We start from the raw sequence: 142984 nt of genomic DNA, 5'->3' as shown, positions 1-142984 counted from the left end.
GATCATGAGATCCTCCCCTTAGTGTAAATGTGGGCGCGACATCCCTGGAAGGATGAGGGTGTCTCGCCCGCCATGTATTTATTTTTTAAAAGGAGCTGAGCATTGGTGCGCTCCAATGAAAAGTGAGAGGCTTGAAACCTTACTGGGAGAAGGAGGGGCTCATAGGCTTCGTTCCCTAAAACCACTCCGTCATTTTGTATTTTGATTCTGTGTTGTTTTCTATGAAAAAATAAATGTTTATCTCCTTTAGGTATTTTGATTTGTAGATGATCCCTAAGATTCTCCATTGATTTCCTATGGCCATTCGGAATGAACCAATGCATTTCAATGGCCATTCGGCGTCCTTCTTTTTCATACGTCCACAGGGCTATTAAGGATCTCTTGGCCAAGAGGTCAACAATCCCAGAGCCACTTCAACACACTCGCTCGCCTTCCAAACATGAATGATTCATATATGAGGCTTTGGCGTAATCAGGATGATTAAATTAACGAATACGAAAAGAGTCAGAGAGGGACATTCAATATATAGTTTTCTTAGAAGGAACATGGGATCTCTTTCTTTCATATTGGAACAATAAAGTTCAGGTTTCAGTACAACCTTATTTATTATGAGGGACAACTTAACTAGTAGGAGTTTGATTATGTTTGTAAGTCTTCTTTGTTATTATTTGTACTGACGAATTAATGGAAGATGGAAGAGAAATAAATAAAAAATACAAAATGTTTTTGACATTTTTTTTTAAAGGTCTCACTTCACCTTGCTTTGTGTAGAACCCTCAATCCCTTTGTCCTTCTGATTATGACCTAGTAGAACTCAGAACTGGCCTACAGGAGTGGAGGAAGTGACAAATCCTGCCTAAAGGCCCGGATCCTACTGAGCCCTGGAAAGGACTGGCTCCCCTCATTTCCCCACCCCCCAAGTATGATGTCCTTTAACTCCGCCCATTCTCCCTTGCTGCCCCTGATGCCTTGACCTTCTTCCCCGTACGTCTCACCCCTTTCTCTAGCCCCATCAAATTCCCCTTGAAACCCACTTTGTCTCTGAAGCTTCTGGCCTAATTAGACCTCAAGCCCAGCTGAAATTAGGATTATGTTAATGCATTTCCATCTGTTTGCAGCCATCTCATTTTATGCACCTCGTTATCCCTTCCTGCTATCGAATTTTAGAATGGGAGCCAGTGGAGGCTGGGGGTTCCAATGTCATAGAATCATAGAACCATAGAATACTAGAGTTGGAAGGGGCCTATAAGGCCATCGAGTCCAACCCCCTGCTCAATGCCTAAAGCACCCTAAAGCATCCCTGACAGATGGTTGTCCAGCTGTCTCTTGAAGGCCTCTAGTGTGGGAGAACCCACAAGTCAGTGGGGCAGTGAATCTGCTCCAGGTTTCACTCAGAACCAGTCCAAGATTGGATTGCTCCTTCAGAGTTTGGACTGGTTCGGACTGAAACCCAAAGCGGATTCACCACCCCACACTGATATTGGGGCCACCAGCCTCCACGAGTGGAAGACATTGGCTTATGTTACTCTTGAGGAACATGTGCATTGATGGCGATACATGAAAAATAATTATAACAATTATCTTAATTTTCTTGGACACAATTCCAAACTGACTTCCTCTTTTTCATTAAGATTGACCATGCACCCTCAGACCATGCGCCCAAAGCGAATGTTCTTAACCTATCGAGAGAGGATGTGTTAGAATCTGCATTGTCTATGGCAGACAATAATGACTGAAGTGCTTTACATTTAAGAAACACGTTTTCCTTTGAAGAGTTGCAGCACATGCTGTTCAGTTCCCGGTTTGAAATGTCCTTTTTCTACCAAGTCGATACAGCTTGTTGCCTCTAACCTTCCCATGTGCTGGAATTTGTTTGCTTTCCCCTGCAAAATTACTCTGTGATTTGCATTGAATTTGCATAAGAAAGACACTGTTGCAATGGGATGCAAAGAATGTGCTCCTTTCTAAACGGGCTTCCCTAGGCAAGCCTTCAACGGTGACTTAATAGTGTAATAAATTCATTAGCAATTGTTAAAATCAATTCATTTGCAATTGCTAAAATGTAGAGAAAAATTATGGCTCTTCCTGCTGTGAATCCATCTTTCATATCTTTCTTTCAATGTCCTTTATCTCTCACCTTTCAGACAGCCATGAACATTTTTTGCCTTCTCTTTGCAAGCCTCTTCTTGGTCTTCCTGCCCAGTTCAGGTAAGGACATCCATGAACTGACAAATCAAAGATATAAACTTTAATCCATTCATTTTTTCCTATTCCCTTCTTTATGAGAAGCCCGCCGATACCTAAAACCCATATCTTTCAACTAGAGATCGCTGGATTCACATATTTAATTCGGAATAGTCCTGTTTACAGCAGATTAACTGGAGAATGTCCATTGGACGTACTCATCAACCCTATTTTGAATCAGTTCGCTTGGTGACTATGGCCTTAGCTAGACCTAAAGTTTATCCCAGGATCGTCCTGGGGTCATCCCTGTTCATGTAAATGACACACAGGGGATCCCGGGATAAACCTTAGGTCTAGCTAAGGCCTATGAATATTCTTCCCAACAAACCCCTTCAGAATCATGAAAGACCTAAAAAAGAACAAAAGAACAAAAGACAAAGAAATATGGTAGAGTTGGGAAAAGTGCAGAAAAGGGCAGCTAAAATGATCAAAAGACTGGACCATCTCCCCTATGAGAGAAGGTTTACAACAGTTGTGATTGTTTAGCTTGGGGGTGGGGGGAAAGAAGGCTGAAGGAAGACCTGATAATGATGCATGCTATGGAGAATGTGGACAAGGAGACATTTTTCTCCCTCTCCTATAATACTAGAACCCAATGGGGTCATCCCATGAAGCTGATTGGGGGGAGATTCAGGACAGACAAAAGGAAGGACTTCTTCACACAATGCATAGTTCCTATGGAATTCGCTAGCACAAGATGGCTACCAAATTTGGATGGCTTTAGAGGTGGATTGGCGGGTCATCCCTTGGATAGCTCCTTTAGAGTTCTGACTAGTTCTGACTGAAACCCAGAACGGATTCACTACTCCCAGCTTCCACTGCAGCATCACCCTCTGTGATTGGCAGGCAGTATGAAGCCTCTGGATTGGCCAGGCCAGTTCCATGTTTGGGGTCCTGCAGCCTTGGGTGCCATGTTCTCTAGGCTGCTGTTGCAACACTGGCACTACACCTGGCTTGGAGTGGTACTACAGCTATCGCTTCTCGGCCTTTTGGCTAAGATCAAGTGTGTAGTACTACCGCAGTGGTTCTCAACCTTCCTAATGCCGTGACCCTTTAATACAGTTCCTCATGTTGTGGTGACCCCCAACCATAAAATTATTTTCGTTCTTCTCTACACGATCCATTGTCATGGGATGGTTTGCTAATGAAAATAATACATAACAATAGCTTTAATAATACAAAAGATGATACATGACATAGTTCAGTCAATACAGTTTCCAAAGACGATCGGAAATATGTGTTTTCCGATGGTCTTAGGCGACCCCTGTGAAAGGGTCATTCGACCCCCAAAGGGGTCCCGACCCACAGGTTGAGAACCGCTGTACTACAGCTTCCCAACCAACAGGGATCAGATTGGAATGTTGTCCATATGACCATCCATCCATCCCTGTTCTCAATGGCTACTAGTCCTGATGGCTACATACTACCTCCAGTAACAGAGGCAATAAGCCTGCCAAAGGAAGTGCGGCACGTGGCTACCAGGAGCAGGGCCTTCTCTGCTGTGTCACCCCTGCTGTGGAATGAGCTCCCTACGGAGGTTCGCCTGGCACCGACATTATGCTCTTTTTGACGCCAGGTGAAGACCTTTTTTATTTTCACAGTGTTTTCACAGCTTATCACATATATATTTCAGCTTTGCTGTTTTAAATCTGTATTTTAAATCTGTATTAACCTCTGCATTGCTGCTCGGTTTTATCCTAGTTGTTGTTTTACATCGTACTGTTCTACTGTGTTTTCCTACTGTTGTTTGTTTTATACTTTGAATTGTTTTTATGGTTTTAATTTTTGTGAACCACCCAGAGAGCTTCAGCTATTGGCAGTATAGAAATGCAGTAAATAAACAAACAAACAAACAAACAAACCTATCAACACCATTTGCTGGGGGACAAGGTTGGGAGAGTGCTTCTGCACTCGTGTCCTCTTTGAGGTTCCCTGATCAACAGCTGCTTGGCCACTGTGTGAACAGAATGCTGAACTACAGGGACCCTTGGTCTGATCCAGCGTGGTTCTTCTTATGCTACTATAGGCACTTGCCTCTGATCCCCAGCTCTGAGATCTAGGGTGATTTTTCTTTAAAATTGCACTTCAATCCCACCCTAACTGCAAGGAGCTCTGGGTATACATTTCTTCTTCCTTTCTTCCCCTGTCCTCACTTACATTTGTCATAGAATCATAGAATAGTAGAGTTGGAAGGGGCCTAAAAGGCCATCAAGTCCAACCCCCTGCTCAATGCAGGAATCCACCTTACAGCATCCCTGACAGATGGTTGTCCAGCTGCCTCTTGAAGGCCTCTAGTGTGGGAGAGCCCACCACCTCCCTAGGTAACTGGTTCCATTGTCATACTGCTCTAACAGTCAGGAAGTTTTTCCTGATGTCCAGCCGGAATCTGGCTTCCTGTAACTTGAGCCGGTTATTCCGTGTCCTGCACTCTGGGAGGATCAAGAAGAGATCCTGGCCCTCCTCTGTGTGACGACCTTTCAAGTCCTTGAAGAGTGCTATCATGTCTCCCCTCAATCTTCTCTTCTCCAGGCTAAACATGCCCAGTGTTTTCAATCTCTCTTCATTGGAACAACTCTGGGAGGATTGGCTGGGGGGTTAGGAGCTTCAAGGCTGAGGAGGCATCTGAACCCAGGTCCCACCAATCAGATACACTAACCTCAACTGGGTGCCCTCCAGTTGTGTTGGGCTGCAACAGCCATCTTTCCCAGCCAGGACAGGTCCTGATACCATTCAGGTCAGGACTGAACTATCCCTGATCTCCGCAACACCTGTCAGAGCAAACTCCACATTAAAACATCACACGTCACCAACGTACCACTTCTGTTCCCTCTTCGTGCAGGCAAAGGTGATTTCGACACGCTGAGCTGCTTATTCCGAGGCGGGACCTGCGAAACCGACACCTGCAGGGGCTATGAAATGCAGATTGGGAACTGCTCCAAGACCCAAAAACTATGCTGTAAAAAACCCAAAAAAATGGCCATTCTGGATGCCAGGGAAACTCCGCCTGGAGATGTTAGCATCAGGTTCACGAACTGAAAGGTCAATGAGAAGCAATGAATATGTACCTCTCCCAAGGAATCTCAGACCTCGGTCCTTTCTGACGGTCCATCTGCACGCACTGTCGGATTACTCGTTGGTAAACTACTCCGGTTCTGGGTAACTTTTCTATTATCATCAATGGGAATGAACAAACAGGAGAGAGAGGGAGAAGGGACCATGGAGAGTGTCTTGCCCAAGGGGCCTCCAAACCCTGGACCCACCACTGGCCCTGCAGCTCAGTTTGTCAGATGCAGGTGGACCAGCAGGGAACTAAGGTGTGAGGCCTGACAGATAGCGGGTGGAGCCTGATGGGGCAGGGGGTTCCAAAAGTCAAAACTGATTGGCTGATGTTTCACCAATGGGAGCTAATGATGGGGCGTGTTCTCTTGGGCCACAGCTAGACCTAAGGTTTATCCTGGGATCATCCAGGGTTCACCCCTGCCTGAGTACTGGATCCCCTGTGTGCCACCTAGATGAACAGGTCTGACCCCTGGATGATCCAGGGATAAACCTTAGGTCTAGCTCTACACCATCTGGAATGTAAGGGCCCCTCATGGTTGTATTTGTGAATAAAATTGGCCAGGCCTCTATCGGAAACATTTTTCAAGTTATGGGCTGGACAATCCCTGAGGATTCCGCCCAATTCTTTGCTCTTCAACCCCAGGCATCCTTAGCAATTCACAGAGGGTTAGCGTCCCAGGTGACAGAACCCAGCGACTGAGGACTGATCACATCTGGTCCTACATGTGTTTTAATACACAATCTGGCACTAATAGCTGCAGGACTCCAGCTACCGAAGTCTGTATTTGCTTTACCAGAAGACACTGTTCCTACCATACCCTTGACCACTGCTGACTCAATTCAGGCTGCCAAGGTAGCGTTGGGGGGACGGGACAGAGCAGGGAGAGGTGAGAGGGCAAGGTTCCCCTTGGCAAAGGAAGAAGGGGGTGGAAGCCAACAAGTCAAAGGGTTAACGTAGCAACACATCAGATCTGTTCCAAGAATTTGTTTGTAATTTTCCCCTAACCTGAGCTATTTCCCTTAGTCAGCAGGATAAACCAGTAGCTTCAAAACAGGTTCCATGTTTAGTGACCTTGCTAGCCTGTGTGGCAGCAAGAACAAACAAGAGTCTTGTGGTCCCTTTAACGATTTAACGAATCGATTATTGCACTACGTTTTATGGACAAAGAGTCCCCTTTCTTAGAGGCTCACCATGAAGGACACTTCAGGCATTTGCTCCACAACAGCTTCTGTTAGTCTTGAAGGCACCAATGAGCAACTTGCAGCCCTCTAGATGTTTTGGCCAACAGCTCCCATGACTGGTGAGGGATGATGGGAGTTGTAGGCCAAAACATCTGGGTGCCCACATGATACCCACCCCTGCTTTAAGGTGCCACAAGGCTCTTGGTTGTTTCCGTGATGTTTTCGCTGCTGCGTCCAGATCTAAGGCATTTTCCATCAGGGATTTGAAAATCCCCTTAATTGTAGCTAATTATCATCCTGAGCTTCTCTAAATGAGTGATTTATAGCATGCTCGTGATTGCCCATTCACAGAGGTTTGCAAGTCCATTACATGACGTTGTAAACAGCCAGGATATCTCCCACATCATCCTCTGGAAACTGTATTTGAAAAAAAACACGAAGATAATGTGGAAATATCCTGAAAGAGTGGGATCTCTCTGGCACTAGATGGCGCTGTCTCATTAAAACACAATGTGGCCTTTCTGGGAAGGGAACAAATCACATGGTCGCATGTGAAGGAGCCCGTTGCAATGGTGGGATCACTGCAAGGAGGAAAGCCACAGTAAGGCACGAGATTTTGTGTGGGAAAAGCTCCCTGACTCCTTCACCACAGCACACAATACACCCATGCTACGTTTTGTTCTTGCTCCTTGCATGATCTCCATCCCATTAATCCAGTGGCCTCCTGGAGAACTTTTGGGGGCACAGACCTGTGACCTTGTACTCCATAAACCACCATGTGGAACAAGGACATCATGTTGCTGGTACCGGGAACATCCATACACTCTGCTTTTGAGCTCAAATGCTCATATGTAGAAAATAACCGTGCAATGGTCTTATAATTTTTGGGTATGGGAGCGGTATATAAGTTTAATAAATAAATAAATTAAATAAATAAATAAATAAATAATTGACAGCAATTTCCTTGGCCGGTACATATCGCATAAACGATTAAGCACTAAACCCTACATGACTTCACTGGTCAACCAGCTGGTCTCCAGATGCAATTCAAAGTGCTGGTTTGACTTTTTAAACTTTTAAATGATCCCAAAGAACCATCTTCTTGCATATGAACATACCTGACTGATTATTTTACAATCTAAACCACTGCTACATGTTTTACCTCATGTAGCCTATACAGTACCATGTACATTGATGGTGCTATATAAATAAATAAATAAATAAATAAATAAATAAATAAATAAATAATAGCCTAGAGAGAAGAGAGGTAAGAAAAGAGAGGTCCGGGCCCGATTCAAAGTGCTGGTATTGACATTTAAAGCCCTAAACGGTTTGGGGCCAGGTTATTTGAAGGAACGCCTCCTCCCATATGTACCTGCCCAGACCTTAAGATCATCTACAGGGGCCCTTCTCCGTGAGCCCCTACCAAAGGAAGTGAGGCAGGTGGCTACTAGGAGGAGGGCTTTCTCCGCTGTGGCACCCCGGCTGTGGAATGAGCTCCCCAGAGAGGTCCGCCTGGCGCCTACGCTGTACTCCTTTCGTCGCCAGCTGAAGACCTTTTTATTCTCTCAGTATTTTAACACTTCATTTCAACTTAAATTTAAATGTTACTGTTCTAACGCTGTATTTTAATCTTATATCAATTTTGCTGCGTGGTTTTATCCTGGTTGTGCTTTTTATACTGTATTTTGTATTTGTGCTTTTAACCTGTTGATTGTTTTATTATGGTTTTAATTTTTGTGAACCGCCCAGAGAGCTTCAGCTATTGGGCGGTATAAAAACGTAATAAATAAATAAATAAACAAATAAACTCAGGAAAGGAGCTTCATACCCTTGGAACCACCAGTGAAAAGTCCCTGCTCCTAGGTTATGAAGCTACTTTCTTGCGTTCCTTCCCTTCTCTTTTTCAGGAGGTTAGCCCAAACCATTCTATTTCAAAGAACTTCAAAGAGGTATCGCAAATGCATATCACACCTTTTAGCCTGCCACCATGCTATTGCTTTTAGGACATTTTCTTTTGTTAACGGGTTGTGTTAAATTGGAACAGAGTACTTTATTCTTTCTTTTTAACATGGTTATAATTTCAATGGATTTCTACAGTAGAATTATGGGATCTAAATGTCTGAAACAAGTCATCAGCATTAATACTCCTGTTGCGTCATCACTCAGCTGCAGAATTCAGGCAGAGGTTCCCCGGGTTCACAGGAGGTTTGCATCAACAGGAGAGTTGGACGTCAAGGCTTCCAGATGGCTCTATGCCTTCCCCAGACACGCCTCCTTCTGTCTGCCTCAGACTGTACATGACCTTTATCTAACCAGCGCAGGCTGGTGGCCCCCATGTCAGTGGGACAGTGAATCCGCTCCAGGTTTTGATCAGAGCTCTAAGGGAGCTATCCAAGGTGTGAAGACTCCCGGATAGTTTTTTTTAGAGTTCTGACTGGTTCTGACCGACACCTGGAGCAGATTCACTGCCCCACTGACATCGGAGCTAACAGCCCCAACTGTATCTAACGGTGACATCACATCACAAAAGGTTGTGTTTGCACAAATCGCAGTTGGAAGATTCCCCACGTTGGCCTGCTTCCTGGCCGGCCATTGGAACGTTCGCCAACCTCCTATAAATGCAGAGATAAGGTCCTAGTTTCCACTCCGCAAGACTCCCCTGCTCCTGAGATCTCAGCTCAGTCGTCCGAAGGCATCATGAGGCTCCTTTACCTGCTTGGCTTCCTCCTCCTCTTCCTCTACCAGGCTGCACCAGGTGAGAAACACAGGCTGGATGGGGATAGGGCAAAGAGGTCAGGAGCAAGGTCTGGCTACTTCTCACCGGCGGGGTCAGAAGAGCCCTGCAAACGTAGGAGTGCACAGCACGTTTCATTAGGGTGCGCCCCCCAGGAATTATGCACTTCCCATTTTTTGATTGCAGGCTTGGAGCGAAAGAGAGGACATCACACTTTCCGCCCTCCCTGCTCCAACTGGGGCCTTTCCCACCCCCACGCCCCACCCCCGATTAGAGCAGTGGGGGGGGGGTTGGAAAAGCATGTCATTCCTTCCCTCCCCACAACACTTTCTAATTTACTATGAAGATTATTTTTTAAAAAAAAAATCACAAGAGAGTAGTACCAATATACAGGCATATGGAAAAAGAGGCACAGCTTCTGAGGCAGGTTGAAACTTAAAGGCTGTGGGCGTTACATTTTAATATTATTATTTAAAGCATTTTTGCCATGCTCATCAGCCACAAAGGCTTCCAAAGTGGCTTACATAAGATCAAGAACAACCAAGACCATTGTTAATGTTAGGATTACAATCTAAAAACAACAACACAAAAGGAAAACAGGAAGAGGAGGGAAGAGGAAAACAAGGAAATTCAGGCACCAGTTCTTATAGTTACGAGGTCCTTATACGGACCAGCTTGAATGAAGAACATCAGGGAGAGGAGGAGCCAAATAGGGCTGGTCTCTCAGCACCGCTAAAACTGGAGAGATTGATGCTTCCCATCCTTCCCTCTGCTGCAGACTGATGGAATGGCTGCTGGCGGGTGACAGTTGAGGGACAGTTGAGCTCAACAGAGCTGGTTTCTTAGCACAGCAGCTGGCATGGGGCCTAGGACATTTCGCAAACTGACACGCTTTCAAAATAGCCCTCCTTGGGCAAGTCAACAAGGCTACTTAAAAAGTAGGGAGCTACTTTCTACAGAGTCCGACTCCCCGACAGAAGGGGCCCATTGAGGCCCTCAAAAACAGGGAACTAGCATTGATACTGGGGGCTAGGGTGACCCTCTGGAAAGGAGGACAGGGCTCCTGTGTCTTTAACCGTTGTAGAGAAAAGGGAAGGTCAGCAGGTGTTATTTGTATACACGCAGCACCTGGTGAAGTTCCCTCCTCGTCACAAAAGTTGAAGCTGCGGGAACCCCGCCCTCTTTTGTATCTGGTCAAGAGGGCAGGGCTCCAGCGGCTTGATCTGTTGTGATGAAGAGGGGATTTCACCAAGCGCTGCCTGCGTACAAAGAACACCTGTTGAAATTCCCTTTTCTGCACTACTGTTCAAGATGCCTGTCCTCCTTTCTAGAGGGTCACCCTGGAATCAATGCTAGCTCCCTGTTTTTGAGGGCCCTGGGGCAACACACCCTCAATGGGCCCCTTTCTTCAGGGAGTCCACCTTCTCCTTGATGTCATTGTCATCAGCTGCCGTTGCTCCTCCTTCTCAGCATGGCTCCCACCAGCTTCCTCGACCACAGAATCATAGAATCATAGAATAGCAGAGTTGGAAGGGGCCTACAAGGCCATCAAGTCCAACCTCCTGCTCAAGGCGGGAATCCACCCTAACGCATCCCTGACAGATGGCTGTCCAGCTGCCTCTTGAAAGCCTCTAGTGTGGGAGAGCCCACAACCTCCCTAGGTAACTGATTCCATTGTCGTACTGCTCTAACAGTCAGGAAGTTTTTCCTGATGTCCAGCTGGAATCTGGCTTCCTTTAACTTGAGCCCTTTATTCCGTGTCCTGCACTCTGGGAGGAACGAGAAGAGATCCTGGCCCTCCTCTGCGTGACAACCTTTTAAGTATTTGAAGAGTGCTATCATGTCTAAAGCATATCTGACAGATGGTTGTCCAGCTGCCCCTTGAAGGCCTCTAGTGTGGGAGTTGGAAAAGGCCGGCCTGCTGTGGAATGTACAACTAGCACCTGAACCAGTTTCAGATTTCTCCGGTGACACACGTTTTCACAACCCAGAGACCAGCAATATCCCCAGCAAAAGTTGCAGCGACAGAGTGACTGGTGAAAACGTTGCCCCCCTTCCGCTCACGACTGCCCACGTCTGGTCCCTGACAACTGCTCCAGCCTGATGCGGCCAACCCCACCCAAAGCGAAGGTGCTGAGCGAACCAAGGCTCCCTTTAACACCCTTGACCAGAAAAGCCGTTTCTGGGAGCTGTCCCTCCCAAGTGCCTGACTGAAGGAGTATCCCGGAAAGGAGGCTCCTGAGAAGGTGCCATGAATCGGATTAATTAAATCCGTGAATGCCATCAGGAGCCCAGGCAAGCAGAAAGGCATTTAATCTTTCACCAGCAGAGAGCCAGTGAGCAAGGAGGCCCAGGCATCTCCTGCCCCACTTCTCACCCCCTGTCTTGTCTGGGCCAGAGGCAGCTGAACAAGGAGGTTGCAAGGGGGCAAAAGGAGGGACCTGCTCTTCCCCGTGGGCCTCTGCGGAGGTGTGGGTCTTCCTCTGCACACGCCCAGTCATGCCTCCCCTTCACACCAGCCCGGCTGCCAGGATTCCTACCGGCAGCAGCATCCCCCAAGGCCCTGAGCCTGTTCCCAGATTTGGGCAGGATCTACACTACTGCATTAAAGCGCTTTATAACAGTTATAAAGCACTTTAACTGCTTTAAAGCGCTATAAAACTGTTATAAAGCGCTTTAAAGCAGTAGTGTAGATCCGGCCCTGGGTATGTGACTCTTATAAAATGGAAACGCCTGGAATCGAACCTGGGGCCTTTCTCCTGCAACACATGTGCTCTACCATGGAGTCCTGGCTTCTTTGGCACCCGGATGACCTCTCTTTTGAGCCCCTTCAATGCATGGAGGAGCAAAGTTCCAGCACCAGGACAGAACCTTCCCCATGGTCGCCATCCTATCTCCTGTTTGGGGGGGGGGGTTAATCCCATTGAAATCAGTGGGGATCATCTTTTTAAATAAGATTTCTTTAAAAGTCCTGTTCTGCCTTTTTAAGCCACTTAAAACAATTAAATCAACCAGCATTTTTGGATCACCTAAAATTCCATTTATTTATTTATTTATTTATTTATTTATTTATTTATTTATTACATTTGTATACCGCCCCATAGACAAAGCTCTCTGGGCGGTTTACAAAAGTTAAAAACAGTGAACATACACAAGCTGAATATGAGCCAACAGTGCGATATGGCTGCAAGAAAGGCAAATGCTATTTTGGGCTGCATTAATAGAAGTATAGCTTCCAAATCGCGTGAGGTACTGGTTCCTCTCTATATGGCCCTGGTTAGGCCTCATCTAGAGCATTGTGTCCAGTTCTGGGCTCCACAATTCATGAAGGACACAGACAAGCTGGAGCGTGTTCAGAGGAGGGCAACCAGGATGATCAGGGGTCTGGAAACAAAGCCCTATGAGGAGAGACTGAAAGAACTGGGCATGTTGAGCCTAGAGAAGAGAAGATTGAGAGGAGACATAAGAGCACTCTTCAAATACTTAAAAGGTTGTCACCCAGAGGAGGGCCAGGATCTCTTCTCGATCCTCCCAGAGTGCAGGACACAGAATAACGGGCTCAAGTTAAGGGAACCCAGATTCCAGCTGGACATCAGGAAAAACTTCCTGACTGTTAGAGCAGTACAACAATGGAATCAGTGACCTAGGGAGGTTGTGGGCTCTCCCACACTAGAGGCCTTCAAGAGGCAGCTGGACAACCCTCTGTCAGGGATGCTTTAGGGTGGATTCCTGCATTGAGCAAGGGGTTGGACTCGATGGCCTTGTAGGCCCCTTCCAACTCTGCTATTCTATGATTCTATGATTCTATGAATTTAAAACCATCAAAAGCATAAAACCAACAATATCCATTTAAAAACAACGGTTCTGGGGTCCGTTAAAAGCAAGCAAACTCAGCATACGTTGTTAAATGCTGTTAAATGCCTGGGAGAAGAGAAAAGTCTTGGCCTGGCACCCAAAAGATAATAATGTTGGCGCTAGGTGAGCCTCATTGGGGAGATCATTTAAAGATGCAAAATTCAGTATCTCATACATATATAAGCAGCATTATATAAAGTGGTGAGTTGGGGAGTCCTCTGAGTGAACATGGGGGGAAAAGTGGTTGAGAAAATATGCATAGGATAAGTCTGTTAATGAGACACAAAACTTAAGAAATGAGTTTTGACTTGCTAAATCCAGTCTTCTGATACCTGAGGTTTCCCACCCACCTACCCCATAACCACCAACTCAATCCAATTATGGGGTTTTGTTTTCTTTTATTCTGTTGGACTCAATGGCCTTTTAGGCCCCTTCCAACTCTACTATTCTATGATTCTATGATAACTGGCCAAAGAAATCGTGTTAAGAGGCTATGTAGTTAGTTGGCAAATTTGCATGAGACAACCAGTGGAATGAGATGGAAGAGTCCAGAAGAGCTAGGCTGGACTGTACCACTTCAGGCTGGAGATGGGAATACTCAATTGTTTGTTTGTTTGTTTGTTTGTTTGTTTAAAAAAATTAAAATTAATATCCGCTGCAAGTAAAAGCAGGAGCACATCAAAGAAAAAGTTTCTAGCTTGTTGTGCTTGTAATGCCTGTCTCTGAGGGGCATGGAACGGAGGCTAAGTAAAGTGGGAGGGACACGGAATGGAGTGAGCAAAGAGCAAAACTTCTCATTGTAGTTATAGAAACCTGAAACATTACATACCAGCAGGCCTATCCAGTGAAATTTTAGATTATTTTTAGGATGTTTTAAGGATGTTTTAATCACGTATGCTGTGTTTTTAATCAGTTTTTTTATGTGTTTTATATTCATTGTTGTTCCCTGCCTCAATCCAGGTGGAGAGGTGGGTAAGAAATTTATTATTATTATTATTATTATTATTATTATTATTATTATTATTATTATTATATTGGCAGTGAACACCAGATTTTCATTTTACTTAGGGAGGCATTAAAAATTGTGAGTCTCCCCCACAACCCAGTCTGAAGTGGTATAGTCCATTCTGCCTCTACCACCTCATTCTGGTGCACAGATAGTAGGGTGACCATATGAAAAGGAGGACAGGGCTCCTGTATCTTTAACAGTTGTATTGGAAAGGGAATTTCAGCAGGTGTCATTAGTATACATGCAGCACCTGGTGAAATTTCCTCTTTATCACACCAGTTAAAGCTGCCCTCTTTTAAATCTGGCCACTCTAGTATAGCTCCTGCAGCTTTAACTGTTGTGATGAAGAGGGAATTTCACCAGGTTCTCCATATATACAAAGGACACCTGCTGAAATTCCCTTTTCTATGCAACTGTTAAAGATACAGGAGCCCTGTCCTCCTTTTCATAGGGTCACCCTACAGATAGACCAATTCTCGTTTCCACTCGAATTTGACCCTGTCTTCTCTAAACAGCAATGGGAGTCCCTCATACTACTCAGCAGTGCCTGAACCGTGGTGGCCACTGCCGGAGACAATGCTTCAACAATGAAAGGCGGGTGGGCACTTGCAACACTGCGCAGGTTCACTGCTGCAGGTGAAGGAAGGCCGCAGCGGCAGCAGAAACGGACAGAGAAATGGACAGGGCACTTCCAAAGCCCCTCAAACTGGATGCCTTCTTTAGCAGAAAAATAATAATAACCAAAAATCATGTGTGGTTTTACTATATCATTAAATAAACTGTGCACTTAAAAACAAAAAAAAAGAGCATTCTTGTGGCCTTGGTTTTCTACATCTAGCCTGTTGTGCTTGTAATGCCTGTCTCTGAGGGGCATGGAACGGAGGCTAAGTAAAGTGGGAGGGACACGGAATGGAGTGAGCAAAGAGCAAAACTTCTCATTGTAGTTATAGAAACCTGAAACATTACGACACTGAATTTCGTTGCTTTCCAAACCTTCTTCAGGTTTACCAGGATCATGCGCCATTTAGGTAGGGGGACCCTATGAAAAGGAGTACAGGGCTCCTGTATCTTTAACGGTTGTATTGAAAAGGGAATTTCAGCAGGTGTCATTTGTATATACGGAGAACCTGGTGAAATTCCTTCTTCATCACAACAGTTAAAGCTGCAGGTGCCCTGCCCTCTTTTAAATCTGGTCACTAGTATAGCTCCTGCAGCTTTAACTATTGTGATGAAGAGGGAATTTCACCAGGTTCTCCATATATACAAATGACACCTGCTGAAATTCCCTTTTCAATACAACCGTTAAAGATACAGGAGCGCTGTCCTCCTTTTCATATGGTCACCATAATTTAGGGGGTCTTCATAGCACCTTTCCTGAAACTGTTCTTTAGCATTTCCATAGAGAGCAAAAAAGTTACAGTTACGTACCAGCAGGTGGCAGCGTTCACCCAATTTATCTTGCCCAAGTCAAACTGCCTTCCACCAGATCATAGAATCATAGAATCATAGAAAAGCAGAGTTGGAAGGGGCCTACAAGGCCATCGAGTCCAACCCCCTGCTCAATGCAGGAATCCACCCTAAAGCATCCCCGACAGATGCTTGTCCAGCTGCCTCTTGAAGGCCTCTAGTGTGGGAGAGCTCACAGATCCTACTTTTATACCCGGGGAGTCTTCTGTGTTTGGCTGAATTTTTTCTTCGAAATGATATTTTTTTAAAAAAAGAAAAATCTATGCAGATTGAACAATAGCAAAGAACGTCTCCGATACTTAACTGAACCAAGCTATATGTTCAATCAGAGTGTTGTACTTGATGGACCTTTGGTCTGATCTGACATGCCTCTTCTTATAAGAACATAAGAACATAAAGAAGGGCCCTGATGCTGGATCAGACCAAGGGTCCATCTAGTCCAGCACTCTGTTCACACAGTGGCCAACCAGCCATTGGCCAGGGATGAACAAGCAGGACATGGTGCAACAGCACCCTCCCACCCATGATCCCAAGCAACTGGTGCACACAGGCATACTGCCTTGAATACTGGAGATAGCACACAACCATCAGAGATAGTACACAACCATTATGTGTGCTATCTATAGCTTATACTAGTAGATCCAGATAAGAACATAAGAAGAGCCATGATGGATCAGGTCAAGGATGCATCTAGTCCAGCTTTCTGTTCACACAGTGTCCAACCAGCTGCCCAAGGCTCCATCACACCTACTTTTTTTATCCACGGTTTCCCCCTCCATTTCCTTAGTGAGTCTAGCGCTGAGCACTTTCATGTCTGTGCATTGTTGCGCTCTTTCAGCTCATGCATCTTTTCACCTGGAGTGCTACTGTGCCTGTGAAATCTCCCACCCTGCCTCTTGGGAAAGGTTTACAGGGGAGGAAGAGCAAAGGTTTGTTTTGCTCATTTCAAAGGGTGAGCATATGAACAATCATTTGAACTAATTTCTTTTGTAAAGGTGGTCAGGTCCCCTCCTTTGGTCCAAGGTAACCCAAATGCTTACATTTGTGTAAATTTTAAAGATAAAGAGATCAAGCGTAGCATAGTGATAGCTCTTAAGAAGTGCTTTCAGCATGCGAAGTTTAAACCGGATCAGTTCATCCCTTGATTTTAAGGAATTTTAAAAATGGAAATTTTTAAAAATTCTAACATCTATGTAATTTTTTTGAAGATAAAGCGATCAAAATTGGCACAGTGATAGCTCTTAAGGAGGGCTCTAAGCATGCCAAGTTTGAATCAGTTAGGTTCCTCCCCAGAGAAAGACTTATTTCTGAGTAAACAGAAGTAAGACCTCATAAGTAAGCATAGGGTTGCAAAGCACTTCTTTCCTGTTTGCTGTTTTAGACTTTTTAAAAAAAGCTTCTGAGTGACCACACTATTAAAAGTCAGTTCTATATATGTTTACTCAGAAGTAAGTCTCTCTCTGTTCAATGGGGTTTACTCAAGGGTAAGCATGCATCAGAGTTTAGTATGACTTAGATGTAAATGCATTTGAAATCAATGGGATTTACTCTTGAGTAAGGAAACCAGCAGATCTGTAGTTTATGAACTTGGAGATGCACAGCTTCGCATTATTGAAGGAAAGGAAAAGTGATCCTTCGCACTGGTGTACTATGATAGAAAGGGTTTAAGTGGGGGAAATTTAAAAAAAATCTTTAAAAAATCTAGGGACGAACCAATCTGTTTCAAACTTGGCATGCTGAAAGCCCTCCATAAGAGCTATCAATGTGCCAATTTTGATCTCTTTAACTTTAAAATGAGGGAGCTGCAGGCAAGGAAGGTGCATTTTCCACATTTCTTTTAAGTTGAAAATGCCTACTAAGGAGTAAGAACATAGAGTTAATGGGACCTCTCTCCATCCCCCTTCATGGTTGAGTGGAGAACCACCACGCCATCCTCTTTTGTTAGCGAGACCACCCTTAGACACACACACACCCCAACAAAGAACAGGATAGTCGCAGGAACAGGGAGAAGTGTATTTCTTTCACAGGGAGGGAAAATACTCCAGACTTTCCCCACTCCAAAAAGAAACGAAACATGGAGGGGAAGAAGCGAAATGAGTAAAGGGTGACATCATGTGGACAGTGTCATGTGAGTTCCGGGCTGCAAAACCGCATACCAGGCATGGCGAGTGTGCGATAAATCGCTGGTGTGATGGAGCTCCTACAGGAAACCCACATGCAGGATATGAGTCCAACAGCACCCTCACGCCAATGTTCCCCAGCAACTGGTGTGCATAGGCAGACTGCCTCTGAGAGCATAACTACACCAGGGGAAATCCTGCAACTCGCTGCAGCTTTCTGCGAGCTCCATCAGACGAGCGTTTTATTGCACGCTCATTACTGGGCACTCACAGATTTTCACGGGTCCTTCTCATGACGATGTCTGCTTCCCAAGCACCTCCCGACCCTTCTCACCTTCTTCGCGTCACAAAAACACACACCAGTAAGTCCGATTTAAAAATTAAGACGGAAGTTGCTGCTATTTCCTGCTGTGCACAGGAGAAGCAGGGCGATCCGAACAGCCCACTGAATGGCCCACATGCACGTTGTTTACTTCCTGGAAGTAATGAGGGACAAATGCGTAGGCAGAGAAGCGACAGTAGGGAAGCGTGATTTCCCTCCGTCTGATGGAGCTCCGCTTCCATTTTCATCCCACGATCACCATGTGCACCCTTTCCCCCCTTTAACCAGAAGTTCTATATGTTTCATTTATACAGCCACAAGATTGTGCCCACAAGGAGGAAATGAGTGCAACAGCACCCTCCTGCCCATGTTCCCCAGCAACTGAGAGGTTTACTGCCCATTTCCTGCCAAGCTAGCCTTGAAATTCATGCATGGCTCTCCTCCAGGCCTGTGTTCAGCTGAAATCTCCTTCAAGAGGCCCGGAAGTTTTCCTCACAGACATGACCCTCCATTCTTTTCTTTTTATTGGCTGGCTACTTCCCTCAGGGCTTTGGCCAGGAAATGGAGGGAAGAAGAGAGGCGCTAGCCATGGAGCCAGGCGCCGTTACGGCACCCTGGGATTTCACCAAAGCCATCGGGCAGAGAGATAAGCCGCTCGCTGTAGAACAAGGGAATGCGGAGAGAGCGCTTTTGAGCTTCTCCACCTTCTTGAAGTCTGGGCCAGTGATGTTCTGCAGGGCTGGATGCTCTTGCCAAAGTAACCAAAGATCCGGCTCACTTCTTCTCGCTTCGCTGTTCTAATTTTCCTGTTGAGTTCACACCTCTGAGTGCGCAGCCAATACCAACTTTTGAAGCTAAGGCGTCAAAATTTTACTCTCATACAAGTCTTTCTAGGCCTTATCACTGAAGTTCTGACATCTTCAGAACGACCATTATGCTATGGGGGAAAGGGGGGAGGAGGAGAACCAGAAAATATATGAGAGAGAGAGAGAGCGCTACAACAAAGCTGGAGATGTGCAAATGGATGTGAGCATGAAATGGGCCTTCAAGGAGGCAGATCCAAGGCCTACGGAAGCAGGACAACTATCCCAGGAAGTTTTAGGGGAGTTGTAAGAGTGAATGATCCATGAAGTCACGAAGCGTCGGAAGCGACTGAACGAATAAACAACAACAAAGTGCGAATGAAGGAAATTCTGCCCTAAAATGGAGCCGAAATGGATTTCCTAAGTTGCGTTTATGCTCTGGCCACGTTCAACAGCTCCACCTTTCATAAGCACATGGCCAACACTCTATACCAGCCACCACCAATCTGGCAACTCTTCCTAGGTTTGAGATCCCCAGCTCGGTTTGAGGATATATGGGGCTCATCTACACCAAGCAGGATATTCCACTATGAAAGCAGTATAAAAAGGGCAGGAGCCACACTACTGCTTTATAGCTGTATTGAAGTGCACTGACAACTGTTTGGCACCATTGACACATAGCATATACCACTTTCATAGTGCAATATCCTGCTTAGTGGGGATGAGCCCATGGTCTCCCCTAGGCCATGGCTAGACCAGGCCTATTCTTGGGATCATCCCGGGATCATCCCTGTACATCCAAAGGACACACAGGGGATCCCGGAAGCAGGCAGGAACGACGCCTCCATTGGCCTAGGATAATCCTTAGGTCTAGCTAAGGCCCTAGCAGCACTGGGGGAAATCCTGGGCCACAACCCATGGCCCAGTTCTCCTGGGCAATCACCATTGAAATGGATAAAACTGCCACAAGTGCATAGGAGTTCTGGCTTGCGCAGCAGAACAGCCCCGTGGATTGTATCGCACCGTGCCCAGTGCTGTTGCGTCGTGTCCTGCTTTGTGGTTCCCTGGCCGACGGCTGGTTGGCCCCTGTGCGAACAGAGTGCTGGACTAGATGGACCCTTGGTCTGATCCAGCAGGGCACTCCTTATGCTCTTATGTATTCCTGAGCAACAGCCCTCACCATCCTCTCTCCTCCCTCTGGAACTTTGTCAACTGTGTTTTGCAGCCAGTCTCAAAGATGCAGAATCCTTCCCCCCGCTTTCCTCTCCAGACACACACACACACACATGTTCCCCACAAAAACCCCTTCGTCTCCAGGGGCTCATGCAAAAGCTGTCTGGAGGCTTTTCATTGTCCAGACCACCTTCCCCTTATCGGTGACTCTCACATGCGGAAAATGAGATCATCCGTGACAGCATTTTCCCAGCCACCCAGGGACCGTTCGCCCCCATGCAGATGAGAAGGGCCATCCGTAGAATGCAGAGTTGTCCTGTCCCGGCAAACTGTGATAAAGAGACAGCCTAGCGCAGCCTTCCTGAACCTGGTGCCTTCCAGATGTTTTGGACAATGACCAAAAATGACCAAGTCCCATCAGCCCCAGCCAGCATGGCCAATGACCAAGAATGCTGGAGGTTGTAGTCCAAACATGAGACAACATGTGGACACATGACACAAGAGTGGGCCTACGTGGTGGTGATTTGGACTTCAAGTCCCATCAGCCCCAGACAGCATGGCCAATGACCAAGAATGCTGGAGGTTGTAGTCCAAACACGAGACAACATGTGGACACATGACAAGAGAGTGGGCCTTCTTGGTGGTGATTTGGACTTCAAGTCCCATCAGCCCCAGACAGCATGGCCAATGACCAAGAATGCTGGAGGTTGTAGTCCAAACACGAGACTATATGTCAGCCTTCCTCAACCTGGGGCGCTCCAGATGTGTTGGACTGCATCTCCCAGAATGCCCCAGCCAGCTGGCTGGGGCATTCTGGGAGTTGTAGTCCAACACATCTGGAGCGCCCCAGGTTGAGGAAGGCTGTTATATGTGGACACACGATATGAGAGTGGGCCTTCTTGGTGGTGTTTTGGACTTCAAGTCCCATCAGCCCCAGACAGCATGGCCAATGACCAAGAATGCTGGAGTTTGTAGTCCAAACATGAGACTACATGTGGACACAAGACACAAGAGTGGGCCTCCTTGGTGGTATTTCGGACTTCAAGTTTGTGAAATCATTGACATCCCAACAGGACAGACGCCTTCTCCTGGGAAAATCTTTGGCTTCTGGATGCATACATTTGGCCACTGGGCCATGGGATGCCTCTGATGGAGAAGTACAGGGGGTTGTAGTCTTATAGTTGCTCAGTGTGCATGTTATGAACCATGGAGTCTCAGGTTCAATTACCTCAGCCATGGATGGATTAGGTGGTTTTTGAGTCAAAGGCTTAGCCAAACCATTGCCTTTGTCTCACCCTTAGAGTACCTCCCCTCCACCTGAAATACAAACTGACCCATCTAACAGAGTTATTGCAACCACTTCATGAAAAGTGATGACCACTTAGACATATTCCTGGAGAGTAGTCCTATTAATGGCTATTGGCCAAAATAATTAAGAACCCAGGCAAAAACACTCACAGCTGTTGACTACCTCCAGCCTGCTTTGCGAACTTCCAAAACGTGTGTTTTGGAAGTTGTGAACTTCCAAAAACCTACGGCTGTCCATTGTCAGAGATAAGGCACTGGGTTTTTAAAGCACTTTTTGTCTAATCTAGCATTCAAATCTTACTTTCCTTCGCATTTTAATAAGCATCCTGCAGATTCAAAGTAGCAGAGAAATCGGCTGGCTTTTCTTTTCTTTTCTTTTTAACCATCTGGCCAGTTTTGATTTGTTTGTTTGAACATGCTGCCTTTTAAAATTTATTTATTTCGAGCTGCCTTTTTTTCCAGGACATTTTTTTTTAAAAAAAAACAAACCCGGCGAAACGTACATTGATCAAACCACCATGAAGGGAGTCGTTTTGCCATGTGGGATAAATTTGTGAGGAAACGACAGAAAATAAATCACCTCGCTCAAAAAAACGAGGGCGAGAGCAGAGATGCTGCCGGAATGTGAATGGAATTATCTGTCCTGAGGAGGACAGTTACAAATAGGCCTCCCTGGCTCAGCGGTCAGAAAAATAATGCCCACAATAAGTGTGTGAGTGTGTGTGTGTGTGTGTGTGTGTGTGTGTGTGTATATATATATATATATATATATACATATACTTCATTGTGTGAGGAGGAAATCCTTCAAATATTACATTCACCACCAAAGCAGCTACTGATATCTCTTCACTCTCAGCATGTGGGACTTAAAACCACGGCCGTTTTTGAGGGCCTTTTCTTCCTTTTTTTGTCGGGCAAAACAGTTATTCTTAGGGGCTGGCATGGGGCTGCTATATGACAGCCGGAAGAGTGCAGGATGACACCATCAGCTACGAGATTAATGGCGGGGCTGATTAATGTGCGGTTGTTCCGATATCTTGGCCGGACCTTTCTAGGCCAGGGGCAAAGGCCTACATAGGCCGGTCTTCTGAAAAGGCGTTATCTCTTCATGGCTGAAGGGCCGCCTCAGCCACAGTTCATTTGTATTGTCATAGAGGTGCTGACTGGCCCTCCACAGGGAGACCTTGCCGGACTACCCCGCCCAGTTGCCACGAAGGCTAGAAAACTCTTCCTCTTCATAGGGTTGCCAACCACCAGGCATGTCACCTGTGGCCGTTTAATTCAGTATGTGGTGCTCAGGTTCAGTATCAGGCACGTATTTTATTTATTTATTTATTTCATTGCATTTATATCCTGCCTTTTTTCCTCCAAGGAACCCACATAATCCTCCTCCTCTCCATTTTTATCCTCACAACAACAACGACCCTGTGAGGTAGGTTGGGCTGAGAGTCTGCGACTGGCCCAAAGTGACCCAGTGGGTTTCTATAGCCAAGTGGGGACTAGAACTCGGATCTCCCAAATCCCAGTCGAACACTTTAGCCACTACACCGTACTGGCTCCCATTTTTTATTTCAATGTTTTTAATCCTGCCGTGACGCAAAAAAGCGTCCAGATGGGGTGGCCAGGTGCCCTACTTTACATAGTATAGTCATTTATTTGAAGGTGTCCTCTATTTGCTGGGCTGCCTAGTCCAGGGCCAGATCTACACGTCGTTGCGAAGGCGCCTTTTTTAAAGACGTACCTAAAAGAAGCGCCTCTTTCTTTACTGTGTGTACTGTGAGCTAGGCAGCGCCGCCTGCGGAAGAATCTCTACCCCATTCAAAGACGCTGCTCTGCCGCTTCCCCCTCGCGTGTTCTTCCATTCGAATAATCCCCCCTCCCACCCGGCTGCAAAACACTTTTCTCCCTCGGTGTGTTTGTATTTGCGTTTGCGTTTGCATGTGCGAGCACACACCGAAGAGAGTCCCGGGGAGATGACACTGCGGGGGAGAGCGAGAGGCAGGAGCTGAACTCGTCCGCTGCACGCACGCAAACGCAAATACAAACACACCGAGGGAGAAAAGTGTTTTGCAGGAGGAGCCGCTGCCGCCGGGACGCGCCAGAAGAGCCGCCGGGTGGGAGGGGGGATTATTCGAATGGAAGAACACGCGAGGGGGAAGCGGCCCGAGCAGCGTCTTTGAATGGGGTAGAGATTCTTCCGCAGGCGGCGCTGCCTAGCTCACAGTACACACAGTAAAGAAAGTGGCGCTTCTTTTAGGTACGTCTTTAAAAAAGGCGCCTTTGCAACGATGTGTAGATCTGGCCCAGGAAACAGAAGAAGGGACAGCAGAAATGGCCTTGGGTTTGCCCATGAAAAGTTAGCTCCTAGACTGTAGTCTGAGCAAGGCTCACAGGTCATGCAAGCCTTGTAAGGTGGATCTAAATATTGACTTGGTTCACACAACACAGCAAGCCAGAGTATGGGTTGAACATAGGTTGTTGCTGAATCATGGGTTGCTGTGTTGTGTGAATCCAGCAGCACTAACAAACCATGGTTTGTTAACCACAAACAACAATTCACAGTTCACAGCCCAACAACAAACCGTGGGTTCTCTTTGTGAGTTTTCTCTTGCTCCAGGGGGTACAACCTGAACCAATGTGTTCAAAGTTCAGGAAAAGGGATTGCGACTAAACACGAGAAAGAACTTTTTGACAGTATAAGCTATTCAACAGTGGATGAGATGGTCTTGGAAGTGGTGTGGGGGACTCTCTCCTTCGTTGGAGATTTTTAAGAAGAATCTAGATAGCCACCTACCAGAATGTTAGAACAGTGGATTTCCTGCATCACCAGGGGGTTGGAATAGATGACCTCCAGGGTCCCTTCCAAATCTACAATTCGTACCCTGTGAGAAGTTCCACTCCAACTTAATACCAAGATCTGAGGGAAAACATGCAGGCCAAACCCAATTCCATTGCTACTGAGCACTTAAAAAAAAACATTGTAAAATCTATTAAAATGAATGCTTATTTTATGAAAAGTATTTGAACTGTTAATTAGCTTTAAACATGCTCAATTACTTATTGGAGGGGCAGGATGGAAGACTTGGGCGGTGTGGGAGGGGGGATGGCGTTTTCTGAATGGAAATTTATCAGCATGTTTCTGTCTAGGGCGCTTAGTTATCAGCGTTGCTATTTCGGTAAGTAAGAGCGGAGCCGCCCCTGAACCCGTGCCAGACACGGAGGAGGAGACTGGGAGAGAAGGGAAAGGAGATGGGAGACTAGGATGAAGGGGTGGGAAAAGTCTCTGTCGTCATTAAAATGGGAATGCTGCCAATATCCTGGAGGGTCACAGAGATAGGACTGATTCTTTGGAGACGGGTTTGATCTCTAGGTTGCGCCTGGGTCACAGAGTTGAGCAGAATGGGTGAAAAGCTGCACTTAGGCAGAGATAAGAATGGGGAAATGATGACCAGACTCCCACGGTCCCTCTGGGTTGTCCAGGAGATGACATGGAGTGGGCCTTGGAGCAAGGCCGTAGGTACCGCCAACAGCCAGCCTCAGTACATCACAGATTTAAAAGGGCTCGTTCAGATGCTTTTTTAAAAAAGTGTTTTAAAATAAACACCAAAAGAGTATCAATGGGTAAAAGACCTTTTTTCTCAATTTAACGTTCTGACTTCGATTCAGTTCCATGTTCCTATTCCATCTTTCCAAAGTGCTTAAGGCAACTCACAGCATGGATTTAAAACAATTCTACAATGAAATGAGCGCAAAAGCAAAATCCGTTACCTGTATTTTTTACGTTTGGATTGGTGATGACTCAGTGGGCCTGTTCAGACAACACTTCAGGTCCTGTGGTTAGCGAAAACGTGGTTCTCTGGGTTTAGCACTAACCACAAGCTGTGCTGTCAGACACACACAACACTTTAAGCCATGGTTAGAGCCGCTAAACCTGCTGCAGTCAGTCCGACTGTGGTTAGTGAGTGAGCAGGGTTTAGCAAAAGGCATCGCACAAGACACTAAAAAGCCTTAACCCAGTAGGGTTTAAGGTGTCTTCTGAACAGGCCCAATGAATGGTTTTTCAAAGCCTGCACAATCTGGTTTGTTTTTTTACTAAGTGCCTTAAGATGTATCAACTGGAGACATAGGTAGGGTGACCATATGAAAAGGAGGACAGCGCTCCTGTTTCTTTAACAGTTGTATAGAAAAGGGAATTTCAGCAGGTGTCATTTGTATGCATGTTGCACCTGGTTAAATTTCCTCTTCATCACAACGGTTAAAGCTGTAGGAGCTATACTGCAGCTATATTGTGACCAGATTTAAAAGAGGGAAGGGCACCTGCAGCTTTAACTGCTGTGATGAAGAGGAAATTTCACCAGGTTCTCCATATATACAAATGACACCTGCTGAACTTCCCTTTTCTATGCAACTGTTAAAGATACAGGAGCCCTGTCCTCCTTTTCATATGGTCACCCTATGTGACATAGGCCACAGCTAGACCATAGGTTTATCCTGGGATCATCCAGGGGTCACCCCTGCCTGAGCACTGGATCCCCTGTGTATCACCTAGGTGAACAGGTTTGACCCCTGGACGATCCAGGGATAAACCTTAGGTCTAGCTATGGCTTATCCCTGGATCGTCCAGGGGTCAAACCTGTTCATCTAGGTGACACACAGGGGATCCAGTGCTCAGGCAGGGGCGAACCCTGGATGATCCCAGGATAAACCTTAGGTCTAGCTGTGGCCATACACTTTGAATTATAGAATTCTGAGCTCAAGAATTCATTTTGAGAACCAAAATTAAATGGAGCCCCCTGGTCTTCCACACAGAACTCCACTTGTGTTTAGCCCAACACTTTTTCATTTCAATAGTATGTGGGGGTGGAGTGGCTGGCAGTGGCTGCTATTTTCAAACAATTGGGAATCAGAAATCCTTTCTAATCCACTGCAGATCACCCAGAGATCTACTAGTAAATCCACCCTGATCTACCTTACGCCTACCCTGCTTAGAGTGGCTACTTAGGTGTTGGCAAAAAGAGCAAATGAATCACCCCAAATGGGGAGAAAAAGGACACCAACTTGCACAATATTTATTTATTTATTTATTTATTACATTTTTTTATACCGCCCAATAGCCAAAGCTCTCTGGGTGGGTCACAAAAATTAAAACCACAATAAAACAACCAAGAGGTTAAAAGCACAATTACAAAATACAGTACAAAAAGCACAACCAGGATAAAACCATGCAGCAAAATTGATATAAGATTAAAATACAGAGTTAAAACAGTAAAATTTAAATTTAAGTTAAAATTAAGTGTTAAAATACTGAGAGAATAAAAAGGTCTTCAGCTGGTGACGAAAGCAGTACAGTGTAGGTGCCAGACAGACCTCTCTGGGGAGCTCATTCCACAACCGGGGTGCCACAGCGGAGAAAGCCCTCCTTCTAGTAGCCACCTGCCTCACTTCCTTTGGCAGGGGCTCACGGAGAGTGGCTCCTGTAGATGATCTTAAGGTCTCGGCAGGTACATATGGGCGGAGGAATTCCTTCAAATAACCTGGCTCCAAACCGTTTAGGGCTTTAAATGTTAATATCAGCACTTTGAATCGGGCCTGGACCTGGACTGGCAGCCAATGAAGTTGTAAAAGGCCTGGTGTAATGTGATCTCACCGGACAGTCCCTGTTAGTAAACGGGCTGCCCTGTTTTGTACCAGTTGAAGCTTCCGGACCGTTTTCAAAGGCAGCCCCACGTATAATGCATTGCAGTAATCCAAGCGAGAGGATTGGATTACTGCAATGGATTACTGCAAATGTGCCTTTCCACAACACATGGAAAGGCACATTTAGAAACAATAACTAGTATTTAAACAGAAATACAAAGGCCAGATCTACACTACTGCTTTCTAACGGTATTGAAGTGAATTGATAACTGTTGGGGCACATGACACATTCCATATACCGCTTTCATTGTGTTATTTTCTGCTTTTTATTCCACAGTCATAATGATTTGATACAAGGTATAGATCTGGTCAAGACCTCACCATAGTAGAGAAGACTGACTAGAGCCCTTTCTAAACCTAAGGGTGTACAGCAGTGGTTCCTAAAGTGGGCGGTGGGATTGCATAGGGGGGGGCGTTAAGAGGCAAGGGGGCGGCAGGGGGCGCGTAGTCTTTTCCGAGAAGTGCTTCTCCAGAAGGTCTTAAAACCCAGGGGCATTTTTATGGGAGAAGGTAGTTTGGTCCCAAGCCATATAAGGGAAGAATTCACACATGTATTAATACCGTTTAAGAAGAGTCCTTTTACTGGTGAATTGAAATGTTTCAAAACCACCAAAATGCTAATGAAAAGGCATACCCTGCTTGGTGTGTCCCGCCACGCCGGCTACAAAACAGACGCGTTAGCTCTTTTCCCTCCCTCCCTCGGCAAGCCTGCGGCGGGTGCTTCAGATTTTGAATAAATATTCAATTAATTGTTACTGTTTTGAATTTTATTGTTATTATGTTCCTTAGTGGTCGTTGAAAACTGCTATTCTGAATAATGATTTTTATAGTGTAGGGTAGGGGGCACTGGGCATGAGTTTGTGGAACCAAGGGGGCGGTACCTGAAAAAGTTTGGGAACCACTGATGTAAAGGGATGCAGAGGAGATGATCCCAGGATTCCCGGCTTCCGAAATCATCGCCCTACGTCCAGACAGCTGTGCAATGTCCTGGAAGTGAAGAGGGACGTCATGCCTGTCACGGTTGCCATTTTGTTTTAAAAAAAAACACCAGCAACAACAACAACATATTATTATTATTATTATTATTATTATTATTATTATTATTATTATTATTATTATTATTTTATATAGCACCATCAATGTACATGGTGCTGTACAGCGTAGAACCCGGGAGAGCAATTGCACTCCAGTGAAATGTAAGTTGGAAAAAAGGAAAGGAAAAAGGCCCAACCACGCTCCCCAGCCCTCGATGTCCCTGGACTCCCCACGGCCCGGCTCCTTCCCTCTGCTGAACCCCATTACTTGCAGGGAAGAGGGAATTATTATTATTATTATTATTATTATTATTATTATTATTTATTTATTTATTTATATAGCACCATCTATGTACATGGTGCTGTACAGAGTAAAACAGTAAATAGCAAGACCCTGCCGCATAGGCTTACATTCTAATAAAATCATAATAAAACAATAAGGAGGGGAAGAGAATGCAAACAGGCACAGGGTAGGGTAAACAGGCACAGGGTAGGGAAAAACTAACAGTAGAAAGTAACAGTCTAAAGAAGCCAAGACGGGCACCCACACCATCCTTGGTCCTTGGGATCATCTTGGGACCACGGGTAAAACCGGTATTACTGAGGTCTCGGTTATCCCGGGAAAATGAAGGGATCATCCCTGCCTGCTCCCGGGATCCCCTGTGCATCATTTGGACACACAGGGATGATCCAGGGACGATCCCATGGGGAAAGGCAGGTGTAGAAAGGACCTACATGACCTGTGTAGCTGTTCATTCTGTTGCCCAGGTGCCAAGTGTGGGTAGGCTACTTCAAGGCCCTGGCTCTGCTCTCCCTCCTCATGCTCCTTTGACGTTAAACCTGGCATAGCCTGGACAACCCATCAAATAGAGGACACCTTCAAATAAAGGACTGTAATCCGCCAGCTCTCCAAAATAGAGGACTGTGCTCTGTAAAGTAGGACATCTGGCCACCCAAGGCTGTAAGATACTTGTGAAATTGCCCAAGGTGTGGCGCCTGTTGCTTTTTTTGGAGATAGACATGGGGTTGGAGGTTGTTTCCTAGAGCCAACAAGGAAGCTCATTCGTCAGCCATCTTCGCCGTGGCCATTTCCTCCCAATGCATTGTGCCGGTACTCCTGCAAAATAAAGCAACGTTGGTGTCCATCTTCATTTGTCAACCTTCCCTTCCCAGCACTTTTCCTTATCTCCTTCCACCTTCCTGTTTTCCTCTTTAACTGGGCACCCTTTGAGCTCCCTGTAGGGCTCCCATTGGCTTCCGCTGACACGTTCCCTCCTGGGATGAATGAGTTCCCTGATACAGCAACCGACAGGCAGTCTGAGGACACAGTTCCAGGGATTCCTCCATCCCCGTCTCATTGGCCACTGACTTAGCCCTGAAGGAAGAGGGTACTAGCCAACAGCCGCCTCAATAGGAAAGCCAAACCCTGGAGGTCAAAGGCTTGGGAAGGCTGGAATATCCCTGCAGAGGAGCAAACGCTGTACAAAAATACATACCGAGATAAGTAACAAGGAGACAAACAGCGCACTTTGGGGAAGGTCAGAGGGGTTAATTTCAGCTGTGTGTTCATCCTTTTGACTCCATTTGTGGCTCTTTTCTTTCTCAGCATGTCATGGTATATATTTTTCCTGACCAGATTATGCTGAATTGCTTGTTTCTATCTGCAGAAAAGAATGGATTGGAGAATTTGGGGTAGAAAGTGATGCCCAAACATGGCAGGTCTTGAACGTGTGACTATTTCCTGCTCCTAAATCAAATCAGAGATGGGTTTAAAAATAAACAGGTTTGCCACTACCGCATTTGTCCCCATGGGTGTGTGTGTTAATTTTTGGAGCAGAAGAGGACCAAGGATGTGGACTTCTATGCACAATTGATTGGGAGTAATTGAATTGAATGGGACTTCCTTTTGTGTAAACATCCCTGGGGTTGGGCTGCTGGATAGCAGCAGCGACTGACTTCAAGATCAGTTACATGACATATAACCACAACGTAATGCTAAACATTATTATTAATAATCTTAATATTATTATTATTGCATTTATATCCCGCCTTTTTTCCTCCAAGGAACCCAAGGCGGCATACATAATCCTCCTCCTCTCCGTTTTATCCTCACAACAACAACCCTGTGAGGTAGGCTGGGCTGAGAGTCTGTGACTGGCCCAAAGTCACCCAGTGGGTTTCCATGGCCGAGTGAGTACTAGAACCTGGATCTCCAGACTCCCAGTCCAACACTCTAGCCGCTACACCACACTGGCTCTCAAAAGTAAGCATGCTGAATTCAGTGGGGCTTACTCCCAGGTCAGCATACAGCTTCATAGTGAAATATGTGAAGTCATTTCAGGAGTGGGGAAGCAAAGTAGGCTATTCTGCCAGATGATATTCTATTTGAGATCTCTCTATCCTGCACTTTGGTACAGACCTGCCCTTTCCCAATGGTTAGAAATTGTATTTAAGGCTACATAGTCACGGGCAGACATTCAACAAAGATGAGGAGCTTTCACCTACTTCCTTCATGATCGTAACATCTACATAGGTGCCCAGTGTACATTGCATTTGTCTGGCATAGAAACCACACAACTGAAACCTGCACACACTGGGATCCATGTGCATGGAGCCAGTGTGGTATAATGGCTAGGACAGTGGTTCCCAAAGTGGGCGGTACTGCCCCCTTGGGGGTGGTGGGATTCCATAGGGGGCGTTAAGAGGCAAGGGGGTGGCAGGGGGCACTAAGAGACAAAGGGGCAGCAGGGGGGCGCTCGAGGTGGTCTGTTCCGAGAAGCGCCTCTCCAGAGGGTCTTAAGACCCAGGGACATTTTTATGGGAGAAGGTAGTTTGGTCCCAAGCCATATAGGGGAAGAATCCACAATGAATTAATACCGTTTAAGAAGAGTCCTTTTAACAGTGAATTGAAATGTTTCAAAAGCACCAAAACGCTAATGAAGAGACATACCCTGCTTGGTGTGCCCCGCCACGCCGGCTGCAAAACAGAGGCGTTCGCTCTCTTTTCCCTCCCTCCCTGGGCAAGCCTGCGGTGGGTGCTTCCCATTTAAAGGGGCCAATTGAGCTACAAAATGACATTGAGCTAAAGCCAAAGTTTAAGAAATCGTACCCGGAGTTTTGGTTACAGAAGGAAATTTCTGATCGCTATCCTGCACTATGGAGAGTGGTTCAGAAGCTCCTGGTTGCATTTCCAACATCATATTTGGTGGAATGTGGTTTTAGTGTGGTCTGCGTACTTCTCTCCAAGCAAAAAAATCGACTCCAGATTACTAAACCTGGTGATTTAAGACTCATGTTAAGTGACTTTAAACCAGATGTTGGGAAACTGGTATCACTTCCATCCTATTAAGAATTTACAGAATAGTGAGGTACTCTACCCTAGTTACTAAATGTGATATCTAATATTCTTGCTAAATGACGATCAGACTTTGAAAAGATGATATCACTGGATCAAGTTTAAATAAATAAACTAAAAAAAATGTAATTGGATTTTTACTGAATTGTTACTGTTTTGAATTTTATTGTTATTATCTTCCTTAATGGGTCATTGAAAACTGCTATTCTGAATAACGATTTTATAGGGTAGAGTAGGGGGCACTTGGTTATGAGTTTGTGGAACCAAGGGGGCGGTGACCTGAAAAAGTTTGGGAACCACTGGGCTAGGGTGTTGGACTGGGAGTCGGGAGATCCGGGTTCTAGTCCCCACTCAGCCATGAAAGCTCACTGGGTGACTTTGAGCCAGTCACAGACTCTCAGCCCAGCCTACCTCCCAGGGTTGTTGTTGTGAGGATAAAATGGAGAGGAGGAGGATTATGTACGCCGCCTTGGGTTCCTTAAGGAGGAAGAAAGGTGGGACATAAATGTAATAATAAGTAAAATAAATAAATATAATCAATTCATGGATCTGATCCGGCACATCACAAAGCAGGACACAACAATGTAATTATGATCCTTGTCATCCTCTCCCCCCAGCCCCCGCCCAGCCCCCCTCTACATACACACACACACACACACACACACACTGGGGGCTTCTTTATGGTGCCACTTCATCCCGACATTCCTTTAAAATCCTGCGGCATCACAGCTGTGGGGTGGGACAGTTAATCCCCATGACAGGAGGAAGCATAGACTTTCCAACGGCCATTCAGCTGCCCTCTGCCCGGCCTTCCGCTCTTCTAGTGGTCGCGATCCACCCCCGGAAAGCCCAAAGCCAAAAAGATGTCACCACTGACAGCCGGTGGGAAGATGGTGGTGACCTTGCAGCAAAGCAAAAAGTCGGGATAAGTCCCCAACTTTTTAAATGCACAGCTTCAAGGAAAAGTCCCGTGGTGGCTGCAAGTTGGTGGCTGCGTCGTATAAACGACACCGCGCCACCGCACAGCCACCACGGGGTAAATAGGGTGTAGAGAGACAGCCGGTGATGGTTCAAAACAACTGTGGGTGGTGAAAAAATCGAATCATGGCCTTCCAAGTCCTAACCTGGCCACTAGATGGCACTGCACATTAATACGAGAGAAAACTGTGCTGCAACATTAACATCCAAAATGGGTCCCTGGCTACAAGTTGCAGCACTAAATTATGCTTCCCCGTATGTATGCAAGCTTTCAGTACACTCAGAGTTCTTCAGCAGTCAGAATGGAAAAATCATGTTCTTTGCTGAAGTACAGGTTACTTTACAATGTGAAGACTGCTAATGCTTTTTTAAAAAAATCCATATTAGTGCAATGCCTTATATCAGACCAACTGGAAGGATCCAGGTGAATGTGTGCAAACTATACAGATCTCTTCACCAGGCAAGTTGTTGCCCCCCCCCAAAAAAAACAACAACAGATAGATGGGAAGAAGAGGAGAAAGCTGATTCTATATGGGAGTCTTGATGTCAGCATGCTCACATTATTGAGATAGAATCAGTGTGTAAGGATTTGCAAACATTCAAATGAGGCTCTTGCCTCATTTTTCTGTCTAAACGTGCATAGGATTGTGCCCTTAGTTAGCTGGACTACTGTAACACACTCTACATGGGGCCGCCTTTGAAAACTGTTCAGAAACTTCAGCTGGTCCAGAATGCTAGCGCTCGTGTAATTTAATATAAGAAAAGGAAGAGAAAGAAAAATGCTGTGTATAAAGGAACGTATCTTAATCTTGCAAAGAATCTGGAAACAGAAGTCTCAGAAAGTGGCAGTTAAGATTGTGGTATAAATAAGCTTAATAGACCATTAGACTGTATATTTTGTGATAATCTGTATAAACTGTATATTTTGTGGCAACTAGAAGAAGGACTTTCTCTGCTGTGGCACCCCGGCTATGGAATGAGCTCCCCAGAGAGGTCCGTCTGGCGCCTACGCTGTACTCCTTTCGTCGCCAGCTGAAGACCTTTTTATTCTCTCAGTATTTTAACACTTAATTCTAACTTAAATTTAAATTTTATTGTTCTAACTCTGTATTTTAATCTTATATCAATTTTGCTGTGTGGTTTTATCCTGGTTGTGAGTTTTTATACTGTATTTTGTATTTGTGCTTTTAACCTCTTGGTTGTTTTATTATGGTTTTCATTTTTGTGAACCGCCCAGAGAGCCTCGGCTATTGGGCGGTATAAGAATGTAATAAACAAATAAATAATCATGCTGATTTCTCATCAAATCACAAGTCAAAAAGCAGAACATGTAAAAGGAAGGACAAGTCAGTTTGTAGAAACTATTCAAATTATCTGTAAGAGACATTGTGACGGATGGTCATTTGTAATAAGAGGAAGAATATCGTATTACTGCAGACTACATTTATGTCATCACATTTCTGCAATGGCAAAAACATCCCACAATAGTATGCAAGGAATGAACATCTGGCCCAAAAGTTGAAATTGGGATGCCCAAGTAGTGAACAGCTGCAAGACAGTTTCTTAAAACCAATGATAAAGGACAGCAAAGTGCTGCAGAACTCATATCACTGAAGGGTTAATTCCTTGAAGGTGATGATTCATACGTATATGATAGAAGACACATCAAACACAAGCTTAATGAACATTGCTGGGACAATATTGTTATATCTGGTGAAAGTGGTAAGGCTGATGTAGAATCATAGAATAGCAGAGTTTGAAGGGGCCTACAAGGCCATCTAGTCCAACCCCCTGCTCAATGCAGGAATCCATCCTAAAGCATCCCTGACAGATGGTTGTCCAGCTGCCTCTTGAAGGCCTCTAGTGTGGGAGAGCCCACAACCTCCCTAGGTAACTGATTCCATTGTTGTACTGCTCTAACAGTCAAGAAGTTTTTCCTGATGTCCAGCTGGAATCTGGCTTCCTTTAACTTGAGCCCGTTATTCCATGTCCTGCACTCTGGGAGGATCGAGAAGAGATCCTGGCCCTCCTCTGTGTGACAACCTTTTAAGTATTTGAAGAGTGCTCTCATGTCTCCCCTCAATCTTCTCTTCTCCAGGCTAAACATGCCCAGTTCTTTCAGTCTCTCTTCATAGGGCTTTGTTTCCAGACCCCTGATCATCCTGGTTGCCCTCCTCTGAACCCGCTCCAGCTTGTCTGCGTCCTTCTTGAATTTTGGAGCCCAGAACTGGACGCAATGTGGTGACACTGAAAGAAACATCTGGATATATCCTGCAACAGAACTATGCAAAGTCCAAAGAATGTGATATTGTTACACATTCAAATGATAAGGACATGCAATTGTAACTGCAGCCAAACTAATCAGAAGTAACACCAAAGCTCAGTCGTCAATGGTTAAAGATGTGTACCCCAGTCAAAGCATCATGCAAGCTGTGGGTGGTAGCCAATGTTAGTCCTACTTAGAGTAAATCCATTGAAATGAATGGGGTTACAGTCAGTCATAACTTCAGGCCCATTCATTTCAATGTCTCTCCTCTTAGTAGGATGAACATTGGATACTATGCTCTACAGCCACAAACTATAATTGTTCCTGTACAGCTTGGTAAGTTTAAATCAAGATATCTGATTAATTCTCTCCATTCTGTTGTTTTTTTGCTTATCATACAATGAAGGGGGATTGAACACAGTGCTGCTACTACCTTCATACATGAAACTGCTGGGAGAGATCATCCGGAGGCATGAGGCAGGATGCTATCAGTATGCTGATGACACCCAAATATATTTCTCTATGCCTTCGACAACAGTGTCAGCTAAGGATAGTGTGTCTCCTCTGAATGAATGCTTAGAGGCGGTAATGGGCTGGATGAGGAAAAACAACCTGAAGCTGAATGGAGGTGCTTACTGTCAAAGGCCCCAACTTGGATTTGTAGGTGTGTCAGACTCCAGCAATTCATGGAGCAAGAATTGCCAGATGTACAAGCTGGGTTTAGAAAAGGCAGAGGAACTAGAGACCAAATTGCCAATATCCGCTGGATAATGGAGAAAGCCAGGGAGTTCCAGAAAAACATCTATTTCTGTTTTACTGACTATTATAAAGCCTTTGACTGTGTGGATCATAACAAACTGTGGCAAGTTCTTGGTGGTATGGGAATACCAAGTCATCTCGTCTGCCTCCTGAGGAATCTGTATAACGAACAAGTAGCAACGGCAAGAACAGACCACGGAACAACGGACTGGTTTAAGATTGGGAAAGGAGTACGGCAGGGTTGCATATTCTCACCTTACCTATTCAACTTGTATGCAGAACACATCATGCGACGTGCTGGGCTGGACGAATCCAAGGCTGGAGTTAAAATCGCAGGAAGAAACATTAACAATCTCAGATATGCAGATGACACCACTTTGATGGCTGAAAGCGAGGAGGAGCTGAGGAGCCTTATGACAAAGGTGAAAGAAGAAAGTGCAAAAGCCGGGTTGCAGTTAAACCTCAAAAAAACCAAGATTATGGCAACCAGCTTGATTGATAACTGGCAAATAGAGGGAGAAAACGTGGAGGCAGTGACAGACTTTGTATTTCTGGGCGCAAAGATTACTGCAGACGCTGACTGCAGCCAGGAAATCAGAAGACGTTTACTTCTTGGGAGGAGAGCAATGACAAATCTTGATAAAATAGTTAAGAGCAGAGACACCACACTGACAACGAAGGTCCGCATAGTTAAAGCAATGGTATTCCCTGTAGTAACCTATGGCTGCGAGAGCTGGACCATAAGGAAAGCTGAGCGAAGGAAGATAGATGCTTTTGAACTGTGGTGCTGGAGGAAAATTCTGAGAGTGCCTTGGACTGCAAGAAGATCAAACCAGTCCATACTCCAGGAAATAAAGCCAGACTGCTCACTTGAGGGAATAGTATTAAAGGCAAAACTGAAGTACCTTGGCCACATAATGAGAAGACAGGACACCCTGGAGAAGAGGCTGATGCTAGGGAAAGTGGAAGGCAAAAGGAAGAGGGGCCGACCAAGGGCAAGATGGATGGAGGATATTCTGGAGGTGACAGACTTGACCTTGGGGGAGCTAGGGGTGGCGACAGCCGACAGAAAGCTCTGGCATGGGCTGGTCCATGAAGTCACGAGGAGTCGGAAGCGACTGAACGAATAAACAACAACAACAACCAGTTCTGGATGGGGTTACACTCCCCCTGAAAGACTGTGTTCACAGCTTGGGGATGCTTCTGGATCTGTCGCTCCAAATGACAGCCCAGATAGATGTGACAGTCAGGAGTGCCTACTATCAGCTTCGGCTGATACGCCAGCTGCGCCCCTTCCTAGAGTCGGAAGACCTAAAGACGGTAGTGCACGTGCAATGCGTTCTACATAGAGCTACCTTTGTGCCTAGTCCAGAAATTTCAACTAGTGCAAAGTATGGAATCCAGGTTGGTCAGTGGTACACCTAGGGGTACCACTGAAGTTGTGCAGACTTCTACTGTTACTTTCTACTGTTAGTTTTTCCCTACCCTGTGCCTGCTTACCCTACCCTGTACCTGTTTGCATTCTCTTCCCCTCCTTATTGTTTTACTATGATCTTATTAGATTGTAAGCCTATGCGGCAGGGTCTTGCTATTTACTGTTTTACTCTGTACAGCACCATGTACATTGATGGTGCTATATAAATAAATAATAATAATAATAATAATAGGGGGGACCACATTACACCAGCTGTAAAGTCATTACACTGGCTGCCAATTAGTTAAAGAGCGAAGTATAAAGCATTGGTTTTCAGCTTTAAAGCCCTACATGGTTTGGGTCCAGGTTACCTGCGGGATTGCCTTCTCCCATACAGTCTGCCCCGCACACTCAGGTCCTCTGGGGTGAACTTACTTCAGTCAGCTAAAATTAGATTAACAACTGTTACCCAGAGGACCTTCTTTTGTCATCATCATTTTTATTTTCCCAACAACATCGAAACAAACATCACACATAATACATACACACATAATACATACCAACAGAAATACATATAATAGGGTGACCCTATGAAAAGGAGGACAGGGCTCCTGTATCTTTAACAGTTGCATAGAAAAGGGAAGTTCAGCAGATGTCATTTGTATATATGGAGAACCTGGTGAAATTCCCTCTTCATCACAGCAGTTAAAGCTGCAGGTGCCCTTCCCTCTTTTAAATCTGGTCACAATATAGCTGCAGTATAGCTCCTGCAGCTTTAACCGCTGTGATGAAGAGGAAATTTAACCAGGTGCGACATGCATACAAATGACACCTGCTGAAATTCCCTTTTCTATACAACTGTTAAAGAAACAGGAGCCCTGTCCTCTTTTTCATAGGGTCACCCTACATATAGCAACTACAATTACACTAAAAAACATTTAAGGGTGAAGTTAGGGTATATTTTTCTTTTGCCCTCTTCATGCCAGAAATGCCCCTTATGTTCTGAACTGCCTTTTTCATGTCCATCCAATTTACATACATTGGATTCACAGTGTTATGCTTTCTTCCCTCCCTTTCCCCCTCTTGATCTAAAATCCACAGACAAATACATCATTTTTCTCTGTCTTTTTCAAATATTCTATCAAAGGTTTCCATTCCAACATAAACGTGGCTGTTGACCTTTCTCTCCTTATCACTGTAAGTTTTGCCATCTCTGCCAGTTCCGACATCTTCAACATCCATTCCTCCATTGTCGGTATTGCTGGATCTTTCCAGTTTTGTGTGAATAGCAATCGAGCTGCCGACCCAGAGGACCTTGTCTGCTGCCGCTCCCAGACTGTGGAATGGCCTGACGGGAGAGATCCGCCAATTCAATTGTCTTTCTGAATATAAAAAAGCCATAAAGACTGATCTCTTCTGGCAGGCCTACCCAGTCGAATTTTAAGATGTCTGGCTGTTATTTTAATAATGTATTAGTTTTGGGACCGCAATACCTGATGGAACGCCTCTCCCGACATGAACCTACCCGTCCACTGCGCTCAACATCTAAGGTCCTCCTCCGAGTGCCTACTCCGAGGGAAGCTCGGAGGATGGCAACAAGGGAGAGGGCCTTTTCAGTGGTGGCCCCCCAATTATGGAACAATCTCCCCGATGAGGCTCGCCTGGCGCCAACGTTGTTATCTTTTCGGCGCCAGGTCAAGGCTTTTCTCTTCTCCCAAGCATTTTAACAGCATTTAACAACGTTAAGTTTGTTTTTAATGGACCCCAGAATTGTTGTTTTTAAATGGATACTGTTGTTTTTATACTGTTTTTATGTTTTTTTTAAATTTTTGTATACTTTTAATGTTTACTGATTTTAATTGTTGTAAACCGGCCAGAGAGCTTCGGCTGTAGGGCGGTATATAAATGTAATAAAATAAATAAATAAATAAACAAATAAATTTATATGCTTTTATCAGTTTTATGTATTTTATAATATTTTGTATTCTATGTTGTTCCCTGCCTCGATCCAGAGGGAGAGGCGGGTAAAAAATAAATATATTATTATTATTATTATTATTATTATTATTATTATTTCAGAGAGTTTGCCTGTTTTTCTAGCCTAGACCCTTAATGGAGAGGATATGTGGTTTGCAAGTCAGACTACAGCTTTCCTGCGTTTGCGGTTGTTCATTCAAAATCCTTCGTCGCACCTGAGCATTGGCTTCCAACCACGAAATCTCACGGCCTTCGCATAGATTTCAAAACCCTGCAGCGGATTGTCAGCACAACACTCAAACAGTGCTGAAGATTGTGGATAGTAGCTGGAAAACCAGGCGTACTGGCCAAAAAACATCTGACACAGTTCCAGTTCCTGAAACACAACTGAAAACTAGGGTGACCATATTTTGGAAACCAAAAAGGAGGACAAAATGGCCTCCCTCAGGAGGCGTGGCCACCCCAACATGCCCACCCCCAAGGCGGTGCCAACTCAACATGTCCGGCCTCCAAGGGGGCGTGGCCTCGGTCACATTTATTTATTTATTTCATTTTTATACTGCCCAACAGCTGAAGCTCTCTGGGCGGTTCACAAAAAGTAAATGATAGCAACCAATGAGTAGCAAAAGCACACAACTACTATAATAATATACTAAATAATAAAAAAGGAACTTACACTTATATAAAACCATTTCTTTATTCTTTTATAACATAATAAACAACCACAACAGTCATAGTACTAGGGTGACCATATTTGGGAAACCAAAAAAGAGGACACCTAGTGTGTGTGGGGGGAAGCAGCTTTCTGAGTCCTGCAGAAAGTACGTTATTCCCCTGCCACCTTAAAGAACCCGATTGGAGTGGAGGAGGGGAAAGGATTTCATTCTGCACCACCACCATCCACTCCAATGGGGGCCTTTTCTATAATGTCCACGAATGACCCACTTTCCCCTTTAAGACCTCAATTGGAGCTCAGGGTGGGGGAATGATGTGCCTCAAGAAAGCATGTCACTCCCTCCTGCCATGCTAATGGCAGCCTTAAAGGGGAAGGTGTGTCATTCCAGGACATTATTGAAAATTATAGAAAATCCCCCCTGACACCATGGAAAGAACAAAAACCAGGACAAATCCGGGGCAATCCTGACAGTTGGTCACCCTACTGAAAACTATTACTTGTACCTGAGTAACAGGATATTCAAAGTTGCACTGTGGATGCAAATAGAACTGCTTCTTCAACTGCTTTCAGTGGCTGCCAAGGCAGTGGATGTGACCATGACTTGGCAGTGAAATATGAAGACAGTGATTATGATGAATAAATTCACTGGAACTGTGTTGCCTGAAAAAAGTTAGCTTCCTGCATTGAGCGGGGGATTGGACTCCATGGCCTTATAGGCCCCTTCCAGCAATACTACTTTATGATTCTAAGGCCTTAGCTGGACCTACCTGATAGTTTGCGACGGAGGAGGGAAGATCTCACATTGCGATTAACGTGAGATCCCTCCTCCATTTATTTATTGATTGATTGATTGATTACATTTTTATACCACCCAATAGCCGAAGCTCTCTGGGCGGTTCACAAAAATTAAAACCATCATAAAACAACCAACAGGTTAAAAGCACAAATACAAAATACAGTACAAAAAGCACAACCAGGATAAAAACCACGCAGCAAAATTGATATAAAATTAAAATACAGAGTTAAAACAGTAAAATTTAAATTTAAGTTAAAATTAAGTGTTAAAATACTGAGAGAATAAAAAGGTCTTCAGCTGGCGACGAAAAGAGTACAGTGTAGGCGCCAGGCGGACCTCTCTGGGGAGCTCATTCTACAACCAGGGTGCCACAGCGGAGAAAGCCCTCCTCCTAGTAGCCACCTGCCTCACTTCCATTGGCAGGGGCTCACGGAGAAGGCCCCCTGTAGATGATCTTAAGGTCTGGGCAGGTACATACGGGAGGAGGCATTCCTTCAAATAACCTGGTCCCAAACCGTTTAGGGCTTTGAATGTCAATACCAGCACTTTGAATTGGGCCCGGACCTGGACTGGCAGCCAATGACGTTGTAAAAGGACTGTCGTAATGTGATCTCGCCGGCCAGTCCCTGTTAGTAAACGGGCTGCCCTGTTTTGTTCCAGCTGAAGCTTCCGGACCGTTTTCAAAGGCAGCCCCACGTATAACGCATTGCAGTAATCCAAACGAGAGGTTATCAGAGCATGGATAACTGTAGCTAGGCTATCTCTGTCCAGATAAGGGTGCAGTTGGTATATCTGCCTAAGCTGATAAAAGGTGCTCTTTGCCACTGAGTTGACCTGTGCCTCAAGTGAAAAGTCGGTGTGATGGAGCCCTCAGTCTTTTGATGAGTGATTGCTGTTTTTCTGTGCTGGCTGATGTGGAGTTCCATGTAACTCGAAAGTCTGTGTGCTCTTTTGTCAAAAGAAACTAGTGCAATCAAATGCTTAAAATCGCCAATTATACTGTAACACTAGTATTACTCCAGAACCTTCATTTGGATGGCTATAAAAGGGGGTTGGATAAATTCCTGGAGGAGAAGGCTCTCAATGGCTCCTAGTCCTGATGGTTGTGTGCCGCCTCCAGTATCAGAGGCAGCAAGTCTATGTTGCTGGGGAACATGGGTGGGGGAGTGCTCTTGCACTCGTGTCCTGCTTGTGGGTTCCTGGTCGACAGCTGGTTGGCCACTGCATGAACAGAATGCTGAACTATATTATTATTATTATTATTATTATTATTATTATTATTATTATTATTATTTACATTTATATACCGCTTCATAGCCAAAGCTCCCTGGGCAGTTTACAAAGATTAAAACATTGAACATTAAAAACAAATATACAAAATTTAAAAAGCATAAAAACAGATAATATCAAGTTAAAACAACTATTCTGAGGTCACCTAAAGAACTCAGCATATGTTTTTAAATGCCTGGGAGAAAGGTCTTGACCTGGCGCTGAAAAGATAACAATGTTGGCGCCAGACGAGCCTCGTCGGGGAGATTGTTCCATAATTGGGGGGCCACCACAGAAAAGGCCCTCTCCCTTGTTGCCATCCTCCGAGCTTCCCTTGGAGTAGGCACCCAGAGGACTTTTGGTCTGATCCAGCATGGCTCCTCTGAGATTCTTATATTCTTATTATGGAACAAGTGCATGAGACGTTTTCTGTGCTCTCATTTTGATGCTTTGGTACTAAATCACTAATACTTTTCTTGATTATTGCTCTTTCTTTCTCTGGCAGGATCTACACTACTGCTTTAAAGTAGTTTATAACAGTAGTGACAAGTGTTGGGGCCCAGGACACACTCCATATACAGTTTTGAAACTGTTTTCAAAGTGTCACATCCTGCCTGGTGTAGATCTAGCCTCTGTCTCTCTCTATAAAGATTTTATTCTAATGTTTATTATGTAGGATGGTGTAGTGGCTACAGTATTGGATTTAGACCAAAGATACCCAGGTTCATACTCCCATCTGGCCATGAAGCTCACTGGGGCCGTTGCTAGACGAGGGTTTAGCCCGGGCTAATACCCGGGCTCACCCCTGTGCGTGCAGATGACGCACAGGGGGTCCCGGGGTCAGCCCGGGCTAAACCCTCCCTTGACCTGGGATAACCGGATCTGCTTGTGGCCTGGTATTTCCACAGCCCCGGGCATTGGGGGGTGGGAAATCAGGGGTAGGGGGGAGCAGGGAACCCATTTTTTAATAATAAAAAAACCTTATCGTTGGTGCGCTCCTGCGCACATGGCCCCTTTAAGTTTTTTTAAAAAATGGCCGACGCGACGGGGCTTTCCCTTACCCCGTCGCGTGTCACGTGCAGACTGGGGCGACAGCCTGCGCTAGCTGCAGCGCGGCCTCGTCCCTACTCCCCACCGGATTAACAGGTAGGTCTAGCAAGGCCCTTGGTGGGCCTTGTTTCTCTCTCCGCTTCAGGTACATGCGCATCATCTCATTGGACAAAGGGCAGAATAAAAATGGTATATATCTGCCCTCCAGACATTCAGTATAAGGTGGAAAGGCAGTATTTATAGCATCGTATCATGTACTTTTGTATCCAACTATGGTGACTATGCAGTTTGGTTGCTTTCCTTGCATTTGCGTGCTTCAGTTACATCTCATGTTTGCCATTTCAGCACAAGTAGAGTTTTTAATTTTAACCACAGGACCCAGGCCGGTGCTCTAGAGCGCCAAGCTAAGAGGGGCGCCGGGCACAGCGCAGCACTCATGCGCGTTGGCTGTGAGCCGGCCCAGCCAAGGATTCAGCTGGGGCTGGGCGGGCAAGATGGTGCCCCACGCCCACCCAGCTGAAGCGAAGCCAGGGACGCTGGGGTGGGGGTGGGGCAGCTCCATGTTCGGACTTCCAGAACGCACCTGAAAGAGAGAGAGAGAGAGAATATATGGGTGAATGGGGTACATGGGGTCTTTGAGTGAATGCATGTGTTCATGCGTGTGTTTGTTTGGAGTGAGTGAGGCTGTGTGCACACGCGTGTGTGAGTTGGGGGGAATGATTTGGAGGTGATATTCCTATTAAATAATGAATTTTAGACCCATAGACGTTCCTTTCCAATTTGTTTGCTAGAATTGGCATGACGTATTTCTTGCACTTTAAAATAAATTTAGCAGTTTCAAGTTTTGTGCTTCTTATTTTTTCCAGGAAACATCTGTTCTTAAAAATCAAAGTTGGCATTTTTGGGGGGTGGGGGTGAAAGTAGCTCGCCTTGCCTGGGGTGCAAAATAGTTTGGCACCGGCCCTGACAGGACCGGCATAGAAGGAAAACGGCTTAGCTGTTCCCAGTGATGGTGCCATTTTAAGGAACAACTGTCATCAACATGAATTGCAGAGGAAGAGAAAGGCGACTTTCAAGGCAAAATCTATTGCACGAGGTTTATTTTTCAGTTTATTGACTCATCCTGTCAAATACGCTACTATCTTCAGACAGGGCAGAAAATCTAGCTGTGATCCACAGTCATCCCATGAAGCTGACTGGCGAGAGCGTCAGGTCAGAGAAAAGGAAGGGCTTCATCACAAAGCACCATGTGTGGTATTCTATGAAATTCACTATCACAAGACGTGATGCTCGTCACCGACTTAGAAGGCTTTAAAAGAGAATTATGTAAATTAATGGCTAAAGCTATCGATGGCTAGTAGTCATCATGGTTATATTTATTTATTTATTAAATTTATTTATTTATTACGTTTATATACCGCCCCATAACGGAAGCTCTCTGGGCGGTTTACAAATGTTAAAAACAGTGAACATTAAAAAGTATGTAAAATTTAAAACCATCAAAAATATAAAAACAACAGTATAAAACAGTATCCATTTTAAACGACAACAGTTCTGGGGTCCACAAAAAACCAAACTTAGCATTTGTTGTTAAATGCTGTTAAATGCCTGGGAGAAGAGAAAGGTCTTGATAACAATGTTGGTGCCAGGCGAACCTCATCAGGGAGATCATTCCATAATTGGGGGGCCACCACTGAAAAGTCCCTCTCCCTTGTTGCCATCCTCTGAGCTTCCCTCGGAGTAGGCACTCGGAGGAGGACCTTAGATGTTGAGCTAGGGTGACCATGTGAAAAGGAGGACAGGGCTCCTGTGTCTTTAACAGTTGTATAGAAAAGGGAAGTTCCTCAGGTGTCCTTAGTATATATAGAGAACCTGGTGAAATTCCCTCTTCATCACAACAGTTAAAGCTGCAGGAGCAATACTAGAGTGACCACATTTAAAAGAGGGCAGGGCACCTGCAGCTTTAACTGTGGTGATGAAGAGGAAATTTCATCAGGTTCTTCATATATACAAATGACAGCTGGTGAAATTCCCTTTTCAATACAACAGTTAAAGATACAGGAGCCCGGTCCTCTTTTTCATATGGTCACTCTAGTTGAAAATAGCGTTCGGGTAGGTTCATGTCAGGAGAGGCGTTCCGTCAGGTATAGAATCATAGAATTGCAGAGTTGGAAGGGGCCTATAAGGCCATCGAGTCCAACCTGCTCAATGCAGGAATCCACCCTAAAGCATCCCTGACAGATGGTTGTCCAGCTGCCTCTTGAAGGCCTCTAGTGTGGGAGAGCCCACAACCTCCCTAGGTAACTGATTCCATTGTCATACTGCTCTAACAGACAGGAAGTTTTTCCTGATGTCCAGCTGGAATCTGGCCCCAAGCCATGTAAGGCTTTATAGGTTAAAACCAGCACCTTGAATTGGGCTCGGAAACGTATAGGCAGCCAATGCAAGCGGGTCAGAATCGGTGTTAGAAGGCTTTAAAAGAGAATTATGTAAATGAATGAATAAAGCTATCGATGGCTAGTAGTCATCATGGTTATATATTATTACCTACAGTATTGGAGGGAGTATTCCTCTGAACACGAGTGGCTAAAGAAGAACACAGGGAGGGTGCTGTTGGGTTCACGTGCTACTTGTCAGTCTACTACCAGCAGTTGGCTGGCCACAGGATGCTGGACCAACAGCCTGGAAGTTTATATGAGCCTTCCCTAGTCATTGGATGAGATGCTGTGATGTCACAGAAACCTAGCCATCAGAGCTGTGGTTTCAGAACTCGGCTCCTCTTCACACACCTATAAAGATCACTGAAAAATAAAAAGTGAGCAATAGCAGCGTAGCCCAATACCTACTGAATATCACGTTGGCTCGTGAAGAGGAATTCCTGTGCCAAGTTATGTTATGCTTCTTTTCTGGCTGGATTTTTGAGTGACAAAGGCTACAGTCAACAAGCTTCTTGCTTCATTGCACGTTGAAGGTATCTACTCGTGTTTTGTTTTCAAAGGACCTCAAGATTCCCCTGTTCGATGAACCAGGCAATTGCACTCTAGTCACAGATTCCTTGGAGTCAATCTGACGAACAGAGAACAGGTTGAGGTTTTTGCTAGAAGAGGTGCCAACTGGCCAGAAAGGAAGGCCTGCCCACCCTCCTTTCGCTTTTATGGAAGTTTTGATCTGCAGAAATAAGTAGGTTAAGATTTTCAGTGCATATTCAGTTTAGTTAGACTGTTCATTAAGTTCTTCTGGAAACATATTGCCAGAGATCCTAAGCAAATGTCTCCCCAACCTGATACCTTCTAGATGTGTTGAACTATAACTCCGATGGTCCCCAGATATCTAGGAAATATGGGAGTTATATGCCAACATATCTAGAAGGTATCCGGTTGTGTAAGGCTGGTATACAACAGGGTGATATATTGGCCTGGTTCGCACATAACCACAACTCAGAGAATTTATTTATTTATTTATTTATTTATTACATTTTTACACCGCCCAATAGCCGAAGCTCTCTGGGCGGTTCACAAAAATTAAAACCATAATAAAACAACCAACATGTTAAAAGCACAATTACAAAATACAGTATAAAAAGCACAACCGGGATAAAACCACGCAGCAAAATTGATATAAGATTAAAATACAGAGTTAGAACAGTAAAATTTAAATTTAAGTTAAAAATTAAGTGGTAAAATACTGAGAGAATAAAAAGGTCTTCAGCTGGTGACGAAAGCAGTACAGTGTAGGCGCCAGGCGGACCTCTCTGGGGAGCTCATTCCACAACCGGGGTGCCACAGCGGAAAAAGCCCTCCTTCTAGTAGCCACCTGCCTCACTTCCTTTGGCAGGGGCTCATGGAGAAGGGCCCCTGTAGATGATCTTAAGGTCCGGGCAGGTACATAGAGTGTGGGTTGATTATTGGGCCATAGCTAGGTGACACACAGAGGATCCAGTGCTCAGGCAGGGGCAAACCCTGGATGATCCCAGGATAAACCTTAGGTCTAGCTGTGGCCTTGGTTGTTGTTGAATCATGGCTTGTTGTTGAAACATGTCATCACATGTGAACCCTGCACTTATGGCTTAAATATGGGTTGTTAACCACAAATATCCCTGGAGGAGAATCAATGGCTTGTTGTTGGATTGTAGACTCTGGGTTATTCATGGTTAGCAACCCGTAATAAAACTGTAGTGCAGGGTTCTCACGTAACAATCCATGATTTAATGACAACCCATACTCTGGGTTGTTGTTACGTGCGAGCCAGGTCACTTTGTGGTCAACTACTTTCCTTTCTTGCTAAAGCAGGGGTGGGCAACCTGTGGCCCTCCAGATGTTGTTGGACTGCATCTCCCATCTGCCCTTGCCAGCATAGTGGATGGTGAGGGAAGATGGGAGTTACAGTCCAACTAGTCCAACATCTGGAGAGCTAAAAGTTACCCATCCCTGCACTAAAGCCATCCTATTTCTCCTTTCTTTCCCTGGAGGGAAAAAGGTGGGATATAAATGCAAAAATAAATAAATAAATAAATAAAATAATCACTTAGATAACAGGGTTTCCCCTTAAAGGAAGTCATAGGTTGCCACTGAATCCCAGAGATCCATACAGAAGCAGGCCAGGCCAGTGATTAGTTGACAACCCCAAATCCATCCCAGAGTAAGGGACATATAAGGCCATCGATTTCAATGTGTTTAAATGCACTTCTGGCCCCCAAATCTCTCGGGTGGGAAGGGGAGGTGAACAATGTCTCATTTGCCTCCATTTTTCTTTCTTTCCCCTTTTCTTCTTTTAGTTTCTTCCTGTCGTTTCCCCTTTCAAGAAAGAGATGTTGAGGGTAAAGCAAGGGAAAGGAAGTTAACAGGAACAGAAAAGGGGAGAGAAATTCTATTCAGATTTTTAATTTGCGCTTAATGCACTCTCCCCAAATTTGGTACCCTCCAGATGTTTTGGACTATAACTCCCATAAGCCGTGGCCAGCATGCCCCATGGTCAAAGATTATGGGAGGTTTAGTCTAAAACATCTGGCAGGCACTTCATTGGGGAAGCCTAATTTAGCACATGTCTATTTCACCTTTCTCGTTCCACTTTATTCAAGCACAGCAAATTGTGCAATACATTGTTCTATTATTATTATTATTATTATTATTATTATTATTATTATTATTATTATTATTATTATTATTACTCACCCACCTCTCCCTCTAGATCGAGGCAGGGAACAACATTGAATAATTTTTTAAAAAATACAGAAAACTGATTAGAAACCTAAAACCAATACATTATTAAAATCTCAAAATCTTTTAAGACATCTTAAAATTCGACTGGGTAGGCCTGCCGGAGGAGATCCGTCCCAACAGTCCTGCCTGACAACTGCAGAAAACCCTGTAACATTGAGTCACATTTTGTGTTCTAGGGAGAGAAAATTGAGCAGTACTGAAAATATTTGCTGATTTCATTTAGGCGTTTTCTACCTTGCTTGTCAAGCACATGTTCTCAGAGCAGCTTCTTCTACGGAAATATAAAAAACAATTCAGTGAATAGTTTACAGGGTTATCAAGCCACTTTCAGCAGCGGTGCGGCTAGGCCTGGCCTTGGAACCAAAGTCCAGGGGCTGCACAAACAAGGAATCAGTGCAGGAGAAGTACGCTCCCTTTTATTCGTGCCATCAGGATGGTGCGGTGATTTGAGTTTGAAAAGGAAACTTGCACAAGCTCAGCATGTTGTAACTTTTTTTAAAAGGGGGTGTGTTTTTTAGCAAACTTTTTGTTGTTTTTGTTCTAGCATTTCAGGGAGTAGAAGATAAATGTCTGTTGCGTCCTACACAACAGAAATAATACAATAATAATAATAAGTTAAAGTGCAGGAGCTATACTAGAGTTGTAAGAGCCAGAGTAACGCCATTAGCTCTAAGCGAGAAGGCTTTTCTAACAGAGTGACCAGATTTAAAAGAGGGCAGAGCACCTGCAGCTTTAACTGTTATAAAGAGGAAATTTTACCAGGTGCTGCATGTATACAAATGACACCTGCTGAAATTCCGTTTTCTATATTGTTAAAGATACAGGAGCCCTGTCCTCCTTTTTATAGAATCATAGAATAGCAGAGTTGGAAGGGGCCTACAAGTCCATCGAGTCCAACCCCCTGCTCAATGCAGGAATCCATCCTAAAGCATCCCTGACAGATGGTTGTCCAGCTGCCTCTTGAAGGCTTCTAGTGTGGGAGAGCCCACAACCTCCCTAGGTAACTGATTCCATTGTCGTACTGCTCTAACAGTTAGGAAGTTTTTCCTGATGTCCAACTGGAATCTGGCTTCCTTTAACTTGAGCCCATTATTCCGTGTCCTGCACTCTGGGAGGATCAAGAAGCAATCCTGGCCCTCCTCTGTGTGACAACCTTTGAAGTATTTGAAGAGTGCTATCATGTCTCCCCTCAATCTTCTCTTCTGCAGTCTAAACATGCCCAGTTGTTTCAGTCTCTCTTCATAGGGCTTTGTTTCCAGACCCCTGATCATCCTGGTTGCCCTCCTCTGAACACGCTCCAGCTTGTCTGCATCCTTCTTGAATTGTGGAGCCCAGAACTGGATGCAATACTCTAGATGAGGCCTAACCAGGGCCGAATTGAGAGGAACCAGTACCTCACATGATTTGGAAGCTATACTTAATGCAGCCCAAAATAGCATTTGCCTTTCTTGCAGCCATATTGCACTGTTGGCTCATATTCAGCTTATGATCTACAACAATTCCAAGATCCTTCTCGTTTGTAGTATTGCTGAGCCAAGTATCCCCCATCTTGTAACTGTGCATTTGATTTCTATTTCCCAAATGTAGAACTTGGCATTTATCCCTATTAAATTTCATTCTGTTGTTATCAGCCCAGCACTCCAGCCTATCAAGATCCCTTTGAAGTTTGTTTCTGTCTTCCAGGGTATTAGCTATCCAACCCAATTTTGTGTCATCTGAAAATTTGATCAGCGTTCCCTGCACCTCCTCGTCCAAATCATTAATAAAAATGTTGAAGAGCACTGGGCCCAGGACTGAGCCCTGCGGCACCCCACTCGTTGCCTCTCCCCAGGTTGAGAAGGTTCGACCTGGCTTTATAGAGTCTGACCAAACATGAGATAGCCTGAAGTTGAGTTTTACCCACAGGTTGTTGTTTTTTTGCCCTTGAACAGGACTGCCATCTCTTTTTAAAATATGAAATACACGGTATGTGGAAACGCTACCAAGTAATCATATGACCCATGAGCAGTTTTAAATCCAAAAGCAGTTTCTGCTGAGTCATGAAATGATGTCAGCAATCTTTTACCAGAGGAGAAAGTGCAGAATATGTTTTTTAAAGACCTGTGATCTGCTAAAAGGAAAACAACTCACACGGTGGGCCCTGGGATTCTGCCATTTCTTGACCCTCTTTTTAGCTAGTGCCCAATCCCAGCTAGCCAAGTCTGAAACAGCTGGTGGGACTAAAAACCAGATGATGTCATCATGGCTTCATTCACGTTATAAAAGTCCTGCAGGAGCTCAGAGGGCATCACCAGGAAACGGGCGCTTCGACAACTGATCTCATGGGACACTGGCATCTACTTGGAAGGAAGTCCCACTGAGTCAGCGAGGGTGATTCTGAGTAGAAAAGCTTCCCCTAGCTTGCATTTCTGCATATCAGGCTGCTCTTAAAGGCACAGGAGAAGTTGGCAACAAAATATGCAAGAGGGTTTCCAAGCGTGGAGTGCTAACTTCTGTGTTAAAAATCTATTTGGTTGCTTCAAGCCAGGCTTCCCAACCTGACACCCTCCAATGTGCTGGACTACAGTTACCATCATCCCCGGGCCTGGGAGTTATGAGTGTTACAATCCCACAGATCTAGGAGGTGCTAGATTGGGAAAGGCTATATCAAGCTGTGTGCCTCTGCTCTGAGCAGGTCTTCCCTTTCTTTTTTTAAAAAAAGAGTACCTAGGGTTAAAATATTTCTGAGCATGTGCAGAGTGCCTTTTCCATCTCATGGGAAGCTGCTTTATTTAAAAATGTTCAAGGACACCATTGAAAACACGTGCACATACACACACGTCTTGTAGAAAGCAGGAAAATAACAAAACCACTTGCTATAAAGGTTTCCCCCCCACCCCACTCGGTTTACGTTACATCCTCTTATGGCCAGGAAGATGAAATTCCGGTCAGACCAGTAATATATGGAAGCATAACTCGTGGTAACATTTTTTCCTCTCCAAACGCTTTCAGAGATGTAGGAATCAAAGCAGAAGGATGAAATGAGGCACATTACTCAGGGAATAGAAGTGGTGGAGTAATGGCGCAATGCTATGCACGTCTACTTTTTTCTGTATAAACAGGCATAGTATTGCACCGTTATTTAACCAACACCACCCCTCCCTTGCCAATCCTTTCCAAGTTTGCCTTCCAAGGAAATATCCCTTTGAAAGTTAAAGTAAAGCAGAAATGAAAGATAAAAGTGGATTTAAAACAGAATAAACTAAGATATAATCTGTAAACAGACGAAACGGCATAATAGGCAGCAGCTAAAAGAGGGGGGAAAGGCAATTCCCACCCAAACCTTAGGAAAACAGGGCAGATTGAACCTGGCACCTAAAAGATAAAAGAATAGGTGCCAGATAAACAGTGTTTGGGGAGAGGATTCACTGATCCTACAGATGCTCATCAGGAATGACAAAATCCACAGTTGGGCAAAGTAAACATCACAAGACAGCGAGCGCACTTTGGAGTTCTCCAAAAATCTTTGTCAGGTCAGATGGTACACGAAGTAGGAATGGGGGAAAGAGAGAGAGAGAGAAAACACACACACACACAAAGTACAAAAATTAGGCTAGATGTTGTAGCCATAAAGTTCTGCGTTTAGACCCAGTCTGAAGATGCAGATTGCAGAATCATGGTGCAATTCTGTGCATGTTTAGACGGGGGGGGGGGGGAATCCTACAGCATTCCCCAGCAGCATGGGAGATGTAGGACTTTCTTTCTGTTTAAACATGTATAGGATTGCACAGTTAGGGCACAATCTGTGCAGTGTGTACACAGCTTGGGACCACCATACCTGACGGAACGCCTCTCCCGACATGAACCTACCTGTACACTGCGCTCAACATCTAAGGTCCTCTTCAGAGTGCCTACTCCAAGGGAAGCTCGGAGGATGGCAACAAGAGAGGGGGCCTTCTCAGTGGTGGCCCCCCAATTATGGAATGATCTCCCTGACGAGGCTCACCTGGAGCCAACATTTTCAGCGCCCGGTCAAGACTTTTCTCTTCTCCCAGGCATTTAACAATATAGGCTGAGTTTTTAACTTACCCCAGAATACTTCGATTGTAAGCCACCATCGATTGTAAGACGCACATTAATTTCAGTACCACCAACAGGAAAAAAAAACCTAAGACACACCCGTGATTCTAAGACACACCCCATTTTTAGAGATGTTTATACGGGGGAAAAGTGTGTCTTAGAATCGAAGAAATAGGGTAGTTGTTTTAAATGGATATTGCTGTTTTATACTTTTGATGGTTTAAAATTTTGTATATCTGTTTTTAATGTTCATTGTTTTTAACTCTTTGTAAACCGCCCAGAGAGCTTCGGCTATGGGACAGTATATAAATGTAATAAATAAATAAATACATCTTCTGTTTAGACAGAAAAAAGTCCTACAGCTCCCAGCATGCTGGCTGGGGCGTGCTGGAAGTTGTAGGGCTTTTATCTGTCTAAACATAGGATTGCACCCGTAGTCACTACAGGCATCAGGTACCTAGGATCATGGGACAAAAATGAGGTACATTTTTAGAAGAACATCAAACTCAGCTGTCCACCAGGTCTGTCCCCCAGGTCTGTCCCCCTGGTTTAGGACCAGGGCTAAATCCAGAGAATGATGGAAGTCTTCCTATTAGCAAAGCCAGGGATTAATTTTGAGTTGGTTTCCTGGGTTAAAATAAATAAAAATCACTTGACAGCAAATTGCGTAATACTACCAACAGGCAACAGTTGTTTTTTCCTTGCCATGGGTGGCATTCATGGCTAATTTGGTGGGGTGGGGTGGATGTGCCATCCCCTTTTCTCCCCCCAGTTTCGGCCCATGGGGTGGGCTGACTTAGTAGCCCAACACTGTCTGCTACCAATACTGCTTCCCAAATTCAGAGGGCCTTATTTGCTGCTTGGCCATACAACCCACAGGATGACCTCAGACCAGCCACACTCCCACAACCCTACTAACTTCACAGGGTTGCCATCCTAAAACACACTTCCCTAGGAGTAAAGACGGTCGTGCACGCGCTGGTAACTTTGAGGCTCGACTTCTACGATGCGCTCTACTTAGGGCTACCCTTGTGCCTAATCCAGAAACTTCATTTAGTCCAAAATATGGCAGCCAGGCTGGTCACCGGTACACCTAGGGGTGACCACATTACACCAATCTTAAAGTCTCTTCACTGGCTGCCAATTAGTTTCCGGGCGAAGTATAAAGTGTTGGTTATCACCTTTAAAGCCCTACATGGTTTGGGTCCAGGCTACCTACGGGATCGCCTTCTCCCGTACAATCCACCCCGCACACTCAGGTCCTCTGGGAACAATCTACTTCAGTCAGCCAAAACTAGATTAACAACTGTTACCTAGAGGACCTTCTCTTCTGCTGCTCCCAGACTGTAGAATGGCCTGCCGGAGGAGACTCACTTAACAGTCTTTTAGCATTTAAAAAAGCAATAGACTGATCTATTCCAGCAGGCCTATCCAGTGTAATTTTAGGAAGTTTTTAGGATGTTTTAATAATGTATACTGTTTTTAATTCAGCTTTATGTATTTTATATTTATTGTTGTTTCCCGCCTCGATCCAAACAGAGAGGCGGGTAAGAAATGTATTATATTATTATTATTTCTCATTGGACTCGACAGGCGTTATACCTATGTAGACATGCGTAGAAGTGTGCCGTAACAGTGCAATCCTATGGGTGTCTGCTCAAAAGTACTGTATTTCTTCGATTCTAAGACACACTTTTTCCCCCCATATAAACATCTCTAAAAACGGGGTGCGTCTTAGAATCGCGGGTGCGTTTATTATTTCTTAGAATCAAAGCTTTTTTTTCTGTTGGTGGTACTGAAATTAGTGTGCGTCTTAGAATCGAAGAAGTCCCATTGAGAGCTCATAAGATGGAAGTGTACCACACAAAGGGTACATTATGTACTTATTGGTGTAAGGGCAAGGTAAAAACAGAGTAATTTATTGTGCAAGCCTATGCAAGTTTCCTCAAAAGTAAATCCCATTGAAAGTGTCCCACATTGCATGTTTATAGGATTACAGCCCCAGACTAATAAACATGCTTAACAGGGTAACATTATTTAGGGTGACCCTATGAAAAGGAGGACAGGGCTCCTGTATCTGTAACAGTTGTATTGAAAAGGGAATTTCAGCAGGTGTCATTTGTATATAGGGAGAACCTGGTGAAATTCCCTCTTCATCGCAACAGTTAAAGCTGCAGGTGCCCTGCCCTCTTTGAAATCTGGCCACTCTAGTATAGCTCCTGCAGCTGTAACTGTTGTGATGAAGAGGGAATTTCACCAGGTTCTCCATATATACAAATGACACCTGCTGAAATGCCCTTTTCTATGCAACTGTTAAAGATACAGGAGCCCTGTACTCCTTTTCATATGGTCACCCTACATTATTCAGACACACTTGATCAGAGAGGTGCTTACGTCTGAGTAAACATGCATAGGCTTGCACTCTCCCAATGCATCCCACATACCCTTACTAGGGAATCCTTAATAGTCCTGATAGCTCCAGTATCAGAGACAGTATACCTATCCACACCAGCTGCTGGGGAACATGGGCAGGAGGGTGTCAGTGCACTCCGGTTGTTTATGGGTTCCCCGCGGGAAGCTGGTTGGCCACATTGTGAACAGAATGCTGGACTCAACGGATCTTTAGTCTGAACCAACATGACTCTTCTTATGGATCCTATCCAATAATGGTCCTATTTAGAGTAGACCCATTGAAATGAATGGGATTTAAGGCAGCTGTGACTCATTTAATCATTCATTCCAATGGGGTCTACTCGAAGTAGGATTAACATGGGATACTACCTTACATTCTTAAGCCAAGGCTGCAACCCTATCCACACTTACCCGGGAGTAAGTCCCATTGAACTCCACGGGCCTTACGTCTGAGTAGACAAGTATAGGATCGCACTGCGAGGCCCCCTCAACTACGTCTAGCCTGCAGCCCGATCCTAGGCATTGTGCCCTGGAAAGTCCTTCTGAATCGAGCGGCATTTACTCCCAGGTAAGCGTGCGTGGGGTCGTGCAACCTTCTGAGACGCAAGCGAAAGCAAAAATGCTTGCAGAGCGGGCTTTTTTGCTGCCTTCCTTTGCATCCTCTCCCTCCAAGTACGCCTGGTTGAAATCACTGGGGCTTACTTGAGAGTATTTTTTTTTTAATTTTAATTTTTTTAAAAAAAAATTACTCGCAAGTAAGCCCCAGTGATTTCAACCAGGCTTACTTGGAGGGAGGGGATGCAAAGGAAGACATGGTTTGGGTGCGGCTGGAAGATCCAGTGGATCACATGATGCAGCCATGGGGGTGGGAAGAGGCAGAACATGGGGAGGGCGAGGGGGGGAGTCACGTGCCGCTGGGTCAGGCGCTGCTCTTGCAGCTGTCGGCGGATCGGCCCACGTGGGCTGAGTCAGCAAGAGGAGGAGCGTCCGCGGGCCCGGCTGCTGCAGTAGATAAGGGCGGGCTGCCAGCTGGGGCCTGCGAGCTGAGCTGTACTGCTGCTGCTGTTGCTCCCGCGAGCGCCGTCGTAGGTAAGGGCCCCGATCCGAAGCAGCACCTGCCCTTGGGAGGCCTGAGCTCGGAGGTCTGGGGCTGATGGGAGTGGAAGGGTCCTCTCCCCCACCCCGTGTAAACAGACCCATTATTGCGCCCTAATACAATCCTGAGGCTGCAGCAATGAGGATTGGAACCTCTGCGCCCCTGGATGAGTTTGAGAGGTGTTGGATTGGAAGTCCCATGATTCTCTGCCCCAGCGCTCACGGCTGATGGGAACGGTAGTGCGGAGGATTTGGAGGGAGGTTGGGGAAAGGGCTGGATCTGGCCGCGCTGGGAATCGACGGGGGTGAGGTCCTGGTAATAAAACGTGCGCTTTTGCAGTGCGAATCGGGGCCTGAGAGAGGAGGGAGCGGGCGAACTCCGGTCGAGGTGATCTCTGACCCTAAACCAGCCTCTTTGATAGCCAAGGGCAAAAGCCAACGGAAGCCCTACTTAGAGTAGACTCATTGAAATGAATGGCGCTTAAGTGAGCCGCGACCACCTGCAGTCCCATTCAGTTCTGTGGGTTTACTCCTCTCGAAGTAGGATTTATTGGGGGGGGGGGGGTGCGGGCTTGCCCCCAAAGCGGAACGGCTTGTTTTTCCTGCCGCGGAGATCTGCAATCCGGATCGCTCACTTTGTATCACTTGCTGGGTTTTTGAAACCGCTTCCTGTAACTGGAGCTGTCTCTCTTGTTGATTTGTTTCCGCCTCTTAAAGAAATCGGTTTCTTTGGGTGGAAAGAGAGGAAGCCGGTTTATAGGCATCTGTGCCCAGGGTAGGGTAAGAGAGGGTGGTCTAGATGCTCACCTTCACCTGGATGACTTTTGGAGTGGCCTGGTGTTCTGTCTACACACACACACTGCTGTATTCCGTGATAGCTAAACTGGAACAATGACATGCTTCAACCAACACACACCAGGTCCAGATCCTGACTCCAGGATTCTGCCTTAGACCTACTCCTGAATTGAAAAGGTGGGGCCAGACCCCTTGAAATGTACATTAGTTACCTAAAGGGCAGTGTTAATTGTTGTTCAGCACAACCTGCCCCAAACTTGAGGCCCACCCCATGGGCTGGACAGCCAACTCCCATCATTCCCAGCTGGGCCTCAGGTTGGGGGCAGCCCTCTCTGAACTGTAGGCCTCAAACTGCCAGGTCAAGGTTCACAACTGGATTGCGGCTTATTTGAATCATTATTTTATTTTAAATATTTCTTGGCCGTCCTTTAGGGCAGAAGCTCTTCCAAGGCAGTGTAAGATAATAATCAGGGTTGATCCAATGGTGCATGTTTGGTCTAGAAGTCGGTTCTGGACCTGAAGAACAGGAATGGGCAAAAAGTCAATTGGATATCACTAGTTGATCTCTGGGTGATTGGCAGTAGATCCACAAGGGTTTCTGCTATTAAGCAGAACCAACAGCAACAAAAAGCCACTGTACCCAACCCCCCCCCCAAAAAAAAATTAGGCTGCTGAAATTAAACATGGGATGGGGGGGTGGGAAAGACCCAGGAGTGTGTTTGTTTTGCTCTGAAAGGTCTGTGAGCTCAGTTCTGAAACTAAAGACAAATTCTTGGTCTGAGCCATGCACTCACAGAAGCACCCTGCTCCTTAATTATAGGAGCAAGACCCAGTCAGAGTAGACCTATTGAAATAAACAGAGGATGTAAGTGACTTGTGGCAAACACAAGTCCGTCCCCTCACACATTTCAATGGGTTTGCTCCGAGTATGACTGTATCTGCCTAGGCGTAGCTCTCCCTTTATCTTAATAATAATAATAATATATTTATTTCTTACCCGCCCCTCCCTTTGGATCGAGGCAGGGAACGACTTTAGAACGGAAATCAATACATCTTAAAAATTCTTGATTTTTACATGGATCTGGATAGGCCTGCCAGAAAAGGCTGGTCTTTAAAGCTGCCTTAAAATCACAGAGTTAATTTTACGAATCTCCTCCGGCAGGCCGTTCCACAATCTGGGGGCGACAGAAGAAAAGGTCCTCCGGGAAACTGATGTCAGCCTAGTTTTAGCTGACTGAAGTAAGTTCACCCCAGAGGACCTGAGTGTGGGGGGCGGACTGTATGCCTAGCCCCAACCTGAGGCCCTCCAAATGGATGGGACTACAATCCCATCCATTTATTATGGTTTTAATTTTTGTGAACCGCCCAGAGAGCTTCAGCTATTGAGCAGTATAAAAATGTAATAAATAAATAAAATCCCATCAGCCCCCACCATCTTAATGAACTCTATTGGAACTGTAGTTCTGTGCTTGTGAGCAGCTTAGTTAGCATGGGAGGTGGGTGGGTGTTTCCTTCCAGCTGTCCTGTTTCGTATGCCTAAAAGCAGAATAAACACGCTAGTCCACATGAGTACTGCCCAATAAATCACAGGAGTACCGCGAAGGATAAAGAGGCATGGCCGCCTACGCTCAGCACTTTTGGTAGCAGATAAGTAGCAGTAGGCCCACCCATATGGTGGGCCCAAGGTTGGGGAAGGTGACCTTGAGCTTTTAGCTAATAAACAAAGCAGAAGTATATTCAAGAAGCTCGTACAGCCCGGCTCCAGACCAGGAGCAAGCAGACTTCCAAGTTTGCGGGATATACTTCATTATGTTTTACTACAACGTGGAAGTCCACCAGGAAAGGAACCTCTCGTGCAAGCAGTTGAGTCATTGCTGACTCCTAGAGAGACGCCTGCTTTTGCTGACATTTCCTTGGCAGAATTTTGTAGCGGGGTGGTTTGCCGTTGCCTTCCCCAGTCGTGGTTACCTTTCAGCTAGCTGGGTACTCATTTTACCGACCTCGGAAGGATGGAAGGCTGAGTCGACCTGAGCCGGCTGCCTGAGAACCAGCTTCCGCTGGGCTCGAACTCAGGCCGTGGGGAGAGTTTCAGCTGCAGTAACTGCCGCTTACCACTCTGCACCACACGAGAATCCACCAAACAGAGCCAAAATAATGGTGGGGGCAGTGGTGCAGAGCGGGTGGAGCCGTTATCCGCCCTATCTCATGAATCCTACAACATGAGCAGGTACAAATCTGCATCTGAGGGACTACAGACGTGAGATTTGAACCCTAAAACTGCCCAAGCGAGTTACATCAAAACAACCAAATAGTACGTGCATTCACAAGTGAGCATCACAGACACTGTGAGAGGTGGCGGAAGCTGTAAACTTGCCTTTTTATGAAACAGCAACTTGTTCCGGCCCTCCTTAAGCGCAAAGACCCATTTTACAGCTTGGAAACACCAAGGCTCAGAAATATGCAATTTGCGGGTCAGGCGAGTAAGTTTGTGTAGGGCTGTACATTGCTATTGATTTTGGCTCAGCTTATAAGTGGTAACATATGTATTTGTGTCATTGTATCCGCATTTTAAACTATGTTTTATACGTAGATTTATTATTATTGTTGTTGTTGTTATTATTATTATTATTCTTATTATTTATTTATATAGCACCATCAATGTACATGGTGCTGTACAGTAAATAGCAAGACTCTGCCGCATAGGCTTACAATCTAATAAAATCATAGTAAAACAATAAGGAGGGGAAGAGAATGCAAACAGGCACAGGGTAGGGTAAGCAGGCACAGGGTAGGGTAAAACTAACAGTGTAGAGTCTGCACAACATCAAGTTTTAAAAGCTTTAGGAAAGAGAAATGTTTTTAGTTGAGCTTTATAAGCTGCAGTTGAACTTGTAGTTCTCAAATGTTCTGGAAGAGCGTTCCAGGCGTAAGGGGCAGCAGAAGAGAATGGACGAAGCCGAGCAAGGGAAGTAGAGGCCCTTGGGCAGGCGAGAAACATGGCATCAGAGGAGCGAAGAGCACGAGCGGGGCAATAGTGTGAGATGAGAGAGGAGAGATAGGAAGGAGCTAGACCGTGAAAAGCTTTGAAGGTTAACAGGAGAAGTTTATATTGGATTCTGAAGTGAATTGGAAGCCAATGAAGAGATTTCAGAAGCGGAGTATACATACATTTAAAATTTAAATCTATAAATTTAAAAACTGGATGTGCTAGTGGTGGCCATCTGTTATGTTTTGGAGCCCTGTATCATGGGCATTGCATCACCGGCATCTTCGTTGCTGTTGTTGAACAGTTAGGAGTCTTGCTGATCTACTGCAAATTTCCCAGATATATACCAATAGGTCCTGAACTCCATTCTCAAGGCCCCTTGTGATGAAGGTGGGCAAACTCCAAGGGTGGGGCACGTTCTAGTGTCTGAACTTGAAATGAATGGCCTGTTCCTAAATGGGTTTACTCGCCAGGAAGCCACAGCAGCATTTGCACACTGGTAAGCTTAGAACTGTGGTTTAAGTCAGATGATTCGATGGCCGCATTTATCCAGTACAATCCTGATTTTTTTCCCCTCTGTTGTCTGGCCAAGTTCTGTCTCTGCCTCACCTTAACAAAACATGCTTGAACTATTCTTTTGTACTTGAGAGCAGGTTAGTTAGCATGGGAGATGGATGTGTTTCTCTACCCCCCCTTCTTATGCCTAAAAGCAAAATAGGCATTCTAGTCCACATAAAGGCTGCGAGGCTAAAAGGGCATAGCCATCTCTGCTCAGTATGTTTGGTGGCTTATAGGTCTGGAGAGATGACTGGTGTTGGGAGTGGTGAAAATGTCTTTTTCCTCTTCAAGGAATGCTCTGTGTGGGTCTGATAATTTAAGTAGTATAGAAATGGGTGTCGTGTGGTCTGTATTGCTTGGCTGCAGAGGCGTGACTTAGTGGCAGACCTGATACTCTTTCAAGTAAATAAACTCTGATATAATTTCCATTTCCGTGAAAAGGGTGGGGCAGTGGGGGGGTGAGAAAGTGAACAATAACCGGGAAGACAGTCCTGACTTGATTTAACCAGTGGCTATGATGCCATAAACTACCCGTACACTGCGCTCAATATCTAAGGTCCTCCTCAGAGTGCCTACTCCGAGGGAAGCTTGGAGGATGGCAACAAGGGAAAGGGCTTTCTCAGTGGTGGCCCCCCGACTGTGGAATGATCTCCCCGATGAGGCTCGCCTGGCGCCAACATTGTTATCTTTTCAGCGCCAGGTCAAGACTTTTCTCTTCTCCCAGGCATTTAACAGCGTATCCGAAGTTCGTTTTTTTTTTTTAATGGACCCAAGGACTGTTGTTGTTTAAATGGATACTGTTTTATACTGTTGTTTTTATATTTTTGATGGTTTTAAATTTTGTATACTTGTTAATGTTCACTGTTTTTAACTTTAAACCGCCCAGAGAGTTTCAGCTATGGGGCAGTGTATAAATTTAATAAATAAATAAATAACCTACAGAGCGCTTTGGCTATTGGGCGGTATAGAAATGTAATAAATCAATAAATAAATTTGCAGTCCTGGCCTTTAGCAATTAAGTTGCACCCTGATGGGAGAAATCGTTCTAGTGAAAGGAGAGAGACTGAGTGGATGACTTTAAATGCAGTAGATTATGGGAAAATATCAATAGGTGATAACAATTAATAATAATAATAAATTTTTTTCTTAACTGACTCTCCGTTTGGATCGAGGCAGGGAACAACAAGAAGTATAAAATACAAACAACTGAATTAAAAACGTAGTATTCATTATTAAAATATTCTAAAAACATCCTAAACATTCCTAAAACAGATGGCCCACTGTTCTACTAACAGTGCAGAATTTGGTCACTAGCTCCTTTGAAACATGGCTCTCTCGGTAAGGTTAAAAAGGAAATAAAGTTGATACGCCTCTACCCCAACGCAAGTTTTGCTCTGCCCTATGCCTTATATTGCCAGGATGGGAACGGACGGACTGACGGACTGTCCCTTTCACGGCCCCTAACAATTACCTCCAGGCAAAACTTGTTTTTGGGCGACTCCCATTAATGTTTGATGGATCCTGATGATAATTACAGATAAGGAATTGGGGCAGTGTACCCCAAAATAAGCCTTCGGCTGCCCCACCAAATCGTACACCAAATGTCCAGGGATTTGTCTTTTTTTTTAAAAAAAAAAACACCCGTCATTGAGTACTGTCGGGCCCAACTTGTTGGGTGGAAGAGATTGTCCGGTTTGTGTGCCCAAGTCCCAAATAGCCCTCTGGACTACCCCACGTCGCTATTTTAAAAGCTTTGATCGTGACCGTAATCGTAGTGCAAAGTCTCCTTGTTCCTGAGGTCTGTAACGAAGTCACGCGTTGGCTCTTGTGTCTGTTTTCGATTGCGAGGGTGGAAAGGTTCCTTTTGAGGCTGCTTTTTTTCCGTTTGTTTTTCTTTTGCTTTACACAGCTTATCTTGACATCGAAGTTGGTCCGGTGCCTGGCCCTCCTTCCAATCTTGTTAACTGTTTCTAGACTGGAGCTGTAAGGCCTCTGCAGCGTGCTCGGACTGCGTTTTTCTTTGGAAGTGGGCTATTGGCAAACGGTGCGTTTGTTTTGCTGGTGCTTCTCAGAACATTCCTACGTTCAAAAAAAACAAGGGTGTTCCAGCATATGTGTTTCTGCTGAATCCTGGCCGTTCGTAGAGTGTGTGTGTGTGTGTGTGTGTGTGTGCCGGGGTGTGTGTGTTGCTCAGTTTCCCTGTTCACAATTTCTTTGGGGATTGACTTCAGAGCAGAGGGTGCCTGAGGCTCCTCCTCCTCTCGAGGTAAGGATTCGGATCCTGCCCTGGGCAGAAGACTTGCAAATGTTTCAGAACCTCGAAACCAACCGGCATGAAGGGAGACACTTCTCTGTTTCATTAGGATGGGGGTGCTGATCTGGAGGCACCTTTGGTAATATCATAGTCACATCTGCCTTTCTGGTTCGCAAGGGGAGTGGGGAAATAAGCATGTCAATTTCAGGAGATAAGTTGCTAGCTCTCATGAACCGGGGCCTATTTGTGTGGGTTGTAAGTGCCACAAAAACTGATAAAGAGAGGTTTCAGGGCAGTAGTGACTGGTGCAGAGACGAGGAAAGGCAGGTAAGGGGAGATAAAGACCCAGGTAGCAATGAAGTAGCTGTGTCTACCTTCTATGGCTGAAAGAGATGAGAATTTATGCCTCGCATGCACAGATGTTTACCTGAACAAGTCTCACTGTTTTAGGTTGCCCAGATGTAGAACACGGTTGGACTCTTTTTAATCTTTTAATGGCTTGTGCATCTTTCGATAGTTGAGGAGAGTACTTGAGCATCTGCCGGAATTCATTCTTTCCATATGTTTTATTTGGAATATTTCTTACTTAGTGTTTGATTTATTGATTTATTTTAAATCAAGCTGGACAAGCAATTCCTCTGCCTTTGGCCTCAGTTTCTCTTTCCACCTGATACTGTTTTATAGACTCTCTTGGTTCCAAAGCTTGCAGCGAACTTAAGCAAGGGACTGGCTAGAGATGGAGGAAATAATTGTGGTACTCTCGATCTTGTGACACAAGAGTTTCGTTTATTGAGTTCCTTTTAGTAAGCTGTTCTGGGTCCCAGCTGGTCAGTGTGTGTGTGTGTGCAAGAAAGAGAGAGAGAAAAGGAGAAATGGATAGTGGTTTAACAAACCACCAAAGCATCTGAGTCAATGCAGCTGGTAGGACTCCTCTTTCAGTTCCGCAGAAGGACGGGATGGGCTTACAGCTCATGGTGTCCTGCCTTGACATCCAGTTAGAATTTTTGGGTCAAAGTTGTATTGGACAAGGACACAACATAGAATCATGGAATAGTAGCGTTGGAAGGGTCCTATAAGGCCATCGAGTCCAACCTCTACCTGTTACTCTGTACAGCACCATGTACATTGATGGTGCTATATAAATAAATAATAATAATAATAATAACAACCCCCTGCTCAATGCAGGAATCCAAAATGCAAAATCGGTCAGGTGGGTCTCAAGTAATAAGCTTTTCCCTACCGCTTTCTTATATAAGATATCACAGTTTGCAGACTCTCATAGAATCATAGAATAGTAGAGTTGGAAGGGGCCTATAAGGCCATCAAGTCCAACCCCCTGCTCAATGCAGAAATCCACCCTAAAGCATCCTTGACAGATGGTTGTCCAGCTGCCTCTTGAAGGCCTCCAGTGTGGGAGAGCCCACGACCTCTGTAGGTCATGGGTTCCATTGTCTTACTACTCTAGCAGTCAGGAAGTTTTTCCTGATGTCCAGCCAGAATCTGGCTTCCTGTCACTTGAGCCCATTATTCTGTGTCCTGCACTCTGGGAGGATCGAGAAGAGATCCTGGCCCTCCTCTGTGTGACAACCTTTCAAGTCCTTGAAGAGTACTTAAAAAGTTGTCACACAGAGGAGGGCCAGGATCTCTCTTCTCGATCATCCCAGAGTGCAGGACACGGAATAACGGGCTCAAGTTACAGGAAGTCAGATTCCAGCTGGACATCAGGAAAAACGTCCTGACTGTTAGAGCAGTACGACAATGGAACCAGTTACCTAGGGAGGTTGTGAGCTCTCCCACACTCAAGGTCTTCAAGAGGCAGCTGGACAACCATCTGTCAAGGATGCTTTAGGGTGGATTTCTGCATTGAGCAGGGGGTTGGACTTGTTGGCCTTATAGGCCCCTTCCAACTCTACTATTCTATGATTCTATGAGAGTCTGCAAACTGTGATATCTTATATAAGAAAGCGGTAGGGAAAAGCTTATTACTTGAGACCCACCTGACCAATTTTGCTCACTTTTGTTTCAAACTGAATCTTGAGCAGCGTAGATGGGCAGAGATTTTTGAAACTTTGAAAAAAGTTTGAAGCTTGAGCTTTAATAGGCAAACAGTATGCTTCCACACCTGGCCAGGAGCCTGAGGCGGTTGGGGGACTACAGCTCCCATGTAGCTCCACACCGCAGAGGTGTGCGGGGGTGGGGGGCTCACAAAGGCAGGGATGCAGGGCCTTGGGCAATGTGAGTGGAGCTCACTCTTGGAGCAGCCATATTGGCAGCCGGGATGGTGGTAGCAAACGCTCTGTGGCAATGGCGGAAAAGAAGCGGCCCTAGGAAAAGCCAGGTTTGAAAATGTGGGGGGCAGAGGGCAGGAGGTGGGCTTGAGGCCTGAATCATAGAATAGCAGAGTTGGAAGGGGTCTACAAGGTCATCAAGTCCAACCCCCTGCTCAATGCAGGAATCCACCCTAAAGCATCCCTGACAGGTGGTTGCCCAGCTGCCTCTTGAAGGCCTCGAGTGTGGGAGAGCCCAAAACCTCCCTAGCGAATGTCATTCAGCAGCAAAGTGTGTGAGGAAGTGAGGGTTGGAAGTCCTTGGTTGCGTCGAAAAAAAATAACCTCCATCCATCTTCTGGAGACTGACATAGCGTGAGTCAAGGAGCAGTATGTTTCATGCTCAGACTCCTAGGGCCCATGGTGATATGGGCTCTGCACTAGTCCGTTAAATAAGGGCAGAGTTGCTAGAGGCAGCTTTTCCGCCAAGATGTGCAAAGTCATGTTGGCAATACAGAAAGGCTCCCAGACCCAGATTATCTGTTTGCTGACTGCTAGCAGGGAAGGTTCTACAGATAGCAGGCTGGTCAAATTATGCATGTGTCTTTGGAGCATCATGGCCCAGCTTTTGGGAGGTGGAATTCTGCATCTGGGCTATACCACTTTGAATGGTCCTTCTTCTGCACACAGGACCTCTCGCTGACTTGCTTTCGCAAAGGTTTTCTATGTAGCGGGACTTTTTTTATTGTAAGGGGGAGCATTCAGTCACGTGATCTGAATCCTGAAAAGCAGGGCAGGGGTGAGAAGGCGGGGGTGAGAAGGCGGGGAGGCGAAGCTAGCCTTGTTGAAAGACCCCTTGCTTTTTCCTCTCCCCTCCCCACCTCTCTTTCCTTTGATGACGTGTCGTTTTTAGATTGGATGCCTGCTGGCAATGTCTTGGTTTTGGTACCTAGTTCATAACATATATATTTTTGGCTGAGGGGCAAAATAAAAATGCTTTAAATTAATTTTAATGAGGGCGTTCACCCAGGCTTCTAAGCAGTCAGTGATTTCTCACCTGGCTTCTTGTGATGCGTCAAATTGGCCAGAGCGGGGAAGTGTTATTTTAAAAATTCCCTTGTCCCAGTACTGGGGAGAGTGGCAGCTCCCTGTTCATGCTCATTTCGTAACTTATTCCAGCTCTGCAAATACCTAAACATCTTCCTTTTTTCCAGGTATCCCCTCAGGGTCCAGTCTCCAAAATGTGGCGGTCCGTGGCAACTGTGTTTCTCCTGGTGGCCCTCACGAGTGGCCATTACGTCCCCAATTTCCCTCCCCTCTCTAACGACTTAGTGAACTACATCAATAAACTCAACACCACCTGGCAGGTGAGTGAATGGCCAGCGGGTGGAGTGGGGTGGGTTGGCTGTCCGTCCGTCCGTCCCCTGAGTCACAGCGTGGCAAATGCCCCCTTCCTTGGCCGTTGGCTCTCACGGGTGGAGTTGATGGACCCCAACATGTAGTAGCTAGGCTGTTGTCTGGACTAGGCCTGTGCTTCGCTTCGGTCCCGAATCCAAGTCGAAGCGTACCAGTTTGGTCCGAATCTGCTTCAGGACCAGATTGGCCTGCCTCAGCTCAAAGCAGCAGAACTGCTTTGGACCGATTCAGCCCAATGGCCAGCCACTGCTCTTCGCCCACCTATGGGACTTCCCTGATCCTCAGTGCACGCCAGCAAGCCGCCTGGCCTCCTCTCTGGCCTGCTGTACTTTACAACAGTAATTCTATGGCAGTCCAGAAGGGAGGCTGGGCAGCTTGCTGGTGCCGTGGAGGCCTCAGGGAAGTCCTGCGGGTTGGCAAGGGGAAAGCGGCAGCTAGGAGGGGGGGAGGGAATCCAATGGCATTGTGAGGATAAAATAGAGGTAATGAGGACCACGTACGTATGCCTCCTTGGAGGAAAGCTGAGGTAAAACCTCAGCAAATAAATGAAGTTACGTGCATGTTCTTGGCTTGTAGGTTTTAAAATGCTTTGTTCTTCTTTTCTAAAAGGCCGGGCACAACTTCCACAACGTAGACTACAGTTATGTGAAAAGGTTGTGTGGCACCTTCTTGCACGGCGTCAAACTGCCCGAAAGGTGAGGTGTTGACTTTGAACAGGCGCCTAATCCTGCTATATGTGTGTGTGTGTGCTGTAACTCCTGTTTTGTCTAGCAGGGCTGTCTTCGTAATAGCGGTTGTCGTCTTAAAATGCTGGTGGAGATAAGGAGAGGGCCACAGCCCAGGGGCAGGGAACACGTTGCTCATGCCAGAGGCCCCCGGTTTAATCCCTAGCATTTCCAGGGAGGACTAAGAAAGCCCCTGCCTGAACACCTGGAGAGATGCTGCCAGTCAGCGTAGAGCAGGAGTGGGAAATGTACAGCCCTCCAGGTGTTGTTGAACTGCAACATCACCAGCTATGTTGCAGTAGCAGTCCACCAACATCTGGAGAGCCACACGGGCCAATACCTGATTCCGTATCAGGCTTTCTTGGTTTTTCAAACTACCAGTCATTTAAAATAAGTGCGGATTGGTTGGGAGGGAACCTGTGACACACACGGTCGTGACATTAAGCCCTATCCTGGCAGGGGCCTGTGTTTACGAGCCTAAATTCCCTCCCCACAGCCAACGTTGGCTCGCCTGGCGCCAACATTGTTATCTTTTCGGCGCCAGGTCAAGACTTTTCTCTTCTCCCAGGCATTTTAACATTTTAACAGCATTTTAACAGCATTTAACAACATTAAGTTTGTTTTTAATGGACCCCAGAATTGTTGTTTTTAAATAAATACTGTTGTTTTTATACTGTTTTTATGTTTTTTAAATTTTTGTATACTTTTAATGTTTACTATTTTTAATTGTTGTAAACCGCCCAGAGAGCTTCGGCTGTGGGGCGGTATATAAATGTAATAAATAAATAAGTGCCGAAGATGGCTGTGCTTGGCCAGTGTAAAAGACAAAACACAGAACACTCTTTCAGTAACTTCAGGCAGATGAGTTCTAGGAAAGAATGACTTTTTGACAACATTGATGCTTACTGGAATGAAATATGGTCAGGTGTGCTTTCGGATCAACCCCTCACTATACTCATGAGGACTAGTGCTTTAATGATGACAAATGTTCCATACATTTAAGTAGGAGGGGGAAACTATTTTTGTGGGAGTAGCTTTTAAACATCACCTGCTTCTTAGCTGCAAGCCTGTAAAGCAACTTACAGCTTGTACTCACACTGGTTTGTGATGTCTAACTAGTTACAGCTGGCAGGATTCACAAATGTAACAGTTGGTGTGGTTTAGCGGTTAGCATATTTTATTTATTTATTTATCTATTACATTCTCATACTGCCCAATAGCCGAAGCTCTCTGGGCGATTCATATCTGGCTGGGGTGACGGAGTGGGGGATTTGAACCCAGGTCTCAAGAGCTTACTGGGTAACTTTGTGATACTCACCATCTCTGGGACTAGGATAAAATAGGCAGGGGAGCCAAAGTTCTATATGTCCTTGAGCAATGCAGGAAAGGCAGGATATAAATAAAATGGAGCAGGGTGTAATGGCTAATGCCGGAACGTTGGCTCGCGAAGACCTGGGTTCAAATCCCCTCTCAGCCAGAAAGCTTACTTGTTTGACCGTATCAGTCAATTTCTTTCAGGGTAGCGAAGAACTTTGTGGTTATGAAGAATGAATGAGGGGGAATCCAGATAGACAGACCTGTTTGGTTTTTAAACCTCAATGAACGAAACGTACTTTATTGGAGGAAAACCTGCCTTATTAGCCATGCCTCGCCTGTCTTTCTGAGTTTGGTGGGCTTCTCAGGGGAGCAGATTCCAGATTGGGGTGGCCGGAAGATAAGTCCCTATTCCTTCCGGACTTCTTTGAGAAAGGAAGACTGCTCCAAGCCTGAGGGATGCCTGTGAACCTCGACTTGACCGGGCGTCGTCTTCTGAGTGCTTGGAATTTTGGGAGAAACTAGGATGCACCGAACCAAAACGTTTCTCCTGTTTCTTTTCTCTCCTTCCCCGTCTCGAAACAAGGAGTTTTGAATTTGCCGGCGACCTGGTCTTACCCGAAAGCTTTGATTCCCGCCAGCAGTGGCCTAAGTGTCCGACCATCAATGAAATCAGAGACCAAGGTTCCTGCGGCTCCTGCTGGGTAAGGATGGGATGGGGAGGGCGGAGCCAACTGGGCCAGTCTGCACATGCTCAGTGGGCTGTCAGAACTCACTCCTTAAGCCTGAGCATGTGGACCCATCAACAAGCGCACGTGCACAAAATTGACATTCAACAGCCTCCCCCGACCTGTTGCCCTCCAGGTGTGTTGGGACTACAACTCCCATTATCCAGGGGGTGATGGGAGTTGTAGTCCATCACCGCTGGAGGGAAGCGAGTTGGGGGAAAGCTGATGTATGGAATTTGTTGGCGTTGCCCACCCGATAGGAGTGTTTCCTTTTCTGGAAGATGACGTGGAGTTTTCTGTGCGGCGTTCCGGTGTGCCTGCAGACAGTGGCAAATGTGTTTGGGAAACCGGAAGAACAAACTAGATGTAATGCCCTTTGTACAAGTCAGCAATTGCTGGGATGGCTCTTTTAAGGTTCAAAATAGGATTGGGGCCGCAATACCTTCTACTGTCTGGTATGTGTTTTTTAAAAGCCATTTGCACATTTGTTCACTTGCCCAAATGGTTTTGGATCTAGTTTGGCCCTATTATTCCAGTCATGGACCAATAATACTCTCCAGGAACAGCTGGCAGGAAATTGCGTAGGCATTAAACTGGGGTGGAGTTAACCCTCAGCCATACCTGCTGAAGGAGGAGATCCTTCAGTGCTTGTCAGATTCTACCAGTGCCTGCCGAACTCTCCAATTCAGCCCACTGATCTAGCCCTTTAGGCCTAGCTTGATTTCTGGGTGAAGATACTGACTGGGTTTGCAAAACATGCAAACCCACACTCGGTGGCTTGTTGTTGATCCATGGGTTAGCGTGTTACCTGAACCCAGGACATTTTCTGCAGGCCACCTTGAGTACCCATGGTTTGTCGTTGGGTGGCTAACAGGCCACCCTTGGAAAGTGACCTGGGCTCAGACAACATATGTTTATTTAAAATATTTATATCCCGCCCTATATCACTAAGATCTCAGGGCGGCATTTAAATAAAAACATACAGTATAAAACAATAAATATACACAGTTAAAAACAAATTAAACCATAATCCAAGTTAAAACAATATATAATTTAAAAGCAATAGGTGCAGTTAAAACAGTTGTATTAACAGCCCTCATCTAGAGTATTGCGTCCAGTTCTGGGCTCCACAATTCAAGAAGGATGCAGACAAGCTGGAGCGTGTTCAGAGGAGGGCAACCAGGATGATCAGGGGTCTGGAAACAAAGCCCTATGAAGAGAGACTGAAAGAACTGGGCATGTTTAACCTGGAGAAGAGAAGATGGAGGGGAGACATGATAGCACTCTTCAAATACTTAAAAGGTTGTCACACAGAGGAGGGCCAGGATCTCTTCTCAATCCTCCCAGAGTGCAGGACACGGAATAATGGGCTCAAGTTAAAGGAAACCAGATTCCAGCTGGACGTCAGGAAAAACTTCCTGACTGTTAGAGCAGTACGACAATGGAATCAGTTACCTAGGGAGGTTGTGGGCTCTCCCACACTAGAGGCCTTCAAGAGGCAGCTGGACAAGCATCTGTCAGGGATGCTTTAGGGTGGATTCCTGCATTGAGCAGGGGGTTGAACTCGATGGGCTTGTAGGCCCCTTCCAACTCTGCTATTTATTTATTTATTTATTTATTTATTTATGTATGTATGTATGTATTTATTACATTTTTATACCGCCCAATAGCCGAAGCTCTTCTATGCTATTCTAAGCTCTTCTGCTATTCTATGATTCTATGAGTTAAAACAATGTGCCAGTGAGTTTAACCATCAAAGGCTTTGTTAAAAAGCCATGTTTTTACTTGACGTCGAAATGCAATCAGTGTTGGTGCCAATCGGGCCTCCAAGGGGAGGGCATTCCACATGCTAACCCACGGTTCACCAACAACCCACACTCAACCCCTGAGGGTAGGTTAGCGTGTTGTGCGAACCCAGTCACTAACTTCTATACTGCATTGATCTGTTCTAAAAATATAGGCGTTAATGGGCATCGCTGAGGGCATGAACTTCTGGGAAAGCTTAAAGATGACTGCTCTTGTGTGTGGTGCAGTGCGGCCTCGGAGCTGCAGTTGTTCCATTCAAAACACGCAGCCACTCCAGTGTGCTTGCCGGGTGTTCAGCATGTGTAGAATCCAGCCAGAGTGAATTCCTTTCAAAGTTTCATAGAACCATAGAATAGCAGAGTTGGAAGGCGCCTACAAGGCCATCGAGTCCAACTCCCTGCGCACTGCAGGAATCCACCTTAAAGCATCCCTGACAGATGGTTGTCCAACTGCCTCGTGAAGGCCTCTAGTGTGGGAGAGCCCACCACCTCCCTAGGTCATGGGTTCCATTGCCGTACTGCTCTAACCTTAACGAAGTTTTTCCTGATGTCCAGCTCAATCCCATTGAAGGAGAGTAGTAATTTCTCCCCCCTTCCAATCAACAGCGATCTAGTTCTGGATTATTATGGCTGTGTTATCAACTCCTGTGCTGTTTTATTCTTTTTTGCATTATCATATATTTCATTCTTTTAAAATATTTTCTTTGAATTTTATCGTTATAGCTGTGTTTTAAAATGACATTTTGTTGTTTTAATCTTGTTGTAATCCACCCAGAGATTATTACTTATTGGGCAGATTAGAAATGTATTAAATTAAATAAATAAAGTAAAAATAAAGCAGGCTGTTAAATATTCCTAGCTTTGAGGAGAATAAATCTCCTTTATTTATTTTTATTTATGGAAATACTTCTACTCTGGGGCTGACATACCACTCAAGGCAGCACACAACTAAAACGAATCGTACAGTAAAATAAAACATAAAAGTACATATACAAAACAATTACAACATCCAGTCCTGCAGGAATTCCAGTGCGAAGGGGAGGCGGAAAAGGAAAAATTGGGGATGTGTAGGAATAATAATAATAATAATAATAATAATAATAATAATAATAAATTTGTTATCTGCCTCTCCCTCCAGATCGAGGCAGGGTACAACATAAATGCAAATGCTATAAAATGCATATAATTAAACATTTAAAACTAATACATTTTTAAAAGCACATTATTAAAATCTTATTTGAAAACATTTCTTTTCTCAAAAGCTTATAAATCTGTACTGTGACGATACTAGTTTTTATTATTTATTTTATTGTCCCCTGTGCTGGTTGGCCTTTCCCCTCCCTGTTCATTTGTCACTGTGATTTTAAAATGTAAGCCATATGGCAGGGTGTTTTGTATTTTGTTTTATTTTGTTCTGTACAGCACCATGAAAATTGATGGTGCTATATAAATAAATATTATTATTATTATTAATAATAATAATAATAATACATCCTAAAATTCAACTGGGTAGGCCTGCTGGAAGAGATTAGCTTTCTTAAAATCCAGAAGACTGTTAAATTGACGAATCTCTCCCAGCAGGTCATTCCATAATCTGGGAGCGGCAGAGGAAAAGGTCCTCTGGGTAATAGTTGTCAGCCTTATTTTTGTTGGCTGGAGTAAATTCTTCCCAGAAGACCTGAGTGTGCGGGGTGGATTGTACAGGAGAAGGAGATCCCGCAGGTAACCTGGACCCAAACCATGTAGGGCTTTAAAGGTGATAACCAACACTTTATACTGTGTAGACAGGACCTGGGGGAGTCCAGGTTGCCTGAAGAACAGGTGGATGGAGTTTCAGGCACTTGACTAGTGTGAGTTTTGAGTAAAGTTAAAGGCTTGTGCATAAGAAGCCGCCTGGGCCAGGACTTACTCTTCGAATTGCCACCTGCAGGCGTTTGGCGCGGTGGAAGCCATTTCAGACCGGAACTGCATCCACACCAACGGCATGGTGAATGTGGAGATCTCTGCAGAAGACCTGCTCTCTTGCTGCGGCTTCGAGTGCGGAATGGGGTAAGTTGGCACTGTGCCCTGACTTGGCCTCTCGACCGCTTGAGAAGCGGATCCGTTCAGGAGTAACCACTGCAAAGTTGATATACGCTGCACACCTATGTCTGGTCAGAGATAAAGAACTGATACAACTTTAGATCTGTCTCTAGCAACTTCTTGTTTTTCTTTTACTCTAGAGTAGGTGCAGGGGGTGTTGATCAGGACACTCACATGGGGAGGTTTCAAGATCTGGATTGAGCCCCTGGGCCTACTACCCTAGAGCAAAATGAAAACAAAAGCAACAAATCGGAAAGAAAGAAAAGAAGATAGGGAGAGATTTTCCCTCTCTTTCATAATACTAGAATCCAATAGGGTCACCTGATAAAGCTGATTGATGGGAGAGATAAAAGGGAAGGACTTCTTCACACAGTGCATAGTCAAACTGTGGAACTCCCTGCCACAAGGTGCAGTGATGGCCACCAATTTGGATGAATTCCTAGAGGAGAAGGCGAACAATGGCTACTGGTCTTGATGGCTATTTGCTGCTCAGGTATCAGAGACACTATACCTCTGTATTCCAGTTGCTGAGGAATATTTTGTGAACTGCCCAGAGAGCTCCGGCTGTTGGGCGGTATAGAAATGTAATAAATAAATAAATAAAATAAAATATGGGCAGGAGGGTGCTGTTGTACTCATGTCCTGCTTGTGGGTTGGGTTGGGTTCCTGGAAAACAGCTGGTTGTCCACTGTGTGAACAGAATTTTGGATGAGTTGGACCTCCTTCTGATCCAGCATGGCTTTTATGTTCTTAAATAGCTGCTAGACGCAGTTTTAAAGTAATGTCTGATTTGGCCCTTGGAGTGCGGCTAAGAACACATTAAATGTGCTCTTAGTCGCACGGAATAACGGGCTCAAGTTAAAGGAAGCCAGATTCCAGCTGGACATCAGGAAAACCTTCCTGACTGTTAGAGCAGTGCGACAATGGAATCAGTTCCCTAGGGAGGTTGTGGGCTCTCCCACACTAGAGGCCTTCAAGAGGCAGCTGGACAAGCATCTGTCAGGGATGCTTTAGGCTGGATTCCGTAGGCCCCTTCCAACTTTGCTATTCTATGATTCTATGAAATATAGGCACTGGTCACTCCAAAGTCATCCACCCATGTGGCCCTCCAGTCTGTTAAAGAGACGCTATCCCAGTTTTCTGCAGGTCTGCTGTTAATTTTTTAAATCCTGCCTTTGTTTTCCCTAAGGAGCTTCATGGTAGCTGTGCTTAATCGTTGCTTCCTTACAGGTGTGATGGTGGCTATCCCGGCGGAGCCTGGAGTTACTGGACCGAAAAGGGCCTGGTGTCTGGTGGTCTTTATGATTCCCATGTGGGTGAGTCGTCGTCCACGCAAAAATGTGCCTGCTGGTCATTGGGGAAGAATGTCCTCCACAGCGCCTTGTTATCATCTTGATCAAGTTTTTTGCTACTTACTGGGGCAAGTAGCACGCTAGCTGCTTTCACCCGGGGATCCGCAACCTTTTTGGACCTGTGGGCGCTGCCACAAAATGGCTCCTGTGGAGGATGTGGCTAGTCGGGGGGCGGGGCTGGCTAGTCAAAACTGAGCTGAAGAGGAGGAAGGAGGGAGGGTGAAGAAACAAGACCAGGAGGAAATAAAAATTGAGTCCAGAAAGGGAGAGAAAGAAGACAACCCTATCATTTCCAGGATTTTTCTTAAAACTAATTTTTTTTTGAAGGAAGCATTATGGGTAGAGCTTCATGGGTGCCATGGCAACCACAGGTGCCGTGCTGTTGACTCCTGCCTTAGGCCATTGTGAGTCTTTAAAACGTGGGTTTGGGCAACTTGTAGGCCAAAGCCTCTACACGGCCACAACTCCCGTGATACCTCACCATTGGTTGTGCTAGCTGGGGCTGATGGGAACAGTAGGTGAGCTGCCTACCCTGGCTGTAAAACCTCCACAGCACAAATCTCCAGCAGCCGTTCCTGTAGGAGTTGACTGGGTCTGTCTGTGCCTTATGGGCGAAGAGATGCAGAGAACCTGAAGGCAAGAGCCTTCTCCGTGGTGGCACCGAAGCGCCCTCCGTTGTGTAAATACAAAGTTATCAGCAACAGCGTTGATGGAAGTCGTAGAAGCAAGGAAAAGAACTGGTCAGGGCAACCTGAAAGAGGAAGGAGTGAGGTCTTTCTAGAGTTCGAATGGGTGGCATTTGACTCCCATGTTCTGGTTTCTGTCTAACAGGCTGCCGGCCATATTCAATCCCACCCTGTGAGCACCACACCAATGGAACCCGCCCCCCGTGCTCCGGCGAAGGTGGGGAGACCCCTAAGTGTGTGACGAAATGTGAAGCGGGTTACTCTCCATCGTACCAGGATGACAAACACTACGGTAATAAAGCGGCACGGTCGGCGGAGTGCAGGGCTTGCGAGTTTGGAATGGGTGAAATGGTTTAATCTTTTAAGATTTGCATGCTATTTTAGAACCAGACTTGGGCACAGTCTGAAATAGGGAAGTTATGGGCGGGCGGGCGAATCTGGGAGTCTGATGGATCCGGGAGTCCCCCGGATCCAGTCAGGCGTCTGTGACGTGTTCGTGGACCCGCGCTCCAAGTGTCCACAAGGCCTGACAAGCACTCAGGAGTCGTCCGCCCTCATCTGGAGCCTCCATTAGGGAGGCTCCAGAAATTGCGTTTTTTTTTCCCTGTTGGAAAAATGGGGGGAAATGTGCAATTTTCAGAGCGAGGGCAGGCGGATCGGATGCAGGTGAGTTCACCCATCCCTAGACTCTGTGAAGACCCAGGAACTCTGACGAACTTAAGATAGCCAAAGGAAACAAATTGAACTTGCTAATGTGGACTAGTTTTATTTATTTTAAAAAATGTGCACTTAATGATGTTTAATTAAACCTATGAAGTCCTTAAGGGTATAACCCTATGCATGCTTAGATAGAAAAACAGTCCTACAACAGTAATGCTGGGAGTTGTAGGACTGTTTTTGTATCTAAGCATGCATAGGTTTGCGCCTTAAACTGGGAATATGTTTTGGACAGCGGACTTCCAGATGTTCTGGCCTAAACCTCCTAGCACCCCTCACCATGAGCTATGTTCAGAGGAGCGTTCACTGGAGCGTGTTCAGAGGAGGGCAACCAGGATGATCAGGTTTCTGGAAACAAAGCCCTATGAAGAGAGACTGAAAGAACTGGGCATGTTTAGCCTGGAGACGAGAAGATGGAGGGGAGACATGATAGCACTCTTTAAAGACTTAAAAGGTTGTCACACAGAGGAGGGCCGGGATCTCTTCTTGATCCTCTCAGAGTGCAGGACACGGAATAACGGGCTCAAGTTAAAGGAAGCCAGATTTCAGCTGGTCATCAGGAAAAACTTGCTGACTGTTAGAGCAGTATGGCAATGGAATCAGTTACCTGGGGAGGTTGTGGGCTCTCCCACACTAGAGGCCTTCGAGAGGCAGCTGGACAACCCTCTGTCAGGGATTCTTTAGGGTGGATTCCTGCATTGAGCAGGGGGTTGGACTCGATGGCCTTGTAGGCCCCTTCCAACTCTGCTATTCTATGATTCTATGCTGGCTAGAATTGATGGGATTCATAGGCCAAAACATCTGGAGGTTAGTAAGTTCCCCCGCCCTACTAGGGTGCGCCTGTTAGTTTGGGGCATGATCCGGTATGGCAAGCCAGTTCCATCATTTTTATTTTTTAACTTCTCGACTGCCCTTCACCCACGCAAGCAGCTTCCAGGGCAGTGTGCAAGCATCGAGTGACACATCAGTATTGTTAACCACAATAAAAACATTGCCCGTAAAACTGGGAGAAATTAGAATGAAACCCCTTCAGCCAGCCAGCTCAAAACAAAATGCTCCATATGATCAACACCTGAAAGGAAAGGAATCTCTCGTGCAAGCACTGAGTCATTACTGACTCTTGGAGGGACACCAGCTTTCGCTGACGTTTTCTTGGCAGGCCTTATAGCGGGGTGGTTTGCCGTTGCCTTCCCCGGCCGTTATTACCTTTCCCCCAGCTAGCTGGGTACTCATTTTACCAACCTCAGAAGGATGGAAGGCTGAGTCAACCCGAGCCGGCTGCTTGAAACCAGCTTCCGCTGGGATTGAACTCAGGCCGTGGGGAGAGTTTCGGCTGCTTTACCGCTCTGCGCCACACGAGGCCCTTTTGATCAACTCCTAACAGATTAAAATGTCCAGGCGAACAGAAACCTCATGTATTCATTTATTTTATTACATTTATATACCGCCCCATAGCTGAAGCTCTCTGGGCGGTTTATAAAGATTATAAAGATTGGATTAAAAAGACAACATTAAAAATCAATATACAAAATGTTAACTGTTCTTTATGTTTTTATGTTTATACATTTAAAACTAATTTTAAACACTCAGCCAGGCCAAAGCTATTGGAGTCAGTTAAAATACAGCATATGCTGTTGAATGCCTAAGAGAAAAGGAAAGTCTTAACCTGGTGCCGAAACGATAACAGTGTTGGAGCCACGCAAGCCTCATTGGGGAGATCGTTCCATAATTGGGGGGGGGCACCACTGAAAAGGCCCTCTCCCTTGTTGTCGTGCTCCGAGCTTCCCTCGGAGTAGGCACCCGGAGAAGGACCTTAGGTGTTGAGCGCAGTGTACGGGTAGGTTCATGTCGGGAGAGGCGTTCTGTTAGGTATGGTGGTCCCAAGCCTTCTAAGGCTTTAAAGGTTAAAACCAGCACCTTGAATTGAGCTTGGAACTATCTAGGCAGCCAATGCAAGTGGGTCAGAGTCGGTCTTCTATGCTCGAACCTTCTGGTTCCGGTTATCAATCTGGCTGCTTCATTCTGCACAAGCTGCAGCTTCCGAACCGTCTTCAAAGGGCAGCCCCACATAGAGTGCATTGTAGTAATCTAACTTGGAGGTTACCAGTGCATAGACAACTGAAGCCAAGTTGTCCCTGTCCAGATCGGGGTGTAGCTGGGCCACCAACCGGAGTTGGTAGAAGGCACTCGACAGGGTAGTGTGCTTCTAGTCCCTGTGATGAGCGAGGGTTGATCATGCAATTTAAGGGAACAACAGCTGCTGTCATTTCTTCCCAGTTACTACCCTGAGCGGGATGGAGGGGCAACGGAAAGGTGGAAACTCTGCAGGTCTTGGATGAAATGGTTTGCGTGCGTTCTGACCTTGCAGTCTCTCTTTTCCTTCTGTCTAGGCGCTACCTCCTACCATGTCAAAAGCACTGAGAAGGAGATAATGGCTGAAATCTACAAGAACGGGCCAGTCGAGGGAGCTTTTACAGTTTACTCTGACTTCCTCATGTACAAATCAGGTAAGCCTATTTTGGGGGTATCTTGACGGCCGTTTCAACATGGCTAATTTGAATAACGTGAGAATTTCCAAGCATTTAGGACACGTCCCTAATTCACTTGGGTGTTGCAGAAAGGACAGCCAATCTGGGGGTTACGGATGAATGCAGCAAATTCAAATTGGCTTTTAATGACATAGAATCATAGAATAGCAGAGTTGGAAGGGGCCTACAAGGCCATCGAGTCCAACCCCCTGCTCCATGCAGGAATCCACCCTAAAGCATCCCTGACAGAGGGTTGTCCAGCTGCCTCTTGAAGGCCTCTAGTGTGGGAGAGCCCACAACCTCACCAGGCAACTGATTTCACTGCTCTAACAGTCAGGAAGTTTTTCCTGATGTCTGGCTGGAATCTGGCTTCCTTTAACTTGAGCCCGTTATTCTGTGTCCTGCACTCTGGGAGGATCGAGAAGAGATCCTGGCCCTCCTCTGTGTGACAATCTTTTAAGTATTTGAAGAGTGCTCTCACGTCTCCCCTCAATCTTCTCTTCTCCAGGCTAAACATGCCCAGTTAATATTTACAATTGGGGTGCTGAGCACTCAACCACAAAGACTCACACGTGAAATATAAGATAGACGCAATATATTACAAATGTGGGTGTAATATATCCAATAGGGCTGTGCACGGACCCCCCGCTCCGCCCCACTTTAATCTGCCTAGGGGCCGCTGCAGAGCTCTGTCTCCGAATCGGAGCTCTGCAGAGGGGGGCGGCGCCAGGTAAAGCCCCCCTCCTTCCTCCCCCTTACCTGCTTCCATCCCGGCCCGCCGCCAGCTTCACTAGAGCCTGCGGTTCAACCAGGAACTGTAGGCCCCGCTTGCGGCCTACACTTCCGGGTTGAGCCACAGGCTCTAGTGAAGCCCGCAATGGACGCAGGTAAGACCCCCCTCCCCCTTGCCCCCTTACCCAGGTAACCACCCCCTCCTTCATCCCCCTTACATGCGTCCGTCCGCGGCCCCGCAGCTGCTTCAACTGAGCCCGAGGACTCAAACAGGAAGACCAGGCTGGTCTTCCTGTTTGAGTCCTCTGGCTCAGTTGAAGCAGCCACGGAGCCGCGGATGGATGCAGGTAAGAGCCCCTTGCCCCCTTACCTGGCTCTGCCGCTGTTGCCGCACGGGCGGCGGCGGCAGGGCCAAGTAAGCCCCCCTTACCTTTTTTGCAGAGCGCCGGATTGAGGCGAAGGATCCGCCTTCACCTCGATCCGCTCCGCGACGCTCTGCTGCTCCCCCGATCCTCTTCGCCTCCACCTTAAGGGAAGGCGAAGCACCCCAATCTGCTTCTGCTTCTCCGGTCCGAGGAGAAGCGGAGCACAGCCCTAATATCCGAGGAGTCTTCATCAGCTGGATGCTTGGCCCTCCAACGTTGTCTTGTAGTTTTCAGGTTAGGTCAGCCACATAATGCTCTCAGCTAGCTGATCTAAACATGAAAACTACAAGACAATGTTGGAGGGCTCCAAGCGTCCAACTGATGAAGACTCCTCGAAACGGGAATTGTACCGGACACCTGTTTTATTTAGAAGCCTAGAATTATTTAGACGCTTATTTAGACACCTAGAATTATTTAGACGCCTAGAATTGTGAATGTTTATTTAGACGCCCTGATTAGTGAATGTGTAGGGGGGATATAATTCTGTACTTTTACTACAAAAATATTTTTCCCATATGCTGTTTGGTAACATGTTCTTGAGACTTTATTGCTGACACATTGGACACAATTATTGTTATTGGGGTTTATTTAAATTTTCTATATAGTGGAGGCTTCTGCACTGTTGGATTTTTTTGGAGGGGTTTTAAGCAGTGTATCAGCAAGGAGAAAGTGTTTTGTATACTTGTTTACAAACTGTATATGTAAGAATACTGTATATATCACCCACATTTGTAATGTATTGCGTCTGTCTTATATTTCACGTGTGAGTCTTTGTGGTTGAGCGCTCAGCACCCCAGTCGTGTTTTTCCTGAATATTTACAACATTTCACAGTTAATGGATTCTGTTGGATCAGGAGGGATTGGGACAGAGTGCGGGGGGTAAGCATAAAAGTATTAAATTTGGATTCATTGGATACTTAATATCATATGCTTAGAGCAGTGGACGCTGGTGGCTCCAATGCCAAAGGGGAGGTGAATCCGCTCCTGGGTTTCAGTCGGAACAAGTCAGAGAGCTGAAGTAGCTCTCCGAGGTGCACGTATTTCCTTTAAAACCCAGAACGGACTCACTGCCTCACAGACATCGGAGTCACCAACCTCCACTGCTGATAGGTTATTGCTCAAAAATAAGACTGGAGACCAATTTTCCAAGCAAAACTTACAAAACGCCAGAAACTCAGAGGCTTGGCTTCACCGTCATGGAGCTGAAGGTGATGCAAGAAAGGTAAATGCTATTTTGGGCTGCATTAGTAGAAGTATAGCTTCCAAATCACGTGAGGTACTGGTTCCTCTCTATTCGGCCCCTGTTAGGCCTCATCTTGAGTATTGCGTCCAGTTCTGGGCTCCACAATTCAAGAAGGACGCAGACAAGCTGGAGCGTGTTCAGAGGAGGGCAACCAGGATGATCAGGGGTCTGGAAACAAAGCCCTATGAAGAGAGACTGAAAGAACTGGGCATGTTTAGCCTGGAGAAGAGAAGTTTGAGGGGAGACATGAGAGCACTCTTCAAAGACTTGAAAGGTTGTCACACAGAGGAGGGCCAGGGTCTCTTCTCGATCCTCCCAGAGTGCAGGGCACGGAATAACGGGCTCAAGTTAAAGGAAGCCAGATTCCAGCTGGACAGCAGGAAAAACTTCCTGACTGTTAGAGCAGTACGACAATGGAATCAGTTGCCTGGTGAGGTTGTGGCCTCTCCCACACTAGAGGCCTTCCAGAGGCAGCTGGATAACCATCTGTCAGAGATGCTTTAGGGTGGATTCCTACATTGAGCAGGGGGTTGGAATCGATGGCCTTGTAGGCCCCTTCCAACTCTGCTATTCTATGATTCTATGATCTCACATCCAGAACTGCTTAGTTTCATCAGTCTAGCTGCATTACACCTCCCCAGACCACACCCTGCAACCATACTTCTGAATTTGTGGTCGGTGCTAACCTTCCTAATTTCAGATCTAGATGCTTGGTTGCTCACTTAGAAGCTCTGTTTTCTATGACCGTGGCCGCCTTCACACAGCACGACAAGCCCGGATTCTTATTTATTTATTTATTTATTTATTTATTTATTTATTTATTTATTTATTTATTTATTTATTACACTTATATACCGCTCCCATAGCCAGGGCTCTCTGGGTGGTTTACAAAAACCGCCCAGAGTGGAGGAGGACCTTAGATGTTGAACGTAGTGACCGGGTAGATTCATGTCGGGAGAGGCGTTCCATCAGGTATTGTGGTCCCAAGCTGTGTAAGGCTTTATAGGTCAAAGCCAGCACCTTGAATTGGGCTCGGAAACATACAGGCAGCCAGTGCAAGTGGACCAGAGCAGGTGTTATATGGTCAAACCTTCTGGTTCCCAAAATCAATCTAGCCGCTGCATTTTGCACGAGCTGCAGCTTCCAAACCGTCTTCAAAGGCAGCATGGACAACTGAAGCCAGGTTATCCCTGTCTAGATAGGGGCTCTTAAGAGAGCATGCTGACGCTTGCTGCTTGCTCACTCCCATTTCCTTCCGTGTTTCTTCTCACATGTGAACCAGAAACTCTGGATTGTCTAGGGACATAAGGACATAAGAGCCCTGATGCTGGATCAGACCAAGGGTCCATCTAGTCCAGCACTCTATTCACACAGTGGCCAACCAGCTGCCCATGGGAAACCCACAAGCAGGACACAGTGAAACAGCACCTTCCCACCCATGTTCCCCAGCAACTGGTGTAACATAGGCTTACTGCCTCTGCTACTGGAGGTTGCACATTATTATTATTATTATTATTATTTATTTATATAGCACCATCAATGTACATGGTGCTGTACAGAGTAAAACAGTAAATAGCAAGACCCTGCCGCATAGGCTTACAATCTAATAAAATCATAGTAAAACAATAAGGAGGGGAAGAGAATGCAAACAGGTACAGGGTAGGGTAAGCAGGCACTGGGTAGGGAAAAACTAACAGTAGAAAGTAACAGTAGAAGTCTGCACAACATAGCCATCAGGACTAGTAGCCACTGACAGCCTTCTCTTCTAACCCCCTTTTATCCACCCCCTTTTAAAGCCATACAAATTGGTGACCATCGCTGCATCTTGTGGTAGTGAGTTCCATATTTTAACTTTGTGCTTTGTGAAGAAGTGCTTCCTTTTATTTGTCCTGGATCTCCCACCAAGCTTCATGCGATGACCCCAGGTTCTAGTATTTTGGAGAGAGGGAGAAAAATGTCTCCCTGTCCACATTCTCCACACCATGCATGATTTTGTACACCTCTGTCATGTCTCCCCTTCGCCTCCTTTTTTTCCAAGCTAATAACATCGTAATAAGCCATGAACAAACCATGGCTTGTCTGGAGTGAGACAAGCCAGAGTTCCTGGTCTGCCCATCACAGTGAAGCTATGGATGGAAGCTCTGTGGTTTGTTTTGCTCCTCCTACTTGCAGGTAGAGTCAAGTGGGAGGGATTGAGCAGCATTAGATCAGCATGCTGGCTTGTTCACGAAATGCCACAATTCTGGCTTACTTTGCTTTATTCATTTCCAGCATTTCCCCCCTGCTCTTCAGTTGTTGTTGTTTTAAAAAGTCTTCTACAGCAGCTTAAAAAGATGACTAATAAGACTGTCCCTGCTCTCGGGTTTGCAATCTAAAAAACATGACACAAAAGGAAAAGGCGTTGGGAGGGAGGAGGAAAATTGTCCTGTGCAGATGGGGTGGGGGGCAGGGAGAAACTCCACAGTGCTTCCAAGAGATTGCGTGTGCCAAGGCACACATATTTAAAGGCAGATAACTTTTGATCGAAAGGCTTTTCGAGTTGAAAAGCATTAAGACTTGTCCAAGTCATGAATTCTTTAATCTCCCTTTAACATCAGGGTGCAGCTTGAGCGTAAAATAGCAGGCGTATCCTGTACCCGCCTAACCAATGGCAAATTGTGGGTGAATTAATTCACCCATGGTTTGCTGCAGCGCTTGCTGTGCATTTGCTGGGGCCGTTTTTGGGGTTGCTACTTGAGGTTCAAACCCGAACACTGGAGGTTAAACAACCCACAGTTAACCTAACAACTAACTGTAGGTTAACTGTGTGAGTTTGCATATTCAAAATGGCAGCGGCGACCACCATGGCAAATTGTGGGTTGATTAATCCACTATTTGCTGCCATTACGTTTGAACGGGCCTCTAGTGTCTCATCTGAACATACTGGCTGCGTTCAGACAACACAATAGTCAATGGTCAGGTAATAATCAACTCGACATTTATCTAGGGGATACTCCCCACACAACATGATAATAACCATGGTATGGATTAGCAGCGATTCTCAACCTTTTTTGCTCCATTCCCCCCTTTCACCGTTGATCAGAATATAATTCCCCCTTCCCCAAGATAGTCTAACTCAAAAGGTGCATTCCAAATAATATGCATATAACATTGAAAAACTTTTATTTTTTTCTATATCAGTCCCATTTAAAGGGGCAACGCAAAGCATGACCCCTTTTACATTCTCAACTCCCATGCTTTGCATTGCCCCTTTAAATGGGAAGCTTGAAACTTCTAGGATTGCGAGGGAGGGAGGGAAAAGAGAGCAAAGGCCTGGCTTTTGCAGACGACATGACACTTTTCTGGGACGGTTTTTAATAACATGTGTTGGAAGACATAATCTACAGGACATCATACTTTGCTGAATAGTGGTCCCAATTCCCCCCCTAGGAACCCTAAAATTCCCCCCTTGTTGAGAACCCATGAAATAGGATCAGGATTGAGTTGACTATTAGTCCACGCTGTGTTGACTCACTCATTCCCCCGCCCTCTCTCCCTCCTACAGTCCTCCCGCTAGTATCCCATCAGCCATTGCTGCTGAAAATCTCTCCTGAAGGCTGGACTAGAGCGGCAGCCACCGCTTTAACCACTCTTGCCTTGCAACTCTGTGGCTCAGAAAAATAACCAACGGTGCCCTCCAAACAACACGACAACCCAACAGTGCTTCAAGCACCCAACTCTACGCAGCGTTGGCTATTTTGACCAAATAACCATTGTTTATCGTGTTGTCTGAACCCATTCACTGTTTGGGGACCTCAGTAAGGGAACCCTTCTGCTTGCAGTTGAAGGGCGTAGTGATTCTCTTTTCTCCGTTCCCCCACCCTGCAGGTGTCTATCAGCACGTCTCTGGCGAAGCACTTGGCGGGCACGCGATCCGAATCCTTGGCTGGGGTGTCGAGAGCGGCACCCCCTACTGGCTGGTGGCCAATTCTTGGAACACCGACTGGGGCGATAACGGTAAGCATTGCGAATCCTGCACCAACCAACCCCACCCACCCCCGACATATGGGCACTGGTGTACGTCGCACAACTCTGTTAAAATGTGCAAAAAATCCTTTGCGTCCTTCCTGTTCGGGGAGGAAGCTTCCCCCTAGCCACTGGGAATCTTCCTTTAACTGCCTTGCTGACCGGGAATTGTAACAGGCATTGACTACAGTAGATTTAAAACAGTTCTTCATAAACCAGGAGGGACTAGAAACTGGAAAGGAAAAAAAATCAAACTGAAGTTTGGGTGCCACGTTCTGTGCTTCTGCGGGATCCAGCATAAACAGGCAGGCCTGGCCTTAATCCCAACCTGTCTCTAATGTCAAAATTCACCTTTTGCCTAAAGGGAACGCTCAGTTATGCTCAAGCTATTGCTCTGACAGAGCTATTATTATTATTATCATCATCGTCATCTATATACCACCCCATAGTCGAAGTTCTCTGGGCAGTTTACAAAGACGTTGAACATTAAAAACCGATATACACAATTTAAAAAGGATAAAAACAGACAATATCTATTTAAAGCAACTATTCTGGGGTCAGATAAAAAACTCAGCATATGCCTGGGAGAAGAGAAAAGTCTTGACCTGGTGCCAAAAAGATAACAGTGTTGGTGCCAGGCAGGCCTTGTTGGGTAGATCGTTCCATAGTTGGGGGCCACCACTGAAAAGGCCCTCTCCCTTGTTGCCGTCCTCCGAGCTTCCCTTGGGGTAGGCACCCAGAGGAGGACCTTAGATGCTGAATGTAGTGTACGGGTAGGTTCCTATCGGGAAAGGCGTTTCGCCAGGTGTTGTGGTCCCGAGCCTTGTAAGGCTTTATAGGTTAAAACCAGCACCGGCTCGGAAATGTACAGGCAGCCAATGCAAGCAGTGGGGCAACTTCGCCAAGACCAGTCTCTCAATTTCTCCCAGGCTTCTTCAAAATCCTCCGCGGCGAGGACCACTGCGGCATCGAATCGGAGGTCGTCGCTGGAATCCCCAAACTGAGCGAGTACTGGATGCGCCTGTAACCTCGTTGCTGTTCGCAAGGATCCAGCCCCTTCTGCAAATAATCAATACCTGTGGAGATAGAAGCTGTGGTTGCAAACGTCCCGTGCGCCTAAGGCATTTTAGACTTCAGCGTCTTCTTTTTTTATTATTAAAGCCTTTTAAAAAGTCTTTTTGGGGGTGGGTGGGATTGTACAGGGCTGTCGTCTCCAGCGTGAAGCGCCAGACAAAATGGCAGGCGAGGCCACTGAAACGGAAGCGACGGTACTATAAATTGGGCAGCTCTGGAGCAAAGAAAGAGCCTTGCCGTGAGCAGAAGGCCGTGAACCTTCCCAGCTTCGCCACCTAAGCGACGCTGCCCTGCGATCAGTTTTGATGGCCCCAAACCTCCGAAGGTGTCTCTCGAAGCATAACTACCACAGAGCCGAGTTGTCAGGGGTGTCTTTAGGGTGCCCCGAGGAGCCATAGCGTCGTGCCAAGAGCTAAAGCACCCTTCTGCCATGCTTCCAATGCAGTTGGGGGTTAGTCGTGTGAACGTAACTGTCTCACGTGTGTCATTTCAAGGAACGGCATCCGAAGGGGATGCAGGAGTGGTGTGCCTAGAGAGGCAAGGGCATCCCTGGTTCTTGCCTTTTTCTGGCTCTTTTGCCGTCTCCGCCTGTGCCTGACCGGGCAGCCAAGAAAAGGCCTTATTTCAGATTGAACCCCAAACTCTTAACAATGCAGCGGGCGGAGAAGTCGTTCCGTGGCTGCTGGCCTCAACACTAAACCTCCATTCTTACTTAGACTTGGCTTTTCTGGATCGCAGGTCCCTCAATCGGTTAGTGTTGGAGATTTCTATTCTAATTTTACTTTGAAAAGGGTAAAGCAGAAATGGAAGATACCCGTTCTTTTATTATTATTATTTTTAAAAACCACGTCTTTAGTGTTCACTACTGCGTTTTATTTTTCGCCATACCCTGTTTGGAATTCTGCACTAGCTGGACTTGCACGTGAACAGCTGACGGCTGCCGTGTTTTAAATCTTTTTCTTTTCTTTTTTTACTATTGCAAATTAGCAACAGCGAAAGAAAAAAAGACTGAAGATGCAGTTCGAACGGGTAGGGAATGTGACAAAATGAGTGGGGTATGGATCCAGCCGTTGGTCATCCCTTGAGTTGAACCATTGAAATCAGTGGGATTTAGTCATGACCAACTTCAGTCCTATTGATTTCCGCAGGTCTGCTCTGACTAAATCCATCCATACACTCATTCTTTCAGTATCTTCTGGCTTCAAATAAATAGTACTTGTTCAATGCAAAAGGTCTTCTACGTTTGGCTGCAGGTAGAAATCATGAGTTTTTATTGATGTGACTTAGTGTCTTCCCCCCCCTCACTTGCTCCAATAATAAAGGCCTCTTATCACTTGTCTACAGTAAGGGCTTTTATTTCTTCCCCGCTGATGGCCAGAAATGCCCACTTTCCTTCCTGACACCCACATGTATCATCCTTGCCCTGCAACTTCTGCAAGTGGCAACGTGCTGTCACTCCTGAAGTTTTAGGTACAGTGGTGAGTTGTGTTACATTCTCAGGGCATGTCTCCACCTCTGACGGCTCTCGCCGGGTGGCAAATGGACGGGGCTAATTGTGTGACTCGATGTTAAAGGGCTGCTAATTTCAGAACCGTTTGCAACACTAGGCACACTTAAAAGCTCTGTACAAATGGAGCAGTCACAATCATAGAATCATAGACCAGTAGACTTGAAAGGGGCCTATAAGGCCATCGAGTCCAACCCCCTTGATCACTGCAGGAATCCACCTGAAAGCATCCCTGACACATGGTTGTCCAGCTGCAAATGCCTCTAGTGTGAGAGAGGCCACGACCTCCCTAGGTCATTGGTTCCATTGTCGTACTGCTCTAACGGTCAGGAAGTTTTTCCTGATGTCCAGCCGGAATCTGGCTTCCTTTAACTTGAGCTCATTAGTCTGTGTCCTGCACTCTGGGAGGATCGAGAAGAGATCTTGGCCCTCCTCTGTGTGACAGCCTTTCAAGTATTTGAAGAGTGCTCTCATGTCTCCCCTCCATCTTCTCTTCTCCAGGCTAAACATGCCCAGTTCTGTCAGTCTCTCTTCATAGGGCTTTGTTTCCAGACCCCTGATCATCCTGGTTGTCCTCCTCTGAACACGCTCCAGCTTGTCTGCATCCTTCTTGAAGTGACGCCCAGAACTGGATGCAATAGTCAAGCTCAAAAACCAGGGCAGGATCTACACTAATGCTTTAAAGGAGTTTATAACAGTTTTGACAACTGTTGGGGCCCAGGACACACTCCATATACTGTTTTCAAAACTCTTATAAAGCTTTTTTAAAAGCGCTTTAAAGGAGTAATGTAGCTGCAGCCCAGATCTATGTAAGCAAAACCAGATCTATGGTGCTAATGCAGTGAAGGGACTTGTGCCTGCCCTGACTGAGCCCACCCACCTCCCCACCTTCAAGAGCACAGGACGAGCGTGTGTTCTTGTTATTCTCCACAGTATGCTGAAATCACTTCTGCTCTATCAGTGTTCCAGGGCAGAGCCAGCTGAACCTAAAACTCATTTTTTTTCACTGCCAGAAAAAGAATACTTCCATCTGAGGGTGTGGGTAGAGAAGCACCGTCATCCAGGAGAAAGGCTTGCTACCATTAATGGGTAATAACTTACCCACAATACTGGCTCTGTCTGAAAGTACCCCATTGGCACACATAATCCCGCACTCCAAAAAGTCTCTCATCAGCCCTAGTGCTACGTAGAGGATTGAAACGTCGCAGCACCCAGAGACGCAAATTAACACAGCTCCCTGTTTGCAACTCTGAAGCGACGCAGCACCGGAGCGAACACCACATCAGAAAGCTGAGTTAAGGCAGCATTAAGGAAGCGCAGAGATGTCTCTCAACAGGAACGCTAGGGCAAGGAGTGGAAGGATGAGGGAAGGGGCAGCCGGGTCACCCGCATGTCCAGGATTTAACGCAGAGGCACATTGCAAAGCAAGAGCCTGGGAGCTGCTTTAACGAAAAAGAACGGCGTAAAAAGTCTCTCCGGTACTGCGGCTTTTCCAGGCGGGAGTGCGCTGGCCATGATGTCATGTGCCACAAACAACCTCATGACGCGCGCTGGGGGGGGGGGGGAGAGAATGAAGGCAGCCCCCGAGCGAGTGTTGGCTGTCCCTTGCTTTCCAGTCTCTGAGGGCTCATCTACACCAAGCAGGATATTGCACTACGAAAGTGGTATATAAAAGGCAGGAGCCACACTACTGCTTTATAGAGGTATTGAAGTGTACTAATGGTTGGGGCCCATTGACACATGCCATATACCGCTTTCATACCACTATATCCTGCTTGGTGTGGCTCCTGCCTTTTATATACCGCTTTCATAGTGGAATATTATTATTATTATTGGTGTAGATCTGGCCTGAGTCTAGAGCCCTAAATTGCAGAGTCCTAACTAAACCTGTTAAGGCAGAGTTGCCGAATCCCTTCCACCTCCAAGGATGAAATCCATTTTGGAGCAGCTTTTGCCTTCCAGTGGTGCACAGGGGCAAAGGCAAAAGGGGCAAAGTTTTCATTATAGTTCATCTCAAAGCGTTGACTGGCAGTAATTATGATTTAGGGCAGGTATTACAACCTATTTTATTTTTTAAAAAACCCAAACCTTTTAGAATTGGGGGGAGGGGATCTTGCACAAAAGCCAGAAACCACCCAAGGGTCAGTGGTTGGGGAACTAAGTGTCACCATCTGGGGAGCCCTAAGAGCGGGGTTCAGTCCATGGGTTGGGGGTTCAGCACCCTCCCCGTTTTTAAGGAGTGGCCAATTAAGACGCATTGCTTACGCTGTACCATTTCACTCTTGGCCGAACTGCACTGGGGCTTGGCGGTCTTCTGTGACCTCTTCTGGGGTCGCCAACATGGTGTTGTGAGCACCAGTACACATGCAGATGCTTCCCTTCTTTACCCACAAAGGCCCCCTGCTCCTCCCGAGTTTTAAATTTCGTAGACCTTTTGTTTTTATTTTGGGCCAAGTTGCAAAATGAACTGCCTCCCTTTCAGATAAGTGCCATCTTTATTTTCCCAGAATGCCTCTAGGCCCCAACAGCCTGTGACATGAGTGTCTTGTGATTGGCTCACTCACCTTGGTAGCCATTTTATGAATGCCCCTCCCCGGACACATGACAATTCCTCAAAATACTACGAAACGCATTCACCAGCCCCAAAAGATCGGGGGACCCCATTGCCTACTACAAAATTCGAATCTCTGCGATCCGCTGCTGTCTTCTTACAATTACAAAGCAACGCAGACCACACGCCACCCCTGTACAATTTTAGTTGTGCCTTATCTGTTAAGATGTTCCATTCATTTATTACGTTTTAGTATGGCCCCCATAGGCAAAACTCTCGGGGTGGTTTACAAAACGATGTCCTGTTTTAAAGGCTTAAAGAAGACACATCATGTCAGGGCAAAGGTCCTCCTTTGCAGTAACCATAGCAGACAGTCTCCTGTTCGATAGTCTAGCCATGCAAAAGCTTCAGGGACCAACCCAGCCTTAAGAATTTGGCTGCAGGATAGTGCAACTATTTCTGCTTGCATTTCCCTGTTTGACGCAACTAAGCTTAAAGAAAACCCTTTATTTGTCATGCAGAGAAGATTAAGCTCTTCTTTGGGGCCAGGAGGTCAGCTTCTGGAACAGGCTTCCCAGTCTCACAAATCCCCAGTTAAAAGATATTGGTGTGGAATACACAAAAACACACACACAAAGAACTGGGCATGTTTAGCCTGGAGAAGATAAGATTGAGGGGAGACATGAGAGCACTCTTCAAATGCTTAAAAGGTTGTCGCACAGAGGTGGGCCAGGATCTCTTCTCGATCCTCCTAGAGTGCAGGACACGGAATAACGGGCTCAAGTTAAAGGAAGCCAGATTCCAGCTGGACATCAGGAAAAATTTCCTGACTGTTAGAGCAGTATGACAATGGAACCAATGACCTAGGGAGGTTGTGGCCTCTCCCACACTAGAGGCCTTCAAGAGGCAGCTGGACAACCCTCTGTCAGGGATGCTTTAGGGTGGATTCCTGCATTGAGCAGGGGGTTGGACTCGATGGCCTTGTAGGACCCTTCCAACTCTGCTATTCTATGAAAACATGTACCCCCTCATTAGCACGCTCCAGGAGTAATACAAAATTAGCGTACAGGAACTGCCATCTATAGGGATGGGTTTGAAGTCACATGAATATAAGAAGTGCCATGCTGGATCAGACCAAGGGTCCATCTAGAGCATCATCAGACACAGAGTGGGGGGATTGCGTCCCCTCCTGTCACTTCTCCACCCCCGCTTTTGTCCATCATTACTTCCTTTTTTTCCTGGAAAGGAAAGAGGAAGTAAACAAAGACCACGTGGCCCATTCAGGGGCCATTTTTATTGCGCCGCTTTTCCTGCACACAGCAGGAGATGGCGACACATTCTGTTTTTTAAAAAACCAAGTCGGATTAAATGGGAGGCACAAGAGAGGCTGACGGCGTCATCTAAAGGACACGCGCACGTCTCTAAGTGGGCAGTAGTGAGTGTGCAATAAAACGCTCATCTGTTGAACCTCTGAATCTAGCACTCTGTTCACACAGTGGTCAACCAGCTGTCGAACAGGGACCAACAAACAGGACATGGTACAACAACACCCACCCATGTTTCTAAGCAACTGGTGCATATGGGCTTACTGCCTTGGATACTGGAGATGGCACCTAGCCATCAGGACTAGTAGCCATTGATAGCCACCTCCGACCCCAGGCCCTCGCCAGACCTGTGAAAATAGGGCAACCCAGCCACTCACTGCCCTGCGCTTCATCACCAGCACCACAAAATCCCTTGCAATATTGCAGACAGAACTCTAGGAACATAAGACAACTTATACTGCATTGGTCCACCTAGCCCAGTATTGTCGACACTGACCGGCAGCAACGGCTCTCCGGGGTTTCAGGCAGGAGATTTCCCAGCCCTACCTGGAGGTTGCCAGGGTTTGAACCTGGGACCTTCTGCACACAAAGCAGATGCTCTACCAGCTGAGCTATAGCTCTGTCTAAACTTAGCATTCAAGGCCTTTTCAAACGATCCTTGGTTCAATCCATCCACTAAAGTGAACAGCTGCCGCCACTTAATTCGCCCGACTCAAGAAAAATTGTGGGCTTTACTGAACCACGCACAAAAAAAGGGTCATCGTTTTGGGGGTGTTGAATTTGAACACATTCATAGAATCATAGGCCACAGCTAGACCTAAGGTTTATCTTGGGATCATCCAGGGTTCATCCCTGCCTGAGCACTGGATCCCCTGTGTGTCACCTAGATGAACAGGTTTGACCCCTGGATGGTCCAGGGATAAACCTTAGATCTAGCTGTAGCCATAGAATCATAGAATAGCAGAGTCGGAAGGGGCCTACAAGGCCATCGAGTCCAACCCCCTGCTCAGTGCAGGAATCCACGCTAAAGCATCCCTGACAGATGGCTGTCCAGCTGCCTCTTGAAGGCCTCTAGTGTGGGAGAGCCCACAACCTCCCTAGGTAACTGATTCCATTCTCGTACTGCTCTAACAGTCAGGAAGTTTTTCCTGATGTACAGCTGGAATCTGGCTTCCTTTAACTTGAGCCCATTATTCCGTGATAATTTTATTTAATGTAGCACATTAAACAAAGAGAGTCTAAGGAGGCGTTGATCACAGCTTTTTTTTTTTTTACTGTCAAAATTCGTGAGCAACAAAGAGGCATCTTCAAACGTCCTAGTTAAAAAACACCTTACATAAACAAACAAGCCATCCCGCAGATCAAACGCTCTGCAGAAAAGAAACATTAAGACTCAAACAACAGACTCATCTGTAACCAGTTCATTCAAAAGGGGGAGAGAAAAAGGCCCTCCGTTCGGAAGTCGTCGTTGGGTTAGTTCCTTCAAAGCCAATCGCTGCTTCTAGCCGGACGCTTCCAGCCCAAAACCGGCTCGCCATGAAAGATCCCAAGTCTTTCTCCGTACAGTCCTGGGATTACAACACGTTCTCCCGTTCCAGAATGACGCCTCCCGCCCCTCAATTGCGAGCCTCTCAGTTCTCGGTGTGCACAAATTCCTCCGCCGCTTTGGAGACACTGCTCAGGTACTGCCAACTCAGTGCGGCTAGAAGCATAACGCAGGACAAGTAGATGGGCGAGTAATGGGCCCGGGAGGCCAGGCTGCCGTTGCTGGGTAGACTCATCGAGCGCACGGAGGCAACGATCTGTTGCGTTTTGCGGGCGGAAGGGTCCGAGCTTGGGATCTTCTGGTAGATCTAAGGAGAGGAAAAAGCTTCTGGTCAGAAGACACGTTCGCACAGACAGCGTCCGAGACGCATCGGGCGACAGGCAACGCCACGAGGGTGAACATCCACTCATGCTATGGGGCTTCCACTTCCTCTCTGCCCCAATGCCCCCCCCCCACAATTTCTCAAGAAGGTCCCTCCAACCTCCGGAGCAGATCTGGGGGGGCACACAAGGAGGAAGGAGGACTCCATTATCTGTGTTCAGTTGTCATACTGACAGGTAAGAACATCAGAAGTGCCCTGATGCTGGATCAGACCAAGGGTCCATCTAGTCCAGCACTCTGTTCACACTGTGGCCAACCAGCCTTCGGCCAGGGATGAACAAGCAGGACATGGTGCAACAGCTCCCTCCCACCCATGTTCCCCAGCAACTGGTGCACACAGGCTTACTGCCTCGAATACTGGAGGTAGCACACAACCATCAGGGCTAGTAGCCATGGATAGCCTTCGCCTCCAGGAATTTATCCAACCCCCTTTTAAAGCCATCCAGGTTGGTGGCCATCACTACATCTTGTGGTAGTGAGTTCCATACAGCTGCATATTCTCAGTAATCCAAACAAAAAATGAATGAATTCATTACATTTCTGTATCACTCAAGAGCCGTAGCACTCTGGGGGATTCACAACAACGGAACCATGAAATACAAGACGATGAAATACCATACAAACGCTCAAAAACTTTAATAGCTACAGTATAGAAAAATTAAAAAGTAAGCAAACGTAACCTAACAGCTGTGTAAAGATTTAAAAATAAAAATTCCAGATTTTAAAACAAATGGAAAGATTAAAACGCCTGGGAAAATCAGAAGGATGTCACTTAATGCCGAAAAGAGCAGGTGCCAGGTGAGCCTCTTTCGGAAGCTCAACCGGGGGCCACAGCAGAAAAGGCCCTCTTTCTTAAGAACACTCACACTTCCTCTGGCGGAAGCTTCCCCCAAACAAAATGCAGAGCGAGAACAAAATCCCCACCACCACATTTTTATATGCCCCCCCCCCTTTCCTCGGAATAGTGTGTCTATTGGATTGCCATATTTTATGGTAGAAAAGGGCAACTACAATTCTGTCTACTGCATCTGAAAAGAGGGTATTGTAGAATTAGAAAAAGGTCAACTAAAACGATCCAGGGGGCTGGAGCATCTCCCCTATGAGGGAAGGTTACAACAGCTGGGATTGTTCAGCTTGGAAAAGAGGAGGCTGAGGGGAGACATGACAGAGGGGTACAAAATTATGCATGGGGTGGAGAACGTGGAGAGGGAGACATTTTTCTCTCTTTCCCACAATACTGGAATCCAAGGTCATCTCATGAAGCTGATTGGTGGGAGATTTAGGACTAGAAGGAAGTACTTCTTCACAAAGTTAAACTATGGAACTCGCTACCACAAGATGTAGTGATGGCCACCCATTTGGATAGTTTTAAAAGGGAGTTGGATAAATTCCTGGAGGAGAAGGCTATCAAGAGGCAGTAAGCCTGTGCTGGGGAACATGGGTGGGAGGGTGCTATTGCACTGTGTCCTACTTGTGGGTTGCTGGTCGTCTGGATTAGATGACTGGAAACAAAGCCCTATGCAGAGAGACTGAAAGAACTGGGCATGTTTAGCCTGGAGAAGAGAAGATTGAGGGGAGACAGGATGGCACTCTTCAAATACTTAAAAGGTTGTCACACAGAGGAGGGCCAGGATCTCTTCTCGATCCTCCCAGAGTGCAGGACATGGAATAACGGGCTCAAGTTAAAGGAAGCCAGATTCCAGCTGGACATCAGGAAAAACTTCCTGACTGTTAGAGCAGTACGACAATGGAATCAGTTACCTAGGGAGGTTGTGGGAGGCCACACTAGAGGCCTTCAAGAGACAGCTGGACAACCATCTGTCAGGGATGCTTTAGGGTGGATTCCTGCACTGAGCAGGGGGTTGGACTCGATGGCCTTGTAGGCCCCTTTTCAAACTCTGCTATTCTATGATTCTATGACTGTTGGCCTGATTCAGCAGGGCTCTTTTGATGTTCTTATCCTGTTGGGAGGTAGCTTAGATTACTCCATGGATTTCATGCACATCCAGGCACAAAGCCCAGCCCTTTCTGGTCCAAGGCCAGCACTTAAGGCTCTACGCTGCACCAGCCGGAGTTACCTTCCACGTGTCACATACGTGTTGGTATTTGGCAAGGTGCAGGCACGGAAGGCCAAGAGGCATCAGCTCGTGGTCGGCAGGTGAACAGCTGGAAGCGAGATTCGAATCAGGATCCCTCTTAAAACATTGCTCCCATCTACAGCGGAGAAAACGGATGCCCTAGACATGCCTGATCGTTCCACGCCCCCAGCCCAACTCACCTCTTCCACGTACTGGTACATGACGGCTTTGACGGCTTGGATGTTGGTGGAATCCATCATCAGTGTGACGGCTTGCCCCTTCCGAATCTTCACTACACCCCTGAAGACCTGCTGGTTGTTGTAGCAGGCGGCCAGGGTAGCTATGGCCATCACCTGTAGGGCAGGAACAAAAATCACCTTGCTCAACTCTGGGCTATAAAGGCAAATGCAAGCAAGACCCAGGAATATTAATGTAGCACGAACGAATGCATACACACAGCCACACACACACAGACAAACAAACCTCAGAACTGTATGCTAAGAGTATCATACAAAGCAGCTTATAGAAGGGTTGAAAAAAAGGAAAGGAACTTCTCGTGCAAGCACTTGAGTCATTGTTGACTCCTCGAGGGATGCCTGCTTTCGCTGACGTTTTCTTGGCAGACTTTGTAGTGGGGTGGTTCGCCATTGCCTTCCCTGGCCGTTATTACCTTTCCCCCAGCTAGCTGGGTACTCGTTTTAACGACCTTGGAAGGAGGAAAGGCTGAGTTGACCTGAGCTGGCTGCCTGAGAACCAGCTTCCGCTGGGATCGAACTCAGGCTGTGGGGAGAGTTTCGGCTGCAGTAACTGCCGCTTACCGCTCTGCGCCACACGAGGCTCCACCAACCAGAGCCAAAATAATGGTAGGGGGCAGTGGTGTAGAGCGGGTGGAGCCGTTATCCGCCCTATCTCATGAGCACTACAACATGAGCTGGTACAAATCTGCATCTGAGAGAGTACAGATGTGAGACTTGAACCCTAAAACTGCCCGAGCGAGCTACATCAAAACAACCAAATAGTACGCGCATTCACAAGTGAGCATCACAGAGACTGTGAGAGGTGGCGGAAGCTGTAAACTTGCCTTTTTATGTAACACCAACTTGTTCCGGACCTCCTTAATGGCAAAGACCCATTTTACAGCTTGGAAACACCGAGGCTCAGAAATATGCAATTTGCTTGCAGGCCACTTAACCACTTTGCGACACACGAGGCTTTTGGAACCAATCAATAAATTGAGCCCTAAATAAGCGTAACAACTTAGGACGCAAACCTATGCATGTTTAGACAGAAAAAACGTCCTACAACTTCCAGCGTTCCCCAGCCAGCTGTTTTCAGTCTAAACATGCATAAGATTGCAGTTTCATAGAATTGCATCTAAACCTGTATAGGATAAGACCTATTTTCTGTCTAAACACGCGTAGGACTGCACTTTCACGCGCAGGTATTTTCCTGCCTATACGCGCACAGGATTCCGCCTTATTTGTGCCGTCGTTAGATTTGGAAACGTGCTCATTTGTGTTTTTAATTCATGCCAGTTGCTCAGATTGCCCCAATACTGGAAAACATTGTGCAACCGTGGCCTAGAATCATTGCATGCTATCTATTAAAGAGCACCCACCCCTCGATACGCACAGGCTAGCCGGTTGCAAAACGGTACAGGGAAAGGGAAGGAAGGCGGCAACAACCCAAAGTAAAGCAAAGGGAGGGAGGAACACATCCAGAGACACGAGATCTTCTTAGATGGCCGTTTATTTCATTATAGCCCCATAGGACTTACTGGGAACTGTTGAGCACTGACAGAGCTAGCTTTGGCTTCCGTTTCAGGTCACGCTCCGGCACAAACTATTAGTTTTTACTAAAAATAAAATTGGACGCTCCCTTATATTTGAGGGAGATGAAAGGGGGGGAAAGACTTAATTTCCCCCCCCTCTTCCCTACCCATCCTTTTTTCCTTGACTGTTGTGTCTTTTTAGATTGTAAGCCTGCAGGGAGGGGCTGTTCTGTTTTAGTGGTTATACACAAACCGCTTCAGGTGACTTTTTGGCCGAGGAGCAGGCTAAAAATAATTTAAGGATGTAACCCCATGCATATTTAGATGGGAAAATGTCCGACAACTCCCAGCATTTCTCAGCCAAGAATGGTAGCTGGATAATGCTGGGAGTTGTAGTACTTTTTGTTTCATTATAGTCCCAATATAAGACTTTCTTCATGTAGGACTTTTTTCATTATAGCCCCATTATAATGCTGGGAATTGCAGGACTTTTTATGTCTAAACATGCATAGGATTGTGCACTAAATAAATAAGAACTTAAGAAGAGCCCTGATGCTGGATCAGACCAAGGGTCCATCTAGTCCAGCACTGTTCACACAGTGGCCAACCAGCCATCGGCCAGGGACCAACAAGGCAGGACAGGGTGCAACAGCACCTTACCACCCATGTTCCCCAGCAACTGGTGCACACAGGCTTACTGCCTCGAATACTGGAGACAGCACACAACTATCAGGGCTAGTAGCCATTGATAGCCTTCGCCTCCAGGAATTTACCCAACCCCGCTTTAAAGCCATCCAAATGGGTGGCCATCACTACATCTTGTGGTGGTGAGTTCCATAGTTTAACTATGCGCTGTGTGAAGAAGTCCTTCCTTTTATTTCTCCTGGATCTCCCACTCATCAGCTTCATGGGATAATGACCCCTTTGGGTTCTAGTATTTTGAGAGAGGAAGAAAAATGTCTCCCTATCCACATTCTCCATACCATGCATAATTTTGTAGACCTCTATCATAGAATCACAGAATAACAGAGTTGGAAGGGGCCTACAAGGCCATCAAGTCCAACCCCCTGCTCAATGCAGGAATCCACCCAAAAGCATCCCTGACAGATGGTTGTCCAGCTGCCTCTTGAAGGCCTCTAGTGTGGGAGAGCCCACAACCTCCCTAGGGAACTGGTTCCATTGTCGTACTGCTCTAGCAGTCAGGAAGTTTTTTCTGATGTCCAGCTGGAATCTGACTTCCTATCACTTGAGCCTGTTATTCCATGTGTCCCCTTAGCCTCCTTGATAGACAGACTGACAGACAATAGCCCCACCAGCCCAGGATAGCTCAGGATGCTAAAGATTAAACTTCTGGCTCCCCCGATGTGAAGCATGCCCGCTCTCCCACAAGGGACAGCCCTTGTGCCCGAAGGCCGTTCACAGGGAAATAAACGACGTACTTCAAAGCAGCAGGGCAACTCCGGAGGCGGTTAAACCTACCTGCGGAATCGCGCAGAAGTTGAACACGCTTTGGTTCTTCAGGCGGGACAGGTAGGTCAAGACATCGGGGACGTGGTGTAAGGCGTTGGTGATGAGCTCGTTCATGCACTGCACGGCCTTGTCCAGGTTCTCGGGCTTGGCAAAGTCCGACAGCTTCTTCACATACTTGCTCCAAACCTGGGAACGCCAGGGAAGGAGATCAGGTCAGAGGCACGCTTGTCGAGGGCGGCTTTGCAGCTCCGTACCCTGAGTGTCGGGCAATCTCCAGCCAATCCACACTCCCCAGACACCGTTACCAAGGAGTTGAGCCACGCTGGCTTCCATACACTTTCTCTGATTTGGCACCCTGACTGTGGAATGCCCTCCCCTTGGAGGCCCGACTGGCGCCAACGCTGATTTTATTCCGGTGCCAAGTGAAAACATGGCTTTTAAACAAAGCCTTTAACGGTTGAATTCACTAGGCACATTGTTTTAACGGTTTTTATAGTTTTACTGCTTTTAAATTATATATTGTTTTAACATCAGGAAAAACTTCCTGACTGTTAGAGCAGTACGACAATGGAATCAGTTGCCTGGTGAGGTTGTGGGCTCTCCCACACTAGAGGCCTTCAAGAGGCAGCTGGACAACCATCTGTCAAGTATGCTGTAGGGTGGATTCCTGCATTGAGCAGGGGGTTGGACTCGATGGCCCTTTAGGCCCCTTCCAACTCTACTATTCTATGATTCTACGATTCTAACTTGGTTTATGGTTTAATTTGTTTTTAGCGGTGTATATTTACTGTTTTTATACTGTATGCTTTTATCTGTACGCCGCCCTGAGATCTTATTGATATAGGGTGGGATTATAAATGTTTTAAATAAATAAATAAATAAATAAATAAATAAATAAATAATACATTCATTTTTGTAAATAATGCCCCAGCACGGGGGGCAAGGAGAGAGAGAAAATTGGTGATTCGCAACTGAAAATTCCACATCAAACAGCTACTAAGGCTAACTAAGGATTAATTCAATGTGTTTTCAAGCTAACTTTTTTTTGGGGGGTAGGGGGTCGTCACAGAGTGAGATCCATGGGGGAAAGGGGGAATTGACCCTCCCCAGAACACCCAAAATTGCCCACCTAGGACCTTATCTAATTTAGATCTTTATTGTTCTGGAAGGCTGTTTGAGCAAGAGGGTCTTGGCAACTAGAACTCCGATCCAATCATTTTTTCCTGGATCAGGAAAGAGGGTTTGAAGCTCTACATGTTGTGGGACCAGGACCTAATAGGGACACAGAAGCACAAGGCTAGTGAAAACTTACAGAAAAGCCCCCTTGGTATTTACTACCTTAGCCCCTGCCATTGCACTTTTGAATTTTTCCACTGCAATGCTGAGGACTAGAAGCTTAACATAAAAAAAAATATGCCACAATGTACAGAAAGCCAGAAATCCTGCAGCCGCTCTCAGATCACAAGTTAGAAATCACATGCTGTGCTTTGCAGGACAGCCACAGACCTGCAGGTTCCAAGGTCTGGCAATCTAATTTGGAGCTTCAAGTCAAAGCCCCAACCTGCGGCAAAGTGGGGTAAAAACAGACTGAAAACTCATTAGGAAGGGCGTGTATTCAAATTAGCACAGCCCCAGGCCTAGGGAAGGAACACACCTTTATTGCAGGGGCAGGAGCTGAGCCAGAAGTTAAGACTTATCAACTACAGCACTGGGAAAAAAGGAAGCTTTCGCTCAAAATTTGTTCCAAAAAGAATCATAGAATACTGGAGTTGGAAGGGGCCTCTAAGGCCATCAAGTCCAACCCCCTGCTCAGTGCAGGAATCCACCTTAAAGCATCCCTGACAGATGGCTGTCCAGTTGCCTCTTGAAGGCCTCTAGTGTGGGAGAGCCCACCACCTCCCTAGGTAACTGGTTCCATTGTCGTACTGCTCTAACAGTCAGGATGTTTTTCCTGATGTCCAGCCGGAATCTGGCTTTGTTTAACTTGAGCCCGTTATTCCGTGTCCTGCACTCTGGGGGGATCGAGAAGAGATCCTGGCCCTCCTCTGTGTGACAACCTTTCAAGTCTTTGAAGAGTGCTCTCATGTCTCCACTCAGCCTTCTCTTCTCCAGGCTAAACATGCCCAGTTATTTCCGTCTCTCCTCACAGGGCTTTGTTTCCAGACCCCTGATCATCCTCCTTGCTTCTAGCCATAACGATTGCAGGCATGAGCATTAAAAGGCCCTGATCTTCCACGGCCACGCTGCTTGGGGGCTGGACCCTCACCAGAAGTGGCCTTATGCCAGGTTAGAGGATTAGTTCAACGTGGTCTCTCCGTGGTCTCACCTCACTGATACCACCCCAGCCTTTAAATCAGGGGTGCAGAACCTCAGGCTCGGGGTCCCAATGCGGCCCTCCGAGTCTCCCCAGAAGGGCCCGCCCCTTTCCTTGGCTCCACCCCTTTCTCCTAACCACCAATCGTTTCGATGCTTTCACAGCGCTCGGGCAAAAAGTTTTGCCGAATCTAACAGGTCGAAATGGCTCTCCGACGGTTGAGCTCCCTGCCGGAAAAGCGTCAAGGCAAATTATCCTGGCATTTTGGCACCCCCACCTTCTGCCTTGGTGTCCGCCCACCACTGGAATGCGCTCCCCACCCCACCCCACGACTTTCTGCATGCTGAACAGGGCTGGAATCCTCTCTGGTCCCGAAGCCCTGCTCCCTCCCTGGCCCCGCATCACTGCCCTCCTGCCCCTCTGTCGTTTACCTCTATGGGCCAAAACTCTCTGCCCTCGAGTTGGTCTTCCAGGTAGTCCCGAATGATGTTGGTTTTCTGCAGGAAAAGCCCCATGGAGTTGGCGAGCTCCGTGTCCTGGCCGACGAGGGGGTCTTCCAGCTTCGACGCGGAGAAGAGCCGGGAGAGGCCAATGCCCACAAGGCCAGCGACGTAGTGGCAATACTGGAGGGGTTCAAAAACAGCCCAGGCGTCAACTTCCCCTCTCCAGGCTGGCCTTGTGCAGGCGAGGAGGAGGCACACGGGGCAGCTCGCAAGCGTGGGTGCCTGTACACGGATCCGTGGCAAAGCCGAGCGTGATTCGTGCCTTATGCTTGAACTGAGCTCAAAAGCTGGGGCATCGCTTTTCTAACCCTGGCGCCAGCTCCCTTTTCAAACCGCAACACGCCTTGGGCCAAGGGACGGGGGCACACGTGGCAAGCCACAAAGGGCAGGAGCCCACGGGGATGCGTGCGTGAACTCGAGATGTAAAATTTCCGGAAATTTTGAAGCCATGGGGAAAAAATCGGGGGTTATTTTCCTGTTTTTTTCCGGGGGGAAATGGAAATTTTCGGAAAAATTGAAATAATGCATTTTACAGATTGAAAGTCGCTTTGTTACTTTAGGAACATTTCTCCCGTAAATGCAACCCCCACCACACTGTCAGGCGCTTTGCCATTCAAGAAACCAAAATGGATCTTGCCCGTCGAAGGTCAAACATGCTATGGGTGTTCACGCAGCACACCTCCAGGCCTCGCAATCAACATTTTGGACTATTGAACTGAATTCAAGCCAGCGTAGAGATTTGCAGAGGAAACCCAAATCACTCACCTTGTCCCATTCCTTCTCGGAATCCACCTTCTTTTCCAAAAATTCAGCCATGCCCAGGCCCATCTTGTGGCAAATGTCAGCAATCACATCCCGATACACCTTTGCCAGGTTCCGGAACTCCAAGGAGATCTAAGGCAGGCCGAAAAATAAGCTAACTAGGACCTGGTTCAAAGACAAACCTTATAATTTAGGGCAGGGGTGTTCAACTTCAAGGAGGGGGGGCATTGACCCCACCTTTTTGCCTCCGACCCACCAAGAGCTTCTCTTCCAAGACTGCATTCGGCCCACAGACTCAAAGGGGTTCTGCACCCTTGGTTTAAGGGGAATTGACCTAAGCTTCTCTCTCCTACACCAAAAACATATTGGTAAGAGCCCAGGAATTTTAGTACCTTTAGAGCAGACTCCAGATATTTTGGCCTGCAATTCCAGTTGGCTTCCCCAGCAACTGAGGACAGCATATAACCATCAGGACTAGTAGCCTTCCCCTCCATGAATTTATCCAACCCCCTTTTCAAGCCATCCAAAATTGGTGGCCATCAATTTCCCATAGTCTAAACTATGTGCTGTGTAAAGAAGCCTTTCCTTAGGTCTGTCCTGAATCTCCCACCAATCAGTTTCATGGGATTGGGTTCTAGTATTGTGGGAAAGAGAGAAAAATATCTCCCTCTCCACATTCTCTACACCATGCATAATTTTGTACACCTCTATCAGGTCTCCCCTTCACCTCTCCTTTTTTCCAAGCTGAACCATCCCAGTTGATGTAACATTCCCTCATAGGGGAGATGCTCCAGCCCCTTAATCATTTTAGTTGTCCTTTTTCTAATTCTACTATCCCCTCTTTTCAGATGCAGCAGACAGAATTGTACACAGTATTCTAAGTGTCATCGCACCATGAATATGAATAAAGGTAAAATGATACCGGTAGTTTTATTTTCAACACCTTTCCTAATAGTTGGCCATTACGTGAACAGAATGCTAAACTGGATGGACTCTCATTAATAGAAGTATAGCTTCCAAACCACGTGAGGTACTGGTTCCTCTCTATTCGGCCCTGGTTAGGCCTCATCTAGGCCACAGCTAGACCTAAGGTTTATCCTGGGATCATCCAGGGTTTGCCCCTGCCTCAGCACTGGATCCCCTGTGTGTCACCTAGATGAACAGGTTTGACCCCTGGATGATCCAGGGATAAACCTTAGGTCTAGCTATGGCCCTAGAGTATTGGGCCAATTCTGGGCTCCACAATTCAAGAAGGACGCAGACAAGCTGGAGCCTGTTCAGAGGGCAACCAGGATGATCAGGGGTCTGGAAACAAAGCCCTATGAAGAGAGGCTGAAAAAACTGGGCATGTTTAGCCTGGAGAAGAGAAGATTGAGGGGAGACATGATAGCACTCTTCAAATATTTGAAAGGTTGTCACACAGAAGAGGGCCAGGATCTCTTATCGATCCTCCCAGAGTGCAGGACACGGAATAACGGGCTCAAGTTACAGGAAGCCAGATTCCAGCTGGACATCAGGAAAAACTTCCTGACTGTTAGAGCAGTACGACAATGGAATCAGTTACCTAGGGAGGTGGTGGGCTCTCCCACACTAGAGTCATTCAAGAGGTAGCTGGACAGCCATCTGTCAGGGATGCTTTAGGGTGGATTCCTGCATTGAGCAGGGGGTTGGACTCGATGGCCTTGTAGACCCTTTCCAACTCTGCTATTCTATGATTCTATAATTCTATGAAGGTGCCAGGTTCAATTGCCGGCATCATCTCCAGGTAAGGCTGGAAAAAACACTGCCTGAAACCCTTCAGAGCTGCTGCCAGTCAGTGTCGACAATACTGGGCTTGATGGACCCAGGGTCTGACTCAGTAAAAGGCACTTCCTGTGTTCCTATATCCCCCTCCCAGGGGGGCATAAAACAAAGAGACACACAGCTGACTCAGGAACTGCATAAACATGAGATCCAGACAGGAGACCTGACAGAGGTGTACAAAATTATGCATGGTGTGGAGAATGTGGCGAGGGAGACATTTTTCTCCCTCTCTCAACCCGGGGTCGTACCATGAAGCTGATTAGTGGGAGATTCAGGAGAAATGAAAGGAAGGACTTCTTCACACACCGCAGAGTTAAATTATGGAATTCACTACAAGATGTAGCGATGGCCACCAATTTGGATGGCTTTCAAAGGGGGTTGGATAAATTTCCAGAGGAGAAGTCTATCCATGGCTACTAGCCCTGATGGTTGTGTGTTACCTCCAGTATCAGAGGCAGTAGGCCTGTGTGCACCAGTTGCTGGGGAACATGGGTGGAAGGGTGCTGTTGCACCATGTCCTGCTTTGTTGGTTCCTAGTCAACAGCTGGTTGGCCAACCAACAAAGCAGGACATGGTGCAACAGCTGGACTAGATGGACCATCAGTCTGATCTAGCATGGTGCTTCTGATGTTCTTAGCTGCTCACCGTCGGGAAATTCTCCAGGACTTGTTTATCCTTCTCTTTGCTGTCCATGAATTTCCAGTCCGGCTCATACAGGTAGGAGTGGAAGTTGTGCAGCATGGGGACCTTGGTTTCAAGGTTGATCGTCATGTCGTCCTCAACTGTGTCCAGAGCTCGGAGAACCAGGTAGAAGATGCACACCGCGTGGCTACAGGGGAAGGAGGGAAGGGGAGCGTTTGCAAAACAGAGGATGGCAGGATGAGAACGCCTGGGTTGGCCTTCAAGGCCGTTCCCACTGGTTCAAAATTATGGGCCCCGCTGTTCAGCGGTAACACTCCCCTATTGAAAGATTCACATCAGTTCCCACTCATAACTCCAGCTGCAAACTCCAAGTGCTGGCACCTTCCCAGAAACCCATTTCATATGCCCCTTTTGTCCATTTTTAGTCTGATTTCCTACTTGAATATTATTATTATTTATTGCATTTTTATACCGCCCCATAGCCGAAGCTCTCTGGGCGGTGCACATAAGATAAAAACGCTTAAAAACAACATACAAAAATTAAAAACCACAAAAACATGCAAAATGCGCATACATTTAAAACCACTACAACAACTTTACAAAAGATGAGCCAAAGGATGACTACAACTCCCATAAACCCCAACTAGCATGATGGGGGTTGTAGTCCAGCACCTCCAGAAGGCACCAGGTGGGCTCGATTTATTAGGCTGTGAGACTTCTGGAGCGCCGTGCAATGAGGTCCAAGTTTTAAATAAAAATTAAGAAGGAAAGTAGTACCAACCAGGGCCTTGGGCAGGATTTCTGGATCCTGAGCTGTTAAATAAAGACGATGCACCTATCCTGGCCTGAGTTAATTCATCCCCATTAAAGAGAGAGACTTGAGGAGAGAAAGGCGTCACCCGTAGCTATAAGCTTGTGCTACCAGGACACAATTAACGGCTCTAGTGTATACGTGTTCCTAATAACAGACGTCAGCATCTCATCATGACTTACTGTGTCTAGAAGGCACAACAAACCAGACAGATGAGTGTCCTGTCCTAACATCTTTTTCAATAAAGAGGGAGGAACATTCCACACAGCCAAGGAACAGGAGGCAGCTATGTAGATCAGACCAAGCCTGGTTTTCACGCAGGGCAGGTTTAGTCACCATCCCAAAGGTGTCTCCAGATACAGCCCTTAACTTACTGTCCATTAAGTGAATGGTTCCCCCATTGGAGTGAATGGACGGGTGAAACACCGGGAGAAGGGGACGTTGTTCTAGGGAGGGCAAAATCTACCCTGAATGCTCACACGCTCAGTGGTTCCAGAAGGGGGTCCTCGGATGTCACTGAACCACAATGCCCACCATCCCCAACCACTGCCCCCTGCTGGCTGGGGATCATAGGGGCTGCAATCCAACAACATCTGGGTGCCCAAAGTTGGGAACCGCTGCTTGTACTGTACCTAAGTTAAGCCCATGGAATGAAATAATGCATATTTTTTTCTCTGTGTCTAACTCTCTTTCTCACTTTCTCTGCTGTCTCCCCCATGTCAAATTACTGAATGTAATCCCATCGGGGCAGGGACCTGTACTCTGCAGATCACCAAGCACATCGCTGTTGCGGTTCAATAAATAGGTAGGCAGAGGGCTGGAACAACCTCCTTAATCGTGCATAGGACCTGGTCAAAGGGCTGGAACGACTGCCCTACGAGGAAGTTTGCAGCCACCGGAATAATTTAGCTTAAAAAAAAGGCAAGTAAGGAGGGTACAAAATGATGCACGGGGTGGAGAATGTGGAGAGAGAGACATTTTTCTCCCTTTCTCAAGATCCTAGGACCCAGTGGGGTCATCCCATGAAGCTGATGACACCAAATTGGGTGGGATAGCTAATACCCTGGAAGACAGAAACCAACTTCGAAGCGATCTTGATAGGCTGGAGTGCTGGGCTGAAAACAACAGAATGAAATTTAATAGGGTTAAATGCCAAGTTCTACATCTAGGAAATAGAAACCAAAGGCACAGTTACAAGATGGGGGATACTTGGCTCAGCGATACTACAAACGAGAAGGATCTCGGAATTGTTGTAGATCACAAGCTGAATATGAGCCAACAGTGCGATATGGCTGCAAGAAAGGCAAATGCTATTTTGGGCTGCTTTAATAGAAGTATAGCTTCCAAATCACATGAGGTACTGGTTCCTCTCTATTCGGCCCTGGTTAGGCCTCATCTAGAGTATTGTGTCCAGTTCTGGGCTCCACAATTCAAGAAGGATGCAGACAAGCTGGAGCGTGTTCAGAGGAGGGCAACCAGGATGATCAGGGGTCTGGAAACAAAGCCCTATGAAGAGAGACTGAAAGAACTGGGCATGTTTAGCCTGGAGAAGAGAAGATTAAGGGGAGACATGAGAGCACTCTTCAAATACTTAAAAGGTTGTCACACATAGGAGGGCCAGGATCTCTTCTCGATCCTCTCAGAGTGCAGGACACGGAATAATGGGCTCAAGTTAAAGGAAGCCCGATTCCGGCTGGACATCAGGAAAAACTTCCTGACTGTTAGAGCAGTACGGCAATGGAATCAGTTACCTAGGGAGGTTGTGGGCTCTCCCACACTGGAGGCCTTCAAGAGGCAGCTGGACAACCATCTGTCAGGGATGCTTTAGGGTGGATTCCTGCATTGAGCAGGGGGTTGGACTCGATGGCCTTGTAGGCCCCTTCCAACTCTGCTATTCTATGATTCTATGAAGCGGAATTTGTCTCGCAAGACCTAAACAGAACTGTTCAGGCAGGAAATTCTGGGTAATCCCAGAAGGATGGGTTTCCTTCGGAGGAGAGAGACAGAAGAAACTTACGGCCGGGCCCAATGACCGGCTTTGCCCGGATCACAACGCCTGACCTGCTTGTATAAATGCCCGGAAAAAATACGCCAAGAACTCAATCCTGAATGAGCGATGGCAAGAACAGCCGATGCATGCAAAAAGGCGCTGGGTGACTGAGAAACACTTGCCCTCCTTTCTGGAATTTATTTTCTCATCCTTGCACCTTCATTGCAGTTGAGGGTGGGGAGCAGGGGAGGACTTCAGCTGTTTTGCAGCTGCACAGTAGGCCCAAAATAAAGATGTGGGAAAATGAAACCCTAGCGCCAACGGGGAGGGGGAAAGGAGCCAGCAGGGGCCATAGGTCAAGCGGGAGAGCACATTCATGCGCAAAGTTTAATCCCCCCCCCCCCCCGGGCACCTCTGCTTCAAAGCATCTCAGGCTGGGGTGGGGGGTGTTGTAGAAAGAACCTCGGCCTGCCTGGAGAGACCCCGGAGGCTGAGGCTGATCCAGGGAAGCGATAAGGAGGCCAACAGCGCCGGACCTCATAAAAAGGCTTTCCCAAGGCAATTTTCCACAAACTGGGGATGCCCTGAGCTATGGCAGCTCCCATCCTTTGGGTGCCAAATATACAATATGGATGGAAAGACATAGAAAGCTCGCACCAGTCAAGACGTGCATGTCCGCTTAGACCAGGATGGCGGCTGGCAGGGGTCCCGGACATGGCCGGGGATGATGGAGGTTGTAGTCCAAGCCATCTGGAGGACGCTGGGACAGGGAAGTCAGCTCTAGGGCTTTCCAACTGGTCCCCCGTAGTTTCCAAGAGAAGCTCAGCACATGGCCCACGCAATCCGGAAAGACCGATGGCTCACCCAACGTTTTGTTTTGGGGAGGAGCCGTCGCCCAGGGGCCCATTTTCTGCAGCGAAGCACCTGCTTGGCTTGCCGAGGGTTCTCTGGTTGAGTTCCCAGCATCTCCCATCAGACCAGGGAACAAGTGATGGCAAGGACCCTCCTCTATTCCAGACCTCGGAAAGTGGCTGCCACTTGCCATCCCAGGACTAGGCGGGCAAGATAGCCTCAGCTGGGCACAGGGTGGCCTGTGTCCTTCTCTCTCTCTCTCCAGTGTTTGCCATCCAGAAAGTCTGGAGTTCAATCCCCATCATTCCCCCCCCCCCCTTTACACCTAGGGCGGCGCCAGTCAAAGTCAGACTCTGCAGAAGGCAGCAGCAACATCTTCCCTTCCCCCCAAAAAGACCCCCCCACACACACACAGTTAACCCTTTCCTTTCCAAGCCAGGCTTTCAAGACCCATATGCTGGCTGACTTTCCTGCTCCAACTGTCATGCATAAATAATCTTTTGCTCCCTCTCCCCTTCCCTCCCAAATGGGACCCCCCACCCCCACCCCCATTAACCCTTTCCTAGTCAGGCTTTCAAGATGCCTGGTTGACTTTCCTTCCCGTCGCCAAGGGCCACTCCTTGCCCCTACCCCCTCTCCCCCAGCTGCAAAACCCTTCTCCCCCCCTTCCCCCACCCCCACCCCCCAGGACTCACCGCAGCTCCCCGTCGAGCGCTTGGATGACGGCGGCGAAGCTCCGGCTGGTCTGGTTCAGGTACCTGTAGCACAGGCGGAGGCTGTCGCTAAGCGAGTCCTGCAACAAGAGCGCAGGCGGAGGGGCGACCTGAGTGCTCAGGAAGCGAGGCCTCGAGGGCGGCGGCGGCGGTCGGGCGGGCGGCGGGGTGCCCGAGCGCGCCCGGCCCCCGCCGGCCAAGCAGAAGCCCGAGGAGCCGCCGCCGCCGCCGCCGCCGCCGCCGCGCCCCCCTCCAGCTCCGCCGCGTGGCGGGGACAGGGCCAGCGTGCGCTTGAAGAGCGAGGCGGCCGCCTTGGAGCCGCCGCTAGCCATGGCGAGGGCGCGCCCAGGGCGCACGGCTGCAGGGGCGCACAAGCCGCCCGCGCCGCCCCTACCCCTGGCCTGCGGGGAAGTGGATCCGGGGCACCCCCGAGGCCCACCCCCGCCGCCTGGGTTCGGCTTGCGGCGCTCCCGCCTCCGCCCCCCGCCGCAACAGGCACGCCTCCCGGGCCACCTCCCCGCGGCCTCGGCCGGGGATTTAACCCCGAGCGCGCCTGGAGTTTCGCGCAAAGCCGCCGGGGGAAGCCACGGCTCGCACCGGGTCCCAGGCCCCAGAAGAACGGACAGGGGCGAGGCTCCTGCGATCCCAGCCGTGTGTACTCAGAAGCCCCCCACCCCCGGTTCATGGGGAGGGGGTTACTCCCGCGCGCTCGGGCTGCCTTTCTGGTGCGCCCTGGCCTCGGGACGGGGTGGCGCTGGCTTCAGAGAAAAGAAACACGGGTAAAATCCAACGTAAGTCAGAATTTAGAGTAGACCCACTGAAATGAATGGCATTTAAGTAACACAAGTACTAGAAGGCAGTAGTTATTAAGTAGTACTATATAAAGTGTCAAAAAGGCACACAACTACTCCAAACACCAATGAAAGGCGATAATGATCAAATAACCCATTTATTTACAATTTATAAAGATGTATAAAAACAACTGATGTGTCTCAAAGTGGTTAACAACCACAATGTTCGGTACTGTAATAATATATATCATATATACACAAGTACATTTCTAATACAGTCCAACAATATAACAGGCAATTATAACATTTGGCACTTGAGACAATACCATCAGAATAGTATATATACAAAAATAGGGTTTCTTCGCATTTTCTAATCTTTGCTGCGTTGTCAATACATTGAATGACAGGAATTTGCAATTAAACTTCCCGTTTTCGCTGTTGGGAAACAATCCCTCCAGTAAAACTCGGCTTCATTTTTAGTTCTAGTCCTTGACAGACTGCAAGTCGCAGCTGGTTTTATTGGTGTTTGGAATAGTTGTGTGCCTTTTTGGGATTTAAGTAAGCCAGGCCTAACTGAAATCCCATTCGTTTCAATGGGTCTACTGGAAGTAGGGCTGGTGTTGGATTTTACATAACGTGGCCAGGATTGCGCTGGAGAGCCAAGAGGCAGAACCTCAAGACGGGGGGGGGGGGGGTATGCGCGCACGGGGTGGGGGGCAAACCCAGCCCTCCCGGGGCCCCAATCCTCCCCCCTCCCCAGGTTCCCAAGGTGGCCACTTCGGCTGTTAGGACAGAAACAAAGTGCGAAGAAGAAGAAAGGCAGCGTCCGTAAAGACGTACGTGCCCAAATGGTGGACCCCTGACAAGTATATAATTCAAAAAGGAAAACAAATGAGAGAAACAGTGCGGTATAGTGGTTTGAGTGTTGGACAGGGCCTCGGAAGATCAAGGCTCTGAAGCTCCCTGGGTGACTTTGGGCCAGTCATGGACTCTCAGCCTAACCTACCTCACAGGGTTGTTGTGAGAATAAAATGGAGAGGACGATCAGGTTCATGCATGCTGCCTTGGGCACCTCGGAACTGGCCCTTCCCCCAACCACCTCTGTGCAGCCCACAGCCTCCCTCCATTTCGAAAAGGTTAAAATGTCTCCCTTAAGGCTTAATTAAAGGCAGCTAAATTATACTGACAATTTTGGCCACACCCATCACTAGAATGTGCCTCCCAAGGATTCACATATTCCTGAGCAATCTCATATTTTGGTAAGGGAAGGAGGAGGAACACAGGGAGGCGTACAACCCTCCATTTATTTATTTATTTGTTTATTTATTACATTTCTATACCGCCCAATAGCCGGAGCTCTCTGGGCGGTTCACATTTAGCCTGTGCAGCTGAGACTACTGAAAAGACTGAACCCAATCTGTCTTCTTACTCTTTGTAAAGCACCATGAACAGAGGTGGCAACATAGGAAGTAAATCACCACCAACGTGGCTTTCGTTGGCTTTCGTTTTTAAACCCACAAGGTTACACTTCTCTGGGCAATAGCAGCTTTTGGGAGGCGTGGGGTGGCAATGGGGTGTAGTGTGTATGTACTTGGGGGGATGGAGAGAAGGATTAAATCCCATCCTATCGTGGCTCTTCTCCAAACTGTTCACACACACCCCATTTTTTTTAAAAAAACCCACAAATATTGAGTTGGGAGCACCAAACAGAGTTCCGACATAACATTTCTGGAACTGTATAGCGTTATTTATGGTGGAAGGGTTGTTGCTTTTTAAAAAAATAAAAATCAAGGATCAACTAGTTGCCCAAAGTTTTGTTTCACATAAAAAGTGGTCATATTTCAAAAGGAACTGGCTGACATAATTGCTACTTTTGACAAGCAGGAGCTAATAATTAGAAGATGCAAACAGACTTTTCAGTATTAAGTTATTGATGTAAATTGGAATCCGCCTTCTTCCGCTACACATACAAAATGCTCTATTATATTTCCTTGACTGCAAATTAAAGTAAGCCAAGAGGTTAAGCAGTTACAAATCTGCATCCTACATTTAGCGGATGAAATTGCTTGTAAATTGCTGTAGAATAATGTACAGATGAACAATTTATTTTGTTACCCTCGGAAGAAAAGCTACATACACATTTGGTGTTCTGTTATACTGAACTTCCAATTCTCATGGACACAAATATTTATTGGTAAGCACAGTGACTCCTTTGGCTTCAGCCTGCCAAAACACCTCACTCTGAACTAGAAGTCCCAATCCCAGAGAAATCCACTTTGCAGAGGCTCAGATGACATTTGGAATCAGTCTTTTCTTCCAGTCTAGTGACACATCCACCCCAAGCAAGATATAACACTAGGAAAGTGGTATAAAAGCAGTATATGGTATGTGTCGTGGGCCCCAACAGTTGCCAGTGCAGTTCAAAACTGCTATAAAGCACTAGTGTAGCTCCTGCCTTTTATATACCGCTTTCATAGTGGAATATCCTGTTTGGTGTAGATGAGCCCTAGGTAAGTGGGGAACTGGTCATCATAACTCGATAGAAGGAAGCACTTTGCACATATTTACAGAACTAATCTCTAATTTTCATAACCTGAGGACAACACAAGAAGCTGTTGCAGATATGCCTGGTGCTGAAGTTTTATCATACAGAATTGTGTTTAATTTCTGTAACCTAAAATATTACCATTACGCTTCATCAGCCTTTATTTCCCAACCTGCAGGTCACATACATTAAACTATTTCCAGAGAGATAGCTGTGTTTGCTGCAACAAAATAATAATAATAAAAAAATTATTTGTTACCCGCCTCTCCCTCCGGATCGAGGTGGGGTACAACACAAATGCAAACGCCATAAAATACATATAATCTTGTGGCATCTTAAAGACTGAGGGCACAATCCTATTTATTTATTTACGTACTTATTCATTTCATTTATGTCCCACCTTTTTTCCTCCTTAAAAAAAACCCACCAAAAGTTCTTTATTGTGTTTTAGCAAATTTCCATTATACACAAACACAGGATAAAACACTATACAATGTAAAATTCCACCAACAAACCATTAAGAGTTCCTCCTTAAGGAACCCAAGGCAGCGTACATATTTCTCCTCCTCTCCATTTACCCTCACAACAACCCTGTGAAGTAGGCTGGGCTGAGAGTCTGTGACTGGCCCAAAGTCACCCAGGCCATAGCTAGACCTAAGGTTTATCCCTGGATCGTCCAGGGGTCAAACCTGTTCATCTAGGTGACACACAGGGGATCCAGTGCTCAGGCGGGGCGAACCCTGGATGATCCCACGATAAACCTTAGGTCTAGCTGTGGCCCCAGTGAGCTTCCATGGCTTGGTGGAGACTAGAACCCGGATCTCCTGACTCCCAGTCCAACACTCTTATTATACCACACTGGTTCTCCTAGCAGGTTTAGACAGAAAAAGGTCCTACAAATCCCAGAATGCCTCAGCCAGCCATGCAAGACTTTTTCTTCTGTCTAAATACACATAGGATTTCACCCTAACAAATTTATTCTGACAAGCTTTGGTGGGCGTGATCTCCATCAGAACTTGGACCATGTCTACAAAAGCTTATGCTGATGTTAATCAGTTAATCTTCAAGGTACCAGAAGACTTTGTTATCATTCATTACATTGTGCAATATGGTTTGAACGTTTTAATATGCCTTAACATATCTTATGTTTTGTTTATGCAACCTTCTGATGACAAGGGCCAGGACCTGAAAAGCAACCTAGAAATATATACAAACATACTTCTTAGGGCTTTTGGAAGCACTGTTTGATGTATGCAGCCTCCCCCAGCCTGGTGCCCCAGCCCCATCACCTTCAGCCAGCATGGGAGTTGTAGTCCAACACCTCTGGAGGGCACCAGGCTGGGGGAGGATCTATTGATTCTAGTGAAGTGAGTGTAATGCATAGGCTAGAATAGGCATTTAACAAGCCTAAAAATAAAGCACATCAATGCTTGCCCCCTTTGCAAATATGGCTTTTGCCCTGGTTTCCTCCAGCTTTATTGACTGATAAGGCATGAAAGGGGTGGATCAGGGCTAGAGCAGAAAAGCATCCTTGAGCCAAGAGCTCCCTCCCCCACACACCTTTTTCTCCTGCCCATCTTAATCCCACCCCACCCACCCCACACACCTTGCATTTCGACCTCAACATGAGCCATTAAAGAGGCTTGCCCCTGATCTATAAACAAGCCAACCAATGAAATAGGAAAGAAATGTAAAACTAAAAAAAAAAAAAAAAAATAGTAGCAATAACAGTAAGAACAACACAACCAAAACAGCAAAGGGAGCAACGTATGAGCCCAAGATCCAACAACACCCGCCACTCACCTGGTCGAGCTTGGGCATCACCGCCTTGTAGCCGCCCATCTTGAACCTCACCAGGTTGTAGAGCTCCTCCGGGTGACCCAGCCATTTCTTTAACTGCTCCATTGGCACCCAGTCTCACTTCGGTGCCAATTTGGGAGCGGGGGGGGGGGGGGTGCGGCTTCTTGTCCTCCTCCTTCCAAATTCCCTCTAATCTTTCACTGCTTTTCCTCCCAGCCTCTCTAAATCTTTTTTTCCCCCTCTTCCCTTTCTTCAGGCTTAATCCCACCAGTCTTTTAACCCCCCTATTGCTTAGGGGGTTCTAGTCCCCTTCAAATCCTTTTTCTCTCCCAGTAGGTTTCTAGTCCCTTTTAAGGCCCCCAGCTGCCTAGGGGCTTCTAGCTCCGAGGTTTCTAGTCCTCTTTATGCCCCGCTTCGCTTTCCTCCCTTCCTCTCCTTGCGCCCGTCCCTAGAGATGGTCTGGACCACCTAAGACATCTTCCCCCTCCTCCCTCCTCTCTATTGAACAGCGTCCCTTAGCAGCAGCCAATCAGCGCGCAGCGTACCTGGCTCGGTGGGCTGATAGGGAGTTTACTAGCCGCGTGCTGCTCGCACCAGGAAGACGGCAGCCAATGGGGCCGTGGCGGGGCTGGTGTGACGACCGTTCGGCGCCTCCGGATTGGCTCCGGCGCGCCAGGGGGCGGTGGGAAAGGGCCGGAGCGCGTCGTAGTCGCCGGATTTCTTAAAGGGGCCGAGCGGCGTTGAGCAAAAAGATAAAGATAGAGAAAGCGAAGGTTGCAATTCTGCAGGCGGAGTTTGGCTGCTGGCGAAGGAAATTATGCGGAGGACGCGATACCAATGGCGAGATAACAGGAGCAGCAACGCCCACATTTATTATTATTATTATTTTATTTATTTATTTATTTATTACATTTCTATACCACCTGTTATATATAGAAAAATATGTTGCTTTTTCAGGGTTATGAGTGTATTGTGATGAGATATGGCCAATGGATTATATAGATGTTATAAGGGAAATATAGTAGATCATGCATTATTAAAACATTTTGTGAGAGTTTCTGAAATGGGTCAGCTAAAAGGAATGTTGGTCTTTTCAGCTGGGATGGTGAAGACGGCAAAGGGCAAGGGGAGAAGACCAAGCAGAGGGAAGGTCATATTATTATAACAGAGATAACATGAGTAACGGAATTGTGTGTTAGACTTACTGGAGCCCCTCAGAATTTATGAGTTTGAGGTTAAATACCTATGTGAACTGTCAGGATTTATGTTTTTGAGGTTATGATAGGGGAAGAGAAACAAATCTGTTGTTTGAACTCATGACCTTATGGGGGGGGGGGGCGTGATGAAGAGGAATAAAGAAAAGTGTACCCAGAAAGAATAAAACCTTAAAATAGACATAAGTAAATGATAGTGGGTGGAATATCAAATGAAATGAAAAAGCAAGTAAACAAGGGAGGAGTTACAAGGCGTACCGGGATAGGCTGTAACCCCTTTAGTCTCTGACCAATGGAGAGACTGGGGAGGGACTGCTTCGGCCGGGCTAAGGGATAAAAAGACTATGCACTAACTGGTGGGTGTGCCTACCTGCCTAGACACCCAAACTTGCAAGTTTGCTCAATAAAACAGAGTGTTTAAACTTTCACCACTTTGTCCAAGCAATTTCATTTCAAAATCGTGTTTCTAACACAACCAATAGCCGAAGCTCTCTGGGCGGTTCACAAAAATTAAAACCATAGTAAGACAACCAACAGGTTAAAAGCACAAATACACAATACAATATAAAAAGCACAATTATATTAATATAAATTAATTAATTTATATAGCACCATCAGCATACATGGTGCTGTACAGAGTAAAACAATAAAATAGCAAAACCCTGCCGCATAGGCTTACATTCTAATAGAATCATAATTCTATTAGAATGTACCTGCCCGGACCTTAAGATCATCTACAGGGGCCCTTCTCCATGAGCCCCTGCCAAAGGAAGTGAGGCAGGTGGCTACCAGGAGGAGGGCTTTCTCCGCTGTGGCACCCCGGCTGTGGAATGAGCTCCCCAGAGAGGTCCGCCTGGCGCCTACGCTGTACTCCTTTCGTCGCCAGCTGAAGACCTTTTTATTCTCTCAGTATTTTAACACTTAATTTTAACTTAAATTTAAATTTTTACTGTTTTAACTCTGTATTTTATTCTTATATCAATTTTGCTGCGTGGTTTTATCCTGGTTGTGCTTTTTATACTGTATTTTGTATTTGTGCTTTTAACCTGTTGGTTGTTTTATTATGGTTTTAATTTTTCTGAACCACCCAGAGAGCTTCGGCTATTGGGCGGTATAAAAATGTAATAAATAAATAAATAAATAAATACATTTCTTCGATTGTAAGATGCCATCGATTGTAAGACGCACACTAATTTCAGTACCATCAACAGGGACCATCCAACCAATGAACCATCAACAGCACCATGTACATTAATGGTGCTATATAAATAAATAATAATAATAATAATAATAATTTAAAAAAAAAACCCTAAGACACACCCGCGATTCTAAGACACACCCCATTTTTAGAGATGTTTATATGGGGAGAAAAGTGTGTCTTAGAATCGAAGAAATAGAGTAATAGCTATTATTATGGTATTTATCTATTTATCTATTTATTTGTGATATGTATACATATATACACACACACATATCTCCCTATCTAAAATAGATTCTGGAATGGTGCACATAGGGATAAATAGTAAAAAAAAAGAGAGAGAGAAGATTTTAAAAAGCAAATTAAAATTGTTCAATTTAAAAACAAAGGAACCAGGGAAAAAAACAGTGGCTAGTCAGTTGGGGAAGGCTTCTTGAAATAAAGTTGTTTTCAGGAGGTGCCAGAAACAGCCTACAGTTGCTGCTTGCCTGACTTTCTTATGTTCTTAATTCAGTTTTATGTATTTTATATTTACTGTTGTTCCACGCCTTGATCAAAATGGAGAGGTGGGTAAGAAATAATAATAATAATAATAATAATAATATTTTTTGAGAACCACCCAGAGAGCTCCGGCTATTGGGCGGTATAGAAATGTAATAAATAAAAATAAATAAATAAAATAAATAATAATTTAAAAGGATGACCTCCCTGCACCCCCAAGAATATCAAATTTATCTATTCCTCAGCAAGACCCTACACTGGATGAAGTGCACTTATTTATTTTATTTATTTATTTATTACATTTTTATACCGCCCAATAGCCGAAGCTCTCTGGGCGGTTCACAAAAATTAAAACCATTAAGAACATAATAAAACATTGTCGAGGAAATGTGTGAATGGGCTGTTTTGTCTGTGCCCACCCTGTTTTGATGTAAGCCCTTTCTATTAGAAATTAAGTTCTATAGCAATTTGATCCAAACTGTAGCTGAAAATATATTGAGCAACACTTGCTCAACCAACAAGAAGTGTTGACATATAAATCAGAGTGTGAGCCTCCTAGCGAGGACAGGAAGAGTAGTAACCACAAAGGAACAGATGTTCCAGGATTGCAATACCCATCTATGTGTTGTTTTTCTAGTCTTAGAATTATCTGCACTCTGCACATGCCTTGTCTATCATTGGTTACTGTATTGCAAAACTGTATTATGATTGGTTTATTATATGAGGAAGTTCTGTTGTTGCTTCTGAGGATGTTAGCCTATAAGTATCTTAGCGTTGCCTATAACTAGTGGGCAGTCCTTCAGATCCTCTAGGGTTTGCCACCTTGCAGCACTGCAGGCTGCTCGTAATAAAACTTTTCCAAGATGAGAGAAATGGTGTCTTGAGAGTCTTTGACCGCCACTCAGCAAACCTAGGGAACTCGCCCTTTCGGGTTCCACCACAACATCCAACAATCTAAAAACTCAAATACAAAATACAATATAAAAAGCACTTTACACCTCTTTATTCTCTGAGATTTCACCCTCTCCAAATACTAGGTAAGTCTACCCAATTTGGCTTCAGTTGATCTTTCTTTTTTTAGCTCTGATGTGACACACAAGGAAAAAGTGATGGGAGGGAGGAGGAAAAATCAAACACAGGCTTGAAGTTGGGATGGCAACAGTTCAAGTAGCCTTAAAGAATGGCTGCTGTTAGATGACAGCTTGGGAGCACCAGCCTCTCAGCAGAGACAACCCTGATCATTGCTAGTTAAGGCTTTTGGTTAAGCAGCAGGGTTAAGGTGTGTCGTGGAATTTCAGGACACCAAATACGACTCCGGTTTCTCTCTTGCCCGAATGGTCTTTATTTCTTATCAGTAAGACAGAGAGAAAGAAGAGACTGCTGCCCAGCCTCTGTTAGGTTACACGTCCGTCACTGACCATTCTATGGTTTTAACAAATCTGGTTACATCTTATACTGATAAGACTAGTTTACTACTACGTGTGAGCTAGCTGCTTTCTACTTATCTCAGCCAATTGCTTGTTCAGCAGTTTGGGTGTTTCCCATAGGCACGGTTTCTTCACATACGCAAGGGTATCAGCAACATTCCAGCTCGTGATCTAACCTAATTCCATCACTTACAAAAGACTCACAGAATCCCACAACAGGCGTCTTGTGCGATGCGTTTTGCTAAACCCTGCTCACTCAGTAACCACAAGTCTTTTGCTGTTACTGAGAAATATTGCTGTCTTGAGAAATAACGAATACCATGAAATGTGTATGAATATGATATTAAAAAACCCTCTTATAAATAAACTGTTTACGTAATATATTTGCTATTTGTTGGTTTATACGTGGTTTGGTGCTTGTGCGCTCTTGTTTGGTTCTATGCTTACAATATCAGACAAGGTGCATGGGAGGTCAAAGTCCCTTCTCAGCCCCGAACCGTCACGGGTGACATTAGGCAAGCCACTCTTTCAGCTTTGCCTACCTCGTAAGGTTGTTGTTATTGCAAGAACAGGAAGGGGAAAGAACCGCGTATGCCTCCCTGAGCTCCTTGGAAGAAGGATGGAATAAAAATGTAGTAATTAAATAAATTCATTTGTATTGGGTGAAATAAACATGGGGTTATTTCTAGGGCTGTGCTCAGCTTCTCTTCAGTTTGGAGAAGCAGGAGCGAGGCAGCCTGATTCACCTCCGGAAAAGGCGGAGGCGAAGAGAGTCGGGGGGGGGGGCTGTGGATCGAGGCGAAGAGGATCGCCTCAATCCGGAGCTCCAGACGCAGGTAAGTGGGAGGGGAGGGGGACTCATCTGGCAGTGCCACCGCTGCCACAGTCCCTGCGGTGACGGCGATGGAGCCAGGTAAAGGAGGAGGGAGGCTTACCTGCATCTGTCGCGGGCTTCAATTGAGGCACTGGTTGAAGCCGGAAGTGAAGGCCAGGGCCTCAATTGAAGCCTGCGACGGACGCAGGTATGGGGACAGGGGGGTTGGCCTACCACATTTCCTCAACAACTGGTGCCGCTGGAGCCACCATCCATGCAGCCACGGCAGTGGTGGCGGAGCCAGGTAAGGGGGCAGGGAGGAGGGAGGCTTACCTGTGTTCGTCGCAGGCTTCAATTGAGGCCCCGGTTGAAGCCGGAAGTGAAGGCCGAGGCCTCTTTCGGCTTCAAGCCAGGGCCTCAATTGAAGCCCGTGACGAAGGACACAGGTAAGGGGGTGGGGTGGGGGTTGGCTTACCTGGTGCCACCGGCGTCCATGCAGCGACAGCAGCAAAGCTGGATCTCGCTCCGTGGAGCGGTGGACCAGCGGACCGGCTTGAAGAGGATCGCGGGGGTGGGTGGGTGTCCGTGCACAGCCCTAGTTATTTCGGCATGTTCCTACCACAATCTAACTTGGTTCCAGAATTAAAACAAAACCTAAAACTTTATTTGGGTCAGGAACTGGCCACAATCAGATACCATTTTGTACCAAGCTATTACTGAAAAAAACGCATAATACTTCTTGGACAGAGGTTTTTTTTCATTCCCTTCAAGTCTGATTAGAGGAACCCTTCAGAGTTTTTTTTTTTTTAATTATATGTGAAATGTTTTCCCCCTTTAAAATGAAGGAACGATAAGCAAGATATATAAAAATAAACTCATTTTATAATTTTATTTTCACATGCTCTGAGATAACGCCTGGAGACGGTGTTTTCCAGATTCATTCTGAAGCAGTTTCTCTAAGTTCTCTGATGTACCTCTGAAGAATAGGTAGTGGAAAGTTGAAGCGCAACTGGCAAATCATTTGTTTGTTTGTTATCGGCAATAAGGTGCATGTATTATTATTATTATTATTATTATTATTATTATTTATTTATTTATTTATTTATTTATTTATATAGCACCATCAATGTACATGGTGCTGTACAGCGTAAAACAGTAAATAGCAAGACCCTGCTGCATAGGCTTACATTCTAATAAAATCATAGTAAAGCAATAAGGAGGGGAAGAGAATGCAAACAGGCACAGGGTAGGGTAAAACTAACAGTATAAAGTCAGAACAAAATCAAGTTTTAAAAGCTTTAGGAAAAAGAAAAGTTTTTAGCTGAGCTTTAAAAGCTGCGGTTGAGCTTGCAGTTCTCAAATGTTCTGGAAGAGCGTTCCAGGCGTAAGGGGCAGCAGAAGAAAATGGACGAAGCCGAGCAAGGGAAGTAGAGACCCTTGGGCAGGCGAGAAACACGGCATCAGAGGAGCGAAGAGCACGAGCGGGGCAATAGTGTGAGATGAGAGAGGAGAGATAGGAAGGAGCTAGACCGTGAAAAGCTTTGAAGGTCAACAGGAGAAGTTTATATTGGATTCTGAAGTGGATTGGAAGCCAATGAAGATCCTTAGTTGCTTTGTTTATTTCTCTTTTTCACTATTCACTGTATGTAACTCTAGAGAACAGAAGTCGTTTTTATTGCTATGTTTGGCAACTGGAACACCATTGGTTGTATTTTGTATCTGAATACTCTCCATTTTATTACTGTGTTTATAAAATTAATTTAGCGTCATAAGGAAGGCTTTGAGTGAAATATGTAGGTTTTGTCCTGACCTTTTTAATATTGCAGCCAAGATTTCTGAAACATCCTCTCCTTCTGTGTGAAACCGTACGTACGCTACAGCCTTTCGAGGCTCTGCTGTACATCGCACTATCAAAGAGGTTGAGTTGTGGGTTCTCCACCTCTGGAGGTTTTTAAGAAGAGGCTGGACAGCCACCTCTCATGGATGGCATAATGGGTTCTCCTGCACATTGCAGAGGATTGAACTAGATGATCCTTGTGGCCCCTTCCAACTCAACAATTCTATGATTCTATGAAGTTGGTGGGAATGCGGAACAGGGCCTTTTTAGCAGCAGCAGCCTGGCAGCAAAATACTTCTCAAGGGAGGTTAGGATGCCTCCATCTCTGCTTTCCATCTGGCAGGCAGTAAAAACATTTTTATCCTGAGCAAATTTATTCACACCATTCACTTGACCCGAGCTGGAACCTGGCAGAGAAAAAAAGAGGCAGCAGTAACAAGTGAGCTCAACGCATTGATCCACATTTTTCGCTGACCACACCTAGCTGGGCAGCACAGAACTGGTGATTTCCAAAAGCCTGAGAAAGTTGCATTTCCTGTTTGAAAAACGTGCTTTATTTATTTATTGAAAACACTTCTAGCATGCCTTACTGCCTGAAGACAGGTCTCCAAGGTGGCTGACCAAAAGTGAGAGTAACGATATAACAACGCATACGTTTTTTTGATCTGCAGGGACGATGATAGTAAATGTCCACTCCCCGGGCCTCAAACATTGCTACTGATATTTCCTGGTCTTCAGGGTCTAACCAAATTCAGCAAATTAAAATGGTACAGAGAATGTGATTTATTTGTTACTGCTCCCAATATTCTTGTTAGGCCTCTCTTTCTAGGTTCCAGTTTAGCTTGCTAACTGCTAATCACAGGCAGTAAGCCTATATACACCAGTTGCTGGGGAACATGGGCAGGACGGTGCTGTTGCACTCATGTCCTGCTTGCAGGTCCCTGGTTGACAGTGGGTTGGCCACTGTGTGAACAGAGTGCTGGATTAAATAGACCCTTAGTCTGATGCAGAATTGCAGCAAGGTTCTCCTTACATTTGTAACTGACAAGAAACAATCTGGCGCCTGCCAGTTGCTCAGAACTCCAACCCCCATAACCCCCAACTATTGGCCATGCTGGCTGGGGCTGATAGGACTTGTAATACACAGCCCATGGAGAGCACCAGGTTGTGTTCCTCTGCTATAAACGTACATAAGTTCGATAACATTTTAAGGGCACAATCCTATGCATGTTGAGACCAGCAAAAACTGACATCTCCCAGCACTCCCTGGCCAGCAATGTTGGCTGGGAAGTGCTGGGAAGTGTAGGACATTTTTTTCATGTCTAAACATGTTGTAAACCGCCCAGAGAGTTTCGGCTGTGGGGCGGTATATAAATGTAATAAAATAAATAAATAAAATAAATAGCTGTGAAAGGTCACAGCTCCCTCGCCTGCCAAAGTATTGAAATTATGGTCTCTAGTGAGTAACCTCTTGGTTAGAGACCCTATGAGGAGAGACTGAAAGAACTGGGGGAGAGAAGGCTGAGGGGAGACATGATAGCACTCTTCAAATAATTGAAAGGTTACCACAAAGAGGAGGGCCAGGATCTCTTCTCGATCCTCCCAGACTGCAGGGCATGGAATTACGGGCTCAAGTTACAGGAAGCCAGATTCTGTCTGGACATCAGGAAAAACTTCCTGACTGTTAGAGCAGTACGACAATGGAACCAGTTATGAAATTATGGTCTCTAGTGAGTAACCTCTTGGTTAGAGACCCTATGAGGAGAGACTAAAAGAACTGGGCATGTTTAGTCTGGAGAAGAGAAGATTGAGGGGAGATATGATAGCACTCTTCAAATACTTGGAAGGTTGCCACACAGAGGAGGGCCAGGATCTCTTCTCGTTCCTCCCAGAGTGCAGGATATGGAATAACGGGCTCAAGTGAAAGGAAGCCAGATCCCAGCTGGACGTCAGAAAAAACTTCCTGACTGTTAGAGCAGTACGACAATGGGACCAGTTATGAAATTATGGTCTCTAGTGAGTAACCTCTTGGTTAGAGACCCTATGAGGAGAGACTGAAAGAACCGGGCATGTTTAGTCTGGAGAAGAGAAGATTGAGGGGAGACATGATAGCACTCTTCAAATACTTGGAAGGTTGCCACACAGAGGAGGGCCAGGATCTCTTCTCGATCATCCCAGAGTGCAGGACACAGAATAACGGGCTCAAGTGACAGGAAGACAGATTCTGTCTGGACATCAGGAAAAACTTCCTGACTGTTAGAGCAGTACGACAATGGGACCAATTACCTAGGGAGGTTGTGGGCTCTCCCACACTAGAGGCCTTCAAGAGGCAGCTGGACAACCATCTGTCAGGGATGCTTTAGGGTGGATTCCTGCAGTGAGCAGGGGGTTGGACTCGATGGCCTTGTAGGCCCCTTCCAACTCTACTATTCTATGCTTCTATGACCCATAGCCGCCACCTCCCCACCCTTGTAGAAAAGTGCACAAGAAACCTTTTGTTGAAGCAAACCAACCAAACTTTAATTTAAAAAAAAACCTAGGAAACACTCGCTTTACACATGGATTCTTGTCTTCCAAACAGGCAGGATTTTTAAACTTCTCCCATCTATGCTATGACCTCTTTTTCAGACCGAGAAATGGCTGCTCTCAAAAACGCTTCTGCTGTCTGTGTTGTTGTTAGTAGTAACCCAACATCTTTGGCCCAGTTCATGTTCAACATCGGTCCCAAGCGGGCTCTGGAATCAAGCACCTTCCCTTCCCTCACTCTTCTTGCCATGCACACCCCAACCTCTTTTCCGAGCCAGCCAAGCGAAAATGAAACCGGGTATAAATCCTAAACTCACTCTGCAAATTTGGGTTCAATCCAGTCCCTAAACACAAGCCCAATCCCTAAAGCAAAACAATCAAGCATAAACCAGGCCTTCATGTTTATATACTATTAATACTAATACTACTAAATAATTTGGAATGTTACATCTATATAACAGGCTGAGAATCTTAAAAAAACACTGCACATCACCCTTGCCCATGGCTAGCTGGTGATGTCAACAAACCCAAGGGCCAGCCCGTTGGCAAGCAATCCTCATCTTGGGTGCAACATTTGCAGGCTTTGAGTCGCTCTCATCACAAGTGGCCCCTGGGGATGCAGAAAGGGGAACCCGGTGACACAATGAGGACAAGCCACATGGGAAGCACTCGCAAATCTTAACCTCAGATTTTGCTGAGTTTGGGTCACCTTCCTGAGGCAAACAGCCTCCGATGGCTCTCTAGCCTTCAATGGAAAGCAAATATTACCCTTCTGGCATAACCCTGCTCCCAACATATGTAGCCATTGGACAGGCGGGAAGCTCAGCACCTCAGCTGCACTGCACAGGAGGCATCCCGGTGTCTTCTGGAAGCACTTGAGGCTGGCACTGTGGACACCACCAAGTGAGTCTCTTCAGCCCATCTAGGGGTCCAAAGGCTCCCTTCTTCGCCTCGTGCCCTTCGGGGCATTTCTCTTTCATGTAAATCTGCAGGCGTAGTCTCTGTCCCCGCAACTTGCTGTGAAGCCACTCCAAGCTGAACTGAAGGGCGTGATCAAGCAAAGACCTCAGGTCCGAGGGTGTCAAGAGAGAGCCGAGGGAGAGCGGGTGGATCTTTGCCAGATACAGGGCCTCGTTCTTAATCCTGTTTCCTAAGGCGCAAAGGGAGACAGCAGGGAATACAGAGGAAAAGAGCCAACGGAAGTAATCAAGGCAAACCTTTGCAGGTCTACTCAGAAGTAAGCAGGATTGCATCACTCAGTTGCACTTTCAAATAGCATCCCAAATGTAGGGTGACCATATGAAAAGGAGGACAGGGCTCCTGTATCTTTAACAGTTGCATAGAAAAGGGAATTTCATCAGGTGTCATTTGTATATATGGGGAACCTGGTGAAATTCCCTCTTCATCACAACAGTTAAAGCTGCAGGAGCTATACTAGAGTGACCAGATTTAAAAGAGGGCAGGTCACCTGCAGCTTTAACAATTGTGATGGATAGGAAATTCCCCAGGTTCTCCATATATACAAATGACACCTGCTGAAATTCCCTTTTCAATGCAACTGTTAAAGATACAGGAGCCCTGTCCTCCTTTTCATATGGTCACCCTACCCAAATGCCAAAGTTCTGCAGGTGTACTCAGAAGTAAGGCAGGAGCAATACGCCTACTACTCACAAGCAGATCAAGACAAAGCTCAGTAGGAAGCAGGCCTAAATCACTCAGCAGTAATACAGTTTTCACTGAGTGATATTTATTTATTTATTTATTTATTACATTTTTATACTGCCCAATAGCCGAAGTTCTCTGGGCGGTTCACAAAAATTAGAACCACAATAAAACACGATATATAGAGCATCATCACATGGGGGGGGGGGGGAATTCGTGTTTCCTTATCATTGCTTCTTGGCCAGCGCGTTTGTCCCTCGTTATTTCCTCTTTCGAAAGAGGAAGTAAACGTGCACGTGCCCCATTCAGTGGGCAAGTTCCATCTTTAAAAATAATTTGGACTCACTGGAGTCTTCTTTTATCGCAGGAAGGAGGCTAGAAGGGGCGGGAGGCGAACGACGTTGTGAATAGGACCCGTGAAAATCCATGGGTGCCCAGTAATGAGCGTACAATAAAACACTCATCTGATGACACTCATGGTTTTCACTAGGGAATCTCAATAAACCAGCTTTCGAGTTGCTTTTTGAATCCAGCATAACAGCAGGCCATCCACCATTACACTTGCCAAATTCAATTGCAGCCCAAAAAATCAGAAATAACTTTCTAAACAAAGTCTGCGTAGATTGTAAGGGGGACCATTTGCTTTAATAGTTTTGTATAAACTATCATCAGAGATCCCACCTATCTGATAGTGCCAGATATTGACTGCTAGCCTTTTAGGTTATAATGAAATCACTGAAATTATCCTTGTGACTTTGGCATTTTTGTCACCATTGTGATAGCAAAGGGTGGGTGCTGTAGATAAGTGGAGCACCCCTAGAGTGACCCACTGACTGACTCCTTGGTTGAGAAAGGATTGTACCCCAAATATTTTGAATATTTTAAATAATGTGTGTTGCTATATGTGAGCAATTCTGTATTTTGTAATGGTCTTTGTGCTACAAACAAATAAACTATTCATTCATTCAAATTCAATTCTTCTCAACAGAACTCTGGTCACTTGGACCACAATTGAGGTGTTATTTTTCTCACACCACTTGCCCCCAGAGTTCTAATACAACCCCTGAACGTACCTAGTCCTGAGAAATAGCTTTGGTCCAGAAGAGTGTGGCACACAGGGGTAGCTTTACAAAGGGCGTCCAAAGCCCTTTCCCGATCAAACTCTGGGCTCAGGATGTCAGTAGCCGGCTCAGCGGTGGGAGAAGAGCACCGATGGATTCGGCAGTTGTAAAACACAAGGAAGCCGCCATCGTCGAAATACAGAACCAGCCTAAAGGTACCAAAACAAAACGTATTAGTTTAGGGGAGCTGAAAAATATCTGGAAGGGAAATCTGGTTTAGAACAATCAAAAGTAGCCGTGTTGGCCCACTCTGGGAGAAAAATAAAAAAGTCACAGTAGGGTAAAAACCATTATTTATTTATTAAAACATTTGTATCCCACCCTATATCATTGGGATCTCAGGGAGACGTAGAGATAAGAGATAAAATAAATTCAAGCAATATGAAACAAATAATTCACACAGCTAAAAACATATTAAACCATTAACAAGCTAATACCAGTAAAAAAAAAAGCAAAAACAATAAACTATGTGCAACTTTAGGCCAATTTAGCCTTCAAAGGCTTTGATAAAAAGCCACCTTTTAATCTGGTCCCAAAAGAAAGCCATTGTCTGCGACAGTCAGGCCTCCAAAGGGAGGGCATTCCACAACTGGGGTGCCACAACAGAGAAGATCCTGTCCCATGTCCCACCATAATTTATGCCTTGCCTTGGTGGGACACAGAGGAGGGCTTCTCTGACAGATCTCAAATCTCAGGTAGATATCATAGAATAGCAGAGTTGGAAGGGGACTACAAGGCCATCGAGTCCAACCCCCTGCTCAATGCAGGAATCCACCCTAAAGCACCCCTGACGGATGGTTGTCCAGCTGCCTCTTGAAGGCCTCTAGTGTGGGAGAGCCCACAACCTCCCTAGGTAACTGATTCCATTGTCGTACTGCTCTAACAGTCAGGAAGTTTTTCCTGAAGTCCAGCTGGAATCTGGCTTCCTGTAACTTGAGCCCGTTATTCCGTGTCCTGCACTCTGGGAGGATCGAGAAGTCATTATTAGGATCAGTCAAAACATCACAGCTCTTGCTCACAACATTTTATCACAAGAATATCCGAAACTGCCTTATACTGAGACCAGTGATTGGTCCATCATGTTCAGGATTATCTGCATATTCTCATTCACATGAAGGGAAACTTCAACTAGTTCAAAATATGGCAGCCAGGTTGGTCACCGGTACACCTAGGGGTGACCACATTACACCAGTCTTAAAATCTCTTCACTGGCTGCCAATTAGTTTCCGGGCGAAGTATAAAGTGTTGGTTATCACCTTTAAAGCCCTACATGGTTTGGGTCCAGGCTACCTGCGGGATTGCCTTCTCCCGTACAATCCGCTCCACACACTCAGGTCCTCTGGGAAGAACTTCCTTCAGCCAGCCAAAACTAGGCTGACAGGTATTACCCAGAGGACCTTTTCTTTTACCGCGCCCAGTTTGTGGAATGGCTTGCTGGGAGAGATTCATCAACTTAACAGTCTTCCAGAATTTAAGAAAACCATAAAGACTGACCTCTTTTGGCAGGCCTACCTAGTTGAATTTTAAGATGCCTTTTTTAATGGTGTGCTGCTTTTAGTGATGCACTGGTTTTAAATATTTGAATTAGTTGTATGTATTTTATGGTGTTTTTATTAGTGTTGTACCCCTCCTCGATCCAGAGGGAGAGGCGGGTAACAAATATATTATTATTATTATTATTATTATTATTATTATTATTATTATTATTATTATTGCAAATTTAGAATTGCTAGGATTTATTTATCTTTCACAGGAGGCAAAGCCAACTATTTCATTGCTCATCCAAACTGTGTCAAATAAAATCCATTCTTCACTTCGTTTGCACTCGGATCATTCTAAACCAATAGAGGAATGATCAGGGGTCTGGAAACAAAGCCCTATGCAGAGAGACTGAAAGAACTGGGCATGTTTAGCCTGGAGAAGAGAAGATTGAGGGGAGACAGGATGGCACTCTTCAAATACTTAAAAGGTTGTCACACAGAGGAGGGCCAGGATCTCTTCTCGATCCTCCCAGAGTGCAGGACACGGAATAACGGGCTCAAGTTAAAGGAAGCCAGATTCCAGCTGGACATCAGGAAAAACTTCCTGACTGTTAGAGCAGTGTGACAATGGAATCAGTTACCTAGGGAGGTTGTGGGCTCTCCCACACTAGAGGCCTTCAAGACGCAGCTGGACAACCATCTGTCAGGGATGCTTTAGGGTGGATTCCTGCATTGAGCAGGGGGTTGGACTCAATGGCTTTGTAGGCCCCTTCCAACTCTGCTATTCTATGGTTCTATGATTCTATGAGGAACTATTGTTCTAAGCTGAATTGCTATGTGTGTTGTGTAAATCCACGTGGAGTGAACCCATTCCCCACTTTTACTGTTTCCCACTCTGTTTTCCCCGCCTCCGCAAGTATTGGAACACTATGTTCCAGCAAGCTGCAATTTGATCCTAGCTGTGATCTGGCAGAGTGCCGACGTAAACAAAAAATTGTAACATGGAAAGTGCAGACACCTCTGTTCCCATAGTCAATTGCCCAAGCTTGTAGAAAGCCTCCCTTGGTTGAACATCAAAGGCTCTTGCCTTGCAGCGCGATCTAAACAGGCAGAAATCACTTACAGAAATCCAATTTAGACTATAATGGCGAAAATAAATACCTGGGATGCCTAAGAGGGTGGTGCACACCGGAAAATGGCCACGGTAAAACACATACCCTCCCATGGCTCCAAAGCCACTCCAAACGTCATAGGTCAGTTTCAAATGAAACTGACCTGTCAAACCCAACCAAGTCCTTGTGACAGCCCCCAGGGACATCGCCTTATTAGAAAGGGGCTACGTGCAGGAAAGCAGGTAATACCAGCGCAAAGCACACCTGGGAACAGGATCGATCGCACACGTGGCAATGGTGGCAGCCAGGTATCCTCAGCTGCAATTCTCCCTCCAACCACTGCATGGAGGTGTTCTTCCCAGGCTTGAGTGACGTGACAGGTGGTGCGGGCCAATGGGATGTGAGCTAATGACGTGTAACATCTGGAGGTATATAAGCTATTGTCTTGCCCTGGCGCGGGGTGACCCTGTTTTTGCAGCGCGAGCGCCAAGAGGTCACCCTATTCTCGAGAATAAAATCTGTTAAGCCCAATGCTTCGTCTGTGCTCTTTCGCAAGTGTACCAAAATTGGATGAGTTGCACTTGTAAACGAGCATTTTTGCAACATGTGGGGGAAGATTTTTGGCAGGAGGGGGCAGATTGTTGCAGCCTGTGGGAAGGGGAGAGTTAATTTGTTCCTCCCCTTTTTAACAGTCCTTAAAATTTCCCCCCTGCATGGAAATTAAGTTGAGAAAAAAAACACCCTCACTCCCATTAGCACCAAGGGATACACAAGGCTCTAGAACTAGATCCAGGGGCTTGGGGAACTAGATCTGGGTCCAGGCCTAGCCATGCCCCTGGCCAGTGCCCCTCTTCTCCGGCTAGTCCAAAACACAATTTCTCTTCCCCCCTCCATAAAACCCCACAATTCAAACCTGGGAATTGGATCTTTCCAGTCCCCCCTTTTGTTTGCATTCTTGGCTCTTGCGAACTCGCTGGCTCGGATGCTTCCATACAGGCCGAAGTGGAAGCGCAGCCATTCCCAAGGGCGCCCAGCAACGTCGTCCATAAGCGATGGCAAGTCACCTTCGTGCTCCTCTTGTAGGCAGCGCTGCGGATCACAGCCATCAGACTCATTCCCTTCCTGCCTCGGGAGAAAGGAGCTCCTCTCGCTAGCCATCTTCCCTTGACTGGTTGACCCATGTTCAGACGCTTCCGGCGATGTGCTCTTGCTGTTGTCCCCAGGGGCACCGAAGGCCAGAAACAAGTTCTTCCCATGGACCTAGAAAGTATTTATTTATTATTGTTACTTTTATATCCCATCTTCTCCCGCACCCCAAGGAACCCCAGGCAGCTTACATAATCTTCCTCCTCTCCATTTTTATTCTCACAACAACTCTGTGTGGTAGGTTAAGCTGAGAGAGTCAGTGACTGGCCCAAAGTCGCCCTGTGAAATCCATGGCCGAGCAGGGATCTCCCGAGACCAACATTCTAACTACTACACCACACCAGCTTCTGTTTCAGACAACCGTTACTACTCCCTCTTCTCCAAGCTAGCGGGCAACCTTAGCAGCACTGGCTTAATTGGAAGGGCAGAGCGCTAGATATTTGGGTTGCCACTTTTCCTCTCCTTTTTGTTTTTTGTGCTAGCCCCTGTTCCTACACCGGTCAAATCAGATCAGGAGCATCACAACACTTTCAGCCCAAGGGCCAGATACAATTTCAGGGCGGCTCTCAGGGCCCACATTCCAATGGTGGGTGGAGCTGGTGGCAAAAGTGGGTGTGGCCCAAATACCAAATATACCAGCATATTTTATCCTCCTCCCTCCCAATCCCCTTTCCTTTTATGTCATGTCTTTTAGATTGTAAACCTGTGGGCAGGGACTGTCAAGAAATACTTTTGTAAGCCGCCGTGTGAGAGCCTTTTTTGGCTGAATGGCGGCATAAAAATACTTAAATAAATAAATAAATAAATTTAACTTCATGTTCTTCCTACTAGTATGTAAGCCTTAGGAGAGGCATTTTGACCTTTCAGAATGGGCAGGTGTGTGGGTGTGAAACTGTGCAAAAGCCAAGAAACCCCCAAAAGATAGTTGGTTTGGGGAAATGGCCATGGCTGTCTGGGGATTCCAAAAAGGCTGAGTTTGGCCTTGGATGAGAGACCGATGTCAGTGGGGCATTGAATCTGCTCCAGGTTTCAGCTAGAACCAGTCAGAACTCTAAAGGACCTATCTGCACCATGAGGAGTTCCTTTAGAGTTCTGACTGAAACCGGAGTGGATTAAATGCCCCACTGACGTCAAGGACACCAGCCTCCACTGTACAGATGGGGAAGGAGGAATTTAGAGTTAGATATTTGGGGGCCCAAACCCGATATGTCTCACCTGAGCATCCCACAGTGTCAGCATCTTCAGATCGCCTGGGTCCACCTGCCGAGTGCTTCCTCCCACTTTGTTCACTGCCTTCCCGACAAAGGGAGTGCAGAGAAGCTGGAATCTTTTTACGGATGGGCCTTCTGGCATCACTGCAGGAGCCCCGGAAGGGGTTGACAGCGGCCCACGTTCCTTGGATTTCAGACACGCAAGCCAAAAGTTAGGGAAGAGTGCTGGGGGAAAATGGTAAAAAAATAAAATAAACCCCTACATAGTTAGGATTTCCACCCGTAGGAAGGACCTCCACACGCACAGCCTCAACGTCAAAGAACAAGCAATATATTGGCAGGCAAGCATTAACGTAACGTTATGCTGTTTTAAGGTTCTCTCTTCACCGGTATTATGGAACACGGTTTCAAAACAGTAGCTGGAAAAACAGAGATTAGCTTCTTCAGAGGCTTAGTGAGGGCAGCCTGCCCAGGCAGAACACCCATGTTGCAGGTCCTCATTGTCCCTCTGCCTGCTGCCTAACACAGTAAAGTACATCCAACCATTAAATCCTGCTGGAGAGAGAAAGAAACAGAGACACAATATTATTGGGCAGCAGTAATATTCAGCGGGGGGGGGGGTTGCACAGCTTCTGAGAAAGAGCTCTGAGCAGTAAGAAATTTGAATTTCAGCTACGGTAGCCTTAACGCAAACATGCTGGGCTTTTCTCTAGCCGCTTGCTGACTTCAATGTCAGAGAAGCCCTCAGGAGCTGCGTTCCAATGGCGCTCCGGGCCCCAAATACCAAAAATACCCGCATAGTTTACGGCCAAGAACCAAGCCTAAAGAGAAGACTTTTCAACCTTTTAAAACAGGCTGCACAAATCCCATGAGGACGCCTCCGAAATGTCTTCACCTTCCATTTTCTTTCCAAAAGCAATTTCTTTGCTATCGAATTGAATGAGAATGGTTGGATTTTTTTTGATTTTTTTTGTGGGAGAAATTTTCAGCCCAGCACTAGCATTTAAGTAGGGTGACCCTCTGAAAAGGAGGACAGGGCTCCTGTATCTTTAACAGTTGTATTGAAAAAGAAATTTCAGTAGGTGTCATTTGTATATATGGGGAACCAGGTGGGAATCTGCACTATTGTTATTATAATGTTATGACTCAGCCACTGTGACGCAAAGCATCACATGACCCTCTGTATCAGCCTTCCTCAATCTGGGGTGCTCCAGATGTGTTGGACTGCATCTCCCAGAATGCCCCAGCTGGGGCATTCTGGGAGTTGTAGTCCAACACATCTGGAGCGCCCCAGGTTGAGGAAGGCAGCTCTGTATCTTCAGTTGTAAATGAGTTGTACTTACCTCCTTGATTTCGTTGTCCCAGTTCGTTGTTGCTGAGCACTAGCGCTTATTTAGAAATCATGTGCCCTGTTCTAACGGACGTTAGCTCTTCTCCGAAAATGTTGAATTGAGCGATCAGCCAATTGCTACCCTGGTTTCCACATGTTTAAATTTCGAGCATGAGCAGATGAGTTAACAAAGGCGGGACAGGAAGGGAAGAAAAAAGGAAGTGGGGCGGAAGAAACTGAGAAGCTCACTTAAACACAGAGGAGACAGAGAACAGCTACAACGGAAGAACAAACAGCGTGCTCTGGATTAATGAATTTATAACGTAAAGGGAAAACGTAAGTACAGCTAGATCCCCATAGTGTGCCCCGTGATTATCAAAACCGACACAGACAGCAACATTAGAAATGGACAATAACCACGTTATTAGACTAGTGTAGATCGGTGAAATTCCCTCTTCATCACAACTGTTAAAGCTGCCTTCTTTTAAATCTGGTCACTCTAGTATAGCTCCTGCAGCTTTAACGGTTGTGATGAAGAGGGGATTTCACCAGGTTCTCCAAATATACAAATGACCCTTGCTGAAATTCCCTTTTCTATGCAGCTGTTAAAGATACAGGAGCCCGGTCCTTGTTTTTGTAGGGTCACCTAAACATCTCTCAGGGACGCTGTGGCTGCAAACTACATTGCAAAGCTGGCCGTGAAGAGGGGGTTGGACAAAATGAGGGGTGCAGAACCACTTTCACCCCCAGGCTCAAATTCCATTTCAGAGAGGCACTGGGTGGGGTGGGGGGTTCATTCTAGGGGTGGGCAGGGCCAAAGGCAATAAAGGCAGAAATGCGATACCAAAAAACCCCACAAAAATAAAATACCAGTTTCTTTTAGCTTAAACTTTTTACTGTCTGTAATTAAACCCTTAGGAGAGGCATTTGGACCTTTTAAGAATTGGGGCAGTGGGGCCGGAAAAACTACCAAAAGATTGGTGGGTGGGTGGGTGAAGAGGGCATGGCTTGGGGGACACACACACACACCCAGACTAAGTTCCCTTACATTGCTTTGATTCTGAATGTTGGCGTGATTGGCACATCTGGAAAAGTTAAAGGCACAATCCTATGCATGTTTAGACAGAAAAACAAGAATCCTACAACTCCCAGCATCTCTCCAGCCAGTTATGTTGGCCAGGGCATGCTGGGAATTGTAGGACTCCCTCCCCCGAACACCATAGGATTAATTTGTGCACTAAACTGCCAATATGCAGGTTCACACCATGCGATGGCTTCTATACCTACATGTGCAAACCGTCCCAGACCTCACGCAGCACTCGGAACTCCCACGTCCCCTCGAATAGAATGGGAGCCGACCTTTCACACGTGCGCAGGTATATCCAGCCAGAGTCGTCATGGGTGCATGCAGGGATGCAAAGCCCCTCTGCTCTCTATGTAGCAGAAGCGCTTTCCTCAAAGCAGGTAAGTTGGCAGACACTCACCGCAGAACCCCAAGGGAGTGCACGGCACGGTTCTCGGCTTGATCCAACTCCAGACACATGTGAAACTGTTGGAGTTCAGGGTGTGTGTGTGTGTGTGATCACTGGGGCAAATCTAATCACTGTTAGTGATTACTGTTAGTGATCACTGGGGCAAATCTAATCAAATCTAATCACTAATCACTGTTACAACATCACTGTTGTATGGGGATGGAAGTATCTGCCAATGACAGTCTTCAAAACTGGGACCTAAAGGACAATGCCCTGAGCCAAAAAGTATATAAAGAATCAGAGCAATGCAGAAACCCACCTTTGCTGCCCATAGGAATCTAAAGTTCTCTGGCATGTAAATGGTGAGTGATTTTTTTTCTTTTCCTTCAACTCTCTATTTCTAAAGAAATATTTTTCGGCTTATTTATCTCTGCTAAATACAGAGAATAGCAAATCCTAAATGCAAGCTTATTTTAATTTTGATTGTGGTGGTGTAGAAACTCTTTCTTTTCTGTTAAGGGAACATGATAAAAAATAGCCCAAGCATATGGCTGTGTGTATGAGAAGGTAGTTACTTTTACTTAAATATAAGGTGTTTTACATTTTTAACTATGAACCCTTTAAATTGGAGCTAGGGTAAAATGCTTGTGCCTTGGGTAAGTGGCCACTACTGTAACAATAATAAAAAGTCCCACACTTATGGTTTAAGGTATTTTAATTCATAGACACAGCTGAAATTTCTATACAGGAAAAAACAGCCATTTCAGAGTGTAACATTTAAGAAAAAAAGACAGGCATTTTTTTTCTCCCATGTGGTAGGATGGTTTCTTGGCTGTAAGCACACTGAATAATCCATTTTCCTGTGGTAAAGAGAGTAAAACAGTTTCAGTTAGGATATACAGTGCTAATATAGTTTGCCTTTTACCCGATTTCTTCAAAGGAGTCATAGCCAGCCGCCATTTTCATTGATCCACTGTGCCTTGGTGTTGTGGATATATTCTGCCATGAACTCTACCATCTGTCTTGTGTTTTCATCAGTCATAAGAATCCCACACGCTTGTAGTTTCTTTAAAAGAGCAAACCCAAACAGAATAATTGATAATAAACGTCCAAAATTAATTTTTCCATCAGAAAATTCTTCTTTCATCACAAGATTGAAAATTCTACAGCCGTCCTCCATAGAACGCAGTTCAAGTGTATCCATAAGCGTCAATAGCTCCTTGTTAGCAAAATCGTGATACATAGAGGTAAGTTTCTGTAAAATCAGAGTTGTTCTGTATTGTGATATTTTAGGTGATGGTTATCCAGGAGAACAGTTCAAATAGTTTACAAAGAGTTTGTAAACATAATCAAATGATAATCCATTGGCCTTTGTAGCATAGCAAAAAAGTGTCCGACGCTCTTTTGTGTTGTATCTGGTCATATGTGGGCTAGCCCCGACATGTTCTTGAGGATTCAAACTACTTGTGTATTCAAACTACTTGTGTTTTTACAGAGGGTGTTTGTGAAATGTCGCAACAAAAGAAAATCGCTCAACCAGGGAGCCAGAGCCCCATTCATGAACCTACCCATACTGAAAATCAGGGTAAAGACAAATATGATTATTATTTCATTTTTATTTTGGGGGTAGGGTTGTCTTGTCATGAAAATATTGTGTAAATGTTGAATGTTTATTTTTTTCGGAACAATCAGATGCCCACGCGCCCATTGACAATGTCAAACCTCAAGATTCAAAGACTGAGACAACACATGAGGGGCCCCAAGCATCAAAGGCCGACAGACTTGGAGGCCACGGTAAAGCCAAACGAAAAGTCAAGCACCTCACGGTGAACACTTTAAAGCCATTTAAAAAACGGAAAGTGGGCACTTCTGCTTCTGAGAATTTAGATGACATGTTTGAAAAGTGCAAGCAATGTGCTGAGGAGGTTATGGCAGCTTTGAGTGCCCGCTTACTGAGACCCCATACGTCAACAAAATATTTGAAAGCAATGCAGGCTAAAATTTCTAACATACAAAAGAATTTAGAGGACCTGAACGAGCTGAGACAGCATGAAGCAGGACAGCTGAGGCGTCGCTGTCCCACACGCAAAGGATAGCCACAAGATCTAGCATTAAAATACAAGTACATATCAAAGCGCGTTAGGAATGCTAAACGCATGAAAGCTGTGGGGAAAAGAAGTCCATCAATGTTAAAACTTTTACAAAAAATCAAAGCTTCAAAGACAGCTCCAACCTGCTCCCGCAATGCTGAATCTCCACAAGCAACACATATGGCTGATTTAGGCCGTAGCTAGACCTAAGGTTTATCCCTGGATTGTCCTGGGGTCAAACCTGTTCATCTAAGTGCCACACAGGGCATCCAGCGCTCAGGCAGGGGCGAACCTGGGCTGATCCTGGGATAAACCTTAGGTCTAGCTACGGCCTTAGAGTCTGTGGAGCCGTCTGTACAGGCATCCCCTACAGACCCTGGACTAGGTACCCCAGAACCCCTTGAGGAAAGCCCTCTATCACCCAATGAATTGCCAAGAGTTTATCTGGAGAGGCTGAATAGGTGGGAATGGCATTCACCACGCCTGCCTGTTTCTCGATATGGGGAAACCTTCAGGTTTGCCAACCTGGAACAATGCAACCATCCACTCCTGATACAAGAGGCAATCCGAGAGGCTGTTCAGGGCCTGCTTGATGACCTTAATGTGAGGTTACATGATGGGGATCTGGTTCAATTATGTTTAGATGGTGGTGGACTAAATTACTCTTCACTGTGAGGAGGGTCAGAGGGGGCCTGCTTGCTTCGGATCTCATGGACAACCTTGCAAACCTCATGCAGAGCAATGCCAAAATCCACATTCATGGGACTTTGCGCCTAAATGTATTAGTTATCCGTAACAGTGGAGGACGGGGACGGGGAGTTATAAGTACTCTGCTCCACAGCCAGTTAGTGCAGAAAAAAAGGTGTTTTTTAGTGGATCTAAGCAGCACCGATAGCAATCTGTGTTTTGGCGGGGGTCTCTTGGCAGTTATGGCCCCACAAAGACCCACCTTTGGGGAGTTAATAGATGGGGCGAGGCAGCTGTATAGAGAGCTAGGGTTTTCAGAAGACAACAAAATAATGTTGAGTGATGTGGCAGCCTTTGAAAGGCATTTCAGAGTCAATATTGCTGTGGTTCTGCATGGGGCTAAGGGCTGGGAGATATTTAGGACTGGGGAACACCCAAACATTTCATTTATTGCAATCCGCCCCGCACACTCAGGTCCTCTGGGAAGAATCCACTTCAGCTAGCAAAAACTAGATTGACAACTGTTACCCAGAGGACCTTCTCTTCTGCTGCTCCTAGACTGTGGAATGGCCTGCCGGAGGAGATTCGTCAACTTGACAGTCTTTTAGAATTTAAAAAAAGCAATAAAGACTGATCTATTCCGGCAGGCCTATCCAGTGAAATTTTAGAATGTTTTCAGGATGTTTTAATCATGTATGGTATGTTTTAATTCGTGTTAATGTGTATTTTATCTCATGTTTTTATACTGTTTGTTTTACACTTTGAATTGTTTTAGTTTTTGTGAACCGCCCAGGGAGCTTCAGCTATTGGGCGGTATAAAAATGCAATTAATAATAATAATATTGCTTCATGATGAACATTACTATGGGATTCTAAAAATAAAAGCATTTTTCGGTAGTAAAAATTACTGCAGCATTTGTGGGAATGTGTACAGTCATAGTCACAACTGCAAATTTTTCTGCCGTTTATGTTTAGAAGAGGCCCTGTGTGAGCCAGGGCAAGAGATGCGCTGTCCTTCTTGCAAGTTATTCTGTAGGTCCAGAGACTGCTTAGAGAGACACAGTGCTATGGCATCTTTAAAGAAGGTGGACTGTAAATCTAAAATTATGTGTGATGCTTGCAATTCCTATGTCCCAAAGAAACACCAGTGCAAGTTGAAATGCTGCAAGCAGTGTAAAAAGCCAGTTTGTGATATAAAGAGTCACCGGTGCTTCATGCCCCCTGTCAACGAATGTGACATTTCTGAGAAGTACATTTTTTAAAACTTTGTATGCACACAGGAAACGGGGATCCACTCTCCCAACTACATTTTTTGCGATGGCCCTCAATGAAACGGATGCATGGGAGTTTAAAGGGGAAGATTGTATTTCTGACTTTGTCAAAAGGTTTATTGATAAAAAGTACAGGAACTGGACTTTTGTGGCCCACAATGCCAGAGGGTAAGATAGTTACTTCACAGTTAGGCAGCTCATTGCAGAAAAGATGGATGTGGATCTTGTCACACAGGGCGGCAAACTATTGTGTGTGACGGTGAGGAAGCTTGGAATCCATTTTATAGACAGCCTGAACTTCTTGCCCATGAAACTGGCGAAATTGCCACAGGCCATGGGCTTTGAAGGTTGCAAAGGGCATTTTCCACATTTTTTCAATACCGCTGAAAACTGGGATTATGTGGGGCCATTTCAGAGAGGCGCTGGGTGGGGTGGGGGGTTCATGTTTGCCCTGTCCTGGACCCTGTTGGTTCTCCTGGACCTCTCAGCAGCCTTCGATACCATCGACCATGGTATCCTTCTGGATAGGTTGTCTGAGCTGGGAGTTGGAGGTACTGCGCTGCAGTGGTTCCGCTCCTACTTGGATGGCCGATTCCAGAAGGTGGTGCTGGGGGATTATTGCTCTGTGCCGTGGCTCCTAAGCCATGGGGTTCCGCAGGGCTCTATCTTATCCCCTACGCTGTTTAACATATACATGAAGCCGCTGGGGGAGGTTATCCGGAGATGTGGACTGAGGTGTCATCAATATGCGGATGACACCCAGCTCTACCTTTCCTTTTCATCAAATCCAGGTGAGGCAGTGACTGTTCTGAACCAGTGCCTGGGCACGGTAATGGACTGGATGAGGGCTAACAAACTGAGACTCAATCCAGATAAGACAGAGGTACTGTTAGCGGGTGGTTCATCTGTCTGGCGAGGTGATGTTTGCCCTGTCCTGGACGGGGTTGCACTCTCCCTAAAGGATCAGGTCCGTAGTTTGGGGGTGCTCTTGGATCCAGAACTGTCACTTGAGGCACAGGTGAACTCAGTGGCAAAGAGCACCTTTTATCAGCTTAGTTTGATATACCAACTACACCCTTATCTGGACAGAGATGGCCTAGCTACAGTTATCCATGCTCTGATAACCTCTCGTTTGAATTACTGCAATGCGTTATATGTGGGGCTGCCTTTGAAAACGGTCCGGAAGCTTCAGCTGGTACAAAACAGGGCAGCTCGTTTACTAACAGGGACTGGCCGGCGAGATCACATTACGCCAGGCCTTTTACAACTTCATTGGCTGCCAGTCCAGGTCCGGGCCTGATTCAAAGTGCTGGTATTGACATTTAAAGCCCTAAAAGGTTTGGGGCCAAGTTATTTGAAGGAACGCCTCCTCCCATATGTACCTGCCCGGACCTTAAGATCATCTACAGTGGCCCTTCTCCGTGAGCCCCAGCCAAAGGAAGTGAGGCAGGTGGCTACTAGGAGGAGGGCTTTCTCCGCTGTGGCACCCCGGCTGTGGAATGAGCTCCCCAGAAAGGTCCGCCTGGCGCCTACACTGTACTCCTTTCGTCGCCAGCTGAAGACCTTTTTATTCTCTCAGTATTTTAACACTTAATTTTAACTTAAATTTAAATTTTACTGTTTTAACTCTGTATTTTAATTTTATATCAATTTTGCTGCGTGGTTTTTATCCTGGTTGTGCTTTTTACACTGTATTTTGCATTTGTGCTTTTAACCTGTTGGTGGTTTTAATTTTTGTGAACTGCCCAGAGAGCTTCGGCTATTGGGTGGTATAAAAATGTAATAAATAAATAATAATAATAAAAAATTCTAGGGGTGGGCAGGGCCAAAGACAATAAAGGCAGAAATGGGATACCAAAAAAACCCACAAAAATAAAATACCAGTGTAAGAAATGAAGGGGTTAATTGAACTCTAAGGTGCCCTTTGTTCTTTCTGTGGACCCTGCAAGAGGAAGTGGCTGACTCACACATTCCAGAGAGATGTGGAATGGCAGGGAAGGGAGATGGGATTAGGTAAAGGTATCCTGTTTAGCCCACTCCTCTCACACAGGTTTTATAATTGTATCCCACTCCCCTTTCTCTTTGTGCATCCCACCCCCTTCATTCCACTCCCCTTTTTCCATTGTCAGCTGACCCTATGTGAATAAAAGTGGTGTGCAAGCTCCGATCAGGGTCCGACCCGGTTCGAGTCGCACCTCAGTATACTGATACGTGGTGTCCTCTGCAGTGCTTTTTCTACGCTCGTCTTTCGTACCTAAGGTCAGGGACAAGAACCTGCCATATTTCTAACACCAGCTTCTTTTAGCTTAAACTTTTTACTGTCTGTAATTAAACCCTTAGGAGAGGCATTTGGACCTTTTAAGAATTGGGGCAGTGGGGCTGGAAAAACTACCAAAACATGGGTGGGTGGGTGGAGGAAGGGGGCATGGCTTGGGACACACTCACACCAGACTAAAGTCCCTTCCAATGCTTTGATTCTGAATGTTGGCGTGATTAGCACATCTGGAAAAGTTAAAGGCACAATCCTATGCATGTTTAGACAGAAAAACAAGAATCCTACAACTCCCAACATCTCTTCAGCCAGTCATGTTGGCCAGGGCATGCTGGGAATTGCAGGACTCCCCCCCCCCCCCCGAACATCATAGGATTAATTTGTGTCCTAAACTGCCAACACGCAGGTTCACACCATGCGACGGCTTCTATACCTACATGTGCAAGCCGTCCCAGACCTCACGCAGCACTCGGAACTCCCACGTCCCCTCGAACAGAATGGGAGCCGACCTTTCACACGTGCGCAGGTATATCCGGCCAGACTCGTCACGGGCGCGTGCAGGGATGCAGAGGCCCTCTGCTCTTTCTGCAGCAGAAGCGCTTTCCTCAAAGCAGGTAAGTTGGCAGACACTCTCCGCAGAACCCAAGGGAGCGCGCGGCGCAGTTCTCGGCTTGATCGAACTCCAGACACGTGTGAAAGAGTTTGAGAGCGCGCGATTTCTCCCCAAAGTGCCAATCCGGATGCCGTTGGTAAAAGGCAGGGTCACCCCTTTCAGGTTGATATACGCTTTGTTTTCAAACTTTCTGGTATCTCAGCCTGAGTGGCTCTGAGCACGTGCAGAGTGTTTCTCCCCCCCCCCGGAGTACAACAACGTCGTTGCGGTTTTTGAACACCCAAGAAGTGTTTATGATCACGTGCAGATGGTTTTTGCCCTTCTGACAAGAAGCATTTTAAAAGGGAATGGGAGGAAAGAGGGGTTTCTGAACATGTGCAGAGTCTATGCCACAAACCTCAAGCTTTGGTGCACCAAAATTGCTTGATTTAATTCATAAAGACTTGGCACCCCTCCCCACTTTTTTTTGGTTAATACTCCAGCAACTTATATGGTCTTATATTGGGATATTTGGTCTATCTTGACCAAATTATATGTAATTTACTCTTCTTTCTTATCTTTTAATGAATATAGTAATATTTGAAACGGAGGCCTTTGAAGTATGTAGTTACAGTTGCATTGAATTATGTTTTATTTTTTGTTGAAACTTACAATAAAAAAATGGGTGTCTGTGTGTGAAGAATACTCTAGCAACACTCCAGCACAGTTAATAACAGTGTGATAGGCAGACACTCAACAGGTGAAGCTTTCTCTTTATACTGGAGCATGTTCAGAAGAGGGCAACCAGGATGATCAGGGGTCTAGAAACAAAGCCCTATGAAGAGAGACTGAAAGAACTGGGCATCTTTAGCCTGGAGAAGAGAAGATTGAGGGGAGACATGAGAGCACTCTTCAAAGACTTAAAAAGTTGTCACACAAAGGAGGGCCAGGATCTCTTCTCGATCCTCCCAGAGTGAAGGACACGGAATAACAGGCTCAAGTTAAACAAAGCCAGATTCCAGCTGGACCTCAGGAAAAACTTCCTGACTGTTAGAGCAGTGCAACAGTGGAATCAGTTACCTAGGGAGGGTGTGGGGTCTCTCACACTAGAGGCCTTCAAGAGGCAGCTGGACAACCACCTGTCAGGGATGTTTTAGGGTGGATTCCTGCATTGAGCAGGGGGTTGGACTCATGGCCTTGTAGGCCCCTTCCAACTCTGCTATTCTATGATTCTATCTCCATACATAAGATGTTTCACCTGTTGCATTTCAGCCTACCATGAAGCTTCAAAAGGACAAGAACCCCATTTGAGTGATATATCCTCAAATCTACCTGTAAATTCCCAGAATGTGTGGGAATTCAACTGAGATTGGTAAACAGGTTTGGCAGATTAAAACCTGGAGATGAGACCATTTTACTGGCAGGTGTGAAAGGGCTTTCTCCTATGTCACTCCCAAACTGGATTGAGCTCCCTAAAGTTCTATAATTGGGGGGGCCCTTTCGTGGCTTTTAGAAATACCTTCTTAATTTAGCCTTTTAAATCATGTCATTAATGTTTTTATTGTTATTCAAGTTCTTATATTTGATTGTTTGCAAGTGTTGTTGCTTTTAATAGTTATTTACCACGTCAATGCCTTTTAAGCAAACAATGTGAAATAATAAACAAAATAATAAACAAATAAAATAATAAACAAATAAATAATAAACAAATAAAAATAACATTTTATTCAGTTTTAGAAGAAATCAGGAGCTTTAATTGAATTAGCCGAAATGGACACATTCCAGGCTCGCAGGACCAACTTTTATGTTTTATTTATTTTTATTTATTTATTGCATTTGTAACCCACCTTTTTTCCTCCTTAAGGAACCAAAGGCAGCGTACATAATCCTCCTCCTCTCCATTTTATCCTCAGAACAACCACCCTGTGAGGTAGGCTGGGCTGAGAGTCTGTGACTGGCCCAAAGTCACCCACTGAGCTTCAATGACCAAGCGGGGATTAGAACCCAGTTCTTCTGGCTCCCAGTCCAACACTCTAGCCACTATGCCACACTGAAACCTTGAAGTCTACCTGCTGGAGTAAGGTACAACAAAATACTATCACGGGGTGGAACCAGATGTAAAATGAAAGGCTGTAGAGTGACCCTGTGGAAAGGAGGTCCGGGGTCCTGTATTTTTAACAGTTGTATAGAAAAGGACATTTCAGCAGGTGCCATTTGTACGCCTGCAGCACCTGGTGAAATCCCCTCTTCATCACAACAGTTCCAGCTGCAGGAGCCCTGCCCTCTTTCGTATCTAGTCACTCTAGTATAGCTCCTACAGCTTTAAACCCAAACTATTTTTATATTAAGCCTCAGGAGAGGCATAGGGACACCCACCCACACACACCCTGGGGAACCACCAAAGGAACAATTATGCACGTCCTTTTTTTTTTTTGCATGAAGTTTGCTGCAACAAGCCTCGTGTGGCGCAGAATGGTAAGTGGCAGTTACTGCAGCTGAAACTCTCCCCATGGCCTGAGTTCAATTCCAGCGGAAGCTGGTTCTCAGGCAGCCAGCTCAGGGCGACTCAGCCTTCCATCCTTCCGAGGTCGGTAAAATGAGTACCCAGCTAGCTGGGGGAAAGGTAACCACGACTGGGGAAGGCAACGGCAAACCACCCCGCTGCAAAAGTCTGCCAAGGAAACGTCAGCGAAAGCAGGCGTCCCTCTAGGAGTCAGTAATGACTCAAGTGCTTGCACTAGAGGTTCCTTCCCTTCCCTTCCCTTTGCTGCAACAAGCCTACCAGGCTACATGACGCACAGCTGATCCCGCTGTGATCTCGGGTCGACCCTTCACTT

General features: G+C 46.1%; 4 protein-coding genes and 1 non-coding gene across 7 annotated transcripts; 2 read left to right on the top strand and 3 right to left on the bottom strand.

Moving 5' to 3' along the window:
- The first annotated feature begins 9089 nt into the window (after positions 1 to 9089).
- LOC134397243 (beta-defensin 13-like) lies at positions 9090 to 14878 on the top strand. The gene is made up of 2 exons (XM_063123718.1): positions 9090 to 9244; positions 14603 to 14878. Exons 1-2 carry the CDS (start codon positions 9187 to 9189, stop codon positions 14725 to 14727), a joined length of 183 nt encoding a protein of 60 aa, XP_062979788.1. The 5' UTR covers positions 9090 to 9186; the 3' UTR covers positions 14728 to 14878.
- A 40341-nt stretch (positions 14879 to 55219) lies between these two features.
- CTSB (cathepsin B) lies at positions 55220 to 86371 on the top strand. 2 transcript variants are annotated; one of them, XM_063123717.1, is made up of 10 exons: positions 55220 to 55330; positions 65411 to 65563; positions 66222 to 66307; positions 68238 to 68355; positions 72115 to 72233; positions 73497 to 73582; positions 74450 to 74596; positions 77412 to 77528; positions 83817 to 83945; positions 84884 to 86371. In XM_063123717.1, exons 2-10 carry the CDS (start codon positions 65438 to 65440, stop codon positions 84979 to 84981), a joined length of 1026 nt encoding a protein of 341 aa, XP_062979787.1. In that variant the 5' UTR covers positions 55220 to 55330; positions 65411 to 65437; the 3' UTR covers positions 84982 to 86371. The 2 variants fall into 2 exon arrangements, with proteins under 2 accessions (XP_062979787.1, XP_062979786.1); XM_063123716.1 differs by lacking the exon at positions 55220 to 55330 and having other exon boundaries at positions 68241 to 68355.
- A 4587-nt stretch (positions 86372 to 90958) lies between these two features.
- Positions 90959 to 91032, bottom strand: TRNAT-UGU (transfer RNA threonine (anticodon UGU)). Its single transcript has one exon. It is a non-coding gene; the product is annotated as a tRNA-Thr (tRNA).
- A 639-nt stretch (positions 91033 to 91671) lies between these two features.
- On the bottom strand, positions 91672 to 113328 carry FDFT1 (farnesyl-diphosphate farnesyltransferase 1). 2 transcript variants are annotated; one of them, XM_063125524.1, is made up of 8 exons: positions 113187 to 113328; positions 108030 to 108127; positions 103685 to 103868; positions 101240 to 101368; positions 100403 to 100594; positions 97667 to 97843; positions 94617 to 94769; positions 91672 to 92264 (listed from the first exon to the last, which is right to left on the bottom strand). In XM_063125524.1, the coding sequence occupies exons 1-8, from the start codon at positions 113286 to 113288 to the stop codon at positions 92043 to 92045; spliced, it is 1257 nt and encodes a 418-aa protein (XP_062981594.1). In that variant the 5' UTR covers positions 113289 to 113328; the 3' UTR covers positions 91672 to 92042. The 2 variants fall into 2 exon arrangements, with proteins under 2 accessions (XP_062981594.1, XP_062981593.1); XM_063125523.1 differs by lacking the exon at positions 113187 to 113328 and having other exon boundaries at positions 108030 to 108429.
- Positions 113329 to 123357: 10029 nt separating this feature from the next.
- Positions 123358 to 130592, bottom strand: NEIL2 (nei like DNA glycosylase 2). The gene is made up of 4 exons (XM_063123769.1): positions 130438 to 130592; positions 128990 to 129336; positions 125436 to 125632; positions 123358 to 123850 (listed from the first exon to the last, which is right to left on the bottom strand). Exons 1-4 carry the CDS (start codon positions 130573 to 130575, stop codon positions 123531 to 123533), a joined length of 1002 nt encoding a protein of 333 aa, XP_062979839.1. The 5' UTR covers positions 130576 to 130592; the 3' UTR covers positions 123358 to 123530.
- Positions 130593 to 142984: the final 12392 nt, after the last annotated feature.

Source organism: Elgaria multicarinata, chromosome 4 (genome assembly GCF_023053635.1).
Source record: "Elgaria multicarinata webbii isolate HBS135686 ecotype San Diego chromosome 4, rElgMul1.1.pri, whole genome shotgun sequence".
NCBI lineage: Eukaryota > Metazoa > Chordata > Lepidosauria > Squamata > Anguidae > Elgaria > Elgaria multicarinata.
Note: the sequence above shows the minus strand (reverse complement) of the source record. Positions and strands in the feature narration are given on the sequence as shown.

Excerpts from the sequence above, each read along its gene's own strand:
- LOC134397243 (XM_063123718.1), top strand. The coding sequence starts at position 9,187 with ATGAGGCTCCTTTACCTGCTTGGCTTCCTCCTCCTCTTCCTCTACCAG. Across the intron at positions 9,245-14,602 it reads CCTCTACCAGGCTGCACCAG|CAATGGGAGTCCCTCATACT; the intron begins GTGAGAAACACA and ends TTCTCTAAACAG.
- FDFT1 (XM_063125523.1), bottom strand. The coding sequence starts at position 108,379 with ATGGCTAGCGGCGGCTCCAAGGCGGCCGCCTCGCTCTTCAAGCGCACG. Across the intron at positions 103,869-108,029 it reads GCGCTCGACGGGGAGCTGCG|CCACGCGGTGTGCATCTTCT; the intron begins GTGAGTCCTGGG and ends CTTCCCCTGTAG. Across the intron at positions 94,770-97,666 it reads ACTTCTGCGCGATTCCGCAG|GTGATGGCCATAGCTACCCT; the intron begins GTAGGTTTAACC and ends CCTGCCCTACAG.
- CTSB (XM_063123717.1), top strand. The coding sequence starts at position 65,438 with ATGTGGCGGTCCGTGGCAACTGTGTTTCTCCTGGTGGCCCTCACGAGT. Across the intron at positions 72,234-73,496 it reads GGCTTCGAGTGCGGAATGGG|GTGTGATGGTGGCTATCCCG; the intron begins GTAAGTTGGCAC and ends GCTTCCTTACAG. Across the intron at positions 77,529-83,816 it reads CTTCCTCATGTACAAATCAG|GTGTCTATCAGCACGTCTCT; the intron begins GTAAGCCTATTT and ends CCCACCCTGCAG.
- NEIL2 (XM_063123769.1), bottom strand. The coding sequence starts at position 130,575 with ATGCCAGAAGGCCCATCCGTAAAAAGATTCCAGCTTCTCTGCACTCCC. Across the intron at positions 129,337-130,437 it reads TGACACTGTGGGATGCTCAG|GTCCATGGGAAGAACTTGTT; the intron begins GTGAGACATATC and ends AATACTTTCTAG. Across the intron at positions 123,851-125,435 it reads AAGCTATTTCTCAGGACTAG|GAAACAGGATTAAGAACGAG; the intron begins GTACGTTCAGGG and ends TTTGCGCCTTAG.